The sequence below is a fragment of the Dipteris shenzhenensis genome, chromosome 15 (assembly GCF_047967505.1).
Source record: "Dipteris shenzhenensis isolate YYH24624 ecotype China chromosome 15, Dip_SZ_1.0, whole genome shotgun sequence".
NCBI lineage: Eukaryota > Viridiplantae > Streptophyta > Polypodiopsida > Gleicheniales > Dipteridaceae > Dipteris > Dipteris shenzhenensis.
In genome coordinates, this window is record NC_141610.1 from 10,695,677 (window position 1) to 10,839,855 (window position 144,179).

The 144,179-nt window shown below is 42.8% G+C and overlaps 2 protein-coding genes across 7 annotated transcripts; one reads left to right on the plus strand and one right to left on the minus strand.

The window, feature by feature from the left end:
* Positions 1 to 8,647: 8,647 nt before the first annotated feature.
* Positions 8,648 to 68,648, minus strand: LOC147893345 (transcriptional regulator family protein). 6 transcript variants are annotated; one of them, XM_087385942.1, is made up of 9 exons: positions 68,223 to 68,648; positions 26,457 to 26,517; positions 15,798 to 16,075; positions 14,876 to 15,077; positions 10,244 to 10,396; positions 9,649 to 9,767; positions 9,173 to 9,294; positions 8,921 to 9,024; positions 8,648 to 8,745 (listed from the first exon to the last, which is right to left on the minus strand). In XM_087385942.1, the coding sequence occupies exons 1-8, from the start codon at positions 68,598 to 68,600 to the stop codon at positions 8,949 to 8,951; spliced, it is 1,389 nt and encodes a 462-aa protein (XP_087242068.1). In that variant the 5' UTR covers positions 68,601 to 68,648; the 3' UTR covers positions 8,648 to 8,745; positions 8,921 to 8,948. The 6 variants fall into 6 exon arrangements, with proteins under 6 accessions (XP_087242068.1, XP_087242070.1, XP_087242067.1 ...); XM_087385944.1 differs by having other exon boundaries at positions 8,648 to 8,748; XM_087385941.1 differs by having other exon boundaries at positions 8,905 to 9,024.
* Positions 68,649 to 122,716: 54,068 nt separating this feature from the next.
* On the plus strand, positions 122,717 to 136,078 carry LOC147893346 (plastidal glycolate/glycerate translocator 1, chloroplastic). The gene is made up of 8 exons (XM_087386212.1): positions 122,717 to 123,319; positions 123,498 to 123,813; positions 133,445 to 133,706; positions 133,878 to 133,993; positions 134,108 to 134,217; positions 134,347 to 134,524; positions 134,730 to 134,859; positions 135,612 to 136,078. Exons 1-8 carry the CDS (start codon positions 122,954 to 122,956, stop codon positions 135,763 to 135,765), a joined length of 1,632 nt encoding a protein of 543 aa, XP_087242338.1. The 5' UTR covers positions 122,717 to 122,953; the 3' UTR covers positions 135,766 to 136,078.
* Positions 136,079 to 144,179: the final 8,101 nt, after the last annotated feature.

Genomic DNA, 144,179 nt, shown 5'->3' on the forward strand with positions numbered 1-144,179 from the left:
CATTTGCTAGACATGTTCAAGAGAGTAAGAAGCCATTGGAATTAATCCACTCTAATGTGTGGACTACTAAAGCTACATCTATTGGAGGCTGTCATTATTTTGTCACTTTTATTGATGATTACAGCAGAAAAGTTTGGGTGCATTTTATGAAAAAGAAAAGTGAAGTGTTTAGGCATTTCAAAGCTTTTAAAGCTATGGCTGAAAAAGAAACAGGCTTGCAAATAAAATGCCTAAGGTCAAATGGAGGGGGAGATTATCTCTCAAATGAGTTTGCAAGGTTCCTATAGGAGCATGGCATAAAGCAGCAATATTCATGCAGTCATACCCCACATCGAAATGGACTTGTAGAAAGGAAAAACAGGCATATTGGAGAGGTATCTCGGGCCATGCTAAATGAAAAAGACCTACCAAATTATTATTGGGCTGAAGCAATTGCTACAGCAGTTTACATAATGAACAGGACTCCCACTGCAACAAAACATGGCATGACGCCAGAGGAGATGTATACTGGTAGGAAACCAGATATTTCTCATTTAAAAATTTTTGGTTGCATTGCCTATGTTCATGTGCCAGATGAGTTGAGGTCCAAGTTGGATCCAAAAGCTAAGAAGTGTATCTTTATTGGTTATTCTCTGCAGCAAAAAGGGTATAGATGCTATAACCCTTCTACTCGCAAGTTAAATAACTCCTCGAGACTATTGTGCCAAGGTAGAGTGGCACAGTAGAACTTGAGGAAGAAGATTACATAGAAGGTCACAAGATGTGACTCAAGGTTTTTGGGGATACTTTGCCTTGACTGCTAGGTCATTGAATGGGCTCACTAATGAAGAATCTGAAGGGTAACACTACCCTCCTCAATTGTTGGTCCAAACATGCTCTTGCAAGGCTCAAAGAAACTATTATTAAAGGCTAGAAAATCCTTAGGGGCTAGCCATGCCCTTAGGCAAGGAATAATGTTAGCTACTCTAGCTCCAATGGAGCTGCAAAAAGACATCGAAGAAGACTCTCAAGTAGTTGAAGCTTCCTTAAAGGCCGCAAAGGAAAGTGGGAGATGAACACACATTGAGAACCTCTTTCTCTTATGTTCCTCTCTTTCTCATACTCTTAGAAAATCTCTAAAAAAATCTCTTACTCACAAATCACTCAACATATGCAAGAAATCCCTCACAAAATACATTCAAAATTGAATATGATAAAATCAATTGCATTGATATGGGATAATTTTGAGCTAAAAGAAAGCTTTTGTCACTCTCTAGAAGGTGATATAGCAATACTATCAACAAAAGCAGTAAATAGAACTATCACGACAAAATAAGGACTGCGGAGTGGGGAGATGGAGGAGAGAGGCAATAGCTAGAGAGGACACCAAAAATGAGTAAATGTACTCTAGAAGTTGTAAAGAATCAATATATACAAATGCCTTATGGTTAGGGTTAGGGTTATGGTTAGGATTAGGGTTAGATTAGCTACGTTGGGGTTTTCAATATTTTTAGCACTCTATTTGGTTAGTGCATTATCATAATATGATACATGGCCAAAGGGCATAATGTAGAACTCAAGGGTTCTGAACAAGAGGGAGAATATGAATTTAATTTTTACACATGATGTACAAAAGTGGGATATATCAAATATAGCAAGATTCCTCCGTGCCACTCCCTCACCTTATTCTTTTTGTTCCACACATGATTTATTCTTTCTCTCTCTCTCTCTCTCTCTCTCTCTCTCTCTCTCTCTCTCTCTCTCTCTCTCTCTCTCTCTCTCTCTCCCACCCCCCCTCCCCCCGCAGATTGCATATTCACATAATCACACAACTTTTTGTGTGATATGCAATTATGAACACCCTTTTCAGAAATTCATGAATGCAGTGATAACAAAACCTTCTCGATCAAGAAAAATGAGAAACTGGCAATTTACCATCGGTAACTTTGATATTTACTAATGGTACTAATGAATTGTTCCACCAATACAAAGACACTTATTGTCGATAAATATCATTGTATCAGTTGTGAGAAAAATACCATCGTTGATGAAACTATGCACAAATTCAATCGGCAATACTCTTACATTTATCAGTGGTACATTGTGTGATACTACCATAGTAATTCGATAACTAGTGCCAGTATCAAACCTGATACTGGTGGTATAGCCCTATGTACTGGCAATTTTAGTACCACCTCAAGTATATAAGGAAGTTGCTAGTTCATTTTGAAATGTTTTTATTTGAGAGGTAAATTCTTCTCTTTTATCTTAAGCCCCACTCTAGGACTAGTCCTACAATGTAGTAGCTAGCCCCTGTTCTTTCAAGGCACAAGAGCTAGATGGGACCACTCTTAGGCTGCAGGTACCTAGGCTCTCTTCATGAAAGCGGTGGTATTTTGTCATTTTTTTGTTTGGATGCATGTCATTTTTGGTTCTGCATGCATGAACTGACGATTAAGACAAAACACGCATGCAAACCATATCGTTTTGTATGCTTGAATAATTGGTATTAGATTTCCCCTTGTGCTTGAATTTATGCATGCAAATTATATTACTTGAATCCACTACTATCTTCACATATCATCCGCCTTCTATCTTCACGTAGCACATGCTACCATTTGCAATGTCAGGAGAGGAGATGGTAAGAGAGGCAAGAGAGTAGGGAACAGACCGTTAACATGAGAGGAGACCGGAAAAAAAAAACAATCTGCCCATGAGCAAATATATTGATGCGTCTATACACCTCTTCAGATGCTTGCCTGACATCATCTAATGCACCTCAAAGTGGGCAGATCCCAAGAGCTCCCAATGGAAGGATATCCAAAAATTGGTGTCCAAGGAAGAAGTATTATCCATTTGGCCAACACAAGAAGAGGGGGAGCAATCAAAAGGCGAGAGCATCTAGAGAAGAAGGAGGTGTTGGACATTGGATTCTCACCCTATTGAGTGACACGACAGATGGAAGGCGGGCACCTAGAGATCCAAGCTCAATTGCACGACATTTACATTGATGTGTATGGCAAGGATCGTCACCATGTGAAAGGAATCCCTATGGACTTCTCATCCTACAAGGAAGAATGCATAAGGCATCCCAACAGATGTTGCCATTATACAAGAGATGCTCTTAGATGCATTGGTAGGAGCATGAGATACTATGGAGGAGCATCTCCAAAAGATTTCGTGAGTAAAATGAAGCTCATTTTAAGGAAAAACCAATGCTTGAAAATCCAAATGATAGATGAAGTGGTCCACAACACTGTGACGACTCTAATGGCACAATTGGCAAGCTTAACAGAATTAAACGTGCATCTACGCAAGAGTGCATGGAGCGTAGAGCCACTTTGCACGATGTGCAATCACATGAGATTGAGACAACAATTTGTCACCATCCTACAAACCAACCATGCCCAGTGGAGCCCCTTTGTGAAATCAAAAAATAATCATTACTATGTCTAATTCGTTTAGCAGTTTTTGATGCATCTATCGAGTTCAATCTTACACCTTGCAGCCATAGGTTTCATCTTATTTTTCTTGTTACGAGCCATGCAAGCATGTATGTTGTTCCCACTTTGTCTATCTAAGTTTCCAGCATCTCTGTAAATGATTTTTGGGATAGGCGATTTGATGCCCCCACAATAACTCATCGCTCATGAGTCTTGACCCTTGTATGCTAAAACTCCTGTTATTGGCATCTATTTGAATATATAACATCTTCATATCTCAATATATACTTGAGTTCATAATATTGAAATGTTCTTAATAGTTTGATATAACATACTTCAAGTTTAATATGAGTTGTAAGTACCAGACTCTTTGAAATACTTCTTTTTCATTACGTGTTTAATTGTTCATCAAGAAAACCCATTGATGCAACCCATTCGGATTGAAACAAACCCATCGAAGCAATGCATTAAAGTAAGCATGCAAGCAATCATTCAACATACATGAAGACACAGTACTTCTAGATTTTTTGTGAAAATTTCAGAGTTGAGAAGTAGAGTATATCGCACCACCACATCTCCCGACAACAACCTGTAGTCAAGAGACATAGTGGTGAGATAGATTCTAACTCTCACCAGTGAATTTTTCATCAAAAATCTAGGAACCATCATGTATTCCACACCAAGGGCACCACATTCCTTCTATGAACCTATCTCATTTGGTAACACTTAAACTTGGCAATGATAACCTCTTTGAAATATCAATACCTCACATAGTATCCGCATTCATTAGGTTGCAGTTGCGGCTAACTGTTAGACCAATACACTTGATATCGGAGCAGTCGACCAATTCTGCAAACACAACTCTCTCTCTCTCTCTCTCTCTCTCTCTCTCTCTCTCTCTCACACACACACACACACACACACACAACTAAATTACGGTCCACCTTACACCAGCATGCTAAGTGTAGGAGCTATGGAGTACAATCTTGCCTAATAACGAGCTCTCATGGCTGTCGCAAGACTTTTAGAGGAAAAAATGGGCACAGAAGCTAGGTAAACATACCACCACTACATGGTGTGATACCACTGGTATTTTTAATTATACCGGCAGTATTTATCAATACAATCGATTGTATTTTATTTTAAACCATCAGTAGTTGGCTTTTTACCGACAATTTATCGTTTATTACAGCTGAAATTACACATACTACTGTCAATATATTTATCTAGGCTCACGATTGGATTTTTTAGGTTACAAACGCCATCACATCATTTTCATGCATTTTTTGAATTAACATGATGTTCCTGAATAATGTGTTAACGCAAACATGAAAATGTTAACAAACTCCCTATCTCTCTCACATAGGAACACAAACATGTGTCTCTTTCCTTTCCTCACACAAAGAGCACCCATAAAAATCATAAGCCTAACCTTAGTAGCAACGAGGGAAAGAAAAAAATGAGTGGTGAGAGAGACTTAAACCTTAAGGAGGTCCAAACATCTAATCTCATTCAAGCAGTGTGGAAAAATCTTGATTTAGACATGAGGGCATACATAGCTCATGTTTTGAATAAGGACATCCCCACAACTCACATGTCGTGGAAAGAAGAAGACATGAGGCTCCTCTCAAGGGTCATCTATGCCTTGACACTATATATCTCTCTCTATGTTTCGATAAGTTGGCATATTGCATTTTGGAATGGATTTTTTGCATAATTCATTGTGAATGATAAAAATTTGGATTTGCAATAGTAAATTGTATGTTACAAGTGTTTTCTTGTATGCCTAAAATAAATAATGTTGATGATAACCATCAAGTATAAAGGCCATGCAACACAATGCATGAGCTTGTTGTACAAGGATGTTATCATGCATTGGCCATCCAAGGCAAAATACATAAGTATAAGGTTATTGAGAGGTTATTAGATCAATATGGAAACGGCTTTGAACAAACATGGGCAAAGAAAGAAATGTGAGCCTATTTGCATAGTAGCAACCTTTCAATGGCTTGACTTGGTTGTGGAGCATATGTAAAAAGATTGCTTGAGAGGAGGATGAATCCAACAAGCAATAGAAGGTTGTAGCTAGAGAACACAGTATTACATGTGGAAGTGGCCTAAGTAGTACCAACACAAGTAATAGTGACCAAAGTGGAACAAGTGGTAGTTGCAAGAGTGGTACCAACAACAGTAACCTTTGGCTTGGTGGTAGGAGTGGATTTGTGGCGTTGTGTATGTACATTTCAAATTTTTTAATGCCGTTGCCCAATCTTGATTAAAGTCATTCATCAATGGCATTTTGTTTCCTACTCCTCTTCTTTTTTTTATGTGTATTTATTTAATGATTATGAATATGGAGGATGTAGTATGTATACTATTGTGTATGTGTTTCTTTGAAGTGTAAAATGGAGAATGATTCCATCTAGAACAAAACTCTAGCAATACAAAGTCTGACTTTAATTTTTGTTTGTCATAGGAGCAAGAGTGCGACAATGATACTTCCAAGGAGGAAGAAGGCTAGCTAATTGAGGGGTGATGGTGACCATGGAGGGCAATGTGGAGACAAGGGTGGAGAGAATGAACAACTTGACACTATTCCCAAGAGGACATGTAGCCCTCCATACATACATACACATATATATACATACAAGGCATGTACAAACATATACACATCCAATTGATGTTATTTTGATTTTGCTCCTCTTTTAATTAACTTTAGTTTTTAGAGCTTGAAGAGGATAAGGTAGAAGACAATCTCTTTCCTCGTCCTATGAATCTTGATTCTCAATGAGAGGGAACCCTTTGGGCCATTGGACATCAATGGACTCCTTTCTCCACCCAACTCCAATCCTTTCATTTTCCCTAAGTAAAAAGCTTCAAGGACCTTGTCCCTGTCAATGGTCATGTTCCAATATGAATGTGTCCAAAGATTCTATATCCTCATTTTATCTTCGTGGAAAGTGAGGCTACTAAGAATGGAGGCCGGATATGCTATAATCGTGCTAGGTGTTGGGGATTTGAATTCACTCTCTAATAAACACTTTGGACTATCAAATGGTGTATTTTAATGTTCCACTATGTATACTCATCATCCCTTGTATGGGTATATATCATGTCCAATTCCATATAATCTAATCATCATTTTGTCCAAAGTACAAGTTCTAAGTAGCTCACTATATGCATTCTAATCTAAGCTTTTTCTTCAAAATCTAGGTTATAGATTTAATATTCTCCAATATGTTTTAAGTAAGTAAATAATAGTCATTGCTATACTACATTTGTTTAACTAGCCATTTTAGAATGCAATTTCAAGCATATAATAGCCTACGCATACTACTTATTGTCACTTTCTATAAGCCCAAAGCCATATGAGATTGGGTAATGCAACCGTTGTGACTAGGCTTCTATGTCTCTCATATATAAAAAGCAGCACATACATGTTCAACCATATGGTATACAACCACCCATTCATTTCTCCAACATTGTCTCATTATTCCCATTGTAGGCCATAATAATAATGTCATTTCCTAGTACCATGGTACTAGAGTGTAGAAACTAAGATATACCACATTATCTTTGTATCATGTTCATGCTTCCTATGCCATATCCAAGGAATAAACATAGAATCATTTTTTAGCCATTTCTCATTTCAATTTAACTTGTGTATGTCCCTATGGTATGTGTGCATATGTTAAATAGATCAGTGTCTTTGTCATATGCCCTTCACATAGAACAATTCTACGTTACGCATTATTGATGGTGCATGTATGTAAGCTAGACATCTTACACTTTGTTTTTTAACATCAATATTCATTCACATGTAAATTAATTGTGTTGTGTGCACATGTGCAGGCATGTTCAAGTCGATTTGGTTCCTAGTACGATTATATCAAGTGGAGAAATAAAAGTGATTCAAGAAAATATTGCAAATTACAACTACAGATTTTCCTTCGATATAGGTATAAAAATAACAATTCACGTCTACTACCAAATACATTATACAAACTTAAAGAGTTCTATTTGGAGTTGAAATTGGGACTGCACATGCACCTGAACCATCAACTTGATGTCCACTGCACCATGAAAGTATTCATACATCAAACTGAATACTAAAACTTACTGGCATCTTTGAATATAAATTGTGAGGTTGGTCGTAATGAAGGCTAGCGCTCAAGGGGAAGAGCATATGCTACAAAAATACAAATATGGTGAAATCTGCCTCAAGAAGATTTCAAGGGTTAAGAGGCTACAATTAGTGCTATGAGGGCTAGGAATATAGCTCCACTTAGACATCTCACTCACTCTCCTCAAATGAGAGAAGAATGAGAAATAAGAGATGTTGCACGGCTTATATGGGCATTTTTCCCCACAAAGTTCGTCAATTCAGGCTGGTCAAAGCAAATCATTTTACCCGAAAAAATCAATTTTGCAAATTTTTAGAAATTGCATTTATAGATTTAAGAATAAGCACAAAAATCGATAAATAAATCAACATGCTGAGCTGAGTCAAAGGACCAAATGCTCGGGATCACGGCTAGAGAGCAAAGCTAACCAAGTGCAGCACGGTATTTTAAGACTCTTTTAAACCATAACACAAGGCATGTTGTCGTTACTTTGGCATCAAAATATCTGGATGAAATCAGTAACGCATCCAAAGTCATCCTGTAAAAACAAAATGATATGTGGTGACTGGTTTCAACCTTCTGGCAGTCGCCCACACAAGATTTGAGTCCATTGATGTCATCTATAGACATTCGCCCTTACACAGGAAGCCTAGCCCCTAGCAAAACTGAACTTAGAACTGAATGTACTGCTCATTGTAGATGTTAATTTGTTCTCAAAATAAAATTGTGCCCACTGCATTCACAAATTTCGTTGTATGTTTGTTTTGACCCAATGGCCAACATGAACATATTCATCACCATTGTCACCACAATGGAAAAGTAGCTCAGACTAGTTGATCATTTTTATGATGCTTTTTGTCCCTTGAGAGAGGCAAAGGCAAATTCTCTTCTTGAGACCCTTGAGCTTTACAGAGAGGCAAAACGAGATCCCTCGGAATGAAAGATCTACAATGATACTATTATCATTATCCAAATCACTTCTTAATTGTGAAGGAACACACCAATTTTTCATAGGGAGTTCCTCACTCAGTCCAAGCTCCCTAGTTGTACGCACATGAATCATTTACTTCAAGCAAGACAGTATCGCTATCTGGATTCTCATAGTTTGGATCTGATGTTATTTGTCCTTGTCCTCCACCTCTATGAGAGACTCCAATCATGGTTTGGATACTTGAGAGTGTCTTCCATGGAACCATGTGCTGCTAGACAAGGTCTTTCAAGTTGAGAGACAAGAAAGAATGACTAAACATGAAACAGAAACAAAGCCATGTAATTTCTACTCGAAAAACCTTCTGCTGCATCCATAACTATTTTGCATGATGATACAATGGACCAATGACGACATCTCCAGTTCATACCATAGTATAAACATACATTTTCTGATTCCAATCGTAAAGCAGCCTCATTTCTTTTCAGACTTTACAGCAACTTTATCACTGGATTTTAATTTCTCCTCTGCTTCTTTTCTTTTTTGTTGCCTGCAATTTGAGCATCATGAGGTATTAATAGCAATCAAACTCTCTTCTTTCATAACCTCCCCCCCCCCCTCCCCCAAAAAGAAAAAGAAAGGACAACGAAGAGAGGAGACAGATGGGTTACACTTACAAAGGCTGTCTAAGTACTTACGCAAAAGACGCATAGCCTGCACCAGCATTAGCTGTTAATAAAGCCGCATGGGCACTGGCAGCTGCTATTGCTGTTTTGGCAACAGCTGGCAGAGTCGGCGGAGCTCTTCCATCAGTATCAACCTAGCACAGCAGCCACACAGTTGTATTACAAAGGTGACCAGCAACCAGGACACATTTTCAGCAAATTGTCATAATTGCATGTGCACATGAGCATGTTGCAAATACTGACAATACATGAATTGACACTAACTATCTTCACATACAGCTCCCAACTAAAATAATCAACTGATAATTTTTGGAGAGAGGCCGCATAAATCTTGTTTTGTCATGGATTGACAGAAAGTCAACTTTTCCATGATTGCACGGAATGAAGCTGATGCAACATTGAGGGAAAAGATTCCAGAAATGCATTGAAAATAGCAATGTTGTATCAAATAGCATCTACGAAAGTTGTTTTATCTTAATGCATCATACCTTATCCCATTTGCTTTTCTTGCTTGACCGACCATCTGGTTTCACAGATGTCTCCACCGCAGCTGGTAACACATGGGAGCCAGCACCTGAAGCCATTACAGTCGTTGGGACTGTCGAAGCTACAACAAAGGGTACACTTAGCGAGGACTCCACAAGTTCGTCCAAACATACCATTGCTAGGTATAAACACTATGTTCATTGCTTCTTAGTCACTGCATATATCTACTTCTGTCTTCTCATTACATTAAGATCATATGTACTTCTCTGTCTTCTCATTACATTAAAATCATATACAAGTACTGCATTTCCGTCATTGAAGGCAGACGATATGCTTTTGCAATTTGTTTGCATATTCATGAGTTACTTGCGTACAAAACTTCGTGAATGCAGGTGTCAATTCCTTTTGTCTCACAAAGATCATGAATATTACAAAGATTCCTATCAGCTTATGTGTTTAAGGAAATGCATTCTACGTCATGTTTGCATGTTCTTTAGTTACATGATGTCGATGCCCTGCCTTGTATATTTAACCATGAAGCTTATTTTAGTGCCTACCTTACATTGAAAAATTGGTCATGAGTGTGTGAGAGCGCACCCTTCTGCCCACCAAGAACTGGCACAATGGGCTTTGATCTATCTGGCATTGCAGTTGCAGGTGCAGCTTGTACTCCACCATGCACAAAATCCACCCGTTGATTTTGTTTCTTCACTTGTTCTTTTCTATCCAGTTCACGTCTCAACTCCAACGCTGCGACAGCAGAAACCGACCTCTCACACATATGAATAAATTAAACACGTAAACAAGCAAAAAAGTAACAAAAGCTTTTAAAAAGGGAACCTAATAAACCACAATCTGCATGTCATAAACACCGATGAAAAGCCTCGGTTGTCTCCAAACTTGGCATTATCAGCACGAACAAACACGAGCAATCTTTAATTTTCATTCACAAGCTTCTCACATCAGCACTTTTTAAGTAGAAGTAGGTCAGGTATATCTTCAAATATTTCTAAGAAGGTCAACATATGCATAACTAGATGAATCCATGAACATGCCCAAACTCATCACTCAAAAACAAAACAAATAACACTTTCAATTATATGACAGGTACCACAAGTTTGCAAACCATAAAGAGACTACTACAACATCCCCAAAGACATTATCAGAACCTGTTCGACAGTGTATGTAGACCATATTATACATATATGCTCTAAGACAGAACCATTATACATATATCCACATGCATTTATACAAAGTTCTCTGTATTTTGAATTATTGTCAAGACTCTGGAGTGAAGGGAAGACTCAGTGATAGCACAAAAGGAAAAAGATTATCAAATGGTCCACATTCTATTCATCCAAGCTACAATTATCTTCATAGACTAGGGTAGTTCATTTTCCCAAACGAGCATTTCTAGGCAACAAAGCTTAGAATGCAGCACTAAAAAATAGAACGAATTCATCAAAATATCAAGCGCGTCGCAACTTGCATGAAGCTTCGCATGGTGGAAATTACATGTCTGCTCATGCGGCAACAAAGTGGATCTAGATGAATTCTGGAACATGCCCCAGCTGATCCTCTAGAAAAACAAATAATGCAGTCTCAACCACATGATAGATAGCCACTTACAAGGCCAAAATTACTAATTCCATCACACATAGCAAGATCTAGCTACTATGACAACCCAACTTCATCGAAACCCGCAATGGGTGTAGACAATAGTATAAGCATATGATACGTACCCACACGCACACAAGCACATCCATGCATGAAAAGTATTTCATAAAGAGTTTGTGTCAAAACTCCAGAGATGAAGGCCATACTTAGCTATAATGAGCCTAGCAGTAAAGAAGATATATCCCTAGATATTTGAGTTTATGTCAAAACTCTGAAGGCTATGCATACGTAGCTATGTGAGGCTAGCAGCAAAGAAGATATATCCCTAGATATTTTTGAGTCAACAAGCAAACGTGATTACCATTTCTAAAGAATCCCTGTCTCCCCATTTTAGCCCATTCCAAGCACAACATAGTCAAGACCTCCAACATACCTGCAATTATGCATACAAATTTGCAGTAGCAAGAATGAGCAACACGGGAACTTCCCCATCCGTTTGAAATCCAAACCAAAACGGGTGCGCTCTATCGATAGCATCAGAGGACCTTGCCATTCATCTCATCGAAGGGCTTAAGCAAAGGGCCATCAGAATTGACGAAGAATGCCTATATGCAAGGTGTTGGACTAGATCCACATGGAAGAGATATCAAGGCATACAAGTGATGATGTTACAAGCATGCTACAGTGGACTTGAGAGGAGTTGAGGATTATGAAGAACAAAGGCAAGCAGCAACTTTTGGAGGAGGGAGATCCCACAGGGCATGATAATGCTACATCCTTGTCGACAAAAGCCAGACAGCATGCAAGATAGGCATTACAGAACCAAACTCAGCCTTCCACTTTTGGAAGGCCTATTAACTCTGAGTCAAAGGGTTCGCCCTTCCCGCCCCCACGTTTCCTTGCTCGCCGCCCTCCCCCCGCCTCTGTACTTGGCTTCCCCTTCCCTCAAGCTTTGTCCCCCGCCTCCATCACGAATCTTCTACTGCCCTGGTCATGACTATTCGTTGAACAGCCATGGCTTTCCCTCCCCCCGTCCCCCGGCTTGTGGGTGGTTGTCGCCGCCATGGCTGGTCACTGAGCCTCTCCACCCTCTTGCTTGCTGTCCTTCCTGTGGAACAATCTGCAGGCCCTTTCTCCCACCCAGCTGTCGGCTTTTTTGCCATGCCCAGGGTCTTCTTTACTTCCTTGCTGCAGTTGGTTTTTTAGCCACCTTGGCTGGCTGGCTGGCAGGTCACTCCCTTTGTAATGAAGGGGAAAAAGGGCCAAGTTAAAGGCCCTTTTGAGGCCCTTTTGGAGGCCCTTTAGATGGAAAATGTGGAGGGACTATATAAGTCCCCATCCACCCCCGCTATGTACTTTTTGATGTGACATCTAATCCTATTTACTCCCACCTCCTTCCTCCTACATGCTGCCTACACTCTCTCTCCCTCTCTCTCTTCCCCTCACTCCTCCTCTCCCTCTTCCTCTCCCTCTACCCCCTTTCCCTCCTATCTCTCTCTCTTCCTTCCCCCTCCCTGCCATCTCTAGCGCTTCACCAAGTCAACTCCGGCCTCCATTGCATTGGTATCAGAGCTACAATCCTGGCACCATTCATCCTTCATCCTAGTTGCGGGAGGTGCTGGCGCCAACAACACTGACTCAACGTTCTATTGCCAGTGCTTGCAGTCCAACCTGCGTTCAACCAACATAAAACCTTGAACGTCGTAAAAAGAACAGCTCTCGAATCTACTGCAAGCTCCAATACGTGCAGCAGAAAAATAGGCGTTGGCTTCAACGACTAGCCTCCCCAAGCAGTCGTGAATGACGAACCAGACAGCAGTCATGACAGCAGCTAGCAGGCACGCTTTGTTACAGCAGCTGACCCAAATCTGGCCACCAGCCTGTTTGCTAGCCCCTCCAACCCCGACTTGCCACATGGCATTGTGCCATTGGCTTGCCTCAATAAGAAGCCTATTGTAGCCCTTGTGCCTTGCTCCATACAGCCGCCTATGAGCAGCCTGCATTGCACACCTGTCCAAGGCCTTTTCCAGCCCCAAACAAGGTCCACACCTTGCTGCCCTGCATCGCTTATCTGCTGGCTCTGTCCAGCTCAAAAACTGCCTCAAAACCTGCACCAGGGATCCTGCCATGTATCCATACAGTTGTGTCACCTCAACCCTAGTCTGCAGCAGTCTGTTCTGCAGCCTCCATACTGCCTGCGTGGCCTCTCCGTACCTTTGCTGTGAGGTGCTGCCCGAGCCCACTCTTTTTATTTTCCTTTGCCCTATGGTCCACCCCCCCGTTGCACTCCTCATTTGGGGGCTCACGCACATTTTTGAGTTCAATGTTAGTATTTCATGCAGTTTTCATCTCGAAAGTGTTGTAATGTTGTTTGTCATTGCATGAATTATTTAAAAGCCTTCACAAGCCACTCTCGCTATTGTGTCTACTATAACATCTAGTCCACTCCATAGAAAATTCCTTATAGGCCTCTTGAGGAATTCCTAGAACGACACCAACAAGAGCAAACAAACCATGTCGTGGCTAGCAAGACCTACTTAACCACCACCACCCTAGAAGCAAGGTCAAGTTTTGGCTGAACTCAAAAAAAGAAGTTTCATCCTGATCATACCAATCTAGCAACCCAAGTACCTGATGGAGACACCCCTCTAAATCCAAGTAAAACCAAAATCCGTCCCCCCAATCCGAAGTGTCCTCATCATGTACCAAAATCCATTGGATTTATTCCAATTAATATATGCAGTTGCTGCAATGCAAAATGTGCAGCTACAGCAGGTGGTACAACATACAAGGCCATTTTGGGTGCCTTACCTCAGCCATAGTATGCTGCAAGTGTAGGTACAATCATTGGCAAGTTCTATTCTTGGTTTTGTACATCAATACATATCTTTTTTGGCTGTACATCTATGTGCATTTCTTCTAGGTCTGAAGTGTTCTTTCCATACATGCATGCACACAGAGTGAGTTGATGTTCCATGTCTAGTTGTGTGATCTCGGGGAAGTATTCCGCTGCGGCGAGTTGGCTGTAGCAAGCAAGCTCACTTTGGTATCCAGACCTTGCATGGTTTGGATCCATGATGAATATTCTCTGATGTATATGTCTTGCTCATGTACCCTCAATATATGGGAGGAGTGTTCCCACACCTTCATTTCCAATCCTTTGTAATCATCATGTTTATGGTTTGATGTTTGAGATGATGATTGGTTTGATATTCATGCATAACGTTTCGCCTTAAGATTTATGGAAAAACTACATTAGGTGAAATCTTTGGTTCGATATTCATGCATAACCTTTCGCCTCAAGATTTATGGAAAAACTGCATTAGGTGAAATCTCTGGACCGAAAGTACCCAGCAAGATTATGATAAGCCCTCTATATGACCTTTTACAAACTTTACACGACAACAGTACAGCAAAAGTTGGCCCTCTGATTTTTACAATAAATCTATGTTTTCAGTTTGCTGGCTACATCTTCACCAGAAATTTTGAACACTCCAGGTTCTTTAGTATTTACTAATATTTTCATAAGCAATACTCAGGCAAGAAATCAACACAGCCGTGTGCAGACAAAACTTTTTAGACCACCAAACTGATGAAACATATTTATCTGACCTAGCGCATCATAGAAGTCACTTGAATCATAACCATGTGGATCAAAAATCTCTTTTTTGAAACAGCTGCCTATCTGATCAATCTCCTGATATTTGACAGCTCGTTGTAAGAAGTCTGGATTTCGGTATCCCTTTGACTTCCGTAACTCCTCATTGAAACTCCTTCCAGCACTTTTAAACAATAAATATTTGGAAAACTTTTGCTGCCATCCAGAAAAGACAGGCAATCAGTGCTACGAGAGTAAAGATAACTACATAGAGATTCACAAATTTGAAAGTAATGACCAAAAAAATCAGGTTAAGACAAAACATGAGGTAGGCTTACAACTTCTCAGGAAAAGGAGAGATCCAAAAAACAAAAGAGAGAAAATTCCGGGAGGAGAATGTGATAAATAAAGTGAAGTTTATAATGCCTGATGATATTCTATCACCAGCAGTCAGCTTCATAGCCCAGGCATAAGCGTTATCAAAGAGATTGGAAAAAGCTTTGTACATTACATGCGAAAAAGCTTTGTAATGACGTGCTTAGTTGCATAAAGGCATTATATACTTCACATTCTAAGAGTTAGCTTCAAAAACATGTTTTTTCAGCTAGAGTAACTATACAGTCCCAGAAAACCACAACAGATCTCCATCCACCTGTGACAAATATATATGCCTGCCTCCTACAGAAAATTTCCCATATTGCCTGAGTTTTTAGATCCCTTGTGCCAAAGTTTTGAGAGCCTGGCAAACGATTAATCATATCTTAATAGTTGAGTTTCTGGCCAAGTGCTTACTTTTCAACCCATGATATTCCGGAGAAGACATTGTGATGTGACAGAAATTGGTTTTTCACTTGGATTACTCCTGGGGAAAATGCACATATAGAAACATTTACTCTACAAAGTGTGCGTTGCTATTACAGCAATCCAGTAAGTTACCTGCAATTCTTCTGAGCACTTGATAGTTGGCGGCGGAGGTAGAAAATCTGCAAGAAGATCTGCTTGGGATAAATCATTATCCACCCCTTCAATGCCAACCTTTTCTATATCTGAGCTAGCAGCACCAGCAGAAGCCTCATCTTGCATTACAGTTGTATCATCAGACATAGGAATGCCCACTTTAGACTGCTCATTCTTATCATCTGACTGGTTGCCAAATTTCTTATCAAGTGGAAGCACCTGAGCTATAACTGGAGATGGACCTTCTTGAAGAAAACCTGACAAGGAACATAGTTTAAGTGTCCACCAAATCCAATGTTTTGAATAACAACTTAAAAGAGAAATTTTAGGGATAGTGACTCCATATACAAAGAGGCGTATAAAAAAGAGAGTTTAGTGATTTGGCAAACGAGACAAATGTGCAGAACCTCCTTATGTACATATGCACGGATATTCGAATGTGCTACCATAGCCTTTTGCCTAAGGCTTAGAAAAGCTCAAAATGTTACACCATACGGTTTTTGATAGGGACATGTCCTTGGGATCCTCATGTAGCTTCCACCTAGAGAGAGGTCCACAAAAGCACTACATCTGTAATGCATGCTTAGGTCCCACTCACACTGCAGCTATAACTAACCACAATGAGACCCCTCCTAAATCTTTTTACATCAAAATTTTTTAAAATAGCTTCAAGCAGCCTTATGATGGCATCAACCAGGACAGACTTACTGGGCGACAATGGATGAAAAGGATAGCAGATCTTTACTCTTACCCTGACAGCACCACGAGACTTGGTAGAGTTACACCTTATGCCTTTTCCAAGCTGGGATGTCTCTTGCTACATTTTAGTTTTTGCAAAAACCAAATCATTATCCACCCCTTTTCCAAGCTGGGATGTCTCTTGCTACATTTCAGCTTTTGCAAAAACCAAATCATCATTCAACGGTTCTACTATGTGAGAGGCATAGCAGCCAGACCAATTTTATTTACCAAGGGATCCTAGACTCAGAATTGCAAATACAAAAAGGTTCGTCTGTAAAAGCTTGATTAACTTACTTTTGAATGGCTTTCTGACCAGAGCCAAGTACTCCAAATATGCCATTAATCCTATCCCACAAACGTAGATAATAAAATATGTTTCCCTTGCAAAGCCCACATTCTAAAATTGTTGCCATCATTTTCGCCCTAAGCGACAAAGGGATTGCCTCACAGCCCTGCCCGCCCCCAAAAAGAAAAACAAAAAAGACAAATGCTAGCACTTAGCCCTGGTATGTGCCTTGTAGGATCAGTCAACCCTTAGGTTGACTTCTCACTTCCTCAACTTGTTGTCTGCTCCCTTGCATTCTATCTCCATTCCATTGCTCCCCGCACTCAACAGTGGTATCAGAGCATGTTCTTGCTCCAGACTGCTTCCCTGACTTGCACTTTTGTTGTTCGTGCTATTGTGCTGTCCTTTGTTGGAGAAGCTTCATTGATTTGCTGCTACTCATTAGCAGCAGCGACCGACGCAATTGCAACTTTCAACGTAACATTTGCAGATTTGCACCTACGTCAGCATCGTCAACGTTGGCTCCTACGGTCCTGGTATCAAATTTGTTCCAGCCAATTTGTCGTACAATTGCCTGCAAGCCTGCAGTAAGTATGCAGCTTCCCATCCGTACAACCTGCATTACTTGTTTGTACTCCTGTAGGGGAACTTTGTTGTACAACTTTCGCTACAATCACACATCTCCAGTACAATCGTGCACAATCCATTTTGTACATTGTAAGGCAGTCAGTACGGTGCCTGCAATTAATTGCATGTACATTGTACAGCAGTCCATACACTAGTCTGAAATCAGCTGTATATTTGACGTACAATCAACTGTACACATCGTTCAAATCATCTGTTGATATTCTAAAATCTATCCATACAATTTGCATCAACATGGCTACAATCAGCGTGACTTTTGCAAATCACTCGTACAATTGAACGTTCAAGCTGCAAATCCTCTGTACAATTGAAAAACGTTGCATTTGACACAGATTTGGGGCTTTTGGTTGACATTGGTTCAACTTTGCACCAAATTTACTCAGCTTTGAAGGCTTGGGTCAGAAATTGGGGCTTTTGTGTCACATTTGCAGGTTTTTTCAGTGGCATTTCCTCCCGTGGTCGCAAATTGGGACTTTTACAATTGGGCTGCAATTTTGCAGTAGAAAAGGCATTTGGCAGCTTTTCTAGCATTTTACACTCAATGAGAGTGAGAATTTCAGACAATTGCTATTTTAGCAGTCTAATTTGGCAGATTTTGGGATTAGGCAAACATTGCATTGATATTTGCATGACATTGTAGGAGATTGTAAATTTGGGTTTTTTCCCACATTTGCCTCCTTTTTGGCAAAATTGCCCTCTCTAAATTTGGGGCTTTTGCTCAATTTGCTGGCATTTGCGGTGACACTCGCTTGATTCAGCTTGCCCCTTGATCTGGGTAATTTGCTCTTCAAAATTTGGAGCTTTTGCCTCCTGTGCATTCCATTTGGCTTTCGTGCCCTAGAAGTTGCTTTGCGGAGACATTAAGCCACTATTTGTGGACAGATTCAGCTCAGATTTGCCTTGGACAGATTTGCAAACATTTGCTCTTTAATTTGGGCTAGTCATTTGCAGGATAGCTATTTGCACGGGCATCCTTTGATTGGACAAATATTTTTTTGTAGAATCCCGTAGGATAGAATAGATGCATCTTGCAAGAGGTGTGAGAGCACAATGAAAGCAATATGTTGTTCTCTATTATGGATTGTGAGAGAGAGGACTCTCTCTTATAGAAAGGGGGAGAAGGTAATACCTTTTCCCTACATAAGTGGCAATCAGCCCCTACATCAGTGGGAATCAATCCCTACATCCGTGGGATTGCCTTTGTCTTACATCATCACTTAGGTCACACACTAGACACATCATAGCACTTGATGTGCCTTTACAGGAGTGTGTAAAAGTAGGTGTCCTAGAGTCCTAGGGTGTCCTACCATTGTGTGGGTGTGAAGGTGTCCTAGAATCCTAAAGGTAGGTGAGCTAGGTGTGTGAGGTGGAGGTCTAGTGACCTCACCTATGATGTCAAAATATAAGGCTTTAACCTACAAAAGCATGTACTTGGTGAAGCATTGATCGATCAATATCTGCATCAAGTTCTTGCAATATCTTCTTGTATCTCTTGATTCGAGCTCTCTCTCTCTACAATATGGCAGTCACCTTCAATCCACTATAGTTGTATGCAACAATCCCTGCTTGTCAGCTTCTTCAATTGGTATTAGAGCCCTATCTCTGAAAGAACTGCTGCCATCTTTTGGACAAATTCTGTCGCCACAATTTTGAGAACTTCTTCTCTACTAGCTGACTGCTCTAGCCTCACTGTTTTCAGAGTATTTCATCGCCATATCTTGAGGATATCTCCTTCTACTAGCTGACCTACTTTATGAGTAGCACCGCCTCTGAATTTTTGGTGTCTGCACTAGCCTACAACTAAAATCTTGCACTGACCTGCTGTTTGGGAGGCAGTGCTTGAGGAAATCTGCCCCACGTTGCTATTTTTATGCTGCCCCAGTTACTGATTTATACCACCTATACATGGCTGGTCTGCTTCTGCCCATATTCAGTTCTGAATTTCAAGGATCTGCTGCCTATGTTCTGCTGTTCATACTCAGTAAGGAGACACGAGTGAATTACATTTGCCCTCATCGTGATGCTGCTCTGATTTAACCAGGGGGCACATGGCACACACAAACACACATGTGACTCCCCTAGATGCACACATGCACCATAGAGCAAGCCCTTGATCATACTTATCCCAACATACCCCCCCTCAAGGGGTTGCCTCTTGCAGTGTCAAGGATACATCTAGTCTCATAGTTTCTCATGCCATCTCATGGTGGTCAATGATAAATCTATGGCTAGGATCTCATGCTAGCAAGGGTTCCCAAGGGTGTGAGGTTCACAGAAATGGGATAGACATATCACATGGTCTACATCATATGGTGACCAGAGGTGATTTACAAAAGACATAACATATTCTTTTTGAAGTACTACTCCAGGCAGAGAACCTCAAAATTTGACCAAGTGATGATAAACAAAAATTCAAAAGACAAAGTGCTTTAAAAAGCATAGTCTTTATTGTCTTCATTTGCTGATGGAGTTCTTCCTTCAGGCAGATTTGCTTTGTTGTTGAAATAGTCCTTCTTGTCTTTGATCAACCAATTAGCTTTTTCTTTTGTAGACTTCTTTCCATTCACAACATTCCATATCTTCTTTTTCATAAGCATAAACTCAGCTTTTGTTTGCCAAGTATGGAAACTAGTTCCATCCAACTTCTCTTGTTGCTTGGGTTTAGTCATGTTTATAGTTCAAGTTCAAGTACTCATAAAAGAGAATGACATAGTCATCATTCTAAATGCAAAGTATAAGGACACTTATGAGCTCCATGACTGAGTTCTACTACTCAAGTACAATCAAAGCAATGAAAGTCTGCAGTAAATAATGAAAGCCCCAACCTTAAAGTGATTACTCAACACCTTTTGACCAAAATATGCAGAATTCTGTCAACAGAGAACAGAGTAGATTGGACGGTGCAATTCTCATAGCTCATAGCTCTTTTCAAGGGGATTTTTATGCACGAAGAAAGGCCTTATACCAGAGAAGGGCTACCAGCAAGAAAGGGCGAAATGTTGCGCCAGGTCGCCCTGTAGATGCTTGAGAAAACCGACTGGTTTTTTGTCTGTTGCGCCTCCATCTCTTGACCAAATGAGCTCAGATTTCAACAACAGCTTGCCTTCAGTGTCGTGCAGCTCGAGCTCAGAGGAATTTGCAAAAGGATAAGCACAGAGGCGGCATTGCACGAAAGTTCGTCGAGAAGTCTGAGTGTTGGCGTTGCGCGTACAGTCGAAATTTCCTTAAGTGCTTGCAGCTGGAAGTTCGCCCGTACGTGAGGAGTCTGCAGCTCAAAGGGTTTGAGCAATGGTTGTTTGTAGGCAAAGAACAGAGCTCTCAAAGATTTGGGGAAGGAGGAGGAAAATGAAGAAGATGAAGAAGCTTTGAGAAACTAGTAGTTTAGCCCAATTGCATTCTCAGCCAAAAAGGAGTGCAAAGGCATGAAGAAAGAGCATTTACAAGAGCCGACCAGCAAGAATTCCACTGAAAAATGTGAAAAGAAGCACTTATGTCGCGAAGAAGTGGGAGTTCTTGGGCTCAAAAGAAGCGTGCTTCAGAGAGGAATGCATTGAGAAGGTTTTGGAGAAGTTTCATCGCCGGAAAGTCCTCCAAAACTGAGAAAAACCAGTCAACCAGCGTGTCGGACCACTCGAAATTCAACAGAAAGCTGTAGCTTTGCAAGAGGAGAGGCCCAGGAGGCGGTAGAAGAAAAAAGGTCCAAAAAAAGCCACTTTTGCAAATTCGACCAGCAAAAGAAGTGCTCAGCTCTGCCCGTTCTACCAAACGCACGGAGGGAAAAGCATATCACTACGAAGGGGAGGCAGAGGGGAAACCATCGGGCCAAACGGAAGTCGAGGAATCCAAACGGGTGAGGAGTTATGAAGAAAAACGGAATTCAGCTGAAGGAGGCTGAAAAACCAGTCCAAAATCTCAACAAAGGGAGAAGATGAGAGAGAAAACCACACATGTGAAGTTTAGAAGGCCCAGGAAGGTCCAGGAATGGCAAAGGAGCATGTAGAAGGCACTAGAGCCACCTGGAACTCTAGGGGGGCCACTGAAGGTACATGGCCCTCTAGGGAGCCCATTAAAAATGCCACATCATCATTTCCCAACAACCACTCTTTTAATTCCTTGGAATGCCTTTGGGCCTAGGGATTAATTACGCTTATGTGCTAGGCATCATGCCGCGTTTAATTACACATTATTAAGCCCACGCTTGGACTTTTAAAACCAAAGTTGTCACGGTCTTGTAGTACATTAAAGTACTTAGAATTTCACGCCCCCGTGACAGACTTGGTATGAGTACCCGAAGAAAACTGGGTTTAAGAAGAAGTGGGTTAGTAAAGGAAGTGTCTCACGGCCTAGTGGCCAAGCCAAGCACGCAAAGCTAGTTGAGACTCCTTCTAAACCAAGTACCATCATTGGGGTGAAGAGAAAAGTAACTCCAATGGCAGCCCGGGCTTGGTCAAAATCTTCTTTGACCCTAAAGCAACAAGAGAAAGCAAGGAGAGAAGGCTTGTGTTTTGGATGCCTTCAACCTTATCAATGGAAATATTGTCCACGAAACAAGGATCATCAAATGGCTGAGATGGTGATCTCAAAGTGTGACATAGAGATGGAGGGAAGTCCCAGAGGAGAACAAATGCAAATTCAGCTAGCGAAATCTTCTCAGAGGCTAGTGCCTGTTTTTGTTATGTGTGTCTGTTGCTAAGCTAGTAAACAGTGCACCTAATAATATCCTATCAAAGCCCGCAACAACGGGGTATACAGCCTTTAGCGATACAGAGCTGATCAAGATGAAGGGACAAGTGGCCAATCATGACATCATTGTGTTGTTTGACTCAGTGTCAACGCACAATGTAATTAACTTCAAGCTCTGAAATTAAAGACTAGCCCATCTGACTATGCATATACACTCAAGATGGCAGATGAAAGTTCAACTAAAGTATGGGACCAAAGGGTTACCCAGTTGGAACTTCAAATTCAGGACTATGCGAAGAAGCTTAATTTCGCAATGACAAGGCTTGCTTTCCCAGAGATAGCCCTAGGTAAGGCTTGGAATTCTAAGAATCCAGCCATAGACTAGAAAAAGCATATTTATTAGTTCAAGATGAACGATGTGCTGTATGTTTTGCGAGGTGTAAAGGATTTGCCTCGGGGACCATTAATGTCCGTAATGGAAGTTCGAAAAACTCAAGAAGAGTTTTTGTTTCTTGTACAGCATCGATAGAGCCGATTGATGGTCCATTGGCTAACACTAATGTTACCCAACATGGGGAGATGGCCAAGTTGGCTGATCAAATAGCAGAGTTGTCGTAATGGAAGTTCGAAAAACTCAAGAAGAGTTTTTGTTTCTTGTACAGCATCGATAGAGCCGATTGATGGTCCATTGGCTAACACTAATGTTACCCAACATGGGGAGATGGCCAAGTTGGCTGATCAAATAGCAGAGTTGTCCTCTAACAGTTTTAAGGATGAGTTGCCTTATGGGTTACCTCCAAAGCCGAATGTTTAGCATAAGATTGAACTTATCCGAGGGGTGGAACCTTTAAAAAGGCCTCCCTATAGGTTAAGTTTTAATGAAGAAGTAAAGGTGCGAAGACAACTGGAGGAAAACCTCAAGCTAGGGCAAATTCAGCCCAATTTCTTACCTGACCTGGGGCCTTCGGGACAAGGCATCTGCTACTCTGTTCCGAATTCCTGTGGTATGGAAAATCTGAAAATGATACATTGACAGCATGTTTGCCCATTTCATATGCTTCGCCAGTGATATTAAAGAAAAAGAAAAACGATACTTTCCGCCTCTGTATAGATCACAGAGCACTGAATAATATCATTGTTAAGCACAGGTATCCAATGGCTCCGATCGACGACTTGCTAAATGCATTACATGGAGCCATAATTTTCAGCAAGATAGATCTTAAGTGTGGCTACCGTCAGATCCGCATTAGTGCCGAGGATGTGCATAAAACTGCTTTTAGGAGCAGGTTTGGACATTATGAGTTTTTGGTAATGTCATTTGGACCTACCAATGCTTCAGCTACATTCCTCATGCTTATGACGATTTACTACGCCTGTATATCAGAAAGTTTGACGTACATTTTATTGACGATATTCTTGTTTTCAGCAAATGTATTGCTGAGCATCGTGAACACTTAAGAATAGTGTTATGTATTTTGAGGAAAGCCAATCTGTATGTGAATTAAAAAAACATTGTGCTGTGCATGGTAAGACTTGAATATTTAGGATTCATTATTACTCCTGAGAAGGTGGAAATGATCCAACGAAAGTGGCTGCGATACTGACTTGGCCTATCCCTCAGAGTTTGACTTCTTTGTGATCATTCTTGTGATTTGTCCAATTTTATCGAAGGCATATCAAAGGATATTCCAAGATAGTATCGCCACTGACTGATTTGACCTCACATAAAGTAGCTTTTATATGGGGACAGAATCAGCAAGAAAGCTTTAACGCCATAAAACAAGCTGTGGTCTCAGGACCAGTATTAAAAATTGTTGATCCCCAAAAACCATTTTTCATAGAAGTGGCAATGCGGTAGAAGCAATTCTCCTCCATGAGGGAAGGCCAATAGCCTTTGAAAGCAAGAAAGAAGCACACGAGCGACTCCTCCCTCCCCGCCTTCGCCAGAGGATATGGTATGGGAGAGTCCAGCATTACAGCTTGGAACATCTGGGTTGCCCACTGCAGTTTTGTGATGAGAGGCTAACAGGTTCCCATGGCAGCCACTATCTAGTAGCCATCTGGTAGCTACACCATGTGCAGCATTTGGGAGCATGGTACTCCAAGTTCTAGAGCTACCGCAGAAAGGCAGGAGGTTTGCCGTGCAGGTATATTATATGTCATTACTGCAAGAGGTATTCACTGGTTGCATAGACCTCTGCTAGCCCCTATTGCGGAGATTCCCTAGGCAGTGAGCAGAAACAAGCTGGTTTCTTTTTGACAGACCAGATGTTTTTTATTTCCCCATGATCGGCGCCTCAAGGATTGCTGAATTGTACAGTTGATTTTCAAGTTTAATAAAAGGTTCTTTCCTCTGAAAAAAAGCAAAGATTCCCAGAAATTTAGGGTAAACCATTGCTTACTAACGTATAAAATCAAAGCAAAGGATATATCTAGCAAGTTTTAGGCTCAGAATAAGCGCATCACAAGACTAGGCTAGATTGCAGCCTCATCACTTGGCTTCAAAGACTGCACTCCTCAAGCCATAAACATGATAACATGAAGTGTGGAATTAAAACGAATGCTTGAATATGTCAAAACTCATTATTTTAAAAAAACTAAAACAGGCAAAACAAACATGCAAGGGCAATGTATAACCTTAAGATGATCAACCCAAGGGCTGAAAACCATTACATGCATCATGATTCATGCGTAGGGTGCTACTATCTAGAGAGGACAAAAACACCATAATGTCTCAACATGAGCACCCATCGAGAGGACACCCTCGTGTCCACTTAATATTTGTGCGTATATGCACCATCCTAAGTTTCGATCAACCTCCAAATATAGAGACAGACTCAGCATCTGCACCTAGAGTTCACATTTTCTGCGCTAGAGTTCATCGCAGCAGTCCTACACCAATCCCACTGCTCAAACCTGATAACTTAAGCAGAATAGTTGAATTGATCATCCTGAAATTCAGCTTGACTAAGGCCTGCTCATGATCTTCCCGCATCTCTTGAAGCTGGGTCATGCGGGTGAAGAGAGCCTCGGACTATTGCTGCTGCACCTGCATCATAGCCTGCAACATGGCTGTCATGTCAGACATGGAAGCGTCTGCAGGATTCTATGGTTGGGGTGGTGGTGGAGGCACTAAATCCTCATCCTTCCCCCGTGTTGGACTGCTCACTAGTGCTCATGGTGTCCTTGCCGGATCTTGTCTGGACCATAAAACAATAGAGCTGCCCCTCAACTCACCCTCCCTATCTCAGGAAAGAAAACTGAAGCACTGATACCAATGTAGCGGGAGATAGACTATTCTCTCCCTCTGATTCTCTCACTAACATCCACAGCATCACTTTGTGTATTGAATGCATCATCTTACAGTTGCAATTAGTATTGAGCAGGAGCGAGAGTGAGGATAGTCTATCTCCCGCTACACATCTCCAGCCACAAGCCTCTAGATTGGTGTCCTTGCCGGGTCTTGTCTGGCCCATAAAACAATAGAGCTGCCCCTAAACTCACCCTCCCTATCCCAGGAAAGAAAACTGAAGCTCTGATACCAATGTAGCGGGAGATAGACTATTCTCTCCCTCTAATTCTCTCACTCACATCCACAGCATCACTTTGTGTATTGAGTGCATCATACTTGCAGTTAGTATTGAGCAGGAGTGAGAGTGAGGATAGTCTATCTCCCGCCACACATCTCCAGCCACAAGCCTCTAGATTCTTTATGCAACATGATCTACTGTCATATCTCTGCTGTCAATTCTGTGCAACTGGCCGACGGAACTTCATCTAAATAAAATCATCATAAAGCACCTTATACCTGTTCCAATTTGGACATACAGAAACATGAATATGCTCCACTGTTATATCAACACTGCACCATTCTGGGAGTCAAAATCAAAATATCATCAAAGTAGAAATCTCATCTGAAGAACGCCTGACCATCTGGTGTGATAATCCAGCCTAAATCAATCACTCTTGAAGACATTCTGTCTTACCTCAAAAGTTTCAGATACAGCTGACAAGACTTAAGTTTCTGTCATACTTCTAGAACAAAATCTCAACAGCAAAAATGTTTCTTCAGCACCTCCCTGATGATTAAAAAAAGTAACAGTACTAAAATGCTATCTTTTTGTTGGGTTTGATTGACTTGTTCAGATTTCCATGTTTTATCCTCTGACTCAGAATTTAATGAATCCCATCATATACTTTTTGGTTCTGCAGCTCAATATCTCATACAGCCCATTGTACCTCACCACAGAGTAAATCTTGAAAATAAATGTCAATAGGCTCACCATTGCTTGCCTGAATGTCTGAACCAAAAACTGCCCTCCCTGTGCTCAATATCTCACCTTCCTACAATCAAGCAGGTTCAGCACCAGGAGTATTAGTAAAAATTACAAAACGCATTGCACTTTCAGCAGTGACAGACATATTAAGAAATAAGACACCTTTCTCTCAGCATGACAAATTTTGACAAGGCCAATGCCCAGTAATGTCCCAGACAGTCATCATGCGCATTGCTTTCTTCATATCTGTTATCAACTCTGACTCATTAAGTAATAAAATTGACAAAACTATTTCATTTCTGTTAACATCTCTGACTCATTAAATAATAAAAGAACCATTATGTACCACAAGTCTCCACAAAAATCCAAATCAATTAATCAGTTGGAGGAGAGAGACAAGAGGCCTAGGGAGGAAGAATGATGAAAATAAGAGGGGAGGTAGGGACATTAATGAGGGGAGGGAGCCCCCTTCTAATAGTTGGAGAGGGGCTTCTCCCCTCATGAGTCATGTCCCTGAACTTATATCAAAAATCCGCTTTTTCCAACCTGTGTGCACTACTTGAGTTCGCGGCTTCATCTAGACCCCCCCCTTAGAAGAGGCCTTCACCCAAAAATGAGGACACATGCATAATGGGGGCTTGAACCAGTTACCATGTTCTCATGCATGGGGCTATGACATCCCCACCAGTTTCATCAGCACCCAACAGTGGGTGTAGACAGTGTTGGAAAACAAACCTACAATTGTCTATAACATAGCACAACTATTACAACATATAGATAAACCAATGTCCTTGCAATTACCAACTGAGAACACAAGACATCTAGTGCGGAAGATATGCCAAGGTACATCACCCACTGGATCTCAATTCAACACCCACAAGAAGATAGGAAGCACTTTCAGATCTAGGAGAGACAATACACAGATGTACAGCCCAAAAGATCTCATAAATAGATATAGAAATAAGTACAAAAGGAGCTACCAAACCAACACCTGCAGTAGGATCTGGTGTGATCTCGTAGACGACTCATTTTCCCACTGTGTGCTCTAACATGGTACCAAAAGCTAGAACTTGAGCTAGAAGTACATGTTCAGATACTTTCCAACAGGGCAGACCCAGCCATTACAGAAGCTAGCGCTAAAGGAGCAGGCTAATCACAATCTATAGTCCACATTCTCCTCATCCAAGCTATAACTGCCAATGAAGCCGAGTATTTTATTTTGGTCTCTCCCAAACAAGTATTTCTAGCCAAAAAAACTGTAAAAAAATAGGTGACAGGGCAACACACCACTACAAATAGAAAGAGTTTATCACAAGATCATCAGGCAGAAACTTGCACAAAAACTTCACAAAGTGAAATAGACATGTCAATACAGCAGAAACATACATCTAACTGAATCCAAGAACATGCACAAACTCATCCTCTAAAAACAGAACAAATAGTGCAGTTCCAACCTCATAACAATCACCAACAAGATTGGAAACCATAAACTCTACCACTACAGCAAGAACTAGCGACTATGCACAGATGTCATGAGCACCCAAGGAAGGGTGTAGACCATAATATAAACATATGTTCACCCATACATATGCATGGAGCATTCACCTATTCAAAGGTCTTCATGTTGAGTTTCTGTCAGCAGTCCAGAGATAAAGGGCAGACTCAGCCATGACAAAGGCTAGCACTAAAAGAGAAGGCAATAAAACTATAGTCCGCATTCTTTCCATGCAAGCTACAACTGCCTGTGAAGACGAGTATTTCAATTTTTAGCCTCTCCCAAATGAGCATTTCTAAACAAAAAAGCTTAGAAGCTGATATGGCAACAAACCACTACGAATAGAAAGAATTTATCAAAATATCAGCACGCTGCAACTTGAACAGAAACTTCTCATGGTGAAATTTGCATGTCCACTAATATGTATCCAGATGTATCTATGAACATGTCCAAACTCACTACTACAAAGAAAAAGAATTCATCACAATAGCCAATTTGCATCAACACCAATACAGCGAAAAACATTGCATCTCCGCCAATACAGCAAAAAAGATGAATCCAAGAACATAGCCAAACTCATCCTCTAAGCATCTCTTCCATCGAGTTGCATATCTGCATTAGATTGCTGCTGTGCACTAATGTACTGCGGGGGGACGGTAACTATTTAGACCAATGTGATTGTGCAAGGGCTGCTTGCAATCATGCCCCTTTTCTAAAGTGTCGTAACAGCCATCTTCCTTCTGCTCTCCACTGTCATACTCCCGAATGTGTTGTGATGCAGCTTCTGAATTATAACTATCATGCATATCTTGTACTTCCTGCACAAGCTGCTCCTCCTCATTGTGTGTAAGTTTAAGACAATGCTGGATACTCACCTCCGCCTTGAAAACCTTGTCCTCAAAGTTTGCATGCCTAAAAGTATCAAGTGTAAGCGCATCCAAGTCCTTGCCTCGCTGGCCAACATCTCCACAAAGTGCTATTGCAAGAGACCAAGGTAAGCCTATAGTTGGGGATTAGGCAAACTTGCCACAACAAAAGTTGAGGATCATAAAGAACAAAGGCAATCAGCATCTTTCCGAGGGTGGTGATCTCATAGGGCATGATAATGTTATATCCATGTCAATAGAGCACCATGGTACACTAATGCATGGGGATTTTACTGGAACCCCACACAAGGTGCATTTTGGGCACAAGGCGAAGTATTTATTACACAACCAGCCCAATCCTTCAATCTATGCGAAGCCTATTAGTGAGCAGTCCATTATGATCTTGCCCATGGGAAATTTCAGCCAGAGACTTCCACTAGACCTCGGTCTTGAAAATGTTGTGTTAATGTTGAGCGCGCTCCTCGACAAAATTCTTGAATGCCTTTATTGCTCGATCATCTTCCAAAGGGTGATATCCTTGAGTTGCGTGTAGGGGATATGTTGGAATGGGAGTAAAAGGAAAGCAAGAGAGCAGAGAGCAAAACATCAAAGCTGGAATAGATAAGATGAAGAAACTACAAGTGTGGAGGTGGCCACACTAACCCACTAACTGTGGTTAGGAAGAAAAACCTCTAGTGAGGGAAAAGTGCCCCTAACTCACTTACGGATTACATTGATCACTGCCTAGAATATGCCAATAATTCTAATACCCCCCTGCAATGCCAATGTGATGATATACAAGGAAGTGATCAATCACCAAAAGGAGATAAGCTCAGGGCACTGCGAAATGCCTCAAACTTCTCACGTGGAAGTGCTTTAGTGAAGATGTCTACAACATTGTCATGTGTTGACACATAGATCATATTGATCTCCCCTGCATGCAACTTCTCTCTAACATAATGATAATGAACCTCAATGTGCTTCGTGCAAGCATGAAACACAAGATTCTTTGCCACTGCTATAGCACTCTGACTATCAGTGAGAATTGGAGAAGGACCCTCCAATAAGATATAAAGATCAGCAAACGATGCAGCCAAACACATTCAATTGTCGTTGTGAAAGCTGCCCTGTACTCAGCTTCACATGAGGAAGTAGCCATAGTAGATTGTTTCTTGCTCAGCCAAGAAATGCAAGCTTTGCCCAAAAAGAAACAATTACCACTTGTGGACTACCTAGTGTCATAGTCTCCAGCCCAATCTGGGTCACTGTAAGCATGCATCTGCAAGTCACTCCCCTTGGAAACATCAAGCCATAAGACTTTGTGCCTTGCAAGTAACGGAAGATGCGTTTTACAGCCTGCCAATGTGTTAGTCTTTGGGCTGTGCATATACATGCTCACCTGAGATACTGCATACTGAATATCGGGCTGTGTATTGCACAAATAAATGAGGCATCCGACAGCCTAGCTGTAAAGTGTGGCATCCAATGATTCACCTGCATCATACATAGTAAGCTTCAGCCCTGGCTCCATGGTAGGCTTACAATCTTGCATGTTAAACCTATCCAAGAGCTTTTGCACATACTTGGATTGAGACATAATAATGCCATGCTTGTCTTGTATGAAATTTAACAAGCCCAAATCTATCATGTCAAATTCAGCTTTGAAATCTGCAATTATTTCCTCATTTGACCTTGTGAGCAGCATGTCATCTACATAAAGAATGATGACCAAAATATCCCCCCCATCCTTCTTGATGCAGAGGGTGCTTTTAGTGGAACTATTGTGTAACCCACTTGCCAGGAAGGCATCAATCTTAGCATACCATGCACGTGGGGCTTGTTTTAGTCCATATATAGCTTTTTTCAGCTTGCAAACTTGAAGTGCATTACCCGAAAGTTCAAAGCCAGGAGTTGTGCATGGCATTCATCCGGTGCACATTATCCTTGGCTTCTTGAAAAGTTTCAAGTTCTTCTTCATCAAGAAGAGTACCTGCATAAGCTGATTCAACAGAAAGAGCCCCTCCTATGTGCCTTGCTGCACTACGAGTTCTGCCAAGCAAAGGTGCCTCAAGTCTACTCTCCCTGAGAGTCTGTAGCAACCAATTCGGAACTGTTTTTGCTGCATGTATCTCTTGAATCTCTTGCCTGACAACATCATCCACTGCCTGTGGAAGAACAAAATCAGAATGTGGCTGAATCGGGGCATGTGGAGAGAGTGGAGGTTGCTGTAAATGCTGATTTTCAGCATGAGCATCAGCTGGGGAACCAAAAGCAATAGGAAGCAACCCCTCAAAAACATCATCTAAAGAAGCTGGAATAGTGAATTCAGCATGTGTATGAGCTGAATTCTCTGAAAAAATGACATCTCTACTCACAAAAATCTTGCATGTGGCAAGATTGTAGAGACGATAGCCTTTGCTTTGTGCACCATACCCAACAAAGATACACTTTAGTGTCTTATCTGACAACTTATGTCGAAACTCCACAGGCACGTGGGCATATGCAACACATCCAAAAACACGAAAGTGATCCATTGAAGGCTTCCTCCCATGCCAAGCCTCATAGGAAGTGATTGTCTTCAAAGCCTTTGTGGAAGCCCGATTCAAAACATAATTGGCACACATGAGGCCTTCGAGCCAAAATCTGGAGGCAACTTCTTGCTAGTGAGCATGCATCTATCCATCTCCATCAGAGTTCTATTTTTCTGCTAAGCTTTGCCATTTTTGCTATGGGATAAGCCTCACTGTAAGCTAATGTGTGATGCCTTTCTCTGTCACGGGGGCGTGAAATTCTAAGTACTTTAATATACTACAAGACCGTGACAACTTTGGTTTTTAAAAGTCCAAGCGTGGGCTTAGCATGGTGCCTAGCACATAAGCGTAATTAATCCCTAGGCCCAAAGGCATTACAAGGAATTAAAAGAGTGGTTGTTGGAAAATGATGACGTGGCATTTTTAATGGGCCCCCTGGAGGGCCATGTACCTTCAGTGGGCCCCCTAGAGTTCCAGGTGGCTCTAGTGCCTTCTACATGCTCCTTTGCCATTCCTGGACCTTCCTGGGCCTTCTAAACTTCACATGTATGATTTTCTCTCTCATCTTCTCCCTTTGTTGAGATTTTGGACTGCTTTTTCAGCCTCCTTCAGCTGAATTCCGTTTTTCTTCATAACTCCTCACTCGTTTGGATTCCTCGACTCCCGTTTGAATTCCTCGACTTCCGTTTGGCCCGATGGCATAGTTGCACGAAACGGCCGTTTCGTGGCCGAAAACGGAAACGACGAAACGGAAACGGCGTTTCGTCAAGAAACCGTTTCGTAAAACCTGATTTGCCCTAAACCCTAAAAGACGTGATTTCGCCACCTGGCTTCATCTTTCGCCGCCTCCTGCCCATTCCACTCCTCTAATGGCATATCTCAAGGTGTATGCCTCAGGCACACCTTGGTTTCTATGTGTGAGTGCTAGAGGCACAGTTAGGTGCCCATAAGCACAGTTAGGTGGTGGAAAGCCACATAGGATGATTGAGAGAATCTAGGAGCAGATTGAGGAGATGATTGTGGAGCTCTGAAGTCATCAGTGATGTCAGTGAGCATGTATGAGATGCCTACATAAGGACCTCACTCTTCTTCATTCCATAATGCAAGTATTCTGAGTTTGTGTCCACTCTACTCTTTCTTTTCAGTTCACCAACATGGTATCACAGCCATTTGATCCCCCTTGATCCATTTCTGCCACATCATCATCTTCTTCTCCATCTTCTTCTTCACCATCTCTTCCTCTTCTTCCCAAAGTTTGCTTAAGCCTGTTCTCCTCCGGTTCTCTACCATTTTCCACGCCCTTCCTGCTGGAGATCCACCTCGAAGGGACGAACCCCTGGCTGAAAGGAATTGAAGAAATACCCGCTCATTTCGTCGCCATTACACACAGTTCGTCGACCTTTGTTCCTGCGTTTTCTCTCAGCATACTCCATACTTCTCTAATTCCTTTCAGGGGGAGCTAGTCCATACCTAGAGCTATCCTGTGCTGAAATCTGAGCAGCAATGGTTGCATATTCAAGCTGAAAACAGAGAAAAACCAATCGAAATTGGAGAGACTAGCTATGGCGCCCTGACGTGTTTTTGCGCCTTTTCTTCTCAGAGGACCTTCTGTGGTATATCAGCTCTCTTTTGCCTCAGAAACCCCCTTTTCCTTTGCTTTGAAGAGTAAGATACAAGCCCTCCAAGTTCAGTCTTTTGATTTTGACAATTTTGATAAGTTTTTGAAGATGATGCTACATAAGATGCTATTCTAGCATTTCTGATTTTTTGAAACTTTCAATAACATCTGTACAAGTGTGGCTTCAGTTTTGCTTTGAATTGCTATACCTGGTTTTGATTGGGAAGTTTTCATTTTAGCCACCTCTATGAAGCATGTAAGAAAAAGCATCATTGATTGAATATTGGTCACTAGTCTTTGCTACATCAAGTGCTTATATTTGGAACCCTTTCAGTTGTTTTTAGCCTTGTAAGAGAGAAAGACACTTCCCAATATCTGGGTTAGACCCTCTCATGGCTACCATATTGAATATAGATAAGTTCAATGGAAAGGGATTCCACACATGGCAGATGAAGGTGAAATTTGCATTGATGAGGAAAAACCTCTGGGAACTTGTCAAACCGACTTCAACCGCTTCTTCTACAGCCTCCAATGCTGGAGAATCCTCAACTCCGACACGCCCGGCAAGGGATCCCGCTAGAGAGGAGAAAGCATATGGTATCATTGCTCTTGCTTTAGGAGATGATTATATTCATCACATCTCTGACTTAGAGTCTCCTTCAGAAGCTTGGCAGAAGCTTGACATGATTTTTGGTGCTAGCTCTCACATCTCTAAATTATCACTTAAAATCTCTTTCTTTGAATTGAAGATGGTTAGTGGCACTGCTTTGGCAGCTCATGTGAATTACATGCGGAGTCTTATGACTCAACTTGCTTCTATCAACTCTCCTATTACTACAGATGATGCTATGGCAGTGTTACTTAAGAGTATGCGTGAAGATTATGATCATATAGTTACCACTTTGAAAAATCTTCCTAATCCTAATCTTGAAGGTATTATCTCTACTCTCCAAGAAGAAGAAAGACATATGGAGCTCAGGAAAGGCAATGACACTGTTTATGCTGTAAAAATCCAGAAGGGCAAGTTTACACCTTGCAATCACTGTGGAAAGACAAATCACCTTTCAAAGGACTGCTTCAAAATCAATCCATGCAAACACTGTGGCAAAAACAACCATCATGAGAAGTTTTGCAGAGCCAAAGCAAAGACAGAAAATGCAAATCTACTTTCAGTTGATGAGCCTCCACAAGATGAGGCATCCTTTGAAGATTATGCATTTTAAATCATCTCTATGTATGCTCCAGATCTCTCTTTTTATGTCAAGGTACTCAGCCTGGATAGTCCTTTAAAATGAATGAAATAAACTCTTGTGTTTTGTGTGTTTTGTAAACACCTCTGGTCACCTTATGATGTAGGCCATGTGTATGTTTTGCTCCATGGTACCTCCTGCAGACATTGTGTGCATGTACATGCAGGGGAGATAACCATTGGAAGGTCTTTTTGTATCTCTTTTTGTTTACCTTACACCCATGGGAACCCTTGCTAGGTTGAGATCCTAGCCATTGATAGATCCATGACCACCATGAGATGGCATGAGATCTTACGCTCTAGCCGAGGTAGCATGACCTCGGAAGAATCAGTCGACATTTCCCTTATAGGATCTATCTCTGTAATATATGTGTTTGTGCTTCATGTAAATGATCGGGAGGGATTTAATGTCAAGGTCCTAGGTGAGGGCTGATAGCACCAGACTAGATAGATCTGAGACCAAGGGCCTAGTGCTAAGATTGTGCCTAGGGGCAAGGAATTAAATGCATCCCAAGAGAGGGGTGAAATGTTGCATTAGGAAGGCCCTATATGGATGACATGTGGCATCTAGATCTATCTAGGGATTTGGGGTTTGCTAAGGCTAGAGAGAGAAGAGAAGGATTTGATTCACGTGAATTTCAACGTAGATCTCTGGCTTGCTTTGTGCCTTAGCAGAATAGGCTGGGAGGAGAATCATGGTGCTACTCCCGTGATCTGTAGTAGAGGCTAGTATAGAGAATAGTTGGTTGACAATTGGTATCAGAGCTCGGTTGAGTGAGCAAGGGATGGGAGACGTTGTTTGTGAAGGGCCTGCGAGGGGACTTGGATCCCTGTAACGACGTGACGTGACCTTAGAAGAAGGTGGAGCGCTGGTGGCGTATCACCCGAGGGTGACGACGAGAAGGCTGCAGAACATCAGACGGGCGTCGAAGGAAATTCAGCACTGCCGACGAGGTCCGTGAGGAGAGGCGCTCACGTGGAGGGTCCTGAATTGGTGAAGTGATACGTTGATTGCGACGACGTCGTGCAACATGTGGACCCACGAACGGGCTGATGCAAGTGATTCGACGAAGATAGCTCGTGGGGTGAAGCAGGTTCTCCGCTCATGGACTCGACGGACGGGGTTAGCTGATAGGTTGACGCAGAACGACGGAGCGTAGGATAACGTGGGCTGTTCGTGAACGACCCGTGACGACGGTCGATGGGCTGTTGTGCGTCCTTGGCGAAGGATCGTTAGCGTAAGCAAGTAGTCCGTGGGCTGGGAGATATTCGTCGACAGAAACGGAGAGCAGGGTTCCCGTAAGCCTGACAGAACAAGGACCTCTGAAGGCACGGCGCCGATCAGCTAACCCAGGGATTTGAACGATGAGGCAGAATTCATCAGACAGATTTAGACCAGGAAGTTTTCGCCAACTCTGTGTTTTTTTTCCCTGATTAGTTTCGTTGATGCTCCGCTTACTTGAGCAGGATCTCGTAAGTGATAAGTATGCATAGAGTTTGATGCTGTAGCAAGGACAGATTGTGCTTGAGACTATGCCTGTATACTTGAGTCTGAGTTATTTGCAGAAATTTCCCTAGTATAGGGAAAGGCGGGATTTGAATATATGCCTGTGTCAAATGCGTAGTTAGTGTGCATGTCAGATTGCAGGTATTCCCTAGTATAGGGAATTATGTTCAAAGTGTTAGTACACTGAATTGTGTCAGCCTTTGATTACAGTGTTCTAAGGGTGTTTTTTTTTTTTTTTTTAAACCACACAAGCCCCAAAACAAAACACCTACTGAACTAAATGGAAGCAGAAGAAGGCGCTTCCAGGAGGGACCCTGGTGAATCAGGAGTCCGGCCGACCCAGCAGGGATCGCGCCCAGTAGCTCATACTTTATCTGGCAGGATTGCATTGCTGGAGGATGCCTTGCAACAGTTGTTAGCGCAGCAATTACAAGCCAACGCAGGGCAATCTGAACTTAGGAGAGCGTTACAGAGTATGTCTGCCAGACCTTCTCGAGAAGAGAAGGGAAAGGCTCCAATGGAACTGGAGTCTAGTGTCCATACGGTCGAGCCTAGGAAGGCTAAAGTGCCAAATATTGCCAATTACAGACCGGAAAAGTATTCTGGTTGGATGAACGACCGTAGCTCCGATGTCATTGAGACCTGGTTACACAAATGGGACGAGGCGTTCGCCATTTGTGAGATCAGAAATGACATCAAAAAGATCCGCGAGGCCACCCATATGTTTAGTGAGGCTGCGGATCGGTGGTGGATTAAACAACAAAAAGATGGCATAGCATCCACTACCTGGGAGGGGTTTAAAAGAGAGTTCAGGAAACACTTCTTACCTCCTGACGAGGCATCCCGAGCTTGGGATCAATATAGGAACCTTCGTCAGAGAAATTTATCAGTGGCAAAATACACTGATAAGTTTCGAGAGAGTGTAATGAAGGTTGACGAACCCCTGCCTCAATCAATCCAAGTGAAAGATTTCATATTTGGATTGAATGATCGAATAAAAATGGAAGTTCGGGCTAAGTACGCGAACACGCTAGATGATGCAATAGCTATAGCCCTGAACTACGAGGATGCCAAGGGCAGCAAGCCAAGTGGGTTTGCACAGGTCGGAACCCAGTATGGGTATCCGAAGAAATCTGGATTTAAGAAGAAGTGGGCTAGTAGAGGGAGTGGTTCGCAGCCGAGTGGTCAAGCCAAGCAGGCGAGACCGGCTGAAACTCCTAAACCAAGTACCACCATTGGAGTGAAGAGGAAAGTAACCCCAATGGCAGCCCGGGCTTGGTCTAAGTCTCCCTTGAACCCAGAACAAAGGGAAAAAGCGAGGAGAGAAGGCTTATGCTTTGGTTGCCTTCAACCTCATCAGTGGAGAGATTGTCCACGTAATAAAGATCGTCGGATGGCTGAGATGGTGATCTCAGAGTGCGACGTGGAGATGCAGGGAAGTCCCAGAGCGGAAGAGATGCAGATTCAGCTAGCGGGATCTTCTCAGAGGTTAGTACCTTGTTTGTTCTGTGTGTCTGTTACTAAGTTAGTGACGAGTGCACCTGATAACATCCTATCTAAGCCCGCAGCAACGGGGTATACAGCCTTCAATGATACGGAGTTAATCAAAATGAAAGGGCAAGTGGCCAGTCATGATGTCATTGTGTTGTTTCACTCAGCGTCAACTCACAATGTGATTAACTCCAAGCTCGTGAAGAGGCTGAAATTAAAGACAAGTCCATCTGACTATGCGTATACAGTCAGGATGGCCGATGGAAGTTCAACTGAAGTATGGGACCAAAGGATTACCCAGTTAGAGCTTCGGATTCAGGACTATGCTGAGAAGCTTGATTTTGAAATAACCAAGCTTGCTCATGCGGATATAGCCCTGGGAATGGCGTGGCATTCTAGGAAGAATCCAGCCATTGATTGGAAAAAGCACGTATATCAATTCAAGATGAATGATGTGCTTTATGTCTTGCGAGGTGAAAAAGATATACCTCAGGGACCGTTGGTTTCCGTGATGGAAATCAGAAAGGCTCAAGTAGAGTTTTTATACCTTTGCACAGCATCGGTAGAGTCGGTGGATGAGTCTTCGGCTAGCACTGATGTTACGCAAAGTGATGAGATGGCCAAGCTGGCTAATCTTATAACAGAGGAGTTCTCTGAATGTTTTAGGGATGAACTACCTTATGGGTTACCTCCAGAGCGGAAAGTTCAGCATAAGATTGAACTAATCCCGGGGGCAGAACCTGTAAATAGACCTCCCTATAAAATGAGTTTTACTGAAGAAGCGGAGGTGCGTAGGCAACTGGAAGAATACCTCAAGTTGGGGCAGATTCAACCAAGTTTCTCACCTTTTGCTTCACCAGTGATATTAAAGAGGAAAAAGGATGATACGTTTCGCCTCTGTATAGATTACAGAGCATTAAATAATATCACTGTTAAGCACAGGTATCCGATGGCTCGGATTGATGATTTGCTAGATGCATTACATGGAGCCGTGATTTTCAGCAAGATAGATCTTAAGTGCGGCTATCATCAGATCCGGATTAGAGCCGAGGATGTGCATAAAACCGCTTTTAGAAGCAGGTTTGGTCATTATGAGTTTTTGGTAATGCCCTTCAGACTTACCAATGCTCCAGCGACCTTCGTCATGCTTATGAACGATTTACTACGTCCGTATATCGGAAAGTTCGTAGTACATTTTATTGACGATATCTTGATATTCAGTAAAAGTGTTACTGAGCATTGTGAACACTTAAGGATAGTGTTCAGTATTTTGAGGAAAGCCAGTCTTTACGTGAATAAAAAGAAAACTATACTGTGTATGGTTAGGCTTGAGTATTTAGGGTTCATAATTACTCCACAGGGGGTAGAAATGGATCCGAAGAAAGTGGCTGCGATACTAACTTGGCCAATCCCTCAGAGTCTGACCGCGTTGCGATCATTCTTGGGATTTGTCCAGTTTTATAGAAGGCATATCAAAGGATATTCCGGAATAGTATCGCCATTGACTGATCTGACCTCAGATAAAGTACCTTTTATTTGGGGGCAGAATCAACAAGAAAGTTTTAACACCATAAAACAAGCTGTGGTCTCAGGACCGGTGTTAAAAATAGTTGATCCCCAGAAACCGTTGTTCCTAGAAACCGATGCAAGTGGCATTGCGGTAGGAGCAGTCCTCCTTCAAGAGGGAAGGCCAGTAGCCTTTGAAAGCAAGAAGCTTTCTCCCTCTCAAAGGAATTGGCCAACTCATGAATTGGAGTTGTATGCTGGTATCCATGCTTTGAAAACATGGAGGCATTACCTGTATGGTTCAGAGTTTTATGTGGATGTGGATCATGATACTCTGAAACATTTCTGTAAACAGCCTGACTTGAGGGGCCGCCGAGCTAGGTGGGCAAAGCTCATGCAGGAGTTTAATCTAACGATTCGGTACCGAAGAGGAAAAGACAATAAGGTAGCTGATGCGTTGTCTCGCATTATGCACAACCTGAGTTTCACGGTATTAGGGAGCGCTCTAATGACCGAGATCAGAGAAACTCAGAAGGTGGACGAGTTTGTCCAGAGCTTATGGCCTAAGGCTCATGTGTTAAAACCCGGGGAAAATGAAAAGGATGACCTGGCATCCAGAAAAGGCCAAACTTATGCAAGATATGCCATAAGGGATGGTATGCTAGTTAGAAATGGCAAGGTTGTAGTACCTGGTCAGAATGATCTCAGGCAGAGAGTCATTCACTAAGTAAATGGGAGAGCATTTCCATGGATTTTATTGTAGGACTACCTGCAACACAAGGAGGGTATAATTCTATCCTTGTGGTGGTTGATCGTCTAACCAAGATGGCTCACTTCATTCCGACTAGAGAGTCTATTAGTGCCCCGCAAGTAGCGGATTTGTTTATTAGACATATATTTCGTCTGCATGGATTGCCTAGATCCATAGTGTCAGACAGAGATGTCAGATTTACCGGTCATTTTTGGACAGCGGTATTTGAGACACTGAGGACTGAGTTGGGAATGAGTAGTGGGGATCATCCTGAGACGGATGGTCAGACGGAGAGAGTCAACCAAACTTTAGAGGATATGCTGAGGGCATATGTGTCATTGAGGCAACATACATGGGACAAGTGGTTGCCATTGTTGGAGTTTGCCTACAATGATAGGAAACATTCATCTACTGGGTTCAGTCCGTTTGAGCTGAACTATGGTTATAGGCCAGCCAATCCAACTATAGTTGGAGTATCTCAGAAAGTGCCTAGTGCCGCGAACTTTGTAGTTCAGATGCGGGAGATGCTAGCACTTGCGAGAGCTAACATCCGCCAGGCTATGGATAGAGCCAAGGTGTATGCGGATGAAAATCGGTCTATAAGAGTATTTGAAGAAGGAGAAAAAGTTTTTCTCAGAATTCCTTCGCACTCGAAGTCGTTGACTTCAGGAGAGTGTGCTAAGTTATCACCTCGATACTGTGGGCCGTGGTTAATTCTAAAGAGAATAGGCAGTGTAGCCTATAAATTAGAATTGCCACAGGGGTGTAAGGTGCACCCGGTTTTTCATGTTTCACGTTTAAAGAAATTTTTACATACTGGTGACTCACTAATTGAAGGTGTGGTTTTGTTTCAGGAGATAGAGGATATTGCAAGGCGCAAACCAACAAGAATCCTGAACCGAGGAACAATGCAAATACGAAATCGGAAGATACCCACGGTGTTGGTTGCATGGCATGGTCAGCCTCTATCCGAAGCTACTTGGGAATCCGTATATCAGTTGCGGAGAGTGTTCCCAGACTTTATCATCGAGGACGCTGATGTCTGAAGAGGGAAGGAATGTTACGCTCTAGCCGAGGTAGCATGACCTCGGAAGAATCAGTCGACATTTCCCTTATAGGATCTATCTCTGTAATATATGTGTTTACGCTTCATGTAAATGATCGGGAGGGATTTAATGTCAAGGTCCTAGGTGAGGGCTGATAGCACCAGACTAGATAGATCTGAGACCAAGGGCCTAGTGCTAAGATTGTGCCTAGGGGCAAGGAATTAAATGCATCCCAAGAGAGGGGTGAAATGTTGCATTAGGAAGGCCCTATATGGATGACATGTGGCATCTAAATCTATCTAGGAATTTGGGGTTTGCTAAGGCTAGAGAGAGAAGAGAAGGATTTGATTCACGTGAATTTCAACGTAGATCTCTGGCTTGCTTTGTGCCTTAGCAGAATAGGCTGGGAGGAGAATCATGGTGCTACTCCCGTGATCTGTAGTAGAGGCTAGTATAGAGAATAGTTGGTTGACATGAGACACCTTGTGCTAGCTGTATCCTTGACATAGCCTGAGGCATTCCCTTGAGGGGGGGTTTGATGGGATATCTCAAGGTGTATGCCTCAGGCACACCTTGGTTTCTATGTGTGAGTGCTAGAGGCACAGTTAGGTGCCCATAAGCACAGTTAGGTGGTGGAAAGCCACATAGGATGATTGAGAGAATCTAGAAGCAGATTGAGGAGATGATTGTGGAGCTCTAAAGTCATTAGTGATGTCAGTGAGCATGTATGAGGTGCCTACATAAGAACCTCACTCTTCTTCATTCCATAATGCAAGTATTCTGAGTTTGTGTCCACTCTACTCTTTCTTTTCAGTTCACCAACATCCTCCTATGCATCCTTGCTGCTCTCTCCACCTTCTCTAAGCTCTCTCCATCCCTCCATCCTTTGCTCTTGGACTCTGTAGCTCCATCCTTCTCTCTCCATCCTCTTCATCCTTTGCTCCATCTTCTCCATCCTGCAAGCTGCAGCTTGGCAGCCTGCTCTCCAGACTCCATCCCTCCATCCTCCTCCTCTCCATCCTCTCTTTAATCTTACCTGTAACCTCTCCATCCTCCTTCACTTCTACCTCTGATCCTCCAAGCTCCTTCCACCTCTCCATCCTGTTTTACCTCTGAGCTCTCCATCCTCCTTCTACCTCTCCATCCTTTCTCACTTGTGACCTCTCCATCCTCCTTCTCACCTCTCCATCCACCTCAATGCCGAGAGATGCTTATTGGATCCATGTCTCTCTCCTGGATAGTTATAAAGGAGGTGGTGGCTCCAAGAAGTGGAGATGCAACTATTGCGGCATAAGCAAAACGGGGTCTGTCACACGGATGAAAGACCATCTAGCAGGTGTTCCAAGCAAGGATGTAGGACCTTGTGAGTTCGTGCCTACTCCAGTGAAAGGTGACCTAACAGAATGGAAGCATGTGCGTATGGAAGCCTTGGCTGCAAAAAGTGGAGGACAAGGGCTGCAAGATGAAGAAGAGGCTGCTGACACTGAGCCATTGGATGATGCCAGCACATTGGGTTCTGCAAAGAGAAGTAGAGGGGCATCAACTACATCGAGCGCGAGTCCTAGCGCTACAAGAACACCCTTGCCACATGGATCAATTAGTGTGGATGCTAGTGCGGGGAAAAGAGGATCACTGCAAAGGTCTAGCATTCAAGCACGCTTGCAAAAGCAAGCAGTGAAGGAGGCCACTAGTGAGCTCACAAAGCTCTTCATACAGTGTGCAATACCCTTTCATGTGGCAAAGACTACACGATGGAGGAAGGCCATGAGAGCCGTAAGCCGCATTGGGTATGAATGGGAAGGGCCTACATATGAGGCCTTGCGGATAAGAGAGCTAAGAAGAGAAAAAGAGAAAGAGAAAGAGAGTTTATTAGCGTCCTCGGGGGGCCAAAAATGACCCATGGGACCCGTCTCGATACAATGTAAAAAGAGTCTCCTCAAGGAGAGAGGTCAAGAGTCTATGAGTTCCTGACGACAGGTAAAAAGACGAGTGACAAAAGATCCCAATGCTGCCGGAGAGGCAGTGGAGAGAACTGATGTCAACTTAGTGGAGTCCCCCAATATCTGCTGGTAGTCCTCCCTGATATGTGCATATCATGGGCACTGTAGAGCTACATGTGCCTCCGTCTCAACTCTCTGCATGTCACAAAGGGTACAGACTCTAGCATGTGTAGGCTGGTGTATCCAAGCTCCCTGCTCAATGGCAAATGTATGAGATCTGGTATGGAACCTGGCGATGTTTCTGCGATATAGAAGGGGGATAGGTGTGCTAATATAAGACTGAGCATGAGTCTCTATGGACATGTATGTAGACCAACATGTGGGATTTATGTTGTCTTGGTAATATTCCAGCTTTACCCTCTTTTCACTTGTCAACCAGTGATTCCGCAAAGTGCTCAATAAAGATAGTTGAAACTCTTTAATGTTGACCTTTTCAGGTGGCATGATCAAATATGCTTCCACTTTCCATCTGCTGAACCATTTTCTTATGTCGGTTGCCCATCCTATGCAGAGGACCTTATTTTTGTAGTTCTTTTGAAGCTTTGTGCTAGCATTCCATGCTTTATGAGGCAGCGTATCAGGTTGCATTTGCTGCACCTCTATTAGGTATTGCATAACTCTGATCAATGCATGAAATTCAATTGGCCTTCTTCCCGTTTCCAACAGAAGTATTGAGTATGGAGTAGTGGGTTTGACACCAAGGTGTCTCCTTAGGAAAGCTTTTTGCATTTTCTCAATATCATTCCATGTAGAGGCTGAAATGCTGCCTCCCCATACTTCCACTCCATATAATACTGTCTTCACTACATATGCATCAAACAATATATTTCGAATTTTCCAGTTCCTAGTGTCAGTGTGCCTGCAATCATTCTCAAGCTGGTAGTACTTCCCCCAACCAGTGTCCATCCTTCTATGTATACATTGCCACCATCTGTGATCTGCCGGGATATCAACCCCTAAGTATTTGAAGGTGCTGACATACTCAATGATCTGTCCATCAAAGGTGATCTCAAGGGGATGTTCTGGCTGACTGGTACAAACTGCCATCATCTTTGTTTTTCCGACATTTACTTGCAGCCCGCTTTCCCTACAAAAAGTCTTAAGCACTTGTAAAAGTTTGTGCATAGATTCCGGATCGTATGCAAAAAGAACAACATCATCTGCGTATAACAACAATAGCACTGTCCAAAGCCCCAATTGCGGTCCTTGCAACCCTTTCTCTACTACAAATTCATTGATGAGTTCCTCCAGTTGGTCAATGCATATTCCAAACAAGGTAGGCGATAGAGGGCAACCTTGCTTCACTCCCATATTGCTCTCAAATACATCAGACATACCTTGTGTTTGTTTGAGTCGGCATAATACCTTCTCATAGATGCGAGAGATGCCTACCCTTAAGGCCAAAGGGACTCCTCTTTCTTGCATTCTCTTCCATAATCCTCCTCTTGGAACTGTGTCAAATGCTTTCTTGAAATCCACAAAACAACAAAATAGAGTGCGTCCTCTCGGTCTGCATTCATCCATGAGGACCCTTAAGGTAATAAGGTGGTCGGCTGTCCTGTGCTCCTTGCGAAAGCCCGCCTGTCCAGTGGCTCTTTTCTGTGCCTCTTCTGCCCATGAGCTGATTTTCATTTCAAGCACTGTACTGAAGAGCTTGGCCAATGTAGAGCTGATCATTATAGTTCTGTAATTTGTGACTGAATTTTTGTCTCCACCTTTGTGTAAAGGCTGGACCCAATTTTCTTGCCATTCATGAGGGAAACCATGGTGTAGAGCATGTGTTAGGATGTGTGAGAGCCATGTTCTTGCTCAGTCTCCTGTCCATTTCACAAATTCCGCCTATATCTTCATGTGATCTGATGCTTTGCCATTAGCCATCTTCTTTAGTCCAACTTCAATGTCTTCGAAGGTGAAAGGACTAGTGCCTCTCCGCCCCCTCTCTGCCTCTCCGCCCTCTCCCTGCCTCTCAGCCTGCCCCCCTGCTCCCCCGCCCCCTCCCTGCCTCTCAGCCTGCCCCCTGCTCCCTCGCCCCCTCCCTGCCTCTCCGCCCCCTCCTTGCTTGCTCCCCCGCCCCCTCCTTGCCTCTCCGTCCCCTCTCTGCCCCTCAGCCCGCCCCCTCCTCTCCCTCTCCTCCCCCTTCCCTTCACTCCCCGCTCCCTCTCCTCCCCCTCTCAGCCTGCCTCTCCTAGCCTGCCCCCTCCCTCCCTCTCAGCCTGCCCCTTCCCCTTCAGCCTCTCAGCCTCTCCCCTTCACCCCTCCCCTTCTCTCCCCTTCCCCCTGCTCCCTCCTCGCCTCCTTTTCCTTTTTTCTGCCCCCCTTTTCTCCCGCAGCTTTTTTTGGAGCGGAAGGAGCTTTTAATTTGTTAGAGTCGGCCTCCTCACCTCGATTGGCGATGGATACTCCGTCAGCCAATCCTACTCCACCTCCACTGGCCGTGAAAACTATTACCTTTTCTAAAGACGAGTTGCAGCAGCTCAAGAAGGATGTAGAGATTGAATGCTCTACCACCGTACCACGTTGCTAGCACACATCTTCGGGTCTCACCCCTCCAGATCCCAAGCCAGAGACTGGATGCTTGCGGCTCTCCCCCCAGACCTCACTCCACGATTATTAGATGTCCGTCTTCTGGGACGAGGTTTTTTCCAGGTTGTTTTTGACACTCCAGAGGCTGCGAGCACTGTGCTCAATTCTGATTTTTTACACCTGGGACACAGGAAGATCTTTGAAGCCTTTCATATTGGTTTCAACCCAGTGGAGGCAGATAAGAAAATCTTCTCACTCTTCATCAGATTCCCCGGGCTTCCCCAGGTTTACCATCGACTTCTTTCTGTTATTGGGGAGCATTTTGGCGCAGTTGCTGAGATCCCACCCCTCCCTGGGTTGCCATTGACTGCAGCAGAGGCAACCAAGGCTGATGGGGTTCCTAGAGTTAGGGTCCTTTGCAAGGATCCTAACCTCAAGATGGATCATGTTATGATCCAGCGCCCGGATGGTTTCTTTTTTCGCCAGAGAGTAGAGATTTCAGGCAGACAGGACTAGTGCAAGATTTGCAGGACCTCTGGACACTATGCCAGGGATTGCCCCAGGAAGAAGAAAAGACCCAAGAAGCCCTCTGGTACAGCTACCGCCCCATGGCCTCGACAGGGGGGACAGGAGGGTGGTATAGGTCCAGCACCTGCTCCTCGGCCTCGACAGAGGGGTGGTACAGGTCCAGCACCTGCTCCTCGACCTTCGCATGGCGGTCCTCCTCAGGCCAAGGCTATCAGCCACTTCTCCCTGATCTCATTCATGACACTCAGACGGGATTTGTGCATGGCAGAAGCATTTTTTATAACATTTTTTCTTTCTGGGAAGCTTCAGAGTGGGCCATGCAGAGTGGCCAGAATCTTGTCATTCTACTTTTGGATTTTGAAAAAGCTTATGACAGAGTAGATTGGGGTTTTTTGGAGGGCACCCTTCTACGCTTTGGCTTTACTGATGCTTGGATCAGAGGTGTTTCCTCTTTGTACAGATCAGCCCACAGCCAGGTACTTATTGGTGGGGTAAGGGGTGAGAGATTTCAGATTTCGAGATCAGTCAGTCAGGGATGCCCCCTTGCTCCTTTCCTTTTTTTGTTCATGGCCGAAGCTATGAGTATCTATGTTAGATCTCAAGCTGACATCTTTGGGCTGAGACTTCCCATCAGAAGGGAAGAGGAGCTACTTGACAGTGAGTTGGCTGATGACACAGCAGTTTACTGCACTGGATTTATTTTGCTTGGCGGCAAGGGCGCAGATAAATTGGCATAAATCCAATGGCTTTTGGATCAGTGATGAGGACACTCCAGTTTGGGGGCTTGACATTAGATTCATTTGGGTTCAGAGGAGTGTGCCTATCAGGTATTTGGGCTGCCAGGTCGGCTTGGATATTTCTACCACGCAGCAGTTTGCTCCCGTTTTGGAGAGCATCAGAAGCAAGCTTCTTTTTTGGAGCTCAGCCAAGCTGGATCTTGCCTCTAGAGTTGTGGTGGTCAACCAGGTCCTCTTGGCCACAGCCTGGTTTGTTTGTTCATGTTGGTGCCGTTCTAGGGACTGCATCATTCAGCTCAGAAGACCGATCAAAAACTTTCTCTGGAGTGGGCTTGATGGCACAGTAGATGCCTTAGCCAGGGTGGCTTGGAAGACCCTCATCCTCCCTACACAGGAAGGGGGTCTCAGTATTATTGATCCAGATTTACAGTGCAGAGCTTTACTTTGCAAAATGGTGGTGCGGGGACTTATGCCAGGGCAGGAACCGTGGAAGGACTTTCTTATCAGCAGCATACAGAGGTGCACACCTTCTTCTGGATACTTTCAAGTTTCAAGTTTCAAGTTTCAACTTGTGTGCTAAGTTTAAACTTTAAAGTACTTCAAACTTCTAAATTTCAGATTCTTGTAAGTTGTAATGCCAAACTTGTTAGTCGTGACTCATGATACATGTTGATTTCAGATTATTGAAGCATCATTCAAGAATTTAGAATCATAGAGGCATGAATGATGCATTGATGCTTGAAGGCTGACGCTTCAAGTATAGATAATTGTAATTTGTATTATGTATGATTTGCACTCTATTGATAATTATATTATGTATAAAAAATAAATTTTTATACATAAATTGTATCATATTGCCGTTTCTTCCGTTTCCGTTTCGGCGGGGCCCGAAAACTCTGTTTCTTCCGTTTCCGTTTCTGCTGGTAACTATGCCCGATGGCTTCCCCTCTGCCTCCCCTTTGCAGTGATATGCTTTTCCCTCCGTGCGTTTGGTAGAACGGGCAGAGTTGAGCACTTTTTTGCTAATCGAATTTGCAAAAGTGGCTTTTTCTGGACCTTTTTGCTTCTACAGCCTCCTGGGCCTCTCCTCTTGCAAAGCTACAGCTTTCTATTGAAGTTCGAGTGGTCCCACGCGCTAGTTGACTGTTTTTTCTCAGTTTTGGAGGACTTTCCGGCGATGAAACTTCTCCAAAGCCTTCTCAATGCATTCCTCTCTGAAGCACACTTCTTTTAAGCCCAAGAACTCCCACTTCTTTGCGACAGAAGTGCTTCTTTTCGCATTTTTCAGTGGAATTCTTGCTGGTCGGCTCTTGTAAATGCTCTTTCGTCATGCCTTTGCACTCCTCTTTGGCTGAGAATGCAATTGGGCATTGGCTACTATGTCCTCTTGGCAATTGAGGACTTGGTTCCAGTTTTCACGGCTTGGTGAGTTGTGATTTTACTGCTGCAATTTTGCCATAAGCTATCGGTTGGCCTCGTGTGCCGCCCCTTTCTTGGTTCACTGGTGCCCAGGCAGTGCTACATGAGTCATTCTTTGGTTGGGTACTTTGCTGATTTTATTTTGGAGCTTTGAAAAGCTTTGTGAATGCCATCTGGAAACCACTCAAAGAGAGTGCAGCTGGGGTACAGTGTGATTGCATCTGAACAACCAATGGAATTGCACTCGGAAAAGAGAATGCCTTTGGGTTGAGCCTATGGATTAAGTGCACTTATGTGATGGTGTTCTATGCTTGAAAGCCTTGCGAAGGCTCAGTGAATTGGAGCTGCGTGCTCAGTTGCAGGAAAGGTCTCCCAGATGCAGCTTGTAATCATTTCACTGCGACATATACAGAAATACCGAAAGGGGCGCCACGGTGTTTGAGGCCAATCGGGTGCACTTGTCTATGTTTGTTGAGCAGGGGCATTCTAGCCTCCATCCCTTTTTCAGTGGTTTTGTTTGTGAACAAATGGGTAAATGCCAAATGGTGATCATGCAATGGTTAATGGTTGCGATATATGCTTTGTGAGCTGTAAATAAGTGCTGAAGTGATTAAAGGTTTAGTTCCACTGCCCTTTGAGTGATTAGAGGCCAGTTTCATTCTCCTTAAAAAATGCCTCAAATTCATGAGACATATACTCCCCTCCTCTGTCAATGCAAAGTGTCTGCACCTTGAGTCCTGTCTCATTTTCAACCATGGCCACAAAGTGTTTGAAATGCATAAGCACATCTGATTTTTTCTTCAAGCCATAGACCCATCATCAATAAATGTGACATAAAACAGATAACCACCAAAAGCAGGTGTCCTCATGGGACCACAGACATCACTATGTATGAGCTGCAATTTGCGAGTCGCTAGTATTGCACCATCTTTTTTAAAAGGAAATCTATGCATCTTACCAAGGATGCACCCTTCACAAGCATGAGGAGGAGGTGACTCCAAAGGAGGCAATGCATCAACCATAGCATGCTTCTGAAGTGTCATCAAGCTGCCATAGCTCATGTGCCCATATTTGGCATGCCATAACTTCGCATTCTGCATGGCAACAATGGGAGTGCTTACTACAAGTGCAGGATCGGATCTTTTCTCATAAATATCAAGCTGAAAAAGACCCCGATACAAAGTGCTAGACAACATCAAGCATAATCATTCTCTTTGTCTCGGACTGCACACTTAGCATCATCAAAGATAACCTGAAATCCTCCTCGATTGAGAGAGACACTGAAAGTAAATTCTTCTTTATACCGGGCACATAAAGAACATCAATAATTCTAAAATCCGTGGAGGTAAGTATAATATCACCCACTCCACACACTGAATAAGAAGAATTGTTTGCACATGTCACCTTCTTTTTAGCAGGTGGTGCATGCAAAGATGCAAAAAGACTCTTCCTTGAAGTGATGTGCTTGGATGCACCACTATCAAAATACCATGTGTTCAGTGTCTCATTGACACTGAAAGTGCATGCATCCTTCGAAGGGTCATAGCTGCAAGTCAGGAAAGCATATGAGTCATCCTCAAGAGTCGCTGTAGTATCGGGACTAGCCACTAGGAAATCTGAATTGCAAGACAAAGGCATAATATCCTTTTCCACATAGTTGGCTGTAACATCCCCTCCTTCATGTAGTGACCCGGCTTCTTGCAGTAGTGACAAAGACCCTTCCTCTTGGCTTCTCTGCATCACCTTTAGCCTTATGAGAGGGCTGTCCGGAATCAGCTTTATGCTGATGTGTGGGCTGATTTCCATGTTGCTTTTGTTGCCCTTTCCCTTTAGGCCTGAATTTTGAAAGCATGGCATGCTCGCCAATCCGTGTGGTCATGTTCTTCCTTGTTTGCTCTTCCTACAACAAAAGTCCTACCAACTCGTGAAAAGAAAGAGGATTGCTACCCCCCCTCAATGACAAATTAATTCAGCAAGGTATGAAAACCAAGATACGAATCAGAAAGAGAATTCACAGTGGTGGTCATCATCTCTCAATCAGGAATGATCTCATCTATATTCAACAATTGTTCCCTCAAATCCTGAAGCTTGGTGAGGTGAGCATTCATGGAATCAACCTCATCCATATGTGTGTAAGATAGCTCTCTCTTCAGGAATGAGACTCGCGCATCAGTTATGGCTGCAAACATGCTCTCTAAAATATCCCAAGCTGCCTTCGAGGTCTTGCATGACCGAATGTGAGGAATGATAAACCTTTTGACACAAAGGGAAATGATTGAAAGAGCTTGTGCATCACGTGAATCCCACCTTTTCTATTCCGATGTGGGAGCCACCAAAGCAGTAGCTGCTGCTCCTATCACTTGTCTTGCACCTTGACCTCTACCCTTGCCTCCACCTTGAGTAGGAGTGACAGGTGCAACCACAGTTGGATCATGCCATTGTTTGGGAGCCTAGCAATAAGCCCATAAACAAAGCCCCATACCGTCTATCTAAAGTTGAGCGGGAGGAAGTGGTAGTACAGCTGTGGGAATTGCTTGAGAAGAACTTCATCTCTCATAGAACTTCTCCTTTTGCCTCCCCAATGCTTCTGGTGAAGAAGAAAGAGATCATATGATGTCCATTGGCCACTTCCACTTTGAGACCATGGTCTATCTCTGTAGAAATCAGCCCCACCTTCTGCAAAGTCTTGGTGTCGAGTGCTCCCACTGTCCACAAGCATGTAAACAGTACGGCCCTTGATTGAGACCCTTTAATCACATAGTCTCAGCACTCCTGGCACCCATCAATGCACACGAGAGATAGCATATAGTGCTGGCTGAGCATCCCAATAAATCTCCTCCTCAGCCACAGGAGTGTTCCTATCTGCATCATCCCTTGCATGGAATGACATGGCAACATGATGCTCCACAAAAGAGGCTCTAGGCATACGGTGTCGTCTACCACGGGAGGGCTGAATGTCAAATGTGTCACTAGCAGCAAAGACGGGACAGCAGCTATAATGAAGATGATTTTCAGTTCTTCCATGACAGCATACCCAGAGATGCAATGAAAAAACAGCTCATTAAAGTGCTCGTTGAAGCTACCATGTGGGATATATGGCAAAGCAATCAATGCTTCCCATGTGGAGACAAGTGGACAGCAAAGCACAATGGGATGTGCAGAACAGAAACCATGAGGACATGCGGAACTCGTGTGATTATGGAGCTTTGTGATCATGAGCATGCCAGGATGGATTGCCACCCTAGAGCTGCCACAACACCCAAGGCAAGGGAATATATTGCATTTCCTTTTGACCCTGGTGGCATGCATGATAAAGTATTTCTTTTTTAAGCAGGGGGGGGTGCCTAACCATCACCTGCAATTTTGAGGACAAATTTGTTTTTGAGGACCGATGGATATAATGAAGGCCAAGATTGGGCCAAGTTAGTGAGGATTAGGCTAATTTCTCTAAGGGATGTTTAGGCCTAAAGAGGGCAAAAAGGAGATAGTGTGGAGGGAGACTATATAAGTCCACCTCCCCACCCTTTGTACTCACTTTTTATTTTATTTTTAAAAAATATTACTTCATTAAGTATGAATGAAAACCGCAAGAGCAAGCTCTAATGCGGGAGTACATCATGCCATGCAGGAGAAAAAAACCAGCTCAAAAAGAGCTAGCAAAAATCCGAGGTGGAGGCTAAAAATGCCACCTCAACCCTGAAGAAGAATCAGAGAAGAAAGGAGATCCTCTCCAGACTCTGAAAAAAGTATCTCGCCTGACTGTAGCTGCTCTAGAGGATCCCTGCATGCTCGGCCAGATGGCCATCAATGTGTGTATAGTATCAGTTCATATACCGGCCATAGATTGGGAAGGGTGAACCTATAAATCCTCCATCGCCTCCATACATCTAGCCCTCCAAATATGCCAAGCTGCAATGCTAGCCAGAATCTCCCATGATGTGTCTACCGAGGCATGAGTAGGGAACATCCTCGAGAGAACATGACTCCACAGAGTGTCGTCATATAATGAAGGCTGAGTCTGAGTCATGTCCCTCAAAAAACACCTGAGGGCCAATAAGAGAGAACCATGCCACTGATCCCCAAGTCACAAAGAAGGTGCTCTATCAAATATGCTAAATATCCTGGCAACACCTTCCTCGCCTGTCTGCACTCCCAGAGGCAATGCTGAACTGACTCAACTGTTGCTTGGCATCGAGGACAAGTATGGTCAGCTCCGAATCACAGGATCACTGCAATCCCTCCATGAATAGAAAGCCAAAAGAAGAGAGTGATCTTTCTATTACGGAGGGATTTCCAAAGCCTCCTCCAAAAGTTTTTCTGTACCTCTGCAAAAATCTGAAAACTATCCTAATGAGGAGCTCTGGAGGGCCTCCAACCTCTACTGCTAAGCTAGAATCTCCTGGCATTTCTGACTGTGTAACAAAATAAGGGGATGCTCTTCTCTCGGTGCTCTTCATCAATCCATTCCCACTCCCCCGGGTCCCACTGCATTGCTGCAAGAACCTAATAGGGGAACCACCATATAACCAAAGTCTCCAAGACCCAAGTGCCAAGAGGACAAGGTCAGAATCAAGATACCACTGTGAGCCTGTGGACCACTCCATGTAACCTACAATCCTAACAGGCTAGAAGGCAACCTCCAAAAGAATATCATCTGAAGATCTGAGAAGTCTGCCTCCCGATTAAACATCAAAGACAAGGGTCTCCTCATGTGCATCCCGCAAGGGAAAAGGAATACATGTCCCGTAAAAGCTCCCAACCAAGTGGACTCTATGATCGACATGTCATCTGTATCTATCCACTCTGCTGGTATGGCTGCCTCTATCTGCTACATCCTAACTGTACTCCTTCTGAGATGGCCAACCAATAAGAGTCTCTGATCCTCTGAAAGCTTCCTAAAAGCCTGGAAGGCACCTACTGCGGAAGCAAGTCTCCTCTCCCATCTAGACCACTGCATATAATGTGGCATTCATAGTGATCTCCCATGCTCATCCAATATAAAGTCATTCCACATGACTGGTTGCCTGTCTATTTCTTCGCGAAAGGAGGGTGAAACTCTCCCTGAAGCTGCCCCAAGCTTTCAGAATGAAAGCCATGAGAGGGGAAGAGAGAGATCTAAGATGGGCTTTAGTAAAAATCCATCTCGAGCTATCCATCCAATCCCCCCCATGAGATGGTGTACAAGACTGAATGCAATGTTAAGAAAAAATCTTTCCAAGGCTCCCATCCAGGCATCAATCCTCTCACCACAAACTTGTAGAGCAAGGCCATACACTGCAATTTCGGATCAATAATATTGAGACCTCCTTCCCATGTGGGGAGAATGAGGGTCTCCCAAGCCACCCTAACTACAACGTCTGAGGTGCCATCGAACCCACTCCATAGGAAGTTCCTAATAGGTCTCATGAGCTACAACATACAACCTCTAGATCTGCACCAACATAAGCAAACGAACCAAGCAGTAGCCAATAATATCTGGTTCATAACCACTACTCTGGATGCAAGATCAAGTCTAGCAAAACTCCAAAAAAATGAGTTTCCTCCGGATGCTCTCCAACACGGGAGCAAACTGTTGTGCTGGAGAGATGTAAGAAATCCTAGATTTACTATATTTAGAAATGTGCTAAGGAACAAAAAGGAGACTGAAATAGCAGAGAACAAGGAATAATTGTATTGCTTGAATGTCTGTAGGGTATCTGTCGTGTCATCCATACAATTGGGCCTCTCTTATATAGAGAGTGAAGAGTCACACATGAAAAGGTGTGTACTCCAAAGGGTATGTGCATGAAGAGGTGTGTACCCTTCTGAAGGGTGTGACCCTTGATGAGAGGGTACATTACAATAGGAATGTCTCTTCAATAGAATGTCTCTTGTGAAGGGTTGTGCCTCATAGGAAGTGTCCCGTCGAAAGGGCATAGGGTTGTGCCTCATAGGAAGTGTCCCGTCGAAAGGGCATACCCTTCCACAAGTGTCCATTCATCAAACCATCCATAAGTCTAGAAATAGAGAAAGGAATACGTCACAGATCGTGACATCCCCTCCCACTCAAAATAAGACCCTGGTGGAGATAATGAACTGATGTAGAAAATATCACTGTAAATTCTGAAAATACTGCTGTAAAATGTCAGGGTACTGCTGTAAGTCTTCATCAGATTGCCAAGTAGCGTCGGAGTCGTCCAGATCTCGAGCGTTCATGACTGGCTGAGTAAAGATATACTTTAGAGAGTGATGGTCTGTCTTGACCACAGAGTCGACACCCATGAGATAATGTTTCCAAGAGCGATAAGCATGTACAACGGCAAGAAACGCCTTATCATAAACCGGGTATCGGGTTTGGATATCAGAATGTTTATGGCTGTCAAAAGCAATAACTCTGCCTTCTTGCATCAAGACTGCTCCTGTAGCGATGTCGGAAGCGTCGGTCATGACCTCAAATGGAAGGTTTGGGTCAGCAATAGCCATAACTGGTGTGGTAGTGAGTGCTTGCTTGAGTTGTTGGAAACTATACTCTGTTTCGGGAAGCCACTGAAAAACTGCTGTGCTTTTCAATAATTCGGACATAGGAGCTGCGATTTCGGAAAACTGATAGACCTTTGTATGGTAGAAGTTTGCCAATCCGAGAAAAGAGCGGACATCATGAACATTCTTAGGAGTAGGCCAGTTTCGAATTACCTCGACCTTCTTGGGATCCACAAAGATGCCTTGAGCTGAAATAACATGTCCCAAATATTCGAGTTGGGTTTTGAAGAACTCACTCTTCTCAATGTTGATGTAGAGAGAACTTGCGCGAAGAACTTCAAAAACTTGGTGAAGATGTTGTTTGTGCTCATGTAGGGATCTACTGAAAACGAGGATGTCATCGAGGTAAACGAACGAACTTATCGAGGAAAGGCCCGAAGATGTCGTTCATTAATGTCATGAATGTGGCCGGGGCATTGTTTAACCCAAAAGGCATGACCAAACATTCATAGTGTCCATACTTTGTTCGAAAAGCTGTCTTGTACTCATCGCCTTCTCGTATGCGAATTTGATGATAACCTGAACAAAGATCAATCTTTGAGAATTGTGTTGCATGTAGAAGTTGATTGAAGAGGTCATCAATGCGAGGCAATGGATACTTGTTTTTTATAGTGAGCTTGTTGAGGGCTCGGTAGTCGATGCAGAGGCGCATTGACTTATTCTTTTTTTCCACAAGTAGTACAGCAGATCCGAAAGGGCTGCGACTGAGCCGAATGTGACCTTTGTCGAGTAGTTCGGTGACCTGTCTTTGGATTTCTTCATTTTGAGTGTAAGAAACCCGATAAGGAGGTTTCGACGGTGGATTACTGCCGGGAATAAGTTCGATTGGGTGATCCACTGGTCGTCGAGGTGGTAACTGCTTTGGCAATTCCTGTGGAAAAATATCCAAGTAGGGCTGGAAAAAAGGTTGGTTGAGGTATTCACGAGGATCCTTAGTTGATGTCTCTACTGCCATAACCAACAGAAGTGAAGTCTTTACTTGACGTTTACGAACCCACTTCTTTACTTGCAGGGCAGAGGCAAGTGGGGTGAAGGAGAGTCCCTAGAACCAGTTAGCTCAATAAGTTTTCCCTGGTGGACAGACTGGATAGTATGGCTGCGAAAACTGATTGATGGATCATAGTCGTAGAGCCACTGTTGTCCAAGTTTGACATCGTACCGAGAAAGAGACATGATGTCGAAGTTCAACTTGTCCGTATAATGTTGGATGCGAAAAGACAAGTTTTTGATCCTGGTGTTGCACAAGAAGGTAGTTCCATTTGTGAGTTCAATCTGATAGTCCATGAGACTAGGACTGGTGGTCAACCGAAGTTTGTCGACCATAGAACTAGCTAGGAAATTATGAGAACAGCCACTGTCGATGAGGATAGTGACCGTTGTCCCACGAATCGATCCTTGAACACAAAGTACTTGAGTGGCCAGGGAAGGTTCGGGGTTGCTGGCAAGGCTCAGGTGGATGGTATTTGCCATTCGAACAGCTTTGCCTTTCTTGTCTTGTGCTGGGGTAGCATCTTCTCTTTGGGAAGTGCTAGGTTCCATATTGGAATTTTGCTTTGGTCGCTTGGGACAATCGAACCATCTATGGTCGCCTGTACAGATGGTACAAAGTCCTTTTGTGCTGGAGTTGTTCTTCTTGTCAGTGGCCGCACCTTTATGTTGGGGATGTCGGTAATGACTTTGTGAAGAAGAAGAGGCGCGTTCCTTGGAGGAGTGCTTCTGTTCGAATCCAACATATGATTTCTGAGTCTTTTGGGGATCTTGAGACTGTCGCTGACCTTGATTACCGGAGTTTTTTCGAAACCTGGTGTTATCTTGAGGGCGAGCACCTTTGGCCATAGTAGAGTTATGTGTGCGATTAGCACTCTGCTTCCCTGTGTTTTGGAAATCTGTAATGCGCTTTGCATAAGCAATAGCGCCAACTGTGGTGGTGATGTTTGCTTTAAGGACATCAATGCGTAACGAGGGATTTAGGCCTGAGATGAAAGCATGAAGGCGATCATCCTCAGTTAAACCATCAATCTCCAGCACCAATGTGGTGAACTGAGAGATGTAGGAAGACAGGGAGCCCGTTTGCTCCAACTGTCGGAGTTTTGAACGTGCTTGGAAGTCCGCATTGGCAGGTATGAACTGCTTACAGAGCACGTGTTCAAAACGTTCCCATGTTAACACACTTTTGCCGTCCTTTAAGCGTCTTTGCCACCATAGAAAAGCTGTATCCTTGAGGAGGGAGGCTGCCAAGGCGATCTTTTTGCCTTCAATAAGGTCAACAGTATCAAAATACATGCGCATTTTTGCAAGCCATTGGTCAACTGTTCAGCGATTGCGTTGACCAGTGTAGGCTTCCGGAAGTTTGATGTCAAGTCTTTTAGTTTTGGAAGCTTGAAGTAAACGGTAGAGGGCACGTAGTTCAATGTTTTCTACCTCTGGTGGGAATGAATCCGCATAGTCGTCTGGTTGCGTCACGTCATCCTCTATATGTGTGGTACTGCGAGAATCTTGAAGTTGTTGAACTTTCTGGACCAAGTCGGAGATGCTGTCCTGAAGCTGGGAAATTTGAAGTTGCAGTAGTGTTTCGCCTTGTACGTTGACTTCAAGGGTCTTTTTTGGACTTGAGTCTTTGATCTCTGGAGAGGCTTCACGCAAGCGTTGCGACATATCGGAGATCCCTGTGAGAAAAGCGCGAACTTGCGCTCTAGTTTGTACCATTCCTGGAAGAAGATTCGGACTGCCCCCTGAGGTTGCTCATGTTGAAGGGGGCAGGCGAGGCAGGATGGAACCACCCGTGGAAGTCTGGTAAAGGAGGTCATGTCTAAGGTAACACTGGTGATGCCGAAAGTGGTGTTACTGCTCGTGAGAGGACAGGAGTAGGTTGCAAAGTCCACGGATCTGAGAAGGATAAGGAGCTGCTGTCGGAAGTGGAGGATATCCAGGAGAAGGAGTGTCTTCGGAGTGTAAATACTGTCTTGGAGAAGGTATAACCTATAGAGGAGGATATCTGGGAGCTGAAGGAGGTGGAGAGTACCCTGGAGATGCCGAAGGTGAGGGGTAAAATTCTCTCCAAACATGGACAGCAAACTCTTGAGGAATATCGGGTTCTGGGTATCTTCGTGTCTCGTGGAACACAACCTGTACTGTGCTCAGGAAGTAATGTAACTGAGGTGCCTCACGCAGAAGATATAGGATGTGGTCCAAATCACTAGGAGGGCACGTGACACAGAAGACCCACGATGCAAAAGCTCCGAAATGGGCTGGTTGTGCAATCTGAACACGATATTGTGTGGTAGATGATGCCTGAGGTGTCCTTGAAATGCCGGGTGAATTACCACGGGTTTCCATGCTTTAAGGGAGCGTCTTTCATTTGCTGTAATTTGATAATGACAAGAGAATCCTTAAAAGCAGAATGGAAAGACTCCACCTGGCAATGATTTAATCTGCCAAATTGTTGCGTAGAAGAGCGCAGATCTGGGCCTGGTATTTAACAGGCTGTCTTCATCGCGATAGGAGGCTGAAACTGCTGCTGATCTGACAGGAAAATGTAGCGAACCAAGGAGAGCAGGCTATCAATGGCGCAACAGGCTGCAGGTACCCGATTCTGGATCGCAATAGGGGCTGGCGCACCAGGCTGCTGCTGTCATGGCGAAAATCTGTTTGTAGGCTGTTTTGCGACCGAAGGGCTGGCTGGTGCTGTGCTTACGTTGCAGGCTGGAAAGGAGCAGGGCTGCAAAACCAGGGGGGCTGCAAGGGCAAGGAAACTGGCAGCGAAAAAGGCGACGGGCTGGCAGCAAAAATGGCACGGCTGGCAGCGAGATGGCGCGTGAAGGCTGGCAGCAAGTTGGCGTGGGCTGGCAGCGAAAAGGCGAGGCAAAGGCGGGTAGCGAACCTCTGCGGGCTGGCAGCGAGATGGCGAGGGCTGAGGGCAGACCCTGCGTGGGCTGACAGCGAAATGGCAAGGGCTGAGGGCTGCTGCTGCGTGGAAATCCGTACGGTGGAGGCAAACCTGCATGCAAATCCGTACGGAACGTCAAAGGGTGCGCCCCTTTTTCGTTGGGGGCTGCCTAGGTTGGGTGGTTGCCCAAAAATTAAATGGTGGGTTTAATTAACCCTAGGGTAGCTAGGGTAAACCTAAGGTTTGGGGCTGGGTTTTCCATTTTAACCCCTCTAGGTACCCTTTTTTTAAGTGCTTGGTGCCAAAAGGTGCGCCTATTCGAAGGGGTGTGACCCTTGGAATAGGTGCACCTTTTCATGAAGGGGTGTGTCCCTGTTTTTAAAAGGGGTGTCCCTACATGAATAGGTGTGTCCTTTTGTCCACGATGGGGTGTCCCTTGGGTGAGGAGTCGAGACTCTTCATCAAAAGGTGTGTCCGATGGTGGAAAAGGTGCGTCCCTTGGTTTTGGGACAGCCCGAGCACCTGAAAAGACACGATTTTTGTCGTGTCCATTCACATCAACTCGTGATGTTTGGGAGATAGAGAGGCCATAGATGACTTTAGGCAGGGTTGGCGCTAAAAATTTTTACGCTCATCCTCTCCATCTCTTCCATGCACAATGTGCACGGATATCCTTCTAGCAGAAAAGATGTATCAGATCGGCGCTAGAAGGTGGGGGGCATTTCCTACAGGCAGGAGCGAATTTTGCTTTGATACCACTGTAAGAAATCCTAGATTTACTATATTTAGAAATGTGCTAAGGAACAGAAAGGAGACTGAAATAGCAGAGAACAAGGAATAATTGTATTGCTTGAATGTCTGTAGGGTATCTGTCGTGTCATCCATACAATTGGGCCTCTCTTATATAGAGAGTGAAGAGTCACACATGAAAAGGTGTGTACTCCAAAGGGTATGTGCATGAAGAGGTGTGTACCCCTTCTGAAGGGTGTGACCCTTGATGAGAGGGTACATTACAATAGGAATGTCTCTTCAATAGAATGTCTCTTGTGAAGGGTTGTGCCTCATAGGAAGTGTCCCGTCGAAAGGGCATAGGGTTATGCCTCATAGGAAGTGTCCCGTCGAAAGGGCATACCCTTCCACAAGTGTCCATTCATCAAACCATCCATAAGTCTAGAAATAGAGAAAGGAATACCTCACACATCGTGACAAGAGATGCCCACCCCGACCTAGCATCCTAGGTACCTGATAGAAACACCCCTATGAATCCAAGTGAATCCTATGTCGATCCCCCAATCTAGAGTGTCTTCGTCACTAATCCCAAAAGCCATTGGATTTATTCCAATTAATATGAGCCCCTGCTGCAGTGCAAAACAAATCCAAGGCTGTCCTAAACGAGGTGAGTGTCTATGGTGTGGCATCCAGCCAACTCACTATCCAATAGCTCATCCTCCTGCCTCAACGGAAGACTTAGCCTTATAATATCAGCTTGAGCTCTAAGGTAATAGCTCATAGCTTCAGCCATAAATTAAAAGAGAAAGGGGGCTAAAGGGCATCCCTGATGGACCGATCTGGTAATCTAAAACCTGTCTTCCCTGACTCCACCAATGAGAACCTGGCTATGGGCTCATTTCTAGAGAGCTAGTACCCTTCTAATCCATGCAAAGCGAGTGAGGATACCCTCTAGAAAGCCCCAGTCCACTCAGTCATTAAGCTTTCTCAAAGTCCAAGAGTAGAATGGCAAGCCTATGGCCATTATGGGTGGCCCTGTCAGAAGCCTCCCAAAATCAGAAGATGTTATCAAAGATGCTCCTGCCATGCATAAAGCCTATCTACGTAGCATGTATAAGATCTGGAAGAAAGGGCTGCAGACGTAGGCTGACTACTTTTGCTAAGACTTTGTACAAGATACCCAACAAAATAATCGGTCTGCACTCAGACACTAAATTCTTGCAACCCCCTTGGAGGCCCTCTGTGAGTGAGTCTGGCATCTCACCCAAATCCCAAATGCACTGTAGGGCTGAGGTAATGTGATCCCAATCTGATCCCAAAATGAAATAAAGAAAGAGAGGATAAGCCCATCTGAACCAAGGCACTTGCCCTTGTAAAGGGCAGAGAGAGCAGTCCTGAACTCTATGTTGATGAAGGGTGCATCAAGTGAGACTATCATATCTCCAGTCACCAACATAGGTAATTGCTGCCAAATAACAACTCGAGCATCATCTCTGGCATGTGTGTCAGTATCTGCTGTAAGAAGGGAGACATAGAAATCTGTAGCTACCTGCAAGACGGCATCTGGATGTGTGTAAAACTCCGTCTGAGTCAACAAGCTGTGAAATGCTCTCCTTACTATGTCTCGGGCCAAGAGTAGAGAAGCACTGCTTGTTGACCCTACCTCCCGTCCCAGTCGAAAATGACTCTCTGCCATGAAAGGCATACTCTGCTCTCTGATCTAACAGTGACTGTTGCTGAGCCCTTGCTGCAGCAAGGCACTCCTGAACCCAAGCATCCGTAGGCCTCTTCTGCTCTTTCCTCTGACGAGCAACCAACTGCTGGCAGATACCTATCTCTCGCCTAAGGATCTCACCTCTCCTGCTACGAGCAACTGAATGATAAAAGTTGCTAATATCTGAGAGGGCTGTAGCTGCATCTGACGGGGAAAGCTGCCCATCGTGCATGTGAGATACCCAAGTCCGCAAAACTACCTCTGTGAGGCCCTCCTTTGTGTAGAAGGCATCTGGAATCCTGATACTGGCAGGCGGCTCCTCACCTGAGGATCTGAAACCAACAAAACAACTGAAAAATGGTCTGAAGTGGACACCTTAGGTGTAATGCATACTGTCTCACCTCTATCCAAAGCCCAATCATCCACATAAAATCTATCAATCCGTGCATAGGCATCTGCAATCAACTGTTCAACCAAGAAAACAGGAGTGACTGTAGCTAAGCGTGGAAAGCATCATCATGCCAAGCATCTCTATCACTGTATCGACAAAGAAAGGCATCCTAGGCTGCTCTCTCTAGGGAGTGGATACCACCTTCCCTATCTCTTCTTTTGTCTGTGGGTATTTTAACCATGTTGAAATCACTCCCAATGATCCAAGACTCTGCAATGCAAGACCAAGAAAGCAGCTCCTTCCATAAAAGGACGTGATCCACTATGGAATTGAGTGCATAGAGGTTTAAGAAACCAACCTTATGCCTATCAATCAAAAAAATGATCCACTGAGCTCTAGAGGGAACTATGATCTCATGTCCAATCACCAAAGGGAGCATGGAGGAAGAAACAGAAATGCAAGTACCTCCCTTGGTGCCCAAGACGGGTGACTAAAAAGTATGGCCTGAGAGAAGGTTACCCGACAATCCCTGACATCCAGTTTGTGTCTAATCAACTGTCTACGGCGGCGGTGAGGTACACCTCCGAGACCTTTCCAACTGACAATCCTCATCGGCGATAGGAAGAGGAGGAGGGGATCTCGGTGACCATCCTAAAAGCGGCTCCAATGGAAGATAAGGGTCGATGGTACACCTGAGGGAGGGGCCGGGGAATCTGAGAAAGAGTGAAATCATCTGGCCATCCTCCTCCACAGAACCCAACGAGAAGGGCGTCAAGAAAATCCTCCTGGAGCTCAGTGCTAAAGGACTAGCCTAAAGCACTGTAACTTTTGCATCCGGGGACTCAAAAACAACCTGAAAGAAACCTTGATCAAGCAGACGAACATCTGTGAGGTGCCCTGCGAGGTCTCCAAGTAAAGTTGCGAGCATCAAGTCCCTGGCCTAGAACCTAGAAGGGTGGGACCCATGGATGCGAGCAAAGAGTGATGTCAAACTCTCCTGCTCTGTATCTTTTCTAAGGTGTTGCAACTCGTCTTTTGAGAACATGATGGTTTTTGCGGCCGGGGGAAGTGGGCGAGGATTGGCTGAAGGCTGAGCCATCGTCAATCAATGTGGGAAGGCCAACTCAAACACTATTGAGCTCCGTCCGACTAAAAATGCTGCTAGGAGAGAGAAAGGGGAGGACAGAGTGAAAGCTGAGGGGAGAATGAGATATGAAGAAGGCCTGAAGGAGGGGGAGAGAGGCTAGGACTAGAGGTAAGAGTAGAGAGGTGGAGGGTGTTGGTAAACTGAAAGAAAAGCAAAGAGTGGACACAAACTCAGAATACTTGCATTATGGAATGAAGAAGAGTGAGGTCCTTAAGTAGGCAGCTCTTACATGCTCACTGACATCACTGATGACTTCAGAGCCCCACAATCATCTCCTCAATCTGCTCCTAGATTCTCTCAATCATCCTATGTGGCTTTCCACCACCTAACTGTGCTTATGGGCACCTAACTGTGCCTCTAGCACTCACACATAGAAACCAAGGTGTGCCTGAGGCATACACCTTGAGATATCCCATCAAACCCCCCCTCAAGGGAATGCCTCAGGCTATGTCAAGGATACAGCTAGCACAAGGTGTCTCATGCCATCTCATGGTGGTCATGGATCTATCAATGGCTAGGATCTCAAGCTAGCAAGGGTTCCCATGGGTGTAAGGTAAACAAAAGGGATACAAAAAGACCTTCCAATGGTTATCTCCCCTGCATGTACATGCACACAATGTCTGCAGGAGGTACCATGGAGCAAAACATACACATGGCCTACATCATAAGGTGACCAGAGGTGTTTATAAAACACACAAAAACACAAGAGTTTATTTCATTTATTTTGGAGGACTATCCAGGCTGAGTACCTTGACATAAAAAGAGAGATCTGGAGCATACATAGAGATGATTTAAAATGCATAATCTTCAAAGGATGCCTCATCTTGTGGAGGCTCATCAACTAAAAGTAGATTTGCATTTTCTCTCTTTGCTTTGGCTCTGCAAAACTTCTCATTATGGTTGTTCTTGCCACAGTGTTTGCATGGATTGATTTTGAAGCAGTCCTTTGAAAGGTGATTTGTCTTTCCACAGTGATTGCAAGGGGTAAACTTGCCCTTCTGGATTTTTACAGCATAAACAGTGTCATTGCCTTTCCTGAGCTCCATATGCCTTTCTTCTTCTTGGAGAGCAGAGATAATACCTTCAAGATTAGGATTAGGAAGATTTTTTAAAGTGGTAACTGTATGATCATAATCTTCACGCATACTCTTAAGTAACACTGCCATAGCATCATCTGGAGTAATAGGAGAGTTGATAGAAGCTAGTTGAGTCATAAGACTCCGCATGTAGTTGACATGAGCTGCCAAAGTAGTGCCACTAACCATCTTCAATTCAAAGAAAGAGATTTTAAGTGATAATTTAGAGATGTGAGAGCTAGCACCAAAAATCATGTCAAGCTTCTGCCAAGCTTCTGAAGGAGACTCTAAGTCGGAGATATGATGAATATAATCATCTCCTAAAGCAAGAGCAATGATACCATATGCTTTCTCCTCTCTAGCGGGATCCCTTGCCGGGTGTGTCGGAGTTGAGGTTTCTCCAGCATTGGAGGCTGTAGAAGAAACGGTTGAAGTCGGTTTGACAAGTCCCCAGAGGTTTTCCCTCATCAATGCAAATTTCACCTTCATCTGCCATGTGTGGAAGCCCTTTCCATTGAACTTATCTATATTCAATAGGGTAGCCAATCAATGATGCTTTTTCTTATATGCTTCATAGAGGTGGCTTAAAATGAGAACTTTCCAATCAAAACCAGGTATAGCAATTCAAAGCACAACTGAAGCTACACTTGTACTGATGTTATTGAAAGTTTCAAAAAACCAGAAATGCTAGAATAGCATCTTATGTAGCATCATCTTCAAAAAGCTTGTCAAAACTGTCAAAACCAAAAGACTGAACTTGGAGGGCTTGTAGCTTACTCTTCAGAGCAAAGGAAAAGGGGGTTTCTGAGGCAAAAGAGAGCTGATATACCACAGAAGGTCCTCTGGGAAGAAGAGGCGCAAAAACGCGTCAGGTCGCCATAGCTTGCCCCTTCAAAGTCGACTGGTTTTTTACTGATTTCTCCTTGAATATGCAGCCATTGCTGCTCAGATTTCTGCACAGGATAGCCCAAGGCATGGAGAATCTACCCCTGAAAGGAATTAAAGGAAGAGCAAGTATTCTGAGAGAAAACGCAGAAGCAAAAGTCGACGATCTTTGTGTAATGGCGACAAAACGAGGGCGTCTTTCTCTGATTCCTTTCAGTCAGGGGTTCGCCCCTTCGAGGTGGATCTCCAGCAGGAAGGACGTGGGAAATGGTTGAGAACCGGAGGAGAACAAGCTTAAGCAAACTTTGGGAAGAAGAGGAAGAGATGGTGAAGAAGAAGATGAAGAAGAAGATGATGATGTGGCAGAAATGGATCAAGGGGGATCAAATGGCTCTGATACCATGTTGGTAAACTGAAAGGAAAGCAAAGAGTGGACACAAACTCAGAATACTTGCATTATGGAATGAAGAAGAGTGAGGTCCTTAAGTAGGCACCTCATACATGCTCACTGACATCACTGATGACTTCAGAGCTCCACAATCATCTCCTCAATCTGCTCCTAGATTCTCTCAATCATCCTATGTACCTAACTGTGCTTATGGGCACCTAACTGTGCCTCTAGCACTCACACATAGAAACCAAGGTGTGCCTGAGGCATACACCTTGAGATATCCCATCAGAGGGGGAGACAGGCTAGGATAGAGTAGACAGGCTAGGACTAGAGGGTAGGAGTAGAGAGGAGGAGGGGGGGGAGAGGCTAGGATAGGAGGTGGGAGTAGAGAGGTGGAGGAGACAGCGTGAGGGGGGTGGAGAGGAAGCCCCCAGGGGGGGCAGAAGTGCCGCGGGGGGGAGGAGGAGACCCGCAGGGGGGTGTGGAGGTGCCGCAGGGGAGGGAAGGCCTGCAGGGGAGGGAGGAGCAGGCAGGCGGGGAGGAGGAGGCCGGCACGGGAGGAAGGAGCAGGCCGGCGAGGGGGAGCAGGCCGGCGGGGGGAAGGACAGCGGGGAGGGAGGAGGCTGATGAAGGGGAGGTGAAGGCAGCTGAGGGGCGAGGGGGAAGGGCCGAGAGCGGAGGCTAGAGGATGAGGGGAGAGCTAGGGAGAGGCACAGGTGAAGCAGCCAGGGAGCAGCAGCAGCGACCTGAAGTGGTGCTTCTTGACAGGACCTTGACAAGGCCTTCAGCTTTGTACTCACTTTTGGATGTGACATCTATCTAATTTATCTATTCTCCCTTCCTCCGTCCTCCTCCTTGCAGCCTACTCTCTCTCTCTCTCCCCCCCCCCCCCTACTACCCCTCGACCCCTTCTCCTTCCTTCTCTCCCTTCCTCTCACCCTTCCTTTCCTCAATTCCCCTTTCTCCAATCTGTCCCCTACCCCTTTCTACAATCGTGATGCCTTTTTATGGCAAATTTTTGGCAGGAATTGTTCAGATTCATGGTGCACTTCTCACCCCTAGCACAGTGCATCACCCTCATATAGATGGCCAGACTCTGAGAGTGAATAGATAGTTGGAAGAGTACCTTAGACACTCATTTGACACTCAAACTGCTTGGGATAAATGGTTGCACTTAGCTGAATGCTGTTAAAACAGTACGAAGTATACATCAATTGGAATGAGTTCTTAGGCTCGACAGCAATTTTAACTTTAGAGCTATTTTCGTGCAAAGAGCACATGGATGCCAGTTTAGTTCACACTGCCTCGTTAGCACTCTTCAATGCCTGCCCACCTATGATAAAACTTGCTCTCAAATTTTGGAGAATCACCGAAACAGATGGAAAAGGGAGTGTCAAAGAAAAGATAAGACCAGATTAGTCTCCCTGCAGAATTGAGGATGATATGACCTCCACAATAGTTGAAGGCTGTCAAGAAGATTCATCAGCAGGAGGGCCCTTCCACTTGATGCACTAGTCCACATCTAATTTGTTTCTGAGTACATGGTCCCTGAATCCCGTAATTCATTCTAGAATATACTGAATATGCCCTTCCTCATCCATGGAGGCAATTCCTCAAGGACTTGTTCCATAGGTCCCAAGTACCTTTTTTTAAAGTGAGACGTGATAGACATTGTGGATTCTGGAAGTTGAAGGAAGTTCCAACTGGTAGGCTACATCCCCAATTGTCTCAACACCGTATAAGGACCATCGTACCTGCGGGCAAGCTTGGTATTAGTATTCCCTTTCAATGCAGCCTTACAGGATTTGTGAAGCATGAGGAATACATGATCCCCCTAGAATTCCCTGTGGTCCTGATCTGCATATGCCTTCATGTGGGCTTGAGCTTTGACCGTGTTGTCTTTACATTGCTGTAACACAGCATTTGAGTGGATCATTAACATTTTATTGGTGTTGACCGTGTTGTCTGTACATTGCTGTAACAGGTTATCACTAATCTGTTGATTGGTCAACACGTTATTGATATAGTGGACAAACTCAGGAAAGCAAAAGATAAGGCAAAGGAAGAGAAGCCCAAGGCTATAACAAAGGCTGGTTAATTAGATTGCTATAGTTAGTGTTATTCAGTTTATATCCAAAATTGTAATCTTACAGCTAGCCTTAAAACTATAGAAGGCCTTGCTGTCCTGTTTGTGCAAAATTCATTGATAAAACTGGATTTCAAAGACCTGACTCTCACAATCCAAAAGGTACTTTCTGTTCGCTATTGCAGTTTGTAGCTTCCATAATCATTCCTTCTCAAGGGTCAAAATTGTCTAGCCTAGGATTCCTGCTAGCTTGGAACTCTCTAGGTTAGGGTCAGGGTTGCCTGGCTGCCCTGTTTCATGGGCTGCCTGGTTACTCTGTTTCCCAATGGTTGGAATTGAATTGTCCATGTTGATCATAGTCATATCCTTCAATTTAATTACTACAAAGGCAAAACACATTTCTGCCATTCGGCTGATAGCCCAAGTTAGCTACTACGATGGTTGGGAGTGGCTATATTGTGGAATTTAAATCTCCATTTGATCGTAATCATATTCCAAGCTTGTGGACCATCGTGCATGTGCTCGATGGCCTCAATTACAGTGTCATGAAGGACGGTACTGCGATAGTACCTGTTCACAGTCTTGATTCTTGGAGATTGAGGATGATGCGGACATGGACGTGGGTGCAAATGCATGCAAACATCTAAATCAGATTTTGACATGCTTCTAAGAGCCTCTGAAAGAAAGCAGATGGAGTGATTACATCTTCCGGTCAATGTGGGTCATGATGTGACACCTAGAGGATGTGTTGGAGTAAGGAGTCTCACCTGTAGGCTCCCATATAAGGAGAGCAAGGGTACATGATGCCTACATAGAAGGGGGGGATTGAGAAGCTGCTGTGTGAGCATTAAATACATGGGCAGATCAGGTGGACATCCACAAGGCAGCCATGGGGGCAGCACTGCCATGTGGATTAGGGCCAACTCTAAACCCAGCGCAGACATAAGGGCTGTATTGTAGCCAGCCTTGAGCCCAGGCAGTAGGAACAAGGCGATATATAGGGCAGGAAAGGGCAGACTGCAGGCGGTGGTTTTAGGTAGTCTGTGGACTACCAGGTTCACAGATTGCAGTACAGATCATCCATACAGATGTACGGCTGACAGATTGGCTGACCATGACTGGACAACTGACAGATTGACTGAGAGCGACGGTTGAGAAGAGTGGCCCGCTCTATAAACCCATTTTAGCCCCTTGAAAACTCATACTCATCCAGTACTAAGTCTTGGCTAAAAGCACTATATCCACGGCCCACAAGCATTCGTACAAAGACAGCTCAACATGGTGAAGGATACCAAGGAGTAACATAATAAATCCATGTTTTCTTGCAGTAGTGTAAACTACCTTCATTTGCTATGTAGCTATGGGTTGTAATAGAGGACCAGCATTAAAACAACACGATCCACCATTCTCTTACCAAAAAGCAAGAAGACAGACTCTGCAGGGGCTACAACGCATACCATAAAGACATAAGATAAGTTACAGGACAAGGAAATTCCAAAATTCAGAGACATAGAAAGAGAAAGGGCACAATCAAAGAGCCTTGTCACGCACAAGAAAATAATGATCCAATGAGCAGCAGAGTCGCACAAATTGTGCTGCCTCTCAAATTGCAAATCAAGCTTTTGTCGCTAATCACAAAAATAGGATTGGAAACGCACAGAGAGGCTAAAAAGACATCAACCTCGGCCTCGGGAGAGAGAGCAGCTTCGTCGTGCGCGTAATCAACGATGATACCATAAGCTCCGCTGCCAGATCGTTCGGGAAATGCTTGCGAAGGCGCAACAGGACTGGAGATTGGGGCACGCTCGTGCGGAATGTTACCAAGGGCAGGGAAAGCGACATCGGATAGAGGAAGCGGCTCTTCTGTGGGGGAGTTGTCAATGGCGACGTCCTCTATGGCTGCTTCTGGTTGCTTCTCATCATCGTACTGTGTTTTGGGTTCCTCTTCCTCTTGTTCTTGCTCTTCCTCTTCCTCTTCATCTTCCTCCTCTTCTTCTTCTTCATCGTCGTTGTACAGAGACAGTAGGGCAATCCCCTCTGCTTTGCGTTTGCCCGCCATAGCTCGTCTAAAAAGAATCACTGGGATCGGGCCTTTTGGAACGTACTTCAACACACTTTTTTTTTAGTGAAATTTTGTTAGCACTGCCTCAGTAGGTACACTTTTCTTCGGAAATGTCCCACACCCTTTGTTGCCACGTGGCCCCTTCTATCCCCCCCCCTCTCTCTCTCTCTCTCCCCTCTCTCTCTCTCTCTCACACGGGGGTTTGCAAATCATTCGAACTTTCCTATACACGGCTTCCATCACATGTGTTGCAAATTAATCATTTATTCATCTTGACAATTGTTTTCCTTTGACAAAACCAACTTGAAGGCAGTGCTCACGAGTACTTGTACTCACTTGTTTTGTTTACCCCACACTTTTTTTTTTTTGGGTGAAAATTGTTTACCCCACACACACAAACACACACACACACACACATATAGGGACACACACACACACACACACACATATATAGGGGTATGGTTTGTCCAAATATCTTATCTTATCTTATTTCTTCCTATTCTTTAAGGAGAGGTTTCAACTTGAAGAAGCTGAGATATGAATGGTGACAAATCTGAGGTTCAGGAGCTTCGGGGAAGGTGGGAGGAGGTTCGAGAGCTTTGGGGGAGCTCCGTGCGGGCACATGGCAGAAGGGACAGAGAGCAACCAATAAATGTGAAGGATGCAACTCATGCGAGACGAACGTAATTCTCGAGGGCTAATAAATGGTAGCTACAGTCGTCATGCCCACCTCCCATGCACCACGTGTCAATGCTTGATTTACCCACGATTAGGCCAGCTCATAGCAAACTCATGCGCCGTCGTGCCACGCATTGCGCATGCCATATGTCAAAGCGGGATTCACCTACGGTTTGCTCGGTTCGCACAGTCAGTCTGCTCGCATCTTGCTATCCTCTGCCCGCGTCTTGCTATCCCCTGAGCAAACTGTAGCAGTCAGTCTAATCGCAGTCAAAGAGAGAGAGAGAGAGAGAGAGAGAGATTATCTATAATATAGAGAGAGAGGGGGGGAGAGAGAGAGAGAGAGAGAGAGAGAGAGAATAATATTTATTTATTTATATTTATTTATATATATAGTATGGAGAGAGAGAGAGAGATAATAATATATATTTATATATTTATATATATAGTATAGAGAGAGAGAGATAAAGAGAGAAGCGCGAGAGACACGAGAGAGAATGACAGAGGGATGAGATAATATATAAATATTATATATATAATAATATAGTATATATTGTTGAGAAACCATCTCAACATCATATGTTTGATATTGTGCATAGCGCTAACACATACGATGCTATAAAGGAAAGGGTTAGATGCCTAACCTTAACCCTAAAAGGGTTTGTATATAATCTACATTTTCAACTAAATCTCTAGGGTACAGTTAGTTATTTGTGGTGTGCTCTCTAGCTATGGCCTCTCTCCTCATCTCCACTCTTCTCCTCTCCCCTCTTCATATTTTGTCATGGTATCAGAGCATGGTTCTGCCTTCCGCTAAGGTGCGCCATCCGTGCGAGTGTGAGCGCATTTCATTCTCTTATGTTGAGAGGAAATCCATTCTTTCAGTTCATTAAGAGCTCTTCATAAGAATTTTTGTTTTAAGAGAGAGTTTGTGAGAAACCCCATTGAGAAAGAGAGAGAGAGAGAGAGAGAGAGAGATTTTGGCTCCATGATAGATTTTTGATCATCTACAACAAGGAAAGGTTTATGGTAGTGGCGACTGCCAACAACAAGCACTTAGAGGCAACCTCCATGCTATGAGCTCTTGTTGTACGCCGAACCACTGTATGCTAATTGCCGTGCCACCATTAGAGTCATACTGTTGCTGAAGCCGAGTCCAACGACTCAAGACTCCTAATGCTCCAAGCTCCTACTACATACAACTAGCAACCAAGGCTGCCTATCGACATCTTCATTGACTCTCAGCTCCCGACCAACTATAGATCGATAGACAACCTCCTTCAATAGGCATCTCAACAATCATGCTTACATAATCAACATCTGCAAAGGCATATATCTGCATGCAACACGTGAAGCACAGCAAAAACGACTTAGGAGCAAACGACACTCCAACAAAGCATTGCTGCAACTCCAACACTCAACAGCGGCGGCTACTCCTATATTAACGGATTAGCGCCACAACTCCAATCCACACCATCAATAGCCTAACGACCCAACCACCTCCAAGGACTCTCATGCTATAAACAGCTCGACCACGAGACCACCTACAGAGACTCTCCAATCGAGCTCCCTCGCCAGCGGGTCGCCAACCAATTTAGCTACAGCAGTGAGGGCATGCTCCTCCAGCAATACCCACACGCTCAATCGCCTCCTGCAATCATGGCAACAACGTGCACCACAATCACGATCGACTATCTACAATGCTGTCATCTACTCTATAGAAGCCCGTAACTCAATCTCACAGCACACCTTAGTGGCTAACACTCAGACTTGCAGCACCAACACCAACCAGACGCCTCCATCAACTAGCCAATGCTCACCGACAGCCAGCTACATAGCATCTTTTGCAACGTTCTCCAACCAACAAAGCGGTCATGATTGCTGACTGTCTCACCGTCCACTACCAACTCACACACAAAGCTTATCCAACACGCCATAGCTTCCAATGGCTCCTTTGCCATAGCCTGAACGACCCAATCCAAACAACGCCCGCAAGAAATCTAGCGATATAATCTTCACAAGATTCTGTCAATTCTCAAACGTTCCATCTCCACGTGGCGACCTTATCACCAAGGTCACCACAAAACAAGGGTTGGTCAAGATATTGACACATGGAAGAATCTATCTACCACATTAGCGAGACGACCACAGTGACACGTGGCACTCCACTGAGTGTTATGTCATCAGATAAGGTAATCTAACACGTCAACACTGGGCTCATTTGCCACATTATCATCTATCCTCAGTGCTAAGTCATTGACTCCATGTCAACTTCCACATCAACATCCTCGAGCACCATGCCATGTCATCACTACCAAGTCAACACCTGCCACATGTACTACCACCTCATTGTTTGCCACATGGCACTGACCCTCTGCAAGCACAATTACTTCTCCATTGGCACAATGGCACACTGCATGTGAACCCAGTTAACACATCATCACCACTTCACAGACACACCCCTTGCTATCTCTGCATGTGACTCTGAGTGCCACATCATCACTAGCACCCTTTTTGCCCCTCCACTTAGATCAAGCCATATCTCTTGATCCATGCATAATATGAGCGTGCTCCAAAAAGAAAAAACGCTCGATTTTTTGTGCTTTATGTGCTCGTCACATCATGCGCACATTTTGGCACAACTATCACACCCCTTTTAGTCTCGACAAAACGACTGGATCCTTTATTGGCAAGTCAATGTCTTGCCTAAAGATCACAATGTGCAAACCAGTATCCTTCGATTCTTAAGTTTACCTAGTTTTTATCTTGCCATGCTAGATGGGAATGTTCAATGCTTGCTCACATGAAATGAATAGTACTACATTTTCATGACATTATTTTGTGCATGCTCTTGTGTTCTACTCTCCATGCTCGAGATCAGGTAGTTCATGGTGGAGATTGTCCCACACTTTTTTCCTACTTTGAGATCCAGCAGGAGATTACAGTAGAATACATCCCTTTCATACAACATTGTAGGTCCATCCTTTCCCTTTATAAAAATTTAACTTTTTTGATTTTGTGAATTGAATAAATTTTCCATATATGTAAATATTTATGTGAATTTTTTAATAGGACAAATAACCGATTTATACTAAACCTATGTCAAATGGTTACATACTTTTTTGGTGCACCCCTCAAAGACTACACAACTGCAATAAGATATCAGGGCTCTTTTGCAGGTTAAATCAAGTGTGGAATATTTGAGTATTGTGTACAAAAAATGCTTACTATATACGCCTCTAGTAGATATTCTTCCTAGCTACATCCAGCTACTACATAGTGAGTTTGCCTTATGATAAGTCATGAAGATCTTCATTGCTATTATTTTTAAGTGATCACAAGCAATGGATTGACTTCTAATGCATGAAAATTGATGTCTACAAGCTTAATTTCATTCACTTTATGTCATTCCAAAAGTGGGCTGGAGAGGGAATTGGTGCCTTCGGATGGTGGTGAAGGGAAGCTCAATTGAGGATGATTACAAGGACATACGAGTTATGAATACACAGTGGTCACTATGCATGCTTGTTAAGATGTCAACTTCTATGACACATATGTGGAAATATTTGCCTAATAATCACGTGCCATTATACAATCTTGTAATAGAGCTCAAGTTGCATAGGAGTATCAATGGGTTTCAAGCTTCCATGCCTATGTGGAGAGAGTGGAAGGGAGTTTAGAAGTTCTACCAGTTTTCTTAGTCATAATTCTCCATGGATTGCAATAATCAATACTTGTTCTAGGCTTAGGAGTGTAGCATCGCTACCATGTTGTTTTGCCTATATTTCTTGGGGATGGATGGCTTTGTCTATGCAGCAGTAGTGTTCCTTTACCTACTCAAAAGAGCCATTCTGCAAAGTCCTTTCCAATCATATTGTTCCTTTCCAAGCTTGACTACATATTCTAGGTCGATTGTAAGATTCTCACTTGATGACAAAACTTGGATCTACGGAAGGAGGCAAGAATGAAGGGCAAGATTTAATGAGAGTAGAAGCAAGCTTGTTGTTTGGTGCATTAGTTGCATGATGTCTTTCTTGTAAGGCCTTTTCTATCATGTGCCTCATATGCATGCTTCTACACTATTTGTGCCTCGTCCTATATTATTAAACTAGAAGCATGCATGAGTTCTGCAAGTCACTATGTTTATTCCAATGTTCCACGTTGGTGCTTTCTGCATAATAAGCATGATTTTAAATCTTGAGTATAACATCCTTCCACTTACAGGTTAGCATGTAGTTGAAGATTAAATAACATCAAGTTTGTGCGAACATTCAAAGATTGGGCCTCGAGGGGTCAGCTCTTACTTTGACATATTGTATTTTAATTGAATTGTGAGTACAAGTTCATCTAGGGGTATACGAGCCTATTGAATGAAGCCATTGCAAATGCAATCTAACCACATCCATAGATATGATCTAGCTGATGTTTGCATAGGAACGTCTTCCTTATCCCTGTAAGACCATCCAAGTAGTAGATTTCACGAGCCCTCATGTCCATGCCCTGTTTCCACTCACTATATGAAGCACTTGTTCGAATTATTTGCTCAAATGCTTCTTTTTGCTTTTGCTTTAGCATGGCCTTAATGTTGGTAGATTTCCATTGCAAGTTAGCACAATCATAATCCAGTTCCTCTTCTATGATGGGGTTCATCACTATGAGAACATTTTCTATGATATTCCATGGGCCCCTATATCCATTGTACGAAGGACTTGTTCAAATGCTTCTTTTTGTTGTTGATCTAGCATGGCCTTAATGTTGGTACTAGGTAGCTTTCCATTGCAAGTAACCACAATCATAAGACAACTCCTCTTGTATGAGAGAGTTCATCTCTTAGCTTGTTTCGTAGAGAGAGGGTGATGGCATGCTAGTGAAATCAACAAGCATCTTGTTATGCGCACACAATAAAGACTCAATCTTGCCAAGAGCTCATAGTAGGCAACAACAATTGTTTCACCAAGCAATTGTTGCCAGCTTGGTTTTTGTGCCAAAAAACATATATCAAAAGTCCTTGAGGATAACGTTATCAAATTGATGCCATACGTTGAAAGGTTCCATAGGGTTGCAAAATATTAAGATAGTGGAGGATAAAACTCATAGTTAGTGGTTCATTTGTGAATGACATGCCTCCACAATGCCATTCTCTGTCTTCTTGAAGTAAACCCTCCTATGAGCAGACATGCTGGAATATTGGATACACTACTCCATGAATAACATGTTCTCAGGAACTCAAATTAATCGCACTCAAGACAACATTTAAAAAATTTCTCAAGTAATTAAGCTCACTAGAGGGACAAAATGCCAATATTCCCAGCTTTCCTTCATTTCCATCTTTCCCTTGGTACCCAAATCTAGTCCTTTGGAAAGCTAGGGTATAGCATGAGGTGGGATTCCTCATGAAAGGCATGATATTGGATGCATTTGGTCAAGTTCATGCACCTAGCACTCGCAGGTACTACCCAGATGCCATGACTGTTTACAAAGGTTATTGATTGCTAGATTGGACAATGGAAGGTGCACTTCTAATCTTTGTATATCATGAAAGTGGAATTCAAAGATTCTCCATCATGATTTCAATGTGGAAACATACCATGCATCTAGGGATTTCTCGATCTCATTGTGCTTTACCCTCTTATGGACCCCATGCAGTATAGCTACATGATTGCACAATCATTTCATTTATAAGCATACTTAGAGAGGTGTATAATAGTTGGGTTGCTAAATCTCCACATTTCCATATGCCTTCTACTTCTATGAAAGTGTGGGACATCGATGTTGGCATTGCTAATTGTCTCAATCAATCTACTTTGGTTATGATCTTCATTTTCAAATGAATTTTCAGGGGGTTTGTGAGAGTAGCTTTTAGCTTACCAAAAGAATTGTGTATGTAAAGAGTGTGGATCGTATCTTTGAAAACCACTTTAAAATGTTTTGTTAACTCTCTCTTTACTAGGCCCCATGTGGATCCAAACATCAATTATTAACTGCAGTAGTGTGAGGAGTTTTGATAAAGGTGCATATACACTTTGGAAAATTGATTAGCATGTTGGGCTAGTCACATAATAGGTCCATTGGCATTTTAAAATGTAAGTATTTTAATAGATATCATCTCACAACTTGCAACTCTCGAAGTACATTTTTAGAGGCTAAGCTTTGCAATGCATGCTGAGGGTGCAATACTAGGAAAACCTGCATGCTACATTCAAGGGGGGTAATATCAGATTCCTACTTACATGCAAATCCTATATTCCTTTCCCTTTATAAAAATTCAACTTTTTTGATTTTGTGAATTGAATAGCTTTTCCATATATGTAAATATTTATGTGAGTTTTTTTATAGGACAAATAACCCATTTATACTAAACCTGTGTCAAATGGTTACATACTTTTTTGGTGCACCCCTCAAAGACTACACAACTGCAATAAGATATCAGGGCTCTTTTGCAAGTTAAATCAAGTGTGGAATATTTGAGTATTGTGTACAAATGCTTACTATATACGCCTCTAGTAGGTATTCTTCCTAGCTACATCCAACTACTACATAGTGAGTTTGCCTTATGAGAAGTCATGAAGATCTTCATTGCTATTATTTTTAAGTGGTCACAAGCAATGGATTGACTTCTAATGCATGAAAACTGATGTCTACAAGCTTAATTTCATTCACTTTATGTCGTTTTAAAAGTGTGCTAGAGAGGAAATTGGTGCCGTTTGATGGTGAAGAGAAGCTCAATTGAGCATGGTTACAAGGACATACGGGTTATGAATACACAATTGTCACTATGCATGCTTGTTAAGATGTCAACTTCTATGACACATACGTAGAAATATTTGCCTAATAATCACGTGCCATTATACAATCTTGTAATATAGCTCAAGTTGCATAGGAGCATCAATGGGTGTCAAGCTTCCATGCCTATGTGGAGAGAGTGGAAGGGAGTTTAGAAGTTCTACCAGTTTTCTTAGTCATAATTCTCCATGGATTGAATCAATACTTGTTCTAGGCTTAGGAGTGTAGCATCGCTACCATGTTGTTTTGCCTATATTTCTTGGGGAAGGATGGCTTTGTCTATGCAGTAGTGTTCCTTTACCTACTCGGAAGAGCCATTCTGCAAAGTCCTTTCCAATCATATTGTTCCTTTGCAAGCTTGCCAACATATTCTAGGTCGATTGTAAGATTCTCACTTGATGACAAAGCTTGGATCTATGGAAGGAGGCAAGAATGAAGGGCAAGACTTAATGAGAGTAGAAGCAAGCTTGTTGTTGGTGCATTGGCTGCATGATGTCTTTCTTGTAAGGCCTTTTCTATCATGTGCCTCATATGCATGCTTCTACACTATTTGTGCCTCATCCTGTATTATTAAACTAGACGCATGCACGAGTTCTTGACTTTGTGTATTCATTCCAATGTTGCACATTGGTGCTTTGTGCATAATAAGCAGGATTTTAAATCTTGAGTATAACATCCTTCCACTTATAGGTTAGCATGTAGTTGAAGATTAAATAACATCAAGTTTGTGCGAACATTCAAAGATTGGGCCTCGAGGGGTTAGCTCTTACTTTGACATATTGTATTTTAATTGTGAGTGCAAGTTCATCTAGGGGTATACGAGCCTATTAAATGAAGCCATTGCAAATGCAATCTAACCACATCCATAGATATGATCTAGTTGATGTTTGCATAGGAATGACTTCCTTATCCCTGTAAGACCATCCAAGTACTATATTTCATCAGCCCTCATGTCCATCCACTAACTATATGAAGCACTTGTTCGAATTATTTGCTCAAATGCTTCTTTTTGCTTTTGTTTGAGCATGGCCTTAATGTTGGTAGCTTTCCATTGCAAGTTAGCACAATCATAATCCAGTTCCTCTTCTATGATGGGGTTCATCACTATGAGAACATTTTCTATGATATTCCATGGGCCACTCTATCCACTGTATAAAGGACTTGTTCAAATGCTTCTTTTTGTTGTTGATTTAGCATGGCCTTAATGTTGGTACTAGTTAGGTTTCCATTGCAAGTAACCGCAATCATGAGACAGCTCCTCTTGTATGAGGGAGTTCATCTCTTAGCTTGTTTCCTAGAAAGAGGGTGATGGCATGCTAGTCAAATCAACAAGCATCTTGTTATGCGCACACAATAAAGACTCAATCTTGCCTAGAGCTCATAGTAGTTAGCAACAAATGTTTCACCAAGTAACTAGTTTTGCGGCTTGGTTTTTGTGCCAAAAAACATATATCAAAAGTCCTTGAGCATAAGGTTATCAAATTGATGCCATACGTTGAAAGGTTCCATAGGGTTGCAAAATATTAAGATATAAAACTCATAGTTAGTGGTTCATTTGTGAATGACATGCCTCCACAATGCCATTCTCTGTCTTCTTGAAGTAAACCCTCCTATGAGCAGACAGGCTGGAATATTGGATACAATACTCCATGAATAACATGTTCTTAGGAACTCAAATTAATCGCACTCAAGACAACATTTAAAAACTTTCTCAAGTAATTGAGCTCACTAGAGGGACAAAATGCCAATATTCCCAGCTTTCCTTCATTTCCATCTTTCCCTTGGTACCCAAATCTAGTCCTTTGGAAAGCTAGGGTATAGCATGTGGTGCGATTCCCCATGAAAGGCATAATATTCGATGCATTTGGTCAAGTTCATCCACCTAGCACTAGTAGGTAGTACTACTCAGATGCCATGATGGTTTACAAAGGTTATTGATTGCTAGATTGGACAATGGAAGGTGCACTCCTAATCTTTGTATATCATGATGTGGAATTCAAAGATTCTCCATCATGACTTCAATGTGGAAACATACCATGCATCTAGGGATTTCTTGATCTCATTGTGCTTTACCCTCTTGTGGGCCCCATGCACTATAGCTACATGATTGCACAATCATATTATTTATAAGTGTACTTGTACGGGTGTATAATAGTTGGGTTGCTAAATCTCCACATTTCCATATGCCTTCTATTTCTATGAAAGTGTGGGACGACCAAATTTTTCTTAATTTTCCAGCCCCTTACATTTGTAACCCTTCCATTTTTAGCCTTCTATAAAGATGATATCCATTACCATCTTCTATGGTCGAGTCATTAAATGAGCATGGGTATCACTTCATGCACGAGTCACAATCCATACAGTGACCTTGGATTCGACACATCTGCATGGTCTATATATCCACCAATAATGTAAAATCATTTCATGAAGTAGTGGCCTTAGCAGTGATTATGTGGTGGGGCAATGTATTTTACAAAAAACAAGGTTGCGTCTTAATCATCAAGTTCTCTCACTTTGTTAGCCTCAATAATACGAGTAGGAGGGGGTAATGTGGAAGGCCTCATATCTAAAATTCTATGACAGATAGGTTTTTTAAAGAGGTTATCTGTTTATAAAACTCCTTAATTTGATTTGGAAAGCCTGACTAACAATGCTAGCGTGATTTGCACTATGCTATCTAGGTGGTGGCTCTCATTCGATTCCCAACCAAGATTGGTTGCATGTAAATATGATGAAAAGGTATTGATTTGCCAGCATTGTGCACAATTGCCATTGTATATCAGTATATTGGTGCAATTGTTAACGGTTGGATCCTTTATTGGCAAGTCAATGTCTTGCCTAAAGATCACGGTGTGCAAACTAGTATCCTTCAATTCTTAAGTTTGCCTAGTTTTTATCTAGCCATGCTAGATGCGAATGTTCAATGCTTACTCACATAAAATGAATAGTACTACATTTTCATGACATTATTTTGTGCGCATTCTTGTGTTCTACCCTCCATGCTGGAGATCATGTAGTTCATGTTGGAGATTTTGTCCCACACTTTTTTCCTACTTTGAGATCAAGCAGGACATTACAGTAGAATACATCCCTTTCATACAACATTGTAGGTCCATCCACATTGTCAAAAATGGTTTGGGTTGAACAATTCCAATCCCTTGTCACCAAGTAGAGCTAGTCCAATCACTGAGGTGTCCAATCCTAACCTAGCAAGATCAGGTTCAAATCCACTGGTGATTGGTTCGATTTTGTGAAACACTCTCTCTTATGCAGAGTATGAGGGCACCCAAATTTTATTCCCTAGCCAAGCGTGACTCAGTTTTCAACTTATTTTTTTATGCATGATGGCTAGATGCTAGTGAAAAAAAATAAACTTAGGTATGAATTCTCATTGACTACGTTATTATACACCAATCCATGGGTGGATGTTTGTGAAACATCCTTAGGCTCCATAAAGAAGACCTAAACGTTTTTCCAACATTTTGTATTGTAGTTGTGCATTGCATATTGGCATGACGTGGTATAGAGAATATCAAAATTCATGCCAATGTGAGAAGGGTCATGGATTTGCTAGTAGTTCATGAAGTATATTGCTTCAATTCTGAAATGGGCACATGATAATGTAAAAGTGAATGTGTATCTTCCATCTTCTTCCATGAGCAAGCATGCCTTAGGATTGCATGTGGCAAGCCTATATAGTCATGGGGCAAAATGCTATGACCAAGTAGGTTCGGCATCTATGTGTATGGAAACCCAAGTGTATTGTGCGTATATCCTATGATTGTTTGCTCAAAGTTTCAATGTTGAATGTAAAATACAAGCCTGCCTTTGTGTTTGGTCATTTGGTTCATCTTTCGTGTTATGGGTACATGCATAAAAAGAAGTTGTTAGCATCTTTTTTACCTTTACCAAGAAATGTGCATGGTCGCAACGTTTATCATGGATTGAAAAAGAGAACTAAACTCATAGTTATGCACTTAGTAAGAATGTGTTTCACATACTTTTCACCCAATTTGGGACATTGAGGGAATGTCCTCATCAATGCAGTTTGCTTGTCTGTATTGGGCTCCACTTAGGTTATAATCAAGTGTGATTGCAAAGTCTTTTGGGAGGCAAAAGAGCCTGTAAAGAGACAATAATGGTTTGTTTATATAGTGGGTAGTAGTTGATGTTGGCGTTGCTAATTGTCTCAATCAATCTACTTTGGTTATGATCTTCATTTTCAAATGAAATTTTAGGGGGTTTGTGAGAGTAGCTTTTAGCTTGCCAAAAGAATCGTGTATGTAAAGAGTGTGGATCGTATCTTTGAAAACCACTTTCAAATGTTTTGTCAATTCTCTCTTTACTAAGCCCCACATGGATTCAAACATCAATTATTAATTGCAATAGTGTGAGGAGTTTTGATAAAGGTCCATATACACTTTGGAAAATTGACTAGCATGTTGGGCTAGTCACATAATAGGTCCATTGGCATTTTAAAATGTAAGTATTTTAATAGATATCATCTCTCAACTTGCAACTCTAGAAGTACATTTTTAGAGGCTAAGCTTTGCAATGCATGTTGAGGGTACAATACTAGGAAAACCTACATGCTACATTCAAGGGGGGTAATATCAGATTCCTACTTACATGCAAATCCTACATTCCTTTCCATTTATAAGAATTCAACTTTTTTGATTTTGTGAATTGATTAGCTTTTCCATATATGTAAATATTTATGTGAATTTTTTAATAGGACAAATAACCCGTTTATACTAAACCTGTGTCAAATGGTTACATACTTTTTTGGTGCACCCTCAAAGACTACACAACTGCAATAAGATATCAGGGTTCTTTTGTAGGTTAAATCAAGTGTGGAATATTTAAGTATTGTGTACAAAATGCTTACTATATACGCCTCTAGTAGGTATTCTTCCTTGCTACATCCAACTACTACATAGTGAGTTTGCCTTATGAGAAGTCATGAAGATCTTCATTGCTATTATTTTTAAGTGATCGCAAGCAATGGATTGACTTCTAATGCATGAAAATTGATGTCTACAAGCTTAATTTCATTCACTTTATGTCATTTCAAAAGTGGGCTGGAGAGGGAATTGGTACCGTCTAATGGTGAAGGGAAGCTCAATTGAGGATGATTACAAGGACATATGGGTTATGAATACACAAATTTTTCTTAATTTTCCAGCCCCTTACATTTGTAACCCTACCATTTTTAGCCTTCTATAAAGATGGTATCCATTACCATCTTCTATGGTTGAGTCATTAAATGAGCATGGGTATCTCTTCATGCACGAGTCACAATCCATACAGTGACCTTGGATTCGACACATCTGCATGGTCTATATATCCACCAACAATGTAAAATCATTTCATGAAGTAGTGGCCTAGCAATGATTATGTGGTTGGTACACTGCCCATGAATAATAGCTGGATGACAGCTATCCTTATGTACTCTAGTTCGTGGCTCAGTTAGTATGCCACCTTAGTTAGCTGAAGTTGGTTTGAGACGCACATATAGGGTTCTTTTATTTCTTTGTACTAGAGTTCTTTTGGCTTTCACAACTAAGAAGAGAAAAACTATTTTCAGCCTCCACCTTTGTGGGTATTCCCCCATTGTGTATGTGAGAAAGCCGCAAGTGAGACTCCTTCCCTCTCTCCCACTATCTTCACATGGTATCAAAGCCTGGTTCATGGTAAGGAGCTCAAGAAAGCGAACCAAGTTCACGGTGTCTTGGTAAGAGGACCAGTGTTGCTTTCCTTTTTTGAGTTTGGGAGCAAATCTTTGCAGGTAGCACATTTGAAAAGTGCGAGAGTGGATTGTCTCAGATTGAGACGCCCTTCGTGGTGTGGCGAGTCCATTTCGGGGCCCGTTTTGGAGGCAGAAATTCTCCACAAGCACTGAGAAAAAGGCCTTGTTTTTGCCATGCGACCACTGCTCTGCAGATCGGTGAAAAGTTACTGCAGAAATCACATCGTATGCCTGTGCGCAGAGATACTGGGAGTTACATAATCATCCTTATTGCCTGTTGATGCAAAATCGTCACTAGGAAGTGACTGTTGATCAAATACCACTTTCGTCAGTTTTGCAGATTTTCCCGTGTGAGGCAGAAGCTGTGTTTTTTGCAGTGAGAGAATATTTTGCCATGTTCTGTAATGGCGTCTGATTCTCTTTCACAGATTGTCACTGAAAAGCTTGACAAGAATAACTTCCAAGCATGGAAGTTTAGAATGACAAATTTCCTTATGGGAAAAGGTTAGTGGGAGTTCATTACAAGAAATGAAAAAGAACCAGTTCTTCCTAATGTTCCCAATTAACAAAAAATGCAGGCATTTAAAGGATGGCATGAGAGAGCCAGAAAAGTTATGTACTGGCTGTCTATCAGTATTTTGGATTCTATGATTGTGCATATTCATGATGCAAGTACGCCAAAAGAGGCATGGGATACTTTGGCAAAAATGTACAGCACAAATACGCAAGCCAGGAAAATGCAGCTCAAGTAGGAGTTGCATAATGTGCAGAGAGAAAATATGAGCATCAATGACTACCACATGAAAGTGAAGAAAATTGCATATGCACTTGCTTCCATTGGGTCGCCAGTGGAAGATGATGATCTAGTTTCTATGACCTTGAATGGTCTAGGAAAGGATTATGCACAGTTCCAGACATCCATTGCCATTCATGAAAAATTTCCTGATTTTGAGGAGTTGTTTGCTCTTCTAATTTTTGAAGAGCAGAGAAATGATGGTGCATTTTCTTCAGGAGGAACTTCAAAAGAAACTATCTTCTACTCAAATGCTGGAAGAGGTAGAGGCAGAGATAGAGGAGGCCAATCTGGAGGCCATGGTAGAAATCAAAATATGTAGCAAACTCAAGAAAACCAGTCCTTTGGAGGAGGACGTGGTAACTCTAGAGGCAGGGGGAGCCAAAGACATCGTGGTGGATGGCAGAGAGGCCAAAATGCAAACAGCAATGTTGAATGCTACTATTGTGGTAAAATGGGTCATATGGCTAAAGACTGCTACAAAAAGCAGAATGACATTATGAATGGAAAATTGCAGCAAGGCAATTATGCATCCTCTAGTAGACAGGGTGATGACAGAAATGAGCATTTGTTTATGGTGCAGCACATGACCAATTCTGTGACAAGTGCAGAAGAAAGTAATGATGTGTGGTATGTTGACTCAGGTGCATCAACCACATGACAAGTCATGCAAAATGGATGCAGGATGCAAGGAAAATGGAAAGACCAGGATTTGTGGAGACTGGTGAAAATTCCCTTGTCTATGCAGGATGGGAAAAAGAAATACCTGTCTGATGTATTTCATGTCCCGATTATCACCAAGAACCTGGTTTCTGTTGGTCAAATGGTTGAGGAGGGCTTGCAGGTTAGATTTATTCGTCATGGATGCTTTGTTGAGGATATGAAAAATAATGGTCGCTTGATAGCAAAAGGAAAGAAGAAGGGCAGGATGCTTACGTTGGATGCGGACATGCCTGAATTGAGTGCTGCAATGTTTGCACATGGGACCGGTGTAGCTGCAGATATTGATATCTGGCATAAACGCATTGGTCATGTTAATGTACAACGACTTAAATCAATGCAAGCCCAAAACATTATTGCAGGATTGCCTAAATTCAAGGTTGTAGAAATGCATAAGGTATGTGAAGCCTGTCAATTTGGAAAACAGGCAAGGAAACCATTTCCTAGGCATGTTCAAGAGAGTAAGAAGCCATTGGAATTAATCCACTCTGATGTGTGGACTACTAAAGCTGCATCTATTGGAGGCTATCATTATTTTGTCACTTTTATTGATGACTACAACAGAAAAGTTTGGGTGCATTTTATGAAAAAGAAAAGTGAAGTGTTTGGGCATTTCAAAGCTTTTAAAGCTATGGTTAAAAAAGAAACAGGCCTGCAAATAAAATGCCTAAGGTCAGACGGAGGGGGAGAGTACCTCTCAAATAAGTTTGCAAGGTTTCTGCAGGAGCATGGCAAAAAAGCAGCAATATTCATGCAGTCATACCCCACAACAAAATGGACTTGCAGAAAGGAAAAATAGGCATATTGGAGAGGTATCTCGGGCCATGCTAAATGAAAAAGACCTACCGGATTATTATTGGGCTGAAGCAGTTGCTACAGTAGTTTACATAATGAACAGGACTCCCACTGCAACAATACATGGCATGACGCCAGAGGAGATGTATACTGGCAGGAAACCAGATATTTCTCATTTGAAAATTTTTGGTTGCATTGCCTATGTTCATGTGCCAGATGAGTTGAGGTCCAAGTTGGATCTAAAAGCTGAGAAGTGCATCTTTATTGGTTATTCTCTGCAACAGAAAGGGTATAGATGCTATAACCCTTCTACTCATAAGTTTACAGTGAGCAGAGATGTTTTTTATGAGATGAGCAGTTGGTATAAACCAGTAAATGTGATTGATGATGTAGATCCACAAAATGGTAATGCTGCATAGAATTTATAGCAGCAATCACAAAATATTAGTGGACCTGCAATGTGCTCTAGCAGTGGTTCACATACTTCACCATGGACAGACAGATTGAGATCAGGAGAATCTCCTCAAAGCAATGCAGATAGTTATATGCAGATATGATGAAAATGAAAAGAGAAGGTAGATCAGCCCATGTTTGATGTGCATGCAGGTCACTCTTATGTGGATGGTGAATCCAGTGGCTCAGAACAGAGCATTGATGATGAGTTGGGTATTCCTTCTGTTGTTACACCTGGAGTAAGGAAGACCAGGGATGTTTTGAGAGCACTTGGAAGTGAGCCTATTTTGCACAGGTCTACCAGAGCGAGGTATCCTGTGGATAGGCTGAAATATGATGGATTTACAGCCATTCACTATGGCTATATGGTCAAAGTGATACAAGAACCAGAACCCATTTCTTTTGAGCAAGCCATGGGAAAAGAAAAATGGGAGAAAGCCATGGATGAAGAAATGGATGCCTTGGAAGCAAATGCGACATGGGAATTGGTGCCTTTGCCCAAAGACAAGAATGCAATTGGCTGTAAATGGGTTTATAAGGTGAAGCACAATGCAGATGGTTCTGTGAATAGATATAAGGCAAGATTAGTTGTCAAGGGGTATGCACAGACGTATGGGATTGATTATGAAGAAACATTCAGTCCGGTTGCAAGGATGGCAACTGTAAGAGTAGTCATTGCTATGGCTACATCAAAGGGATGGTCTTTACATAAGATGGATGTAAAGAATGCCTTCTTGCATGGTGATTTGCAAGAAGAGGTCTTTATGGAGCAGCCACCAGGTTATGTTCATGCTATTCATCCTGAGTTTATTTGCAGGTTGAAGAAAGCCTTGTATGGCTTGAAGCAAGCACCTAGAGCATGGTCTGACAAGATAGGACAGTATCTTGTCACTAATGGCTTTTAGATTTCCAAGGTAGTTTCTCACTTTATGTGAGAAAAATAGAGAAAGGTATTATGCTGCTTGTCATTTATGTTGATGATTTGATCATCACAGGTGATAGTGATGAAGACATCCTTCATGTGAAAATGCTATTGAAGCAGAAGTTTGAGATGAAGGATTTGGGAGAGCTGCGTTATTTCTTGGGCATTGAGGTGATTAGATCACCAAGTGGGATACGGCTCTTGCAGAGGCAGTATGGATTGGACATGCTGTCCAAATATGGGATGACAGGCTGTAAGCCTATTTCAGTTCCTTTAGAGCAGAATGTGAAGCTGAGCGCAGATGCAGGTGAGCTTCTGCAAGACCCTACTATGTACAGATGCATAGTAGGAAGTTTGATTTATATGACTATTACCAGGCCAGATTTGAGCTATGCTATTGGATTGGTAAGTCAGTTTACGTAGGCTCCAACGAAACCGCATTTGGATGCGGCTAGACGCATACTCAGGTATGTGAAGTCCACATTGCAGTATGGACTATTTTATGAGGCTGGGGTTCAGATACAGTTGCATGGATACACTGATGCTGATTGGGCTGGTAGTATTTCTAATAGACGATCTACCAGTGGACGATCTACCAGTGGATATGTGTTCTCTTTTGGGAGTGTTGCAGTCATTTGGAGCAGCAAGAAATAGCCTACAGTTGCCTTATCGAGCATAGAGGCTGAGTACAGGGGTGCAACAATGGCTGCATGTGAGGTAGCTTGGTTGCATAAGCTACTTTATGATATGCATCACTCTACAAATGGGCCAGTTGTCATTTATTATGACAACATGAGCAGTATACACTTGGCAAATAACCCAGTCTATCATGCTAGAACAAAGCACATTGAGGTGCATTATCACTATGTGTGGGAGAAGGTTTTACTAGGTCTTATTGATCTAGTGTATGTCAGCATAGAGGATCAGGTAGCTGACATATTCACGAAGGAATTAGGCACAAAGAAGCTGCGCAAGTTCAGAGACTTGCTTGGTGTGCAGGAATTGGGATTGAGCTCAAGGGGGAGTGTTGAGATATCGAGCTCCACTTGTGATATGCCAAGGTGACAGTTGTGCATTTATGTCATCGACTTGTTAACTGCAGATGTAGTTGGTACACCGCCCATGAATAATAGCTGGATGATAGCTATCCTTATGTACTCTAGTTTGTGGCTCAGTTAGTATGCCACCTTAGTTAGCTGAGTTTGGTTTGAGACCCAAATATAGGGTTCTTTTATTTCTTTGTACTAAAGTCCTTTTGGCTTTCACAACTAAGAAGAGGAAAACTGTTTTTAGCCTCCACCTTTGTGTGTATTTCCCCATTGTGTATGTGAGAAAGCTGCAAGTGAGACTCCTTCCCTCTCTCCCACATCTTCACACTATATATCCACCAATAATGTAAAATCATTTCATGAAGTAGTGGCCTAGCAGTGATTATGTGGTGGGACAATGTATTTTACCAAAAACAAGCTTGTGTCTTAATCATCAAGTTCTCTCACTTTGTTAGCCTCAATAATATTAGTAGGAGGGGGCAATGTGGAAGGCCTCATATCTAAAATTCTATGACAAATAGGTTTTCCAAAGAGGTTATTTGTTTATAAAGCTCCTTAATTTGATTTGGAAAGCCTGACTAACAATGCTAGTGTGATTTGCACTATGCTATCTAGGTGGTGGCTCTCATTCGATTCCCAACCAAGATTGGTTGCATGTAAATATGATGAAAAGATATTGACTTGCCAGCATTGTGCACAATTTCCATTGTATATTAGTATATTGGTGCAATTGTTAACGGTTGGATCCTTTATTGGCAAGTCAATGTCTTGCCTAAAGATCACGGTGTGCAAACTAGTATCCTTCAATTCTTAAGTTTGCCGAGTTTTTATCTAGCCATGCTAGCTTACTTACATAAAATGAATAGTACTACACTTTCATGACATTATTTTGTGCACGTTCTTGTGTTCTACTCTCCCCATCATAATTAGATATTAGGGTGCCAACTATCTATTCCATGGGGGAACAATAGCACTTAAGAAATGCATTCAGTAGGCCATTGGTACATTGGAGCACAATGTCTTCAGTGCCATGGGTGATGGTGTTGTCAGAACCAAGAATCATCATATCAACCTCACTTGTATTTGGTGTGGATTAATATGAGAAATGAAGTTTAGGTGCCATAGGTCGATGGCTGGTGGTTGTCCATATTGGATTGTTTGTGCAAGTTGCTTGGAGATGTTAGAAATGGATGGGCATACCAATGGTTGCTACATACATGCATTGAATGCATGATATCTTGGAGATGTTGGGAATGCATGTGCGTATAAATTGCAATATGTTCAATATGCATTAGAGCCTTACAAGGATTTTAGGATTAATTGTGGGGGCAATGTTCATCCTATTTTATAGCTTATTGTCAATGGTGTATAGTCGGATGAATGTTGAGCATGTTGCTATGTCACCAACAACATGCAATGGTTAGTTTGTGGATGGGCATACCAATTGTTGCTACATGCATGCATTGAATGCACGATGTCTTGGAGATGTTGGGAATGCGTGTGCATATAAGTTGCAATATGTTCAATATGCATTGGAACCTTACAAGGATTTTAGGATTAACTCTGGGGGCAATATTCATCCTATTTTGTAGCTCGTTGTCAATGGTGTATAGTCCAATGAATGTTGAGCATATTGCTATGTCACCAACAACATGCAATGGTTAGTTTGCGAGCCATGACCTAGTTTTTTGTATACACTATTGTGGATACAAATGGTTGGTGTGAGAGCTGTGACCTAGTTTTTTGTATATGCTATTATGGATACAAATATATAAAATGCTAGAATCAATTGCGATGCCAAATGAACAAAATGAAAGGTTTGTGTTTAGAGAGAGAAAGAGAGAGAGAGGGGGGGAGGGAGAGACGGGAGAGAGAGAGAGAGAGAGAGAGAGAGAGAGAGGGGGGGGGGGGAGAGAGAGGGGGGGGAGAGAGAGAGAGAGGGGGGGGGTGTTGGGATAACTACAAGGGCCTGCTCTATGGTGCATGTGTGCATCTACAGGAGTCACATGTGTGTTGTTGTGGAACATCTAGTGCTATGATTCTAGTGTGTGACCTAAGTGATGATGTAAGCCAAAGGCCCCCACATGGGAGGTTCCTTTGATTTAGGCCAGTCCCATTGATGTAGGGACTGATTGCCCACTGATTTAGGGGAGGTGCCTACACCATCCTCTCTTTCTATAAAATGGAGGTCATTCCTCCATTCTAATACATGAATTTTGCCTCATTTGTGCTCTCACTCTTTGTGCCATGACGCATCTCTTCTATCCCACACTCCTCCACATTTGGTATCAGAGCTAGTAGGCTTTGTAGAACTCATTTTGGTAGTGCCATATCATCTTCTCCAACACCTCTTTTTGAGCTTTCATCCTCCTTCCTTCTCAAAATTTGCTTAGCTCTGTTCTCCGCATTCCTTGCAACTTTTTCCAAGCCCTTCTAGCTAGAGTTTCTACACTATGGGGTACTCCTCCAGCCTAGAGCATTTTCCTAGATATGGTGTATTTTACCCACACTAATTCAAGCAAACTGAGATAAAAAAACATGCAAGTCTACTCTTCTACACAACCATTGCCTGAGCCCTCCTAGCACAAGCTGGTCCATGCTTAGAGCCTACTGCTAATGAGTTTTGAAGGCCAATACTTGCTAGAACAAGGAGAAATCAGAGAAAAGACAGTTAACAAAGGCGCAACTCTGCAAGACAAAAAGGCACACTATTTCAGCAATGCTCTGTGGTGAACTTACTTGGGTATTCAAGCTTTAGTTTCGCATAGAAAGCCCTCTCAAACTCTTCTTCAGTTGTGTAAATTGTGCCCTCCAAGTTGAGCTTGTCTATTGCAATACATTTTTTATAGTTTTGGACATTTGATGCTAGAGTAAATGCTAGAGTGATGCTTGAGAATTGAAGTAAGGCCAAAGTGCAGATCAAAGAATGCATTTTTAGTTTGAAATTCAGTTAGGACTGAACTTTTGTCACAATGCCAAGCTCTGAATGTTCTTCTAATGCCAATCACTTGAAGAAGACTATAAGAAGGACAAAATTCAAAGTGAAGAAGACCCCAGCCAACAAACTTTGGGAGAAGCAAATAGGGTATATATATGCTAAACAATTAGGATTCTCTAAATTTATCTCTAGCAATCTACATTTGTATGGTAAGGGAGATTCTTTGTTCCACAAAATTAGTCATTTTGTAAGAGAGTAGACACTGCCTAACAAAGGTAAGACCCTCTCATGGCTACTTATAAAATTGACAAGTTCAATGGCCAAGGATTCCATACTTGGCAAATGAAGATAAAGTTTATGCTTATGAAGGAAAATCTATGGGACTTAGTCAAGGAAGGTGAATCAACTACAACAAAAGGTAAAGGAAAAGCCACTGACTCTACTTCTACACCATCAGATGCAAAGAGAATTGAGAAAGCCTATGCCATCATTGCATTAGGTTTGGGTGATGACTATGTACACCACATTTCAGATTTGGAATCCTCTTTTGAAGCATGGCACAAGTTAGACATATTGTTTGGTGCTAGCTCTCATACTTCCAAATTAAGTCTGAAAATCAAGTTCTTTGAACTTAAAATGGAGGGAGATAATGTTGCTACCCATGTCAACAGTATGAGAAGTATTATGACACAACTAGCTTCAATTAATTCCCCTATCACTGAGGATGATGCTATGGCAATGCTTTTAAAGAGCATGCCTCAAGATTTTGACAATGTGGTTACTACTTTGAAGAATCTTCCCCAATGCTCATTAGAAGGCATCATTAGTGCCTTACAAGAAGAGGAAAGAAAGAACACTTCAAGAATGGGCAAAATGCAAACAGAGGCACTTGCAGTGAAGTTTTCAAAGAGCAAGTACAAGGCTTGTAAACAAGTGGAAAGAACAATCACCTTGCTCATTAGAAGGCATCATTAGTGCCTTACAAGAAGAGGAAAGAAAGAACACTTCAAGAATGGGCAAAATGCAAACAGAGGCACTTGTAGTGAAGTTTTCAAAGAGCAAGTACAAGGCTTGTAAACAATGTGGAAAGAACAATCACCTTGAGAAGGATTGTTATAGAATCAGCCCTTGCTCATATTGTGGAAAGAATAATCACTCTGAAAAGTTTTGCAATGAGAAAAAGAGGACTATGACAAATCTGGTTGAAGAGAGAACTCCATCAGCAAAAGAAGCATCCAACTTTGTGGTAGAAGTCAAGGACTTTGCTTTTTGAGCAACTTGTCTTTGAATTTTTGTTTATCATCACTTGGTCAAATTTTGAGGTTCTGTGCCTGGAGTAGTACTCCAAAAAGAATGTCATGTCTTTTGTAAATCACCTTTGGTCACCATATGATGTAGGCCATGTGATATGTGTTTGGTCTATCCCATTTTTGTAAACCTTGACCCTTGGGCACCTTTGCAAGCATGAGATCCTAGACATAGATTTATCCTTCACCACCATGAGATGGCCATGTGTGACCACCATGAGATGGCATGAGAAACTATGAGTCTAGATGTACCCTTGACATTGCAAGAGGCAAACCCTTGAGGGGGGGTATGTTGGGATAACTATGGTCAAGGGCTTGCTCTATGGTGCATCTAGAGGAGTCACATGTGTGTGTGTGTGTGTGTGTTGTAGAGGCACATCTAGTGCTATAATGCATCTAGTGTCTGACCTAAGTGATGATGTAAGCTAAAGGCCCACATGGGAGGTTTCCTTTGATTTAGGCCAGTCCCACTGATGTAGGGGCTGATTGCCATTGATTTAGGGGAGGTGCCTACACCATCCTCTCTTTCTATAAAATGGATGTCATTCCTTCATTTTAATACATGGATTTTGCCTCACTTGTGCTCTCACTCTTTGTGCCATGATGCATCTCTTTTACCCCACACTCCTCTACAGGGGGGGGAGGTAGGGAGGGAGGGAGGGAGAGAGAGAGAGAGAGAGAGAGAGGTGGGGGGTGGGGGGGAGGGAGGTAGGGGAGGGTGGGAGGGAGGAGAGACGGGGGGAGAGAGAGAGAGAGGGGGGGGGGGAGAGAGAGAGAGAGAGAGAGAGAGAGAGAGAGAAGGGGGGGGGGGGGAGGGGGGGAAGAGAGAGAGAGAGAGAGGGGGGGGAGGGAGGGTGGAGAGAGAGAGAGAGGGAGAGAGGGAGAGAGAGAGGGGGGGGAGGGAGGGGGAGAGAGAGAGAGAGAGAGAGAGAGAGAGGGGGGGGGGGAGGGAGGGAGGGATGGAGGAAGGGAGGGAGAGGGAGAGGGGTGGGGGGAAGAGAGAGAGAGAAGTAGAAGTAGAATTTATTAACGTCCACGGGGGGCTAAAAATGATCCATGGGACCATCTCAATACAACATAAAGAGAGTCCCTTCAAAAAGAGGGGTCAGGAATCTATGAGTTTTGATGACATGTAAAAAGATGGGTGACAAAAGATCCCAACGCTACTAGAGAGGCGGTAGAGAGAAGTGATGTCAATTGAGCGGAGTCCTCCAGAATCTGCTAGTGGTCCTCCCTGATATGTGCATATCGGGGCACTGTAAAGCTACATGTGCCTCTGTCTCAACTGACTGCAAGTCGCAGCGAGTACAAAATCTGGCATGTCTTGGCTGATGCATCTAAGCTCCCTTCTCTATAGCAAGCGTATGAGATCTGGTGCAAAACCTAGCTATATTTCTGTGATAGAGAAGGGGAATAGGTGTGCTAATGTAGGGCTGAGTAGAGGCATTTATGGACATGTATGTAGACCAACATGAAGGGTTTATGTTGTCTTGATAATACTCCAGCTTTGTCCTCTTTTCATTTGTCAACCAGTGGGTCTGCAAAGTGCTCAATAGGGACATTTGAAATCCTTGCATGGTGACCTTTTTAGGCTATAAAAACCCTTTTAGGGTTAGGGTTAGGGTTAGGGCATCTAACCCTTTCCTTTATAAATTTTTATAAAGGGAAAGGAATGTAGGATTTGCATGTAAGTAGGAATCTGATATCACCCCCCTTGAATGTAGCATGCAGATTTTCCTAGTATTGCACCCTCAGCATACATTGCAAAGCTTAGCCTCTAAAAATGTACTTCGAGAGTTGCAAGTTGCAAGATGATATCTATTAAAATACTTACATTTTAAAATGCCAATGGACCTATTATGTGACTAGCCCAACATGCTAGTCGATTTTGCAAAGTGTATATCCACCTTCATCAAAACTCCTCACACTAGTGCAATTAATAATTGATGTTTGGATCCATGTGGGGCTTAGTAAAGAGAGAATTCACAAGACATTTGAAAGTGTTTTTTGATCCACACTCTTTACATACACGGTTTACATACACGGTTCTTTTGGTAAGCTAAAAGCTACTCACAAACCCCCTGAAAATTCATTTGAAAATGCAGATCATAACCAAAGTAGATTGATTGAGACAATTAGCAATGCCAACATCAACTACTGCCCACTATATAAACAAACCATTATTCTTTCTTTACAGGCTCTTTTGCCTCCCATTTGACTTTGCAATCACACTTGACTATAATCTAAGTGGAGCCCAATACAGACAAACAAACTGCATTGGTGAGGACATTCCCTCAATGTCCCAAATTGGGTGAAAAGTATGTGAAACACATTCTTGCTAGGTGCATAACTATGAGTTTAGTTCTCTTTTTCAATGCATGATAAACGTTGCGACCATGCACATTTCTTGGTAAAGGTAAAAAAGATGCTAACAAAAAGAAGCATTTGAGCAAATAATTTGAACAAGTGCTTCATATTAGTGAGTGGACACAGAGCATGGACATGAGGGCTGATGAAATCTACTACTTGGATGGTCTTACAGAGATAAGGAAGACATTCCTATGCAAACATCAACTAAATCATATCTATGGATGTGGTTAGATTGCATGTGCAATTGCTTTAATAGGCTTGTATACCCCTAGACAAGCTTGCACTCACAATTAAAATACAATATGTCAAAGTTAGAGCTAACCCCTCGAGGCCCAATCTTTGAATGTTTGCACAGACTTGATGTTATTTAATCTTCAACTACATGCTATCCTCCTGTAAGTGGAAGGATGTTATACTCAATATTTAAAATCCTGCTTATTATGCACAAAGCACCAATGTGCAACATTGGAATGAACACACAACTTGCAGAACTCATGCATGCTTCTAGTTTAATAATATAGGACGAGGCACAAATAGTGTCGTAGAAGCATGCATATGAGACACATGATAGAAAAGGGCTTACAAGAAAGACATCATGTAGCCAATGCACCAAACAACAAGCTTGCTTCTGCTCTCATTAAATCTTGCCCTTCATTCTTGCCTCCTTCCATAGATCCAAGTTTTGTCATCAAGTGAGAATCTTACAATCGACCTAGAATATGTTGGCAAGCTTGCAAAGGAACAATATGATTGGAAAGGACATTGTAGAATGGCTATTCTGAGTAGATAAAAGAACACTACTACTGCATAGACAAAGCCATCCTTCCCCAAGAAATATAGACAAAAGAAACAAACTGCAGCAAGGCAATTATGCATCCTCTAGTAGAAAGGGTGATAACAAAAATGAGAATCTATTTATGGTGCAACACATGACCAATTCTGTGACAAGTGCAGAAGAAAGCAATGATGTGTGGTATGTTGACTCAGGTGCATCAAACCACATGACAGGTCATGCAAAATGGATGCAAGATGCAAGGAAAATGGAAAGACCAGGATTTGTGGAGACTAGTGATGATACAACATATCCTATTGTGTAGATTGGTAAAATTCCTTTGTCTATGCAGGATGGAAAAAAGAAATACGTGTTTGATGCATTTCATGTCCCGAATATCACCAAGAACCTAGTTTTTATTGGTCAAATGGTTGAGCAGGGCTTGCACGTCAGATTTAATCCTCATGGATGCTTTGTTGAGGATATGAAAAATAAAGATCGCTTGATAGCAAAAGGGAAGAAGAAGGACAGGATGTTTACGTTGGATGCCGACATGCCTGAATTGAGTGCTGCAATGTTTGCACATGGGACCGGTGTAGTTGCAGATATTGATATATGGCATAAACGCATTGGTCATGTTAATGTACACCAACTTAAATTAATGCAGGCCCAAAATATTGTTGCAGGATTGCCTAAGTTCAAGGTTGCAGAAATGCATAAGGTATGTGAAGCCTGTCAATTTGTAATTTCCTAGACATGTTCAAGAGAGTTAGAGGCCATTGGAATTAATCCACTCAGATGTGTGGACTACTAAAGCTGCATCTATTGGAGGCGGTCATTATTTTGTCACCTTTATTGATGACTATAGCAGAAAAGTTTGGGTGTATTTTATGAAAAAGAAAAGTGAAGTGTTTGGGCATTTCAAAGCTTTTAAAGCTATGGTTGAAAAAGATACATGCCTACAAAATAAAATTCCTAAGGTCAGAAGGAGGGGGAGAGTGCCTCTCAAATGAGTTTGCAAGTTTCCTGCAGGAGCATGGCATAAAGGAGCAATATTCATGCAGTCATACCCCACAGCAAAATGGACTTGCAAAAAGGAGAAACAGGCATATTGGAGAGGTATCTCGTGCCATGCTCAACGAAAAAGACCTGCCATATTATTATTGGGCTGAAGCAGTTGCTACAGCAGTCTACATAATGAATGGGACTCCCAGTACAGCAATACATGGCATGATGCCAGAGGAGATGTATACTGGTAGGAAACCAGATATTTCTCATTTGAAAGTTTTTGGTTGCATTGACTATGTTAATGTGCCAGATGATTGAGATCCAAGTTGGATCCAAAGGCTGAGAAGTGCATCTTTATTGGTTATTCTCTGCAGCAGAAAGGGTATAGATGCTATAACCCTTCTACTCATAAGTTTACAGTGAGCAGAGATGTTGTTTTTGATGAGATAAGTAGCTGGTATAAACCAGTAAATGTGATTGATGATGTAGATGCACAATGGTAATGCTGCACAGAATTCACAGCATCAATCACAAAATATTAGTCAACCTGTAGTGTCCTCTAGTAGTAGTTCACATACTTCGCCATGAATAGGCAGATTGAGATCAGGAGGATCTTCTCAAAGTAATGCAGATAGTGCTATGCAAGTATCATGAAAAGGAAAAGAGAAAGTAGATCAGATCATGGATGATGTGAATGCAAGTCACTCTTATGTGGATGGTGAATCCAGTGGCTCAAAACAGAGCCTTGATGATGAGTTGGGTATTCCTACTATTGTTACACCTGGAGTAAGGAAGACAAGGGGTGTTTTGAGAGCACCTAGTAGTGAGCTTATTTTGCGCAGGTCTACTAGAGCTAGGTATCCTGTGGATAGGCTGAAATATGATGGATTTACAGCCATTCACTATGCCTATATGGTTAAAGTGATACATGAACCAGAACCCACTTCTTTTGAGCAAGCCTAAAGACAAGAATGCAATTGGCTGCAAGTGGGTTTATAAGGTGAAGCACAATGCAGATGGTTCTGTAAATAGATACAAGGCAAGATTAGTTGTCAAGGGGTATGCACAGACATATGGCATTGATTATGAAGAAACATTCAGTCTGGTTGCAAGGATGGCAACTGTAAGAGCAGTCATTGCTATGGTTGCATCAAAGGGATAGTCTTTACATCAGATGGATGTAAAGAATGCTTTCTTACATGGTGATTTGCAAGAAAGGGTCTATATGGAGTAGCCACCAGGTTATGTTCATGTTGTTCATCCTAAGTTTGTTTGCACATTGAAGAAAGCCTTGTATGGCTTGAAGGAAGCACCCACAGCATGGTCTGACAAGATAGGACAACATCTTGTCACTATTGGCTTTTAGATTTCCAAGGCAGATTTCTCACTTTATGTGAGAAAAACAGAGAAAGGCATTATGTTGCTTGTCAGTTATGTTGATGATTTGATCATCACACGTGATAGTGATGAAGACATCCTTCATGTGAAAATGCTATTGAAGCGGAAGTTTGAGATGAAGGATTTGGGAGAGCTACGTTACTTCTTGGGCATTGAGGTGATTAGATTCACAAGTGGGATATGGCTCTTGCAGAGGCAGTATGGATTGGACATGCTATCCAAATATGGGATGACAGGCTATAAGCCTATTTCAGTTCCTTTAGAGCAGAATGTGAAGTTGAGCACAGATGCAGGTGAGCTTCTAGAAGACCCTACTATGTACAGATGCATAGTAGGAAGTTTGATTTATATGACTATTACCAGGCCAGATTTGAGCTATGTTGTTGGGTTGGCAAGTCAGTTTATGCAAGCTCCAAGGAAACCGCATTTGGATGTGGCTAGATGCATACTGGGTTATGTGAAGTCCACATTGCAGTATGGACTATTTTATGAGATTGGGGTTCAGATACAGTTGCATGGATACACTGATGCTGATTGGGCTGGTAGTATTTCTGATAGACGAGTGGATATATGTTCTCTTTTAGGAGTGCTGTAGTCACTTGGACCAGCAAGAAATAGCCTACAATTGCCTTGTCGAGCACAGAGGTTGAGTACAGGGGTGCAACAATGGCTGCATGTGAGGTAGCTTGGTAGCATAAGCTACTTTATGATATGCATCAGTCTACAGATGGGCCAATTGTCATTTATTGTGACAACATGAGCAGTATACACTTGGCAAATAACCCAGTCTATCATGCTAGAACAAAGCACATTGAGGTGTATTATCACTATGTGTGGGAGAAGGTTCTAGTAGGTTTTGTTGATCTAGTTTATGTCAGCACAGAGGATCTTGTAGCTGACATATTCACGAAGGCATTGTGTGCAGAGAAGTTGCACAAGTTCAGAGACAATGCCACAGATGGGCTCAACAAAGCCCATGAGCAACAAAATCTAGCATGCCACCTTCAAACTTAATGGGCATCTTAGCGCCTCCCTGCATGCATTAATGGTCGAATCTCTTGGCTCAGCAATGATGACTCTCTCTGAGAGGCTCTTCCAAAAATTTTGCCAGCTCTCAAGCTAGTCAAGCAGCTCAAGGGCAAGCATCTAACACCTTCAAATAGCTGCGACCATCTAAGGCCATGCAACACTCATCTCAAGCCGCAAGCAACCTACAACAACATCGTGGAAGCAATAGAGTCATTGGTCATCACGAGGAGCTCTACGCCACCGAGCCAAATAGCAACGATGCACCAAAGCCATCGAGCAATGAGCTATGTCTTCATTTGTATGGGAAGCATGAAGGAATCGCTAGTGGCATAGCTTGAGAGCTGGAGGGCGTAGAGCTTAATAGCCTAGGTCATGGAGGACATAGAATATGAGAATCTAGTCCAAAGCATTGCCATTCAACTTCAACTGCAAATTCCAGACATTGGAAGAGCTCAATCAATGTTACTTGGTGAAGAACTCAGGAAGCAAGCCATTCATGCTCGCAAAGGTCATTCCAAAGATCAAGCATTCACAACTTTAGATAGAATCAGAGGCAAAGGCAGATCTTTCCAGCAATATAGTCATTAGCAAAAAGTCAACATCAAAGTCAAAATCAGCATCAACATCATCCTCAGCAACATTAGCATCAACAAATCGAAAATTATTTCAATCTAGGAAGATTCCAAGGATGCGGGAATGCATCCACCAATGTGTCAAACATTCAGTGCAACTATTGTCATAAGTTTGGACACTACAAAAGAGATTGATGCAAGAAGCAGTTGACTAAGGCTGTCAATCCAACAACAATCGAGGGAATTTCCAAGAAGAGGAAATCATTGCGGTGGATAATCCGGTCACATTCGTTATACTGAGAATATGTTTCTTGCAAGCGAGGATATGCATCACACTGAAGTAGTGTATCTTGACTCTTTTTCCCTCCCCCCCTCTCTCTCTCTCTTCCCTCTCTCTCTCTCTTCCCTCCATCTCTCTCTCTATCTCTCTCTCTACCTCTCTCTCTCTTCCCTTTATCTCTCTCTTTCCCTCCCCCTCTCTTTTTCTCTCTCAATCTCTCTCTTTCCCCCCTCCTCTCTCTCTCTCTCTCTCTCTCTCTCTCTCTCTCTCTCTCTCTCTCCCCCCCCTCCCCCTCGTTGGCTGCTCCCTAACAACTCACCTAACTACTATAAGCAAGGCCCTTAAGGCCCTTGCTACTCTGAGGGCCGGTGCTCGTGCGCAGCGCTAGCCCCAAGGCGATGCGCCAACGATGCCCACCCCGCCAACGAGGGCGCCTGCCAATGCCACCCTTCGCCCCTCCACAGCGCCGCCCTCCACTGCTAGTGCCTTCTACCACCCCCGCACCCGCACCGTCCACAGCCCCGCACCCACACCGTCCACCGCCTTCAATCCCCTCCCCTCTCTGCATTCACCCTCCCCTCCGCCCTCCCTACTCCGCCCTCCACCTCCCCTCCCCTCTCTACGTTCCCCCTCCCTCTCCTCACAACCCACCCCCTGCTCGCAAACAAACCACCCCCCCCGCTGCCGTCGAAAGAAACCCCCCCTGTGCCGCCTCTCGAAAAAAAAATCTCCCCCCGCCACGCCGCTGTCGCGACACTCCCCCCCCCCCACAGTAATCTTTATTAAAAAAAACCCTAAAACGAACCTGAGGTTAGGTTGGTTGGTTAGTTAGGTTAGGTTAGTTGGGTTAGTTAACCTAGGTTAGGTTGGTTTTAACCTAGGTTAGGTTAGTTTTAACCTAGGTTAGTATAGGTTAGTTTTAACTCTAGTTAGGTTAGTTACACTAACTGGACCATTAGGCTAGTTCATTGTCCTAGGTTAGTTGAACTAACTAAAGTCTAACCATAACTAGGTTAGGTTAGACTAACTGATTAGCATATAACTAGATAATTAGGTTAGTTACACTAATTGGACCAGTTAGGTCAACTAAACTGGGTTAGTTACTAGCCCTCAGTTAGTCTTAAAGTCCATTCACACCACTCTTAGAACCTCCTCCCCCCAAAAAAGCAAATCTTACCCCTACTTTAACCCCTCGTAACTCATCCATTTGGGACCCAAACTGTGAACCCAGATTTCATACATAGAAATACCACGCTATGGGGTATTTTTCCAGCCCATTGCACACCATTTTGGCATCCCTAGCACTCGCTCATTTGCGCCCCCGTGTGGGCCTCGTTTCGCATAAATGTGCTCGTATCTTCACGCTGTGACCTCCGATTAACGATCTGTCTGCACCAGCACAGTTCCCTACACAATAGGACAATCTTAGGCACATTATTAACAAGTCCCTACACAAACTGACACCACTCTAACCCTCCCAACAAAACTACATCCGCACCCGCACTTGTGGCAGAGACTCTCTTTGCAAATCTCATCCAATCTGCATGCAGCTACGTTTCGACCAACGCCTCTGACTCCAATGCTCGCCACATCCACATACAACTCCATTACAACCAGTGCCCCGCTAATCCTCTACCTTGAATCCCCCCCTGAAATTCAATCACTCCCTTTAACTCCTCCACACCCCAACATGGCTAGACGTTGTCACGATAATGATGGGGATATCGACCTCGATGCAGAAGCTGCCAATTTCTTTAATCGAAGAAATAATAACAATCAAGGCAGATGCCCCTTGGGAAAATTGAAACTTCCCAAATATGAGCAGGTGGAGATTAATCCCATGAAACCAAGGTGGCTTGGTTTCCCATGGCCTTAACTGATGAAGCGTCTAAATGGTACCTAGACCTTCTAGTGGAAGAGCATGCCACATGGGATCTACTTCAAACAGAATTCAAATGATGCTTTCAAACGGAGAGGCTACAAGATGATCTTGCTCTCCAACCAAGCAAGCTCGAACAAGGCCGCCGAGAAGATGTATGCACGTAATTGGGTAAGATGAAAAGATTAATCGCCAAATGTGACCCATGCCCAGATGCAAAATACCTCACGGCATGGTTCATTGCAGGACTAAGAAAGAAAATCCAAAAGGATATGAAAAAGATAAGCAGCTATGAAATGTTTAGTGCTGCTCATGCGACAACCATTGACATCGAGGATGGCATGACTGACTCAGACACTAGCAGTGATGACGGCAGATTTAGTACACACGATAAGCGCTCGAAAAAGGGTAAATCAAAGGAGGACATTGCTGAAACATCAAATGAAGATCGCCTAGAGGCCATGACCATGAAGCTAAAAGAAGACATGATGCAGGCCATGGAACAAAAACTTCACTTATCTCAGCCACCAACTCAGACATATCCATGGCGAGAAAATGTCTGGTGTCCACACTGCATGGCCAATCATACAGCAAATGAGTGCCCGAGTCCTAAGAGATAGGATCATTGCACAAGCAAATCCACCGCTAAGTTTGTGGTGCCATATCTGCATCATCGGCAACCATGATGAGAACAGTTGTATCTTCAACAATGGGTACAAAAGGAACAAGCCCAATTTGAGGCTGAGAAACAAGCTCAATTTGAGGCTGAAAAGCAAGCTCAAGACCCAATCCATGACTTGGCCCCACAAAGTAATAATACTGTACTCGAGACTCTGTTCCAACAATAGACTCCACAACATAATGTACCGCCATGTCAACTTGAAGGAGCCACACCCTCTAGCATCCTGAGTTGCCCTTCGGAATCCTCCTATGGAATTGTCCCAATCTCTGGGAGAGTTTCAAAGGATGGATTGAACTCGCAAATCCCCCTCCACCTATGAACGACATCGAAGATATCCCTGTTCGAATGGGTGAGAGAGATGACATATGCAACATTACTATGCCTTTGATCCACAAGGCATATAATGAAGTCCAAGCCATAGTGGATGGTGGAGCAAGTGTAAATGTCCTATCAAAGGAGCTATACGAAGAATGGGGTCTCTCGCCAATGCAAAAGGCTAATTTTAACATTTGCCTTGTCGATGATTCTCGAGCCAAACCCTTGGGAATAGTGAATGGCATGTCCACAAAGATCGTAGGAGTTTGCTTTTCCCTTCAATACACAGTCTTGGATCTCCCCAAAAAATCCTATCAAATCTTACTAGGATATCCTTGCTTACGCGAAGCATCAGTCCTCCATGACTGGGGAACTGATAGACTGACAATCCATAATCGTGACACCACAGTCACGGTGAATGTAGGGACAGGAGCTATTAAACCAATTGTGCCTAGAGCATTGGATGACACATCTTCAACAATAATCTCAAGCAAATCAGCTCCCTTGCAATAGCATGCCATAGTAGGTGACTCACAAAGCAATGTCAATAACTGGATACAAACCTTGGCAACCATTGACAACTGCCATTCTTTATGGCCCCAATCGATCTAGAGATGCCATTCTTTATGGCTGACCTCGAGTGGGATAATGAACCTGAAGAAGGTACCCATACCAATGATGACTCAGATTTTCCTTGGGACCTTGAAATAGAGACTGAGAATGCTGAAATTGAAGGTCAAATATTTGATAATGACTTAGCCATTCTGCATGCCCTAATGGCAGTCGAGCTCCCAAAAGTTGAACCTCCAAAGTTGAATAACAACAGAAGATCCTGCAAGAAAGCTGAAGAAGGAAATCATAGAAAAGCCAAGGCCAAGCACTTCAATGAATTCAAACGAGTCTATCAAATTGTACCTTGCAAAGTCAGCTCCCTCAAAATCAGAATCATCGCCTCTTGAATAGTCCCCTGAGGGACTGGAAGAGTATGCGCAGCAAATGAACCCTTACTTGGAAACACCTTACCAGTGGAAAAGTTACCCCATAGTTCCCAACGTAAGAAGTTTCAGAAATATAAGCCACATGTGCGGATGAAGCTCAATCAAGAGACTTCAGAAAAAGAAAGTCAAGAAGAGCCTAACAAATTATAAACGCAACTATGCCACCCAGTACACATGACACATGTCAGGCTAGTTCAACCCCATCAGAGGCCGATCTTCGAGAAGTGCCAAAATACTTCAAGAATTACACAAGTGGCAGTGCACCAATAGCAATGCCAAGACCACTAAGAGAATGTGAAGTTTAAGAAATCGATAGCATTGGAGAAACTCCAATCTATGAGGGACCGGCAAAAACATGGACAATAAACCTCGCCCTTGAGGAGGAGGAAGAAAAATTTGTTTTCATTAGGAAACAACTTCGTCAAGAAGATGAAACCAAACTCAAAGCACTCCTTATGGAATACCGTGACTGCCTAGCATGGTCATACAAAGAGATGAAAGGAATTTCATGAGAAGTGGCAGTATACACGATACCTATAAGGGAAGGTGCTCACCCTAAGGTATGTGGACCTTATCGCACAAATCCTAAATATGGCACCATGGTTTATGACGAGCTGGAAAAACTCCTAGATGCTAGATTCATTTATGAGATAGAGCACACTAATTGGGTTTCACCCATTGTCATTGTACCTAAATGCAACAAGAAGCTCAAAATATGCGTAAACTTAAAAAATTTGAATCCTACCACAATTTGGGATCACTATCCCCTACCCTTAATAGAAACAGTGTTGGAAAAGGTGGCAGGCTCCGAAATATATAGTTTCTTGGATGGCTTCAGTGGCTATAACCAAGTGCAAATTGCTCCTAAAGATGAATTAAAAACATCATTTGCTATAGAATGGGGTATTTTTGCATATAGAATCATGGCATTCGGCCTTTGTAATGCCCCAGCCACATTCCAGCGAGTCATGTTCATAGCTTTCAAGTCATTTTTGAATAAGTTTTTATAGGTGTTCTTGGATGATTTGTGCATCCATTCAAACAAACAGGACCACTTTAAATGTCTTGAAGAAGTACTAATCAAATGCAGGGAGTATGGCATCTCCCTAAATCCAACAAAATGCCAGTTCATGGTCACCCACGGAGTTGTTTTGGGACACATCGTCTCTCAACATGGGATTGCAATTGACATGGACAAAATCAAAATCATCATGGAATTGCCTCCTCCTACAAATTCTAAAGGTGTATAGGTTTTTATGGGACATGCCAGCTATTATAGAAGATTTATATTGTGGTATGCCATGATAGCTAGAGCACTTTACAAATTATTAGTGGAATTCTTATGGACCGAAGAGTGCGACCAAGCTTTTGAGCTTTTAAAGTGGTGCCTAATCATAGCACCCATCCTTATATCTCCCAATTGGGATATCGATTTTCATGTTCATACTGATGGCTCCAAGTATGCATTTGGGAGTGTGCTTTGTCAACCTGGTGAACATAAGAAAGACTACCCATTCTACTTCGCCAGTTAACAACTCAATGATGCAAAGAGCAACTATACCACCATAGAAAGAGAAGCCCTAGCAATGGTGTATAGTGTAAAGAAATTTTGGCACTATCTACTAGCAAATGATTTTTTCTTCTACACAGACCATCAAGCATTGCTTTATCTTGTGAACCGTTCGTGTACAACAAGTATAACCAGACGGCTTCTCTTGCTTTAAGAATTCAACTTCAAAATAGTGGTTTGCAAAGGTGCCCAACACTATATTGCTGATCACATGTCTTGTGTCAAGTCGAGAGAAGAAGCCATTGGAGTAGAAGATAACTTACTAGATGCCACATTATTTCAAATAGATGCTGTTATAGAGTGGTGTGGAGATATCATTGGGTACTTGATGGTAGGAAGACCACCCCCTGAAATCAAAGCAGTAGATGCCAAAAAATTGATTCTAAAGGCTGCACCTTATTAACTCATTGCAGGACAACTATATAAGATGTGCAAGGACCAGATATTAAGAAGATGTGTAATGCCTCATGAGATCATGCCAATCCTGAGTGAAGTCCATGAAGGCATTGCAGGAGGACACTTTCAAGGGGAAGCCACAGCAAGAAAAGTTCTCCTCGTAGGCTACTGGTGGCCAACACTATGGACCGATGCCTATGAATATGTAAAAGGCTGTGATGTATGCCAATGAACTACTAAACCACAACACAAAGACTTCAATCCCCTAACAACAGTTGTTGCACAAAAACCATTTGAAAAATGGGGGATGGACTATGTCGGTCCCATACATCCAGCAGCAAAAGGAACACAGGCACACTACATCATTGTGACCACTGATTACTTTACAAAATGGGCTGAAGCTAAAGCAGTCACAAAGGTAGATGCCAGAAGCACAGCAAGATTCTTATATGAAAATGTGATCACCCGATTCTGATGCCCCATTGAAATTGTGTCGGATAGAGGCACACATTATGTCAATGAGGTAATCCAAGAACTCTTGTTTGGCTTCATGGTAATCCATAGAAAAAGCACACCCTACTACCCCCAAAGGAATGGATAGGCAGAATCCACCAACAAAATAATATGCATTATTCTCACCAAGGTAGTAGAACCATAGCATTCTGATTGGGCATAGAAACTGAATGCTGCCTTATGGGCATACAGAACCACATTCAAGGTCAGTACAGGGAACACACCTTTTCAATTGGTATATGGCCTTGAAGATATGGTCCCACTAGAATTTGTAATACCAAGCCTACGCATAGCAGTACGAGAATGCATGGGAGACCATGAATCCTTGAAAGAAAGGTTCTATCAGTTGGAGAAGCATACAGAGACAAGACTAGTCACCTACCATGCCATGACAATAGAAAAACACAGAAAAAGGCATGGTTTGACAGAAACCTTAAAGCTAAAGACATCAAGGAAGGCGACCTAGTCCTATTATATAATGCCAAAATGAAGTATCTAGGTCAAGGACCATATCGAGTACGAAAGATGAATCCTATCAGAGCTGTGCTGCTAGAAACATTGGATGGAGTCCAATTCAACACAACAATAAACGGGAGCCGATTGAAGTGCTACTACATCAACACGCAAGCCATCCCCGACAAAAACGAAGATTTGGAAAACCAAGTCTTCCTTAGTTAGGATTAGATTGTATCACGAGCACTCACTTGCATATGTACATCTTTGCACATATAGGTAGCATCAATCGATTTTACTTAGGGCTCAGAAGTGATGACTGAGTTCTGGCTACCCTATGAAAAGCCCAGCAAAAAACAAAACATATAGTTAGTCCCTACTTAGCTACTAGGTCACGTGCACTCACATGCTTTTGCTTAGACACATAGATGATTACATGAATAATTGTACCACACACTTTCATTCCACACTCTCAAAGCATGTATAAAAATAAGATCTCTCTCTCTCACACACACACAGAAAGGCCATACCGGCATGCCAATCAATCTAATGATCAATGGTACAGTACATGCGCATGGATGCAGATTCAGAAAAGATGCCGCCACTAAAGAGGATGCACAAAAAGAGCCCACCACGAGACCCCCTCCAGAGTGTTAGATATCAATGCTCCACTCTCGTGTAACTACGCGGGAACTAGCTAACTCTACTTGTAATCCCCCCATATGAGGAGAAGGCATTTGAGTAGCTCGGTTATCCAGTAGGTCCTGGTTTGGATACCAGATGGGGGCCATGTGTGGCCTGATGGTTGGACGGCTTTAGATAGAGTTGGCACACCACCAACTAGGCTACATGTAAGTGCGGGAAGGCATCCCTTGACTGACCACACTGAGGGTAGACAGAGCATTTCCCGAGGCAGCCCACTCTCGGGTTGCAAGGCCCGTTTGGAGCCTCAGATGATCCCTGATGGCTTTGGGCTAAACGGAGACCGTAGATGAGTTGCTCTGTTTTGTGCACCGGTTCTATTGTATGGTCAATGGCCTATTTTGACCCCTAGTCGACCATTTTGGGTGGACTGGGTCGGTCACCCAATTGAGCCTAACCGACTACGACTGGTGGCTATATAAGAGCAAGCCTGTGAAGCCCATTTCATCACTGGCTACAGCAACCCTAATACCTTAGCATCCAGCCTTCGTCTTCTACTATTTCCAGCATGCCATTGAAGCTTCTTTCATAGGAGCACACGGTTGGGAGGCAGTGCCATCTATTGTATCAGTTCTACAGTAATCACATTTTTGATTCTCCATACTATCTTGTTTTCTCTCTTGCATATGAGATCCTGTTATCTGTTGAGCACAGATGTTGTATTATTTTCTTACATGGTATTAGAGCATGGACTCTAGCAAGAAGATTTGGTAGTGTGTTTTTGTTTGCGAGCAGATTGTGAGAGATGGCCCAGCCCACAAGATTGCGAATCCCACCATTCGACGAAAGCGAAAAGTTGGACGGCTCTAACTATCCACTTTGGAAGTTAAAGATGAAGACCATCCTAAGCACATATGAGCTTTGGGACACTGCTAGTGGGGTGGACGTGAGGCCAGTTGTGAGACCAGATCTAGCCAATGCAGGACAATAGATAGTACCAACTGCGGATGAGATTCTCACGTGGACAAGAAGAAATGCAGATGCACTGTGTTCTATTGTCTGCAGTGTTAGTGATTCCATCATGGCATCAATTCAACATGTCACCACAGCGGAGGAGGCATGGACGGTCTTGAAAAATCAGTACGAGACCACGAATCAGACGTGGATTCAAAATCTGGAGACTCAACTCGCGAACGAGAAGTTGTCTAAGTCTGAAGCGGCAAAGAAGTTCATCACCAGGGTGAAGAATCTGTGCGATCAGATGACTACAATTGGCATCACCATCACCAGTGAGAATCTAGCACGAAGGTGCATACAGATTCTCCCACCAAAGTACGACGGTCTTGTTACGGCGCTGAATACACAGAACAAAAATCTACCCCTCAACTTTGAGGATTTCAGCGCGATACTTTTGGAGGAGGAGATGCGTCAAAAGACGAGGACTTCAGCTTTCTGGACCAGATCAAAGAAAGGTAAGGGTAAGGACTCTGGTAACCCATCTTCTTCTGATGATAAAAAGAGAAAGAAGAAAATCAAGTGCTTCTATTGCAACAAGGCAGGGCACAAGCAGAATGAGTGTCGAAAGAAGATTGCAGAGGAGTAAAGAAAGAGTCCAGCAACAGTGCGCAGGCAGTACCAATAGAGCTGTTTGTAGCTATTGAGGAGATTTGCACGGAGGCAGTTCATGTACCTATGGATGAAGCGTGGATCATTGACAGTGGTGCATCATGCCACATGACCAGTCGGAAGGATTGGTATACCTCTCTACAGCCGATAGAGAATGACATCCTGGTAGCAGTCGACAATGATGCAAAATGTCCAGCAAAAGGAAAAGGTACGATTGCTCTAAAGTCAGATGGAGTTGTAAAATAGTTATCCGATGTTCTTTATGTGCCAGATATCAAGAGGAACTTGTTATCCATTTCTGTGATCACGGATCGGGACCTCAAAGTTCAATTCGATAAGAATGGTGCATAGATCCTGGATCTTCAAGGAAAGGTCATTGGCTTTGTACACGGCGCAACAACATTTACGAACTCTTAGCTTTCAGTGCTCGAGCCGATGTGAAGAACACTAAGCTGTGGCATGAGAGGTTTGGTCATCTAAACCTTAGTTCTTTGAAGGAGATGCATAAAAGTGGAATGATTGCAGACCTACCAGAAATTTTAGATCTGCCCAATGTATGTGAAGCTTGCATGATGGGCAAGTAGCATCGGCATCCCTTTCTTAAGGAGGCTAGTAGGGAAAAGGCTCCTTTAGAGCTTGTTCACACGGACCTCTGCAGAAAGATGGAGACGAGGCTTTCAGTAGGTTCAATGAATGGCATGTAATGGTCGAGAAAGAATCGAGGACAAAGGTGAAGAAGTTGAGATCAGACAGAGGTGGAGAGTTCACATCGACTGAATTTTGCAAAAGTAATGGAATCAAGAGGCAGAAACCCCCGCCACATACATCACAGCAAAATGGAGTAGTAGAACGCAAGATGCGCGTCATCTGTGAAGTGGCTCAGAGTATGATGAAAGGGAAAGAATTGCCAAAGGCTTTCTGGGCTAAAGCATGTAACACTACAATTTACATCCTGAATCGTAGTTACATGAAGGCTGTGAATGGGATGACTCCACTGCAAGCCTTTTCTGGTAAGAAACCTTCAGCTGCACATTTCAGACTTTTTGGATGTGACTGTTTTGTGCATGTCCCTGATGCTACTAGGACCAAATGGGAACCGAAGAGCCGGAAGTGTATTTTCTTGGGCTACAATGAAGAGGCAAAGGGTTACCATCTCTATAACCCTATTACCAAGAAGGTAATTGTAAGTCGCGATGTGGTCTTCTCAGAATAGCCGCATCAATTGGAGGAGGATGCTTCCTTCCCAGATAACCAGGACCAGGATATCTATCCAGTACCGCCACCAATAGCAGACAAACTCCCCCAATGGTGCTTGGGAGGATTCAAGACAAAGAAGATGAAGAAGAGCTTGCAAAACCACAACAGTAACATCCATTCCTAAAGTGGGTAAAGTAGCTTTTGGACGGCAAAGAACCTCCAACCATTGAGGAGGAACCATCCGAACACCGCCGGTCCAAGAGATTAGAGGAGCAACGAAGGGTGCAGGAACACTTGGTCAACTATGCTTTGATGACAGAAGTGATCCGTGTTGACGAACCCAAGTGTCTTGAAGAGGCACAGGGTGATGATAGGTGAATGGAGGCTATGCAGTCAGAGTATGGCTCCATAATGAAGAACAACACTTGGGACCTTGTGGATCGACCACCAAAATGCAAGGTAATTGGAACCAAGTGGGTGTACAAGACCAAGTACAAGTCCAACGGCACATTAGATAAGTACAAGGCTCGGCTCATGGCAAAAGGATTTGCACAAGTACATGGTTTTGATTATTAAGATACTTTTGCTCCCACAGCTCGACTAACCACAATTCGCAGTGTTTTGGCTTTAACTACCCAGGGAAGTTGGCCCTGTTTCAAATGGATGTGAAATCTGCCTTTCTGAATGGAGATCTCAAGGAGGAGGTATATGTGGAACAACCACCAGGTTTTGAGATCCTTAGTTCAGAAGGTAAAGTCTGCAAACTGAAGAAGGCACTTTACGGGCTGAAATAGGCCCCACGAGCATGGTACCAGTGAATTGATGCCTACTTTCTACAAAACGGGTTCAGGAGAAGCCCATCTGATGCAAATTTGTATATCTTCAGAGAAGGAGGTAGGTGTATGATCATGGTCCTTTATGTGGATGACCTTGTCATAATAGGGAACCATGAAGAGATCTCGCAGATGAAGCATTTGCTAGGAAGAGAGTTTGAAATGACAGACCTCGGACTGATGCATTTCTTTTTGGGGATTGAAGTTTGGCAGGAGCTGAAACAGATCTTCATTTCATAGCTGAAGTATGCTAGAGAGATACTGAAGGCATTTGGCATGGCTGAGTGCAAGATAGTTGGTACCCCTATGGAGGTTGACGCGAAGCTCTCAAACGAGGATTCATCACCATTGGTGGAGGAAGCAAAGTACAGAAGGCTTGTGGGTAGCTTGATTTACCTGTGGAACACACAGCCGGACATCAGTTTTGCAACTAGTGTACTAAGTAGGTTTTCCAATAAGCCTCGGGAGAACCATTGGAGGGCAGGGATGTGGGTGCTGAAATACATCAAAGGCACACTTGATTATGGCATCACCTATACCAAGGGCAACATCTTGACCAGATTCTGTGACTCGGATTGGGCAGGAGACGTGGACAGCAGGAGATCAGTGACAGGATACTGTTTCTCACTTGGATCTGGAGTTGTGTCATGGGTCAGCAAGAAGCAACCCATAGTTGCTCTTTCTTCTACCGAGGCCGAGTACAAATCTGCATGCTTTGCTTCTTGTGAGGCAGTGTGGTTGAGGAGGATTTTGGGGGACATGGGTGCAGTGCAGAACAAGCCTATGCAATTATCATGTGACAATCAGAGTTGCATGGCGATTGCAAAGAACCCGGTGTTCCACGCTTACACAAAACACATTGAGATTCAATATCACTTTGTATGCGAGCTCATCATAGATGGAGATGTCGACTTGATGTACTGTCCGACTACAGACAATGCTTTGGACATCTTCACGAAGGCTCCTGGAAGAGACTTGCTGGAGAGGCATCTTCATCGACTTGGCATTGGGCCAAAAAAGTAAGTTCACTTGCGGGTGGACATTGAGGGGGGGTGTTAGATATCAATCCTCCACTCTCGTGTAACTACGCGAGAACCAGCTAACTCTACTTGTAAGCCCCCCATATGAGGAGAAGGCATTTGAGTAGCTTGGTTATCCGATAGGTCTTGGTTTGGACACCAGATGGGAGCCATGTGTGGCCTGATGGTTGGAGGCTTCAGATAGAGTTGGCACACCGCCAACTAGGCTACATGCAAGTATGGGAAGGCATCCCTTGACTGACCACACTGAGGGTAGATGGAGCATTTCTTGAGGCAGCCCACTCTCGGGTTGCAAACTGTAATGTTACATGCTTCAGCCCAGAGAGTCTTTGGCAAATCTTTCCCTTTCATCATACTTCGGCCCATTTTGCAGATGACATGCATCTTGCGTTTTGCTACTCCATTTTGCTGTGATGTATGTGGCGGGGGTTTCTACCTCTTGATTCCGTGACTTTTGCAGTAACTTTTAAATTTAGTTGATGTGAACTCTCCACCTCTGTCTGATCTCAACTTCTTCACCTTCCTCCCTGTTTCTTTCTCGAACATTACATGCCATTCCTTCAACCTACTAAAAGCCTCGTCTTTAGTCTACAGGAAGTATATCCATATCCTTCTACTATCAGTGTCATGAAGTAGTAGGAATCACCCAAAGCTTCCATCTCCATCTTTCCACAGATGTCCATGTGAACAAGCTCTAGAGGAGCCTTTGCCCTGCTGGCCTCTTTAGGAAAGGGATGCCGATGCTGCTTGCCCCCCCCCATCATGCAAGCTTCACATACATCGGGCAGATCTGAAATTTCTGGTAGGTCTGCAATCATTCCACTTTTATGGATCTCCTTCAAAGAACTAAGGTTTAGATGACCAAACCTCTCATGCCATAGCTTAGTGTTCTTCACATCTGCTCGAGCACTGAAAGCTGAGAGTTCGTAAATGTTGTTGTGCCGTGTACCTTTACCAATGACCTTCCCTTGAAGATCCAGAATCTGTGCACCATTCTTATCGAATTGAACTTTGAGGTCCCGATCCGTGATCGCGAAAATGGACAACAAGTTCCTCTTGATATTTGGCACATAAAGAACATCAGACAACTGTTTTACAACTCCATCTAACTTGAGAGCAATTGTACCTTTTCCTTTTGCTGGACATTTTGCATCATTGTCGACTGCTACCAGGATGTCATTCCCTATCGACTATAGAGAGGTATACCAATCCTTCCGACTAGTCATGTGGCACGATGCACCACTGTCAATGATCCACGCTTCATTCGGCAAGTACATGAACTACCTCCGTTCCCCCGTTTGGAGCCTCAGATGATCCCGGATGGCTCTGGGCCGAACGGAGAATGTAGGCTAGTTGCTCTGTTTTGCGCACCGGTTCTATCGTATGGTTGGTGGCCTATTTTGGGACTGACCCCCAGTCGACCGTTTTGGGCGGACTGGGTCGGTCACCCAATTGAGCCTAACCGACTATGACTGGTGGCTATATAAGAGCAAGCCCATGAAGCCCATTTCATCACTGGTTGCAGCAACCCTGATTCCTTAGCATCCAGCCTCTGTCTTCTACTATTTCCATCATGCCATCGAAGCTTCTTTCATAGGAGTGCACGGTTGGGAGGCAGCGCCATCTATTGTATCAATTCTACAGTAATCACATTTTTGATTCTCCATACTATCTTGATTTCTCTCTTGCGTACGAGATCCTGTTATCTGTTGAGCATAGACATTGTATTATTTTCTTACATAGAGTTTGTAGCGGCTAGAAATAATTCCTCTTAGAAATCCAACTTGCATGTTCTACATGCAAGTTCTACATACAACTCCTACATGCAACTCCTACATGCGAGTTATACATAGGACTTCTACATGCGACTTGTACATGCAAGTTCTACATGCGAGTTGTACATGCGAGTTGTACATGCAAGTTGTACATACGACTTCTACATGCAACTTGTACATGCGACTTGTACATGCAAGTTATACATGCAAGTTGTACATACGACTTCTACATGCGACTTGTACATGCAAGTTCTAGATGCAAGTTCTACATGTGACTTGTACATGCAAGTTCTACATGCGACTTGTACATGCAAGTTCTACATATGACTTGTACATGCGAGTTCTACATGCAACTTGTGGTCAATCAGTGTGTCGATTTGCATTTGCTAGGGGCGTAGCTCAGAACAAGGTGAACATTTAGTTGTAGTGTGGTCGGAGGTGCGCCCTGATGAATATCTTCTTTATCAGGTGTTGTGCACATGCGATCACTCAATGGTTTGAGTGGTGCATTGGTGTTGGTAGGAGAACCTATTGTAGCAAATTTTAGAGCATGAATCATTGGGTTAGCCTTTTTTCCATGTGGACAAAAAATTGTCCCCTCAATTCCAAGTGTTGTTACCGTGCCGAAACATTTAGTGCACTGGGGGCCGACTTAGTAATAACGAATAGAAGGACTTTTTTTACAGTGCAATGGTATGTGCAATCTTGCATGCCTTTAACTAAACGACTATAGCATAGTGCAATGAAAGCTAACTCAGTAGTAGTGAATGCAAGGATCTTTGTTTCATTGTGGCAATATGAACAATGTTGCATGCATTTAAGCAGAGAATAGTAACAAAAGTAAACCAATAGAACTATGCATTGCAAGAGGTTTTATTCCCATGCCAATGTATATACAATCTTGTGTTAGTTCAGTCGAGTATACACAATGGAGCTGAACCTTGAGTAATATGCTCTAAGGAAGCTGATGCAGGTAAAACACCTATGCATCTGCCTCGAGTGCTGCAATGAATTCATAACAATTTATTATGAAATGCCCATAGGGGCAACGATCCATCAACAAGTGTGTAGTGGTGTGGTTGTGGTACTCCATGAATGAGCAGCACAATCCCAAGACCTCCTCTGAGGGAGCGCCATGAAGCTTTGCATCGCTGTGTGAAACATCGTGAAGTACAACGTGGCCTTTCAAAGAAGGAATGCAAAAGATGTCTTGTGGGCTAATGCATGTATAACAGAAATGGCGAGTAGTGTCAAGGCTCACACAAGAGTCTACGCATGTACCACATTGGAACTTGACCAAAGAGCCATTCAAGTTGGTGAATTGCAGAAGTTCACTTACTTGAGCACATAACGATAAAGAAGTTAAGCATGCAAGCTTCTTGTGTGGGCCTATGGTTTAGAAATGAACTAGAACATAAATAAGTTGCACCTTCTGATCGTATCCGTGGTTTGACACTTGATGTGTAAATGCATCTTGAAGAGTAGCACAGAGTTCCTTTTGGAACAGTAGTGAAATAGTGAAATCAAATATGGCCAATGTATGGCAAGCCCGCATGTAAGAAATGTTTTTTGCCGCATACGTAAGGATCCCCTTGCCATTGAATTCTTACACTATGTGTGTGAGGGTTTGCCTTTGATCATTCACAAACGATAACTACAAAAATAAGAATTATGGTGAGCTCCAACAAAGCTCGTCATGGGTGACATAGGCGGGAGAGGGTGAATACTTATTATTGTTGCATGGTCTTCATGGTTCGACCTGTCCGCTATGATGATTGGTGTGGACAATGGACCATCAAGGTTGACCTTCGCAACAACAAATGCGATTGTCTTCATGACCGAAGTGAAAGGGATATTTCCTATTCACATTTTCTTGGACACCCATCACACATACGTACCAATAGTCTTCTCTTGGACAAACAAGAGAGAACCATTGAAGGGCTCTCCTTTTAAGACACTAGTCGTGGCATCTATACGTAATGGTACAGAGCATGTTCCACCTTCACTAGGGCTCTTCTTTGTGATTGTAGGACCCTCTATTTTGTAAAACCCATCAATTTCAAGAATGCCTTTCAAGTGAAACAGGTATGCACGTGGAACATGTAAGGTGATTGCCTAGCAAGAATCATGATCAGTTAAGTCGACCTGCATATAGGTGGCATATGCAACATCTCTTGCCTTGAACATGCCATATTTTGTGAGGACTTTGCCTTCAAAAGCGAAAGGTGTTAAAAAAATTCCAACAAGGCACTAATCTTTCTCATGGGGAGTGCATTGGAGTTCAATGGCTTACTCTTGTTTCGCACGAGTGATTGATGAAGCAGGAGGCTGAACATGATATGAGTTTGCCTATTCAATGATCACGGCATTATCAGGGTAAACCATTGAAACCCAGACACGAAAACACGTAGAGCAAGAAATCCATGGACATAACCTCCTTCCTTGTTCGGTGGGCTGAAGTCGCTATGTTGCTCGGTGTCCAATGAATCTCCATCGTCAACAACAACAGACTCTCCTTTGTTTTCTTCAAACTTCTTTAATTTAAAGTGAGGGCAAAAGATTAAGTGCATGATAGAAATAGAGGATTCGAACAATGAAGTAGAACATAAGGCTGGACTCAAGAACCTTTGCCAAAGGTTCCGCTGCCAGTGTCCATATAACTACTAGTTGAACATCTCTACATTGTTGTGATAGCTCTTGCAATGTTTTTGCTGAAAGGCTTGTATAGTGGGATGCCATGAGGGGCAAGCGAAGAGTTGCATGGATGGTTGTGCCACCAATGTTGAATGTCGCTTTGCCTATAACACCTTTAGAAGGTTTACATTGTCAGTTTGTATGTGCGAGTAATGTCTTAACAATGATTGTACAATTGCCATGAGTGTGTATGTCTTTCCTGTTCTTGCATTTCCTGTTAAGAAGAGATGTATTTGAGTATTTGGATCTAATCTTTTTTTCAACATGATATCTTCCAGAATTAGGCGTTGCTCGTTGTTAAGTTTTCTTAAGTTTGTGTAGAATTCATTATTTGGTGTTAATTTAGAAGTTAGTACTGTGGTTCTATGTTCTTGATTTTTGGTTTTTTGTTTGGGCATTTCAATTCCAATGTCATATTTGTGCATGTCATGAAGTTTGGATTTGCTAGATGATGATGTGGAAGCACTTGAAGTGGAATTTGATTTTGTAGGAAATTGTGGAATAAGTTGATTGTATTTTGCTTTGTTTTTGTTTATTATTTGCTTGTTTTCATTGTATTTAGCGTGCCATGTAGGAGTGTCTTCATCAAGGGATGGTTCGGTTTTGTGGTATGGAAGGTATAAAGTACATTGTTCTCTATAGTAGTTTTCAGAATCATTGGATTCACTGTAATTATTAAATCTAATTATTTTTTGTTTTCTTTGTTTTGCGAAAGTTGCTGCTAGTGTATATTCACTTGCAAAAGTAGCCAAACAAATTCTATGAAGAGTGCTTGAACGTCTTAAATATTTGTTAATAATGTTGTCAAATAAAATTTTGTGTCTTCTGGATGCAGTAGTTGTAGTTGTAGTTGTTCTCGACGTTTTAATAGTAGTGTTCTTTTCTCTGGAGTATTTGTGTTTATGTACATGAATTGCTTGGATGATGTTGATAGTGGTAGGGAGAGACATAAGTAAATAGCTTGCTGGGAGCTTATGTGTTGTGTATTAAGAATTGCATTGCCGACGCATCAAATGCGATCATTTGCTACATTGTTCGATTCAATACTATGTGTAAGTGCTACTTTCATAGCTTCATTGGTCTCTTTATCGATTTTTATCATATAGGATGTACAATATGAAGCAGCCCCATATGGGTTTAGTATGAATTGTATATCAGTATTTGCTCCCCAAAGAGATGACAATGTCGGATTGAAATTTCTTTTGGTTCTCTTCTTAGGAATAGTGTTGGTTGTGAAATAGATGCTTATAGAGTTGAAATGTACTCTTCTTCTAGTAATCCCAGTTTTTTCAAAAATCCATTATAGTTTAATGACAATGTTGTTTCTTCCAACAGCAGAGAGTTGATTCTTTTCATGTTTTTCTTCTTTTCTTTGTCTACTACTTGTACATGCAATGGTAATATCACTTGGGTTTTCCTCATTGGGAATCGAGGAAATCCAAATCTACATTTTTATTGTTAAAAGGCAACCCTTGGCCTTCATTTCACATCCTGCCTTAGTGTTAGAATTTGTGGTTAATGCCCGACATGTTTTGTCCCCTCATTTATGAGGAGAAGGGAAAGGGGCTTAGGCGGTTAGAAGGGGGAGTGATTGAGAGGGGGTCACCGACCGGTCAAAAGATTAATCGTCGGTGGCCAAGGTCAATGGTTGGTGGTTAATCCACCACCCCTTTGTGGCCTCTCCCCTCTATTATATAAAGCCCCCTTCCCCCTCACTGCCACAGAGCACTCAAGCCTTCAGCCTTTTAGCATTGAAGTTGATCCACTAGTGCGCACTTAGTAAGGAGAAGGCGACATGTCTAGCCCACCGTTGGTGGAAGAAGATTATAGCAACTGCTGTCCTTTGTAGCTGCTCCCCTTGCAGCCTTTTGCCCTTCATTCTAGAAGGAAGAACTTGTTTAGTTTTGCCATCTCCTTTGTTACTTTGTTGCTGCACTTTTGTTGAGTTGTTTTCGAGCAAGTATTCATCTCTTTTGCTTCCGCTGTACAATGATTTCTAACATGGTATCAGAGCCCATGTTCTAGGGCTCACCTGGGAGCTTGAAGGAAGGGATTCCACATGAGAATCTTTGCCGAAGACAATCCTGGTTCAAGCATTACTTGCTACCCTTGCTGTCCGAACAGTAAGGAAGAAGATTTCTATTTCCCCCAACTTTGGAGAAAACGGAAAGCTCAATGGTACCAACTACCCAATATGGAAGGTGAAGATCCAGAGTCACCTTGTGGCCCAGAAACTATGGAGGCTTGTCACGGGAGGTGATCCAAGGCCGGTAGACACCTTGGACAGCAAAGGAAACATAGTTACCGCGGCAGATCCGGATGATCTTGAGTATTGGGAAGACCGAGATGCTCAAGCTCTTGCCATGCTTATTGGGACGATGGCAGACACGGTCATCCCACATATCCAAATGGCAGAGACCTCCGTAGAAGCATTGTCCATTTTGAAAGACCTCTACGAGACGGACAACACGGCCCACATCCTCACTCTCGAACATCAACTTCACAACATGGATATGAGTGAGGGAGACAAAGTACACGACCAGTTGACGAAGGTGAAGGTTGTGAGAGACCAACTTGTGGCACTTGGTCAAAAGGTGGATTCAAGCTAGTTGGCACTGATGGTGCTACATAAGCTACCCAGGAGCTTTAAAGGTTTCATGATGACGGTCACAACAGGTCAACGAACAAAGCCCGTGAACTTTGGAGAGTTTTGCCCTCTTCTAATCCAAGAGGAGGCTAGAGACGATTTGTACTTCACAACATGTTTTTCTATGTCTATGAGATTGGATTTCTTTTTGTGGGAAGGGGAACAATGAAATGTCTCTAGAGATGTATTCGCCCACAAAAGCTTCTATCTCCATATTTGTGGATACTCTAAAAATTGGTGCGGAATCAATCCAAAGAAGTCCATGATCGTGTTGGCTTCCTCTATTCTAGAATTCAGTAATGAAGAAGAAGTCCTTGACTTTTCCCAAAATGGTGTCATCTTTTCATAGAAGTGTCTTGAGGGCTTGGAATTTGTGGACGTAATATTGGGCTATTGTAAGAGGGTCTGATCGAATCAAGTTCCTCAATCTCATGTTTAAGTTAACATGCTTGGTTTCTTCATGGAGATCGTTTAGCATTTGCAAATATTCTACCAATGGTTTCCACAACTTTTCGGTGGAGGACAATGCGATGAAGAATGAAGGTGCCCCTAATTGGCATAGCATTGCAAAGAGATTCTTCTCGAGATAGTACTTGTAACCAGAAGATGTGCGGAGATGAGAGAAGTCTTGATATCCTATGTTTGATTGCAACAGTTTTGCAACGTTTGTATCCAAAAGTGCATCTTTTACTTGTAGAGTTCTTCCATTTGTTTGTGCCTTTCGCATTCAAACCTAAGATGATGAAAGTACTTGTCGGACTAGTATTTTCATTGTCTTGAAGAAGAGATTTTCTATGCACAATGCAAATCGATGATCAACATTTGTTAACTCCTAAGAAGCAATTACTTGGTATGAAGTACGTTCTAGAATAGTATAATTTCTAGGGCTACCAAAAAATAATTTTGAAAATGCAAGTTCTTCACAATGTTTGTCTTTGAAGATACTCAATGGGGAGTATCCTTTAGAAGGAGCGATTGCAATGGTTTGGTTTTCAAAATCAATAACTTGTTGACTTGTGTATATTCCATGAACTAAAGTATCGGTTTCAATATCTTCATCAATTCGTTCATTGTAGTCATCATCTTTGTTTTCATTTTGTAACTCTTCCTCTTGGAAAGATTTTACATGTTCCTCCCAAAGAGTATTTATGGACACATTGTATTGCGTGTACAAAGCGCTTCTCAATAGTTCTTTTGGAGCAAGCATTGTGAATGTAGGATGAACAATGCCACTCATGTAGTTGTGTTTAAATGAAATTTTTTACTTGATTGCAACCGCAACTGTGTCGTTTTTGTTGAGGAACCTGGGTAACACTCGTTGTGCTCTATCGATGTCCGCAAATACATTTACAACACTACCATGTAGGCCATATTGGCCCTCATATGTCAACTCTCAAATTTGGGCAAATGGTATCCTAATAGAAACTAAGCGTGCTTTAACATTATTAAGTTTTGTTGTATACGTTGTTTTACGAGACATCTTCATGTTTTTGGAACATAGCAATGGTACTTTATTATCGTTGATGTCTTTATAGCAAATAGAACAAAGACAATGATTTGAAGAGTGAGAATTGTCTATATTAATACCATTGGTTTTCAAGAAAATATTCAGTTTTGCCTTTACTTTATGCAATTTGCATTCAAATTTCAATGATCCACAACAAATGCATGGGTGGCTTGGAGTATCTAATATTTTATGTGCATAGTGTTCTTGTGGAGTTATTCGATTTTGCCTTCGTTTGCATTCACAACTTTGGGCAATGATACTTGGGGTTGGAATTAGTACTTTCATTGCAATAGTAGTATTTGAAAATATAAATTTTCTCATTTTGTGTATTTTGTTGAGAGATGCTTGTAGGGAGTACGTACTCTCCAAAACATTGCTATGAAGCAATAATGCTATATCTTTTGCACACAGTGTTGGATTTTGTAGAATAAGAGTGTGCAATGAGTTTTCATATTTTTCCATCCATACATTGTATGTACGTTTGTGTTGGAGATGACATAGTGGAATAACTCTAGAAATGTCCATTGACTCATCTAAAAGTAAGGCTTTGGTAAGTGCTTGTTTTGCTTTCCCTATAATAATTTTCTTACCCAACTTTATTCCATCATACCATATCAAAGTGAATGATGTTCCAAACATGGCATGAAAGCATTCAAGTATATCTACAATGAGTGCACGTGAAGTTGAAGAGTTTCTACTAAGTTTTGTATGTTTTTCTTTGTTATGACTACATCGTTATTGTGCATACTCAACTTGTGCCATGGTGTATTTCTTGCTATAGAAGTCAAGCAAATGTTCTCACAAAGCATAGTTAGTAATTGTTCATAAGTTAGAGAAGGGTAGAATTGGAGAAGGCAAGAAAGTGTGTTTGTGTTCATTGGGTTATTAGATGTAAAATCTTCATTTATCCTTAGTTTCTTCTCTTGAAGACATTCAAGAGTATTCATGTTGTGCCACTAATAAATGTAAGCCAAGATGAACTAACAATTTCAAATGAAAGATGATGAAAGTAATGTCAAATCATTGAATAGTTGCATAACACAAAAGTGGAGGATATGCATTATGAAAAGAGTCATACATCATACATTTGCTTGAAATGCAATAATGAAGCCCAAACTATTTACTGTAAAGCTTCCAGTAGGTTTGATAGTTCTAAGCTTGCTTCGAGCCATCATGAGATGTTGATCATAAAGTTCTACAAAAGGAACTCCTAGGCAAAGCATAATGTCAACATAGGATCCAGGAATATGCACAGGAACTTGTTCTCCACCACATTGAACTATCTCTGCTGTTAATGAAGGGATTTGGGCAATGGCTTGAGCACTCTTGCAAGAGAAGTAGTAGGGTTGAAGAAGATCTCGACTCACACGAACTCCACCACAAACCTCGCATATGTATTCTAGCAAATCGGCATTGATGTTGGTGAAGTGAAGAGTACCAAAGACCTAAAACAAAAACAAGACAAGATTAGCAGGATTTTTGTGCAAATGGACTTAAGTTCAAATGTTCTCACCTGTGTTTCATAACCAAGACAAGCCACTTGGCTAACAAAAGCTTGCTTAAGGTCATCTTTGGTTGGCCCTTCTGGAATCTCCACCAAGATGGTGAAATCGAAGACACAAATTGTTCCCTTTGCCTTTAAGAATGATACATTCTTCAAGATGTACATAACAACTCCTTCTTCATTGAACTCTTGGAGTAGTTGAGCAAGAGTGGATCTTCTTTCCTTCACAAAAGACAACTGTATAACAAACTTTAGGATTATCTTCTTTGGGTTACACGGCTTTACCCAAAAAACTAAATAGCAAAAAAACCTCAATAAAAGAGTTAACTTACAGCGGCTCTGTCTTCATCTCTTGGTCCATCAGCAATTATGATTTGGTCTGCCATACCCTCATCACTTGCAACTTTGATAATAACTATTGCAAGCATCCTCATAACATTAGAGATTGACAATTTCTGAAGTTGATATTCTCTGTAGCCCAAGGCACATATGTGTGAATGGAGTGAATGGGCTCTAAACGAAGGTTACCTTCAAAGTGTTCTCCTCTAATGATACAAGTAGTAGCATCAACAAGTAGAGAGAACTTTGAAGTCCCACCTTCAGTTGGACCTTTTGCCACAACAATTGCACCCTCTATTCTATAAAATTCACCAATTTGCAAGAAGTTGACAAATTGGTGAATGTATGTAGAGGGAATGAGCAAGGTTACTGTATGTGAACAAAATTTGTCTGCTAAGTCCCCTTTTAAGAAGGTGGGGTACTTAGGATTGAGGACCTTGTAAGTGCCAGATTTGCAAAGGAGTTTTCCCTCAAAGACAAACCTATACGGGGCACAATCAGATAGTTGCGTAATTCCTAGTGATACCAAAGTATTACCACCCCCTACAAAGTTTTCTTTTGATGGCACAATGGCTTTTGACAAAGGAATTCACATTGCCTGCAAAGCTACAGAAAAGCGAAAAAACGTATCATATCAACCTGCTTCTTCGATCTCCTTCGCTGCACTCTATTTGTTAACCGTCTGTTGCATTGAAGCTTTACCTGCATTGGGGGTGGCAGGTGAGTCCATTATTTGAGGACAAGCGTTTGCAAGACCTGCATGAAGAAATCGATTAGATAAGTAGAAAATGTAGTCTGAGACAAGCCTTCACAAGACTACAGATCGTTTGCAAGACTATAGAAGTATACGTTGTAAGGAATTGAAGGACGTTCATTGAAAAGCAAGAGCAATTGTATCACCTTTGACGAAGGCTCCACTGTCAGTGGTGTCCATATATTCAACTGATGCTTCCATAGAGGAAAAAGAGAATGACTGATAAAAGCAAAGGAGAAGTGCGATACTCGCTAGCACCAACAGTGTGCTTAAATAGGCAAAGCATACATCACCATAGAACGAAGAACGAAACGCAGGATGCACCTTCATCTTCTAAACCAAATATTCATCATTGAATACACTATCTACTTCAAGAATTAGTGACAACAATTTTGCCGTTTGGCTCTGACGAATGCCCTGGAGCAGTAAACTCCTCTTCATTCCCTCCAGGCTATTGTTGATTTCTCTGCTATCCTCCATGGAAAGATATTGATTACCTTGGAAGGCAATTGTTCTTCTCCAGCGTGGACTCCACATCGGCGCTACAAGGGTCGCGATTCGAATGCAATCGATCTTCTCCAATGCACACTCCACATCCCGGCTACAAGGGTCGCCATGAATCACCTCACCGCCATTGTAATATGTAGGATTGTGGGTCAGAATCCAGGATGGATGCTTGACGACCCACTCCATAAATTCTGCGAACGATTAAAGGCTGAATTGAACTCCAATACCTCCATCGAATCTGCAAACGGCTGCGTTGCATGCATAGCATAAATAAACACAAAACAATCAATCACACGCATCAACGTGAGAAACCAGACGTCGCATGCAAAATGGCCGTAACTAATTCCACTACAATTCGTCAAAATTAATAAATTATGATTTTTGGCTTTGCCAAAACTCGAGGGTTGCTAAGGGTACCGAGAGGGCAGCACGGCAAAAAATGGGAAAATGAAATTTCCTTTCTTATGGATAATCTTCACGAAGGCACTGGTGTGTTTTTGTAGTCACGCACACGTGTCAAATCCTTACTCCGAACGAACGAGTGGCTAATGCCGTCCCATTGCGTTGTGGGGAGCGTGGATATATATATATATATATATATGTCTTGTCCAGCAGTCGACTCACCCTTTACCTGTGCTAACGGCTGGAGGAGTCAAGAAAAGGAATGGACCAGGAATGACCGTGTAAGGAGGCGGACGCCTACCCCGCCTCATACGTTTCCTTTGCTCCCTTCTCGATCAGCGGAACGCCCCATACGTCTTCAAAATTGGTTTGAGTGTGCAAGTTTTCAGGATTGCAGAATTAAGAGAAAGCACAACGATTCTCTTGAGCCACGAAAGTGCCTTGGTTGATGATTGGAAGGAATGGCGGGGCTTGTTGAAGCGGCTCTCTTCCCGGCATCTTGTAATAAACTTGTTCCCAATCGTCAACCGTCTCGACATCTGTATGGATCATTTCCTTCTCACAGAAAGGCTCTTCCCTTGCAAAGAAGGATGTGTCGACCCGCTGGAGGATTCCAGGATGTACGTTTAAGATTGGTAGCTCAGGCTTCCTCATTGCGCAAAGTTGTGATGCACACCTTCTTTTGCACAGAGTTCGCTAGATTGAATTTGCTGCGTCTTTCACTGCAAAATGCAAGCTTAAGTAAGAATCAGAGATCACCCCGCTCTACATGCAAGACTTACGCCGTCGGTACAAATGTGGAAGGTGCACCTACGTTGCTACAGAATGTAATGGTTTCATCTTCATTTTTTTGTGGATTTGTTCGATGGAATCAGAAAAGTTGTTTGCGGATTTTTTCAGTTCAGATTGGTTCTTGGTGCTCTTTCAATACGTTTCAGCGGTTACATGCTACACGTGTGGCACAAAACAGAGATATGAATCTACGCAACTGGGTGCATTTTGCAGATCAAAGGGGCAATTCATTTGGCAATTTCCCTGGGCCTATTTTTGGCATTCGACAATGCGTTGAAGAGGTGTTTCGTGGCTGCAGCTATCCGCTTCCCCAGTGCACTTTTTGGGATGTTTAGTCTGTTCACTTTATTGTTGATCTGTGATTCGGTTAAACCGGAGGCTGCCTCAGCTCTGGTTGATTTCTTTGCACCGGCCACAAGTTTTATTCAACGTTGGCTGCCGCTCTTCTATGTCCCCTCTCTGGTCGTCCTCCCGTTAGCAGTGAAAGGAGTTCCTACAGCATCGGCAGTTAAAATTGGCGCGATTTTGGGTAACTCTTAACAGAATCTGGACTTTTAGGGGCATGAAGAACGCATCCAGAAAGAATAAAGATGTAAGCAATAAATTGCAGACTGTTAACGCGATTCTAATGACTGTCATATAATTGGATAAGGTTATCGCCGCTGTGCAGGAATAATGTTTTAAAGGCTCGATACACGACTTCACAATAGATGGGGACCCTTCGTCATTTTCCATTTGTTGAGGCAGGCTGGATTCATCACTTAGTATACATAACAGCCATGAAAGGGATAGATGCCAATGTTTCTCTAAAGAAGTAATTCTGTAAGGAAGAGCAGGTGTGGAAGGGAAGAGGGGGAATAGCGGAAGGGAAGGTAGGGAGACTGAGAAATAGGGGGGCTAAAAAGGAAAGGCAGGAGCTCGAAGTAGAGTAGGGGGATAATAAAGTCAAATAACACGTGAAAACAAACGAAAGGAGGTGGGGCTTTTACAGCCTTTGCCCCAGTCTTCCTATATAGCTGTCTCTAGCTGATTGTATCCCAAGTCCTTCATTACAGTCATCCTTTCGCAAAGAATTTTAGCCTCAAAATTACAATTAGTGGTTGTCCATAAGGAGCGTCTAAGGCAACGAATACTGCTCATCAATCTGCCAAGAGGTGTCAATACTCTTGCACAATGTTCATAGGCCCCCATGATTTCTCATCTTCAGGTAGGCCCTCCTTTTTTATGAGATACTGGATGTGGACCTTGCTACAAAGGACATGATCTGTGAAGCCGCGCTGGAATTAGAGGATGTGGCCCTCCCAATCTATGGGTGGCAGCTCAGAAAATACTTGTGTGGTTTCAGCGGAGAGATATGAAGCATGTCGTGATTTTTTGAATCTAAGTGGTAGGTCCAACTGATATGCTACTTTCCCAATTCTTTGGATAATTAAGTAGGGGCTACAATACCTATGGGCCAGGTGTTACCCTTCAAGGAGCATATGTATTCTTGTGGAATCCTAAATGCCCAAAATCCCCTTCTTTAAACTTCATTCGCCTGAGCATTTTGCATGTTCTTTTTGGCACAATGGCAATTGAGCGTCTATCCTTTCCAACTCATCTCTTGCTTGCTGATCTTCCACAGCATGTCTGCCATAGTGGAAGTCATCCCAACTTTGCACCATGCATTACCTGGGGTTCATCCAAATTGACATATGCATGTGCTATTACTACAAAACTCAGCGAGTCTGAGCCATTTATCCCCAAGACCGTGTCATGGGATTACGGTGCCCGTGGCTGTAATTCCTGCCAAGACTGATCCTTAAGCTGTGCATCTCTATCATTGACTTTGATGTGAAATACCATGCCTTGGGAGATGAAGTGGGCTTGTTTAGCAAGTTTGTTGACCAATGCTATCCCATTTCCTGTCTGTAGAAGGTAGCCCAGTAATGAAATCATGGTGATATCTGTCACTTGCCTTGTGCAATGGGCAATGGATGCAACAAACCAATGGGCAGCTTGTTGTCCACTTTGTTCTTTTTGGCAAGGCAACTATAGATGTTGCATACTTCACCGCCACTTGATTTGATTGCTTAGCTCTTTGTGATGCGCATATATCTTGTCATAGGAGATGAATGCATTTTTCTCAACGCCAACATTCTGTAGTGTGAGTCTTGGAACCAAATGAATTCTGTCTCAAACTATAATAAGCCACAAATGAATTCTGTCCGAAACTACAATAAGCCATTATGCAACTTAATTCAGGATGATCCTGGCATGCAGGTTCATATGGCTGCTTCCCTCAAATTTTGCATGTATGCCTGATGAATGCCATGTGCCCAATCATGGTATATGGTGGAGACACCAGATATACATGCAAGCCCACATCTTGGACAAGGCTTTTGCAACCACATTTTCTTTGCCCTTTTTGTATTCAATGTCAACAGTCTTATGGCTATACTGAAGCTAACCACCTCTTCTACGTGGTTAACAAGTGTTAACAAGTTGGCCTGCATAAGAAAGTATGTAAGCCTCCTTTGGTATGCCTTTAATCTTGCTCCCGTATAGGTAGAGATGCCACCTTTTGAAGGAATGGGAAAGGGTTGGGGGGCCAAAACAGCTTTTGAAAGAACAAAGTTTGATGACAAAGAGCTCAATTACCATGTGTATGATGATAAAATTCCGGCCATTCTACATAAGGGCATGAGACAGAAAACTTCATATTTTCGAAGCTGTCATGTGCCTCCTTTGACAACAAGGCATCTTTTATTGAGGACATCCATAAGAAGATCTGCCCTTTTAGCAAAATGACACATTAGTTGCCTATAGAATGACACAATGCCCAAAAACCATCTTAAATGGTGTGTTGCCCTATCAGCTAGATTTAGATTTAGATGCTCATTTGGGAGAGACTAAAATGAAATCGTTTAGACTTCACAAGCAGTTGTAGCTTGAATGAAGAGATTTGGACTACTTTTTGATTAGCCTTCTCCTTTAGTGCTAGCCTTCGTCATGGCTGAGTTTGCCCTTCTCCTCCAGAGTGCCGACAGAAACTCAGTACGAAGACTTTGTATAAATGGATGCTCAAGTATGTGTGGGTGTGTGGATTTGTATGTGTGAGAGCATACTTTTATACTATGGTCTACACCCACTGTTGGGCGCTGATGACGTCAGTGGGGATGTCATAGTAGCTAGTCCCTGCTATGCGTGATGGAGTTTATGGTTTTCAATCTTATGAGTGACTCTCGTGAGATTGAAACTGCACTATGTTGTGTTTTTAGAGGATGAGTTTGGGAATGTTCCTAGATTCATCTAAGCGTATATCCGCTGAGTGGGATTGTGTGGCTACCCATTCTCTCACGATTTTTGCCCTTGATCTATCCCACAATGTGTCTTTGTTATTGTAATTGTCCAAATGGTGGATGTGTTGGAAATTGAGGATAGAATCACTCACACCTCACTCCCGATCTAGCTCATACAACACTCAGAGAGACGGAGAAATAGATAGCCAAAACTCAGATATATTCTTCCACAATCGTGGGCAGACAAAAGCTCAACGGGTGAGCATGTACAAACAGCCAAAGGATGCTGTCAAGTGCTGAGCCACTTCTCTCCCTCTGCGCGCTTGCCTGTGTGCAAGGCTGTAAGTGGAGGTGATGGGAAAAGTGTGGGGAGGGAGGGGGTTTATATAGGAGGGCAGTCAGCCACTACTTTTCCGGTTGGTCCAGTCTGTATAAACCGACCTGGTCAGGGCCCTTATTGGGGCTGAACCTGGGCCGACCAGACCTGGCTGGTCTGGCCTATAAATAGGCCCCCTCTGGTGGTTTTTTGCTGCTGCTGGCTGGTCCTGGTACTGCTCCACATGCCTCCGTACCATGCTGGCGCAGTCCTCCATGCAGGCACAGTCCTCCATGCAGCTAGGTAGCCTTAGCCCCTTCCCCCCTACAGTCTCCTGCCCCCTTGTCCCCCCAAAACGAGGGCTCACAGGTGGGGCAATGACTTTTCTAACACCCCCTCTCAATGACACAACTGTGGGCCAATCCCCATGGGTCAAATGAGGTGTTCCATCTGCTCCCTTGGAAGCGCCTTCGTGAAGACATCTGAGATGTTGTCGTTGGTCGAGCAGTATATCAACTCTATGACTTCTTCGTCGATGAGTTCTCGAACAAAGTGGTAGTGGACCTTGATGTTCTTCGTCCATGCGTGAAACACGGGACTGTCAGCGATCGCTATGCAACTCTGGTTGTCGCACATAACCACAGTAGCATCTTCTTGGGCCACATTCATGTCCTCCAAGATCCACCTGAGCTACACTGCTTCACATGCCGCTGTATAGGCAGCCCTGTACTCCGTCTCTGTAGATGAAAGGGCGACAGTAGTTTGTTTCTTACTCAGCCATGACACAGCTCCTGATGAGAGTAAGAAACAATATCCAGAGGTCGATCTCTGGGTATCAATGTCACCTGCCCAATGACTATTACAGAAACCTCCCAACTCAATGCCTCTCGTAGGTGCAAGTACCTTTCAACTACCTTAGCACTCTCATACCCGCGTCCAAATGAGCCTTCTTTGGTGTGGCGGAGAACTGTCAGAGCAATCCAACTGTGTAGGAAATATCTGGTCGGGTATTGGTGAGGTAAGCAAACTCCCCACCAAGCGTCAATACAGTGCTGAATCAACCGGCTGAGATGGATCACCCACACTCAGTTTCAGATAAGTTTCCATGGGAGTCACTGCTGCTTTGCAATTTTCCATCTCAAAGCGTTCGAGCAGTTCCCTGCAATATGTCTCCTGTGAAATAAAGATACTGCTCTTTCCCTGCTTCACCTCAATCCCAAGAAAGTAGTGAAGTATGCCTAAGTGAGTCATCTCGAACTCCTCCATGAGAAGTCGCTTGATCTGAGCAATCTTCTTCGTATGATCCCCAATAATGATGAGGTCATCTACATATAGAATCAATACCATCCGCAAATCCCCCTCTGTGTCGAGATAAAGATTTGCCTCTAATGGACTCCGCTGAAGATTGATCTTCTGAAAAAAAACATCTATCCGCTGGTACCAAGCTCTGGGGGCCTGTTTCAGCCCGTATAAGGCCTTCTTCAGTTTGCAGACTTTTGATGGGGATCCTGGAATCTGAAATCCTGGTGGTTGTGCCCCTCCTCCTCCAGGTTACTATTAAAAAATGCAGACTTGATATCCATCTGAAAAATAGGCCAACTGTGATGAGCAGCCAAGGCAATGACTGTCCGAATAGTCACCATCCTAGTTGTGGGAGCGAAGGTCTCGTCGAAGTCAAGTCCTTCTGACTGTGCATAGCCTTTCACCACCTATCTTACTTTGTACCTGTCCAAGCTCCCATCTGACTTGAACTTAAGCTTGTACACCCATTTAGTCCCGATGACCTTCTGCTTGGTTGGTTTGGGCACTAAATCCGAGGTGTCATTTTTCAAAATAGCATCCATCTCTACCTGCATGGTTTCCTGCCATTCTGGAATATCCTTCGCCTTCTGGGAGGAACGGGGCTCCGCAAGCTTAGCCTCCAAAGCATAGTTCACGGAGGGAGTCTTCATGTTACATTGAGACCGCCGCGCTCCGGAATTGCTCTTGAGAATGTTTGTGACCCGTGAGTCTGCTAAAGTCTTCAAATACCATTGAGGTAGCTTCTTCTCTAATGGAGGAGCTTTTGATGGAGTTGACTTAGGAGCTGGCTTTGGAATGGCATGCTCCTCCTCCTCCTCCTCGGGGTCTTCAGTCGTCTCCACCTCTCGGATGGTGACCTTGTGTGGGGGTAATGCCGGAAGTTCTGGAACCTCTTCTGCAAGCTGTGGCTTGGTCTCCTCAAAGATCACATCCCTGCTGATAAGGATCTTCTTCTATTCTGGGTTGAATAGGCGATAGGCCTTGGACTCTTCACTGTACCCCACAAAGATACGGCTCCGGCTATGGGGATCCAACTTTGTCCGCTCATCTTTATGTACATGCACAAATGCTCTAGAACCGAAAACCCTTAAATGAGATATGATGGGCTTCTTACCATAATAAGCTTCAATGGAGTTTTGTCATCAACAACGTTGGTCTTGGTTCTGTTGAGGATGTGAACAGCAGTGTTCACGGCTTCACCCCAATAGGCTTTTGAGAGATTCCTTCCTGGCAACATGGTCAACCCTGTCTCTGTGACGGTCCCGTGCTTCCTCTCAGCAACTATATTCTGTTGAGATGTGCGAGTTGTAGTGAGCTGTCTCTTAATCCTATGCTTCTTGTAGAATCCATTGAACTCGGTAGAAGTGAACTCTCCCCCTCTGTCGGTGCGGAAGGCTTTGATTACCTTCACGCTCTCCTTCTCTACCTGGGCCTTCCAGTCTTTGAATTTCTCGAAAGCCTGAGATTTCTTGGCCAGGCAGAATACCCACGTCATGTGACGGAAATCATTCACTAATAAGAGAGAATACCGCAAACCTGCGAAAGAATTTGTCGACATTAGGCCACAGATTTCGGCGTGAACCAAATCGGGTGGCTTCTTGGCCCGTGATGAGGCCTCCTGTGGGAACTTGTCCCTGTGTTGCTTGCCTTCCACACAATCCCTACAAACACGATCATTGCTTGCAATCAGTGGAAGTCCATCCACCATCTTTGTCTTCTACATCTCGGAGAGAGTGCCATAGTTAACGTGACTGAACCGCTCATGCCATACTCTAGATCTGTCATGGTCTTCGTGCACCAACTGATATAGATAATAGCCCATGCTCCTCGACACCTTGATCCACCACCTGTCCGTTTGCCTTGGATGTGACAGTGACCTTGCTGTTGATGAATAAGACCGACATATTGTGCTTGTCCATCTGACATACAGACAATAGGTTCTTGCACAAATTTGGTACATATAGTACACCGGAAATCAACTCCTCGTTTCTTGCAGTCGTGATGAATGGATACTATTGACACCCTTCGCAAGGCATGACCGGTTATCCCCAACAGTGACCTTAGAATCGGGATGTGTACCTTCCATGGTTTTGAACCACTCCTTCTTGTTGGACATGTGCTTTGAAGCTCCACTGTCCACATACCAACCTTCCTCTCCTTCATTGACTGCATAAGCGGAGCAATACCGAGTGATGATGAAGAGAGCGCCGATCGTTACGTTTGCTGATTTTCTTACCCTTGCCGGTCTTGTCCCTTGCCACGAGAGCCTTCTCGTCCAATTGAGTAAACAATTTTTGCCGAGTCTCTTCTTGCAATAGTAAAGGCCCAAGCTTCTCGAAGGTGAGAGGCTTGGTCCTCTATCCCACAGTGACCGTAGTCACAAAACTCTTAAAACTTCGAGGTAGCTTGTGTAAAATCAACAATGCCAGTTGACTTGAATCTACCTCTGACCAACTGCCGCGAGCTGGTCCCTTACCACCTTGACTTTTGTCAGATGGTCATGAACATTGTCTACCTCAGTCATGTCGAGATTGTACAGTTGATGTATTGTCAGTTTCATAGAAATCGTTCAGGATAGTCCACGCCTCTATAGACGTCTCGGCCATCTGGATGTGCGGAAGAACAGAGTCCTCCGTGGTCCCAATGATTAATGCTAAGGAGTGGGCATCTCTCTCTTCCCAATCCTCAAGCTCTTCACCATCCACTGGATTGACCGTTTTCCCCTTGCTGTCCAACAAGTCTTCCGGTTTTTCCTCCACCCCAGATGTTAGCTTCCACAACTTCCGGGCCACTAGATGGCTCCGGATTTTCATCTTCCATATCGGGTAGTTCGACCCGTCTAGCTTCCCTAACTCTCCGAAGTTCAGGATGGTGAATGAGAGGTATCTGGAGGAGGAGGAAGGAAGACAAGGGGCTGAAGAGGCAACATTAGAATCTTTGTCCTCCATCCTTGTTGTAATAAAGAACAGTAAACTGAATTTACAGCGGAGAACTTGGCCACGCAGCAAACCTGAGTGTTGATTGGAGTCACCTACTTGCTGAGGTACTCCGATCTAGAGCTGTGAACCTAACTCTGATACCAGGATGCTTTTATTGTTCCGTTTATGGAGGACCTTGAACGACAGACATTTGAATATCCTTTTCAAGAAGCCTTGTTGAGAGGCTCCTGAGTGTTACCTATTGGTACTTTGATGTGGTTTGATTGAGGATGATGTTTGTAAGATGAGACCTCATGGATCTTACCCTTTGCATCCATACATGCTCCTACCAAATAGTCGTGATCTATTTGGGGATTTACTTGAAAGAATATAAGAAGTATTTGAGCAAAGTCAAAGGGGGGTTGTTTGATTATGGTCCTCAATGGATTTCAGAAGAGGTCGAAGGTTTTTGTGCATTCTGCATTTACTGTGACTATTAAGTCAGTAAGGGATTGGACTTGTCTGTTTCTTTCACAGTCCTATTTGTATGGGATCGTGACACACGCGTGAGATATAGCCACATCAAGGCAGAGATTTTGGGAAAGGATTGATCACCCTAACTTAGTCTTAGACGATGTTGATTGAAGATGGATTGATCACCGTAACTCAGTCTTAGACGATGGTGATTGAAGATGGATTTATCACTCTGATTCAATCGTATTGTCTGAAGAAAGTTTTGATATGGGGTCTATACTAGTATATGGGATGCTAGGATATGCCGCATGTTGAATTTTTTGAAGTGAATAACCCAAGTGCAGGTAGGGTGAAAGGTACATCTGCAGGATTTGTTAAGCCTTGAGTTGGATTGGGTAGAGGTGAATTAAGTGAACTCTCTTAGTGAATTAAGTGAACTCTCCTAGATGAGGACTGACTTTTATACCTGAGAAAGCCATGTACGACCAGATAATGGGGTCAATTTAACGAAGGTCCAAGCAGGCAGCTCCATTGTTTCAGATCAAGACTCAGGGTTCACTAGTCAGTATCTTGATAAGAACACGATATTCCTAGTTGATGGATCCTAAGACTTGGATAATCCTGTGGCAGGAGGGAATCTAAAGAAGGTCCAAGTAGGGATCTCCATTGTTCATTTTAAAGAAGGTCCAAGCAGGGAATTCCATTGTTTCTGACCAAGGCTCAAGAGTCATTAGTCTGTACCTTGATAAGAACATTGATATTCCTAGTTAATGGATCCTAAGTCTTGGATGGTCCTGTGGTAGGAGGGATTACTGTGCACAGCCTTTTTGGTATAGGATATCCAACAGTGATACTTTTTCTGTAATCTCTGGACAGCATAGGATGGCATTCTACGATGCCCAACTGTACAAATAACTGACTTTGCACAACTATGGATGGGTTAAATGTTTTGGTTATACGGTTGAGTAAAATGTTTTGGTTATACGGTTGAGAATTTTACTGGTTCTCCTGAAGTCTGTTAGGCAACAGGAGGACGAAGCAGGGCTTGGTGGATATGTTCTTGCATATTCCCAAGGGACATTACGAATGGTCAGGTCTCTGCCTATGAGATACTAAGCGTGACAGCAAGTTACATTTGGTAAGATTGTTTCCCTAAAGGTACCGCAGTTTAAGTTGGATGTTTCATAATTGGACATGGTTGACGCATGATAGAGTGAGTATTCTTAGGGGAGAGAGAGAGTTTTCTCTAGGGGAGTGCCACCCAGGATGAGGATAAACAGATATATATGGATACTCGATAGTTATGAAATTTGGAAGGAAGTATGTTGATGTTATAGTATCTCTTAGGTACAAAGATTGTAACAATGTTCGAGTCACGATATGTAACTATTTTTTTGAGTATATGACCAGAAGGTAACCTTGTTTGGATTGAGAGCTCTGTTGTTGTTATCTTTCATGAGCAGGATATCAAAGATGGAGAGCTTAGTTGGAGCTTACCATTGATTGATCGGTCATGGAAGGAATTGATAGCTCAATCTAAGGGGCAGAGTTTGATTTTACTTTTCCGCTTCCATGGGAAGAATGTTATGTACCTGGATACTAATCCTCGGATATAGGGGGATAAGCCTAGCAGCTAACGTGGGTCTAGAGGACTTGTGCAGTAGCAAAGGGCCAACTTGTGGCTTAATCAGTAGATTGGTGCAAAAGAGAGTGAATATCGAGAAGATAGTGTTAAATTTTCCCTCTAGAAGTCATTGCCCTCTAGCTGCCAACTGTTGAAGGCCTTAAAGGTGTGTGTTTTCCATAGGCTTAAATTGTTGTATTTCTTCCTGTTTTAATGGTGTTTTCTCCCCTTGTGTCCTATGGCAGGTGGTGGATGGGTAGCCTCCCTTGCAGTTGCTGGATATACAGCTGTTGCGGTTCGAAGGATGGTCAACACACAGTTGATTCCTGTAGAACCCATGGCAAAACCATCTCCTTTTTCAAGGAACGAGCTTTGGAGCTGGGTAGCTGTGATGTTGCTCTCATCTATTGTGGCAATCATCTCACCCACTGCCTGTGGAACGGTTCCTTTAACAACTTTACCTTTTCTTCTGGCAGCAACTGTGGTTGGTTACATCATGGGTTCTGGGTGAGGTTGCTTTCTTTCAGGTGTTATTCAGGGCATATTTCATTCAAGGATATTACTGTTTCAAGTATATTTGCTCAGTTCCTCCATTCATGTGCTTCTACGTATTCCACTTCACTTTGGCATGAGGATGACCTGCACACAAATAAGGATTATCTTGGTGATATGTTGCAGCTTTTCTCCAGGTGTAAAAAAGGTGTTCCACCCTATTGTGACGTGCGCCCTTACAGCAGAACTAGCAGCTTTCGCTTTTGGCCTGTTCAGTGGCTTTGGTTTTGATTCTGCTCTAGGTTAGCTCTTGAGTCCAATGATTAATATCATTGTTCAGGCTATTACTGGATGCTGGCCATTTGTGACTGGAGTCAAAAGATTTTCTTAGAGAGATTTTGTTGTAAATTCTGCAGGTGCATATTTAACCAAGAAGCCCGGAAATCCAGGAGCTGGTGATATACTCATGGGGTTTCTTGGATCAGTGATTCTCTCTTTTGCGTTTTCGATGTTTAAACAACGGAAGGTATGTCAAGCATCAGGTTCTTGATTGTAGTTGATATGAAAGCCAGATGCCTCCTCTGATCTTGTAAAAGCCCAGTGTACGGAATTTTAAAAAATATGTTAAATTGATTCACTGTCTTAATGTGAGCAGCTTGTCAAGAGACATGCGGCAGAGATTTTCTCAGCTGTGGCTGTATCGTCAATCTTCTCCTTGTATTCGACGGCAGCAATGGGTCGCCTAGTAGGACTAGATCCTTCTTTAACCATTGCCATTGTTCCAAGGTGTATAACTGTTGCTTTGGCACTAAGCATTGCCAGCCTCTTTGAAGGTCTCTCTCTCTCTCTCTCTCTCTCTCTCTCTCTCTCTCTCGCCCAAGTAAATACATGCATGCCTGTTTGCACTAATTTCATCTGTCTATCTACCCACCCACAGAGACACCCGGTCCATGCACACACAATTGCACACACCAGCCACACCTCCACCCACAAGTATGAGGATTTGAGTCTGAATAAATCTTTATGTCATGGGTTCAGTTACAAACACTTCAATCACAGCAGCAGTAGTAGTGTTGACTGGTCTTGTGGGAGCAAATTTTGCACAAACACTGATGGATAGACTTGGCTTGACGGATCCCATCGCCCGTGGCATGGCAACTGCATCGAGGTAAAAATGTCATTTTGAAAGTACTCTGTCTTCCTTTGATTTGCTCATGTGTGAATTATACTTTTTCTTCAGTTCTAAGGTTCTTTGACTACATCTATTTTGAAAAAATTTAATAAAAGCTTATCATCTTGACATATGGGTTCTGTATAATTGGTATTCGTCATTATTTTATTTCTGAAGGGCCAGACTCTGGACAGTTTTGATGCTTATCGTCCCTGATCACACACACAAACTTATGTGCACATATACAAGCACTCAGACAACAGCTCACTGATGTAGTGTACATACCTACTCACCTAAGCAATGCCACACATCTGTGATGCAAATGCCAGTGGATGCACATGTGTGAACACATAGGAACAGATCAGTTCTTGTCTATACTATGCACTCTTCTTCTGAGTCGGCACATTTGGCTGAGAAGATAGCTATCCCCATTCACTAAGGGCACTGTTAGGTGTATAAGCATTTACGTGTGAATCTACCAGCAAGCTTCACTTCAACGTATATCTTTATTTATGTACCATATAATGAGAGAAATAACCGATGCTTTTGCCCCTTCTTCTCAATATCACAGGCAGCCTTCTTAATGAATGCAACGATGCAAGAGCTTTTTTTTAGAGAATATATATAGACAAAATCTTGAATGTGCATTAATAGGTTATGATTTTTAGTAGTGTTCTAGACCTGGTTTGGCAAATGAGAAAGATGTGATGAAAAAGTCTTAAGCCACATTTGGAATTTGTAAACTGCAGTGCACATGGATTGGGAACAGCTGCATTATCTGCGAGAGAGCCAGAGGCTTTACCATTCTGTGCCATTGCCTATGCTCTGACTGGTATCTTTTCATCAGTCTTCTGTTCTATCCCAATTGTACAACAGTCTCTACTGTTCACAGTTGGCCAGTAGCGGTGTCCATTGCCTTGCCCTGATCAGTCTTTTGTATTCTTGTTATTTCCCAGGAAACTGATCTTATCTGTCATAATAATTTAACCTACGATTTTTATATTGCAGCCAGCTGGTTAATATGTCTTCTTGATACTGTAGTGGTGTGTTGCCAATGTTAAAGCTCTCTTCTTGGGCATACTAAAAGAGATCAAAAGTGGAGCAGTGTCATTGAATAGAAGAATGCATCTGATTGTTTTTCTTGATGCCGAGTCTGTGTCTTGTTGAGAGCCATTAGAACCCTACATATATGAAGTCTGATTGAGAAATATCAAATTAAGGAAGATGCTAGCGTTCTGACGTGATTGTGAATAAATTTAAAAGTGAGTGCTGTGATGGTATGTTCACCTGTGTTTAGTGATATACAATCATAAAGCCAATGAGAGCTTGTGATCTCCATTTACTGGGAAGGTGAATATTGATGTGTGTCTCTATCTTGGTTGATAGAATCCCAAGACTTAACAAGGCTTGGTGGCTGAAATACCAAAATGGGAAGGAGGTTACTGTAATTTAATTGACTTGAGTGCAGAGGCATGTCTCCATCTTGGCTGATGGAATCCCAAGACTCAACAAGGCTTAGTGACTGAAATAACAAAATGAGAGGAGGTTACTGTAATATAACTGACTCGAGTGCAGAAGCATGTAGGCCTACTGAAATAGAGAGATGCACACGTGTACATGCATATATGTGTGAAGGTGAACAAATGCAAGCCTAGGTGCTGTATTTTTTTAAGGCGAATGGTAGAAAATTAGGTGCTTATTTTGGTTTGGGAGAAAAAGCTGGGCAACCATGTTATTCATTTTTTTTTGAAAAATCTATGTTGATCGCCAAAGACAACCAAACTTGGACAACCTGTTTTCTTAAATTGACAAATCCAAATTGGGTTATGCAGCATATGAAACCAAATGGCAAGACATGATCTAGATTATTATCATTTTTTTCGCACCATTTAGTAATGCTACATGCATCAAAACAAGCATTTCATGTGAAACTGTGGATGAGTTTCTCCACCAAGTTTAGAGCATTTTAGTCTATCATTTCTCAAGGGTGAGGATGGTAGTATAGTCCACTTAGGCACTCCTTTTTCAAGGGGGGTCTCTGTAAAAGAAACACTACATGTGTCATCTCATAGAGTATCTCCATAACTACGACGACAAGCACTTGCCCACTTTTAGAATTGAAGGCGTGGCCTTTGTGTGACGATGGAGTGGAGAGGGGCTGCTTGTGTCTCTCCTACTCCCTGCTGGAAACTATGGGGCTGCTTTGCTGATTTGAACTGACAGGCTTGCTGAGGCTGCTGGGTTTGATGCTGTATAGGCTGTCCCTCCTTGGTTTGGTAGGCCTACGATGCTTTGGCAATCTTTTCGTTGACAGACTCCAAAATTTGTTCATAGCTCGTGGTAATTTGGCCAGCTAAGAAACTCTTTGATGTTCTAATGCGAAGAGATTTGAACTTTTTGCGCAATGTTGCCTTATATGCTATCATGCCTAATGGTTGTTGTGCACATAATAACCTGCACCAATGGAAGACATTGCCCTGACATGTTGTCAAATACCAGATGGTTGTTAGGTGTATGTTAGCCCATTTGAGTGGGATGACGAGTGCTTGAAAAGCATAGTTGTGCACGTTAGTACCCATTAACCCTGGACTTGCTATAGAACCCACTAACCCTAGACTTGCTATCTGATGCTATGACTATTGAATGCAATAATCGGTTACTAATTTCTCATTAATTGAAAACCATAGTTGTGCAACAATCTGTTATACTGATTTCTCATTAAGGGGGATGATAACTGCTTGAAAAACATAGTTGTGCACCAAAGCAAGAACTCATTGGTAGTGAACTTGACATCCAAGACACAAGTCGCATGTCCTTGAGAAATTAGCAACTGATTGTTGCATTCAATAGGTTATAAATCTTGAGCCATGGCATTTTCATGAATAACTAGAGTTAAGACCTATGTGATAGTACATAAAGACATAGAAAAAGTCTAATGCATCAAAAGTAAATTTTTATTATAAATGCCTCCTAGATCACAAAAAAGCGCATTACTAAAATACAAAGCACAATTGATACAATTTTTATTGTCAATAAAGCCAACAATAGTCCTATCCTCCTCTGTAAAAATTTAGCCCTTTTGCAAGCCACAATCAAAATTTGGAAAGATGTTTTCACTCATATCCTTATTAGTTCGAAGGAAGACTTTCTTATCCTTGTTAGTTTGAAAGAAGATTTCCTACCCTTTCTCATTCCTTCATATTATGCACATAAAGACAAGTTTACATGTGTCACCAACGCCTCTAATTGCACTTTTTCTCATATCATTGAACTTATTATAGCACATCTCAATTTAATCCAAGATATCTTTAAGGGCACATATCATGATAAGAAAAATGGTATTTTTAGATCTAAGATTTGTAAATCCTTTCAATTTGTGTTTCAACATACTTGTTAATATCTCCAATGTTTGCTTGATTAGCTTTTAGAAAGCAAGTCCAAATAGGTTTCCAGAAGTCAACTTGCATAAACTCTAAAGCTTCTTGTCCAAAGAACCCTCCAAAACTTTTCCCTTTAATTGCAAGCTTGAAAAGTTGGATGGATGCCTTACAGCTCAAGTTTAGAAATAGAGCTTAGTTTAGCAAATTTACCACCAACCCATGGGTTACTCCTCACTTATCTAATGTAGCTTGTACTTTTCTCTCTACAAACTCCAATTTATTCCTAGGTTAAGTAAACTTGGAAGAATTGATCTATTGAAACTTTTTTGTAAACCTTTTAAATGCATAAACGATATTGGAACTCAACAACTCTGGTTAGAAAATTTTGAACTTTGACCAACCTTGTTTTAGTAAACATTTTAGGTCTACCCCCTAGACATAGTTAACATAAAAAAGGAGGTAAGTCATTGCATATCCTATGAAAATAGTACTTTTTTTGTAGGTGTATTGTTGCTTTACTTTGATTTTTTCCTATTCCCACAATTTACTAGATAGTGGAAGCTAAACATAGTGGAGAGCATTTTAATGTTCACCATGTATAATTGAAATTGTATTTAGACAGAGGGAAATGAACTTTATTGCTCCATATTCTCCCAACAATGATTCTGACAGAAATGCAATCCTTAGTTACAAGGACTCTTGGAGACTACTATGATTGTCATAGAGCATACACACTCCTGGGCAATTCGTCCTAGCATTTGGATTCTACCTCACAAATGCAAGCACCCAATGCACTAGATTACCATGTGTAAAGCAACCTCAGGAAAATCCTAAAAAAGGTGACAATGGAACTAAGTTACCAATCTTGACGATCTCACATCCAAAGAGGCAAATACCAAAGTGCACAAGTGATGGAGTACAAGAACTAAAGAATAAGACGAAGGCATTAACAAAACTTGAAATTGAAGTACTCTTTCTACTTGTGGCAAAGAAGTATAGAGAGGCAAATACCAAAGTGCACAAGTGATGGAGTACAAGAAATAATGAATAAGACAAAGGCATTTAGAAAACTTGAAAATTGAAGTACTCTTTCTACTTGTGGCAATGGACATCTCCTGGCTTGGTTCAACAATGATGTACTACTCTATTTCAACAATGAACATTTTGAATTTCCATGAGCAAATCATACATTAGAGTGGCAAAGAGATGATAACTAAATTCAATTAAGAACAAGTCAATTCCCCCTGCAAGGGCGAGCACTTCATGTGAGATGGGCAAAGAATATTGGTTTGGAAAATGGAGGTGGTTTTGAAATTTACGAAGAGGAAATTTGTTAAGACGAAGGGCAAAGCAGCCATAACAAAATTGGCAGAGAAGCCATGAAAAAATTGGTAGAAACCATGAGGGATGGTGACCAGGGTTACAGGAGGACCAAGATCAAATCAAGGGGGACATTTGGGAATCAATAAGAAGAAGTGACCAAAGCAAGAGATTGAGCAAAGCAAATTTCAAGTGGCCCAACTGAGGAAAAGGTAAGGAGAATGAAATTGGGGGAACCCAAGTGAGGGGATGCAAGATGGGAAGTGGGGATGCAAAAAAGAGAGCAAAAAGCGACACTAGGCAAGTGTGAGATGGCAGAGAGCAAGCTCTTGGCTTTGTAGACAAGAAAAAAATGAAAGGGGGATAGGGAAGGGGTGCCAATGAAAGGGGGTCTGGACAGTGGGCTGAAAATGTGGGTTTGGGGGGCGTGCATAGAGGAAAAGGGATAGTTAAATAGGGGTTTGCAATAGGAAAAGGAGGGCTGAAAAGGGGGTTTGCAAAGGAAAAAGAGGGTTTGAATAAACAGCGCGGGTGAGGGGGGGGTAGAGAAAAAAAGAAGGGTTTAATAGTGGGAAAGGGGGGCAAAGTGGGGGGGGAGGGGTGATAGAGGAAAAGAAGGGGCTACAAAGGAAGAGAGAGGGGGGGACATAGAGAAAAAGAGGCGGTTGAATAGGGGCTTGCAGTTCGACAAGGGGGTTCGTAGAGGAAAAAGGGGGTTTAAATGGGGGGGGGGGGGGGGGGGGGGGGAGGGGGGTGGGGGGGGCAGAGGAAAAAAGGAAGGGTGAATATGGGAAGGGGGGCCCGACGGTTGCATTGAGGCTAGAAAGGGGGGAAATAGAGGAAAAGGGCACGTTGGAAAGGGGGGAGGGAGTGCATAGGAAAAAGGGGGTGATAACTAGGGAGGGTCACAGTCGCAAAGAGGGCCTCAAAAGGGGGATGCATGAAATGGGGGGCGAATGAAAAGGGTAGGATTGAATGGGAAAGGGGAGGGGGTGGCCTCAATGGGATGGTGGGGGGCTATGGAAGGAAGGGGTTGAAGGGCAACGTAATGGGAAAGAGGAGGGGGAGGGGGGTGCTAATGGAAAGGGGGGGATTGAAGGGGGGTCGCAAAATAGAAGGAAGGGGTTAAAGGGGGGGCACGATGGGTGGGGGGGGGGAGGCGAGTGTTAATGGAAAGGGGGGAATTAAAGGGGGGTCACAAAACAAAAGAAAGGGGTTAAAGGGGGGGCATGATAGGTAGGGGGGGGCTTAATGGAGAAATGGGATGCAATGAGAATTGGTTTGAAATCAGAAAGGGGGGGGGGGGGGGGGAGGTGCACTGCAATGGGAAGGGGGGGATGGGCCGAAATGGAAAGGGAGGTTAGTGGGGGGGGACACAATGGAAGTGGGATGAAGAGGGAGGGTGCACATGAGGGAAGTGTGTGAACTGAGTGGGGGGGCACCCATTGAGGGGGTTGTATGAAGAGGGTGGGTTGAATTGGGCGCAACACATAAGGGAGTGAGGAGTGCAAGAAGGTTGAGAGCTAAGTGGGGGGGCACATGAGGAGTGAGCTGAATTGAAGGGCACACATGAGGGAGTGAGAGGGTGCAAAAATTGTGTTTGTTAAATAGGAAAGTCACACATGAGGGATTAAGTTGAATGCGGCAGGGCACATGCAGAAGGAAAGCAAGAGGGGAAATAGATGCAGTAGGGAAAGGGCAAGACGAAGCGAGGGGAGGGGGCACATATAAAGGAAAGGGTGCAGATAAAGGAATGTATATTCTCCTCTTATATGCTAGGTATGAGAAAAGGTGCAGATAAGAGAATGGTAGGGCACATGAAATAATGGAGGGGACATTAATAAAAGGAGGCATTAAAGAGAGGTGAGATTGGGGATGGGGGGAGGGGTAATGTATGGTTCCCAATGGGTAATATTATACAGCTTTAAAGCTTAGTGGTAGAGCTCACTTGGGGTTCAATTCTTTTATGGAAACTTTGCGGGAAGAAATGGTCCCCCCGTGCCCTTCTCCCCTCCCCCTCAACATGTAATGTGAATTTAGAACAGGAAATAAAGGCCTCTTAGACATAGGTGTAAAAGATTATTGTATGCTTATAATAGATTACTCTATGCACCAAACATAGGTTAATTAGCCTCTCTAAGCCAAAATGAACAAGGGTGCACGTGGTGCACAAAAGCACTAGCTCCGAAGCCCAAGACTTCAAGGAAAAATGCTAGGAGCCCTCATTACAAAAAATTTGGACTCAAAAAGGGCCTTGTAAGGAAGCCCTTGGGCTCGTGACATGGAAGAATAAGGTGAATAAAACCCAATATAATATTGGCTAGTGGAGGGCAATAGAATATTGGAAGTGGCCTGACTTCTCTATTTCTTTATTCAATGGCCCAAACAATGATGTGGAGCACCCACTTGCTACCTCAACTCTCCCATCACATTTTTTAACTGTAACCAAACTGAGAAACCTAGTTTCTCAACCAAACTTGTACCATTTGACCTAAAACCAAATCCTCCCTTCCAACTACCACAATCCTTTCATTCTCTCTCATTCCTCTTCCTTCCCCCTTATTTCTGAGCACCATTTCAAATTTTTCTTTGCTCCAGCCCTCTTTTCAAATTTCTTGCTGGCTCCTAAGCGGAAAGCTTCTTTTTCTATTCTCCCTCTCATGGGATGGACTCTCACGCCAAAATCCCGTCACTTCTCTTCTCTACCTGCATTTCCCTCCCATTTCACTCTCATTCTTTCAAAACTTTCAAGATTTTTGAATGAGATTCAACCAACCTTCTCCTTTCTCTATTTTGGGCGCTTCTCCTTAAAATCTTGCCACTTCCTCTCTCATCTGAGATTCTCCGACGATCTGAAATCATTTCATTTAGGAAGACAAGGCTATCAATGTTATGAGCAAACCATGAATGATGCAGGGTGTTGGAGCTTAGAAGGAGCTACTGGACGAGATTCTTTGATAAAAGATCAAAGAAGATTGACTTTTAGGCATTGCAGTTGCTAATGCATGAAAATCAATCTTTCTTTTGTCCATCTCTCAATACTTTCGTTGCTGCAATCTCTAAGGGTGCATGATTTCGAACCATTTGTGAAGGTTTGGGGTCCATCCAGACAGCTTGTATGGAGGTTCAGGTGAGATAACTTTTAGAACAATGCAACACAGTGATTATGACGAGATTTGTTTGTTGATGATGTAACTTTGAAGAAACAATTAGTTCGTAGTTTATTTTGTGTAGTTGTGTTGTTTTGTTTTATTACATGGTTTGAAAACGTTGAAAGATTTGTTTGTTTTGTAAGAAATTTCATGAGAAATGAGTCTTTTCCACTCTTACTATCAATAGTTTTCTACAGAATATAGCTTGAAATAGATTTCGAGATGTTTGGGAGCGTATAATTTGTTTTGAAGCAAGAACCATCAACTTGATCATTCTTGGAACATCTTTGGGACCACTAAGAGGGACAAGTTTGATCACATTTTTCTTTCAAAGAACCTTGCTCCAAGAATCAAGTATTGTTCGTTCATGTAGTTTTAGAATGTTTTTAGTTTTTAACTCAAATTAGGTTCTATTAGAGCAACTTGCATGGAGATTCACGTGATAAAATCTTTAGAACAATGCAAGACAATGAAAATAACAAGATTTTATGATGCAACTTTGAAGAAGCAGTTAATTTGTACTTTGTTTTGGTAATTGTGTTGTTTTCTTTTAATACATTATTTAAAGAGGAAGAAAGATTTGTTTGTTTTAAAAGATACACTCTTACTATTGAGGTTTTTTACAAAAGATGGTTTGAAATAGATTTGGAGTTGTTTAGAAGCATATAATTAGTTTTGGAGAAAATTCCATCAACCTCAGTATCCTGGATTACAAGAGGGACCATTGAGGAGGACAAGTGTGAGATATTGTTCATTCACATAGTTTAACAATGTTTGATGATAAGTAAATGTTTTTTTGAATTTGTGGATTTCAATCATTAGCTTTTGCATGCAATTGGGGTTTTGATTTTTGCTTGGTTTGATACTTTTTTGAAACATGTGATGTTTGTATATTGTTTATTGATGTCAATGTTATATTATATTAGGTGGAAAGTGTATGAAATCATGCAAGCCCCTCAAATCTTAAAAAAAATGAATATCCATTTTCAAATAGATGTAGAGAATGCACCATTTTTTAAGACGAATGAATCCTCCTTAGCAAGTGAAAGTGATTTAGTAGCTCTTCGAAATCAAGGAAAAACACATACGGATTTGTGGTTAGAAGGGAAAATATATCTAGTAGATCCCCAAACTTGTGAGACTTCTCAATTCCATGGATTAACTAGCTTAGTAAAGTTCCTATGTAAGGGTGAGAATGGTTTGTTAGGATATTGTTGAAGGTTGATTGGTCATGGAGCAAGTAGCCTTCACTGCCAATATCAATCTTTGCTTAATGAAAGGGACAAAGGAATCGCAATGTTGGAGGCTTGGAATCAACATTTGGTATCATCTATGCAAGCTACAAGTGTACAAATGTCTGCATATGATGGCATAGAGAAGAAAAATCAAGAATTATAGGAAAAGGTTCAAACATTAGATGCTCAATTAGGAGAGAGCACTATAAATGCAATTCACTTTATACATG

Coding starts and splice junctions, on each gene's coding strand:
- LOC147893345 (XM_087385942.1), bottom strand. CDS start 68,600: ATGGCGGGCAAACGCAAAGCAGAGGGGATTGCCCTACTGTCTCTGTAC. Junction 15,078..15,797: donor AGTGCTCAGAAGAATTGCAG/GTAACTTACTGG, acceptor TCTGGATGGCAG/CAAAAGTTTTCCAAATATTT. Junction 9,768..10,243: donor AGTTCTTGGTGGGCAGAAGG/GTGCGCTCTCAC, acceptor CCTTTGTTGTAG/CTTCGACAGTCCCAACGACT.
- LOC147893346 (XM_087386212.1), top strand. CDS start 122,954: ATGGCGGGGCTTGTTGAAGCGGCTCTCTTCCCGGCATCTTGTAATAAA. Junction 134,218..134,346: donor CGATGTTTAAACAACGGAAG/GTATGTCAAGCA, acceptor TAATGTGAGCAG/CTTGTCAAGAGACATGCGGC. Junction 134,860..135,611: donor GGCATGGCAACTGCATCGAG/GTAAAAATGTCA, acceptor TGTAAACTGCAG/TGCACATGGATTGGGAACAG.